The 144,179-nt window shown below is 33.0% G+C and overlaps 7 protein-coding genes, 1 long non-coding RNA gene and 1 other non-coding gene across 12 annotated transcripts; 1 reads left to right on the top strand and 8 right to left on the bottom strand.

The window, feature by feature from the left end:
- Positions 1 to 25,895: 25,895 nt before the first annotated feature.
- Positions 25,896 to 35,992, bottom strand: LOC133195959 (uncharacterized). Of its 4 annotated transcripts, none has more exons than XR_009722254.1 (10): positions 33,727 to 35,992; positions 33,369 to 33,509; positions 31,695 to 31,885; positions 30,663 to 30,797; positions 30,141 to 30,237; positions 29,150 to 29,227; positions 27,567 to 27,607; positions 27,377 to 27,457; positions 27,011 to 27,162; positions 25,896 to 26,895 (listed from the first exon to the last, which is right to left on the bottom strand). It is a non-coding gene; the product is annotated as an uncharacterized LOC133195959 (long non-coding RNA). The 4 variants fall into 4 exon arrangements; XR_009722253.1 differs by having other exon boundaries at positions 31,695 to 31,870; XR_009722255.1 differs by lacking the exon at positions 29,150 to 29,227 and having other exon boundaries at positions 31,695 to 31,870.
- A 1,109-nt stretch (positions 35,993 to 37,101) lies between these two features.
- LOC133195957 (metabotropic glutamate receptor 3-like) lies at positions 37,102 to 42,615 on the bottom strand. The gene is made up of 3 exons (XM_061331943.1): positions 42,559 to 42,615; positions 39,601 to 41,153; positions 37,102 to 37,415 (listed from the first exon to the last, which is right to left on the bottom strand). The coding sequence occupies exons 2-3, from the start codon at positions 40,943 to 40,945 to the stop codon at positions 37,147 to 37,149; spliced, it is 1,614 nt and encodes a 537-aa protein (XP_061187927.1). The 5' UTR covers positions 40,946 to 41,153; positions 42,559 to 42,615; the 3' UTR covers positions 37,102 to 37,146.
- A 19,066-nt stretch (positions 42,616 to 61,681) lies between these two features.
- LOC133194836 (uncharacterized) lies at positions 61,682 to 75,947 on the bottom strand. The gene is made up of 18 exons (XM_061330741.1): positions 75,322 to 75,947; positions 72,371 to 72,575; positions 69,483 to 69,562; positions 68,582 to 68,699; positions 68,241 to 68,315; positions 66,859 to 67,021; positions 66,572 to 66,651; positions 65,194 to 65,277; positions 65,007 to 65,068; positions 64,586 to 64,663; positions 64,411 to 64,471; positions 63,922 to 64,308; positions 63,714 to 63,783; positions 63,506 to 63,576; positions 63,344 to 63,391; positions 62,596 to 62,676; positions 62,212 to 62,358; positions 61,682 to 62,105 (listed from the first exon to the last, which is right to left on the bottom strand). Exons 1-18 carry the CDS (start codon positions 75,945 to 75,947, stop codon positions 61,908 to 61,910), a joined length of 2,634 nt encoding a protein of 877 aa, XP_061186725.1. The 3' UTR covers positions 61,682 to 61,907.
- Positions 75,948 to 87,083: 11,136 nt separating this feature from the next.
- On the bottom strand, positions 87,084 to 104,031 carry LOC133195955 (uncharacterized). Its single transcript, XM_061331939.1, has 15 exons — positions 103,954 to 104,031; positions 101,956 to 102,037; positions 101,707 to 101,768; positions 101,316 to 101,386; positions 100,591 to 100,660; positions 99,844 to 100,153; positions 99,049 to 99,148; positions 98,306 to 98,417; positions 98,001 to 98,073; positions 91,006 to 91,073; positions 90,764 to 90,824; positions 88,954 to 90,561; positions 88,579 to 88,775; positions 88,098 to 88,141; positions 87,084 to 87,492 (listed from the first exon to the last, which is right to left on the bottom strand). The coding sequence occupies exons 1-15, from the start codon at positions 104,029 to 104,031 to the stop codon at positions 87,414 to 87,416; spliced, it is 3,015 nt and encodes a 1,004-aa protein (XP_061187923.1). The 3' UTR covers positions 87,084 to 87,413.
- A 138-nt stretch (positions 104,032 to 104,169) lies between these two features.
- On the top strand, positions 104,170 to 104,241 carry Trnag-ucc (transfer RNA glycine (anticodon UCC)). Its single transcript has one exon. It is a non-coding gene; the product is annotated as a tRNA-Gly (tRNA).
- Positions 104,242 to 105,702: 1,461 nt separating this feature from the next.
- LOC133195958 (ADP-ribosylation factor 4) lies at positions 105,703 to 114,749 on the bottom strand. Its single transcript, XM_061331944.1, has 6 exons — positions 114,481 to 114,749; positions 113,649 to 113,729; positions 112,720 to 112,829; positions 112,077 to 112,148; positions 110,693 to 110,818; positions 105,703 to 107,236 (listed from the first exon to the last, which is right to left on the bottom strand). The coding sequence occupies exons 1-6, from the start codon at positions 114,545 to 114,547 to the stop codon at positions 107,150 to 107,152; spliced, it is 543 nt and encodes a 180-aa protein (XP_061187928.1). The 5' UTR covers positions 114,548 to 114,749; the 3' UTR covers positions 105,703 to 107,149.
- A 1,466-nt stretch (positions 114,750 to 116,215) lies between these two features.
- Positions 116,216 to 117,879, bottom strand: LOC133195340 (leucine-rich repeat-containing G-protein coupled receptor 4-like). The gene is made up of 2 exons (XM_061331184.1): positions 117,865 to 117,879; positions 116,216 to 117,562 (listed from the first exon to the last, which is right to left on the bottom strand). The coding sequence occupies exons 1-2, from the start codon at positions 117,877 to 117,879 to the stop codon at positions 116,216 to 116,218; spliced, it is 1,362 nt and encodes a 453-aa protein (XP_061187168.1).
- Positions 117,880 to 121,735: 3,856 nt separating this feature from the next.
- LOC133195953 (protein rolling stone-like) lies at positions 121,736 to 128,039 on the bottom strand. The gene is made up of 4 exons (XM_061331937.1): positions 127,895 to 128,039; positions 125,362 to 125,590; positions 123,851 to 123,964; positions 121,736 to 122,420 (listed from the first exon to the last, which is right to left on the bottom strand). Exons 1-4 carry the CDS (start codon positions 127,991 to 127,993, stop codon positions 121,954 to 121,956), a joined length of 909 nt encoding a protein of 302 aa, XP_061187921.1. The 5' UTR covers positions 127,994 to 128,039; the 3' UTR covers positions 121,736 to 121,953.
- Positions 128,040 to 138,167: 10,128 nt separating this feature from the next.
- Positions 138,168 to 142,699, bottom strand: LOC133195954 (uncharacterized). Its single transcript, XM_061331938.1, has 5 exons — positions 142,640 to 142,699; positions 140,435 to 140,638; positions 139,508 to 139,733; positions 139,289 to 139,399; positions 138,168 to 138,938 (listed from the first exon to the last, which is right to left on the bottom strand). The coding sequence occupies exons 2-5, from the start codon at positions 140,546 to 140,548 to the stop codon at positions 138,526 to 138,528; spliced, it is 864 nt and encodes a 287-aa protein (XP_061187922.1). The 5' UTR covers positions 140,549 to 140,638; positions 142,640 to 142,699; the 3' UTR covers positions 138,168 to 138,525.
- Between the last annotated feature and the right edge of the window lie 1,480 nt (positions 142,700 to 144,179).

Here is a 144,179-nt window from a genome sequence, read left to right as displayed (position 1 = left end):
GACAATGTTACAGTTAACTAATGTAAGTAACGAAGATGGAACCTTTTTCTCCCTTTACTGAAAGTTTTCAAAACTGTCAGTACGTAACACTCGCAAAACAACAGAACGTCACACAACGTGACGTCATAATAGGCATTGTATGAGTGATGAAACATATATATAGAGAGAAAAACAATTTTACAAACCACAGACGATGCATAAATATTTTATCGGTGGGGTAAATTCGTTACATAGTTTTGTAGTGACAGGGTACGGGATGATACCTGGTTAGTAAATTCCATACCTGGCTCGGCTTCGCCTCGCCAGGTATGAAATTTACTAACCAGGTATCATCCCGTACCCTGTCACTAAAAAACTATGTAACTAATAATACCAATCAGCCAGGAGTAGACACTGTACATGTTCATGCACATGTAGATGCCTAGCAATATTGAACACATCTTTAATGAGGAAAACAAACCTTTAATTAAATAGACACACCTCGAAATTTAGCTTAATATCTTAGCCAATGAAACGAAATAAGTTCTCAGTGTAGTTGTAATTTGATGATGGGCAGTAAATCAGTTTTTTCCCGAATCTTTGTGAGTGAAACATGTTTTTTCAACATTTAATCTATTCTTCCAACAAGCAAGAAATCTTTACAAGAAACCTTGATTTCTTTTCAAAATGTGAAATTAAATTAACCCTCAATATCAATTTATCTATAATAAGTAAAAGTACGGAATAAGACAAAAAAAGCCCCATTCGTTTTATAATGTGTGAATCTCTTTAAATACTTTATCTAATTATGCAAATCATCAGATTTTTTAAAAACCTAAATTACATAAAAATAATATGCAGAAGTTTTATCATAATACATTAGTTACACTGTTTGACAAGTAGACAGGTTGACAGTTTGACTAATAGACATCGTTAAGTTGAAAGGTCAGCGGATGGACAGGTGACATATAGACACAGGTTGTCAGATTGATAAGTAGACACAAATCTACAGTTTCACATTTCAACGTATTTAAGATAAAATTATAATTCGGTTTACATTTGATTCTCATTATATAATGAATAATATCAAACTTGAAATTATTGTTTCCATTTGGAATGCCATACCGTTGACCTGTCCACCTGCCGATCGGTCTACCTGTCGAACTGTCGACCTGTCTATCTGACGACCCGTCGACCTGTCTACATGTCGATCAACCTGTCTACCTGTCAAACCGGTGACCTGTCAATTTGTCAACACACCGTACTGTCAACCGTCTACCGGTCGACCTGTCAACCTGTCTTCCAGTCTATATGCCGACCAGGGAATTTGTTATTCAATTGTTTTGCTGCATAATTACTCTTCTGAATTTCATTGTATGGAAATTAAGAATATAACATATGTATTACATCAATAATAAATTTATATTGCTATTGTAATATGTGCAAATACTGTGTGTAAGTATTTAAAGGTGAAATAAATGATAAATTAAATTACTTTTTCTTGTTTTTACATATAAATACGCTAAATTATTAGAACTACTTTTTTTTCTATACCTGAACTGAAAGGTATCAAATTGATTGATATTCCACTGAAAATATTTACAGATTTATGTGCTAGTAATCTCAGACATTTTGTAATTAGCTTACAATTAATACTATAATCAGCCTTCATTATCAATAATATGTACTAACTTTACAGAGGGTAATTTTTGAAACCATTTGGATAAAAAGATGCATTTCTCAATATTTCTCAAGGCGAGTAGAGGCTTTTTCCTGTAAGGCTGGAAGGGTGGACTGTCCAAACAACGACTATTTATCCCCAAGATCAGTTAAATGGCTGCAGTGAACAGAAATTCCCTTCTAATATATGAATAATATACATGTTACACAAATCTAATTAAAAAAAAAACAAATGTTTGATTCCAATACGTAGATTACCTAACAAAGAAACAGTCGTCTCTGTTGAGAGTGGCTCAAAGATGGAAACATCATAAGAAAATTGATGATCTAACCAACAAAGCTACTCACTTTGTTTGATTTCCAACGTGCAGAATATCTTATCGTCCGTCTGTCGAGCGATATACCGATATACGAGATAAAACAACCTTTGTTTTATTGAGAACAAAATGGCATGTGGTTCTTTCCTTGACTCACCCCAAAGGAGTAAAAAATTTATATCAAAGTGCATTTCTAACATCACAAATCTTTCTTAATAACTTTGTCCCTACATGAACTTGCTGACAGGTAAATAAAAAGTTCTTAACACATGGGAAATTTGAGTTTGTTTTCGAAGAAAAATAAATCCAGCTCTACATCAGTCTGTGTAAGATAAAAAATATTTTCAAGAAGATAACATCAATGAAAAGGTGTTCTTGTTTTGGTTACTAAAGATTTCATCATTGTGCAAATTCTTTTTCTGTCATAATTTATTGAATTTTAAGTGTTTTCAAAAAGTAAAAACAAAGAAAACAGATGCATTGATTATAAAGATATGGAGTTTTACATGGGTGGATCTTGCGATTACACATTCAATATAGAATGGAAAAAAAGATGAACTATATTTTTGTTAAAACAATACATTATTCTTTCTTAAGTGTGTGTGCCCTTCAAAGGGGTGATGATACGTCTACGTGCCCTGACATTCCCAGTGTTAAAATAATATCCCATAGTTTCAAAGATACATTGAATTCAGTTATGTATGTATTTTGAAATATCATTTATCAAGAGAAGTTTTAACTTTAAAAAAAACATTTTAGTATTAAACTGTATCCTCTGACAGGATCGATATCTATTAAGCCATCTCATCTTTCAAATATCTGTAAATATTTTCCCCATAAAATTTCTAAATGGACTTACAGACTGAGTATATTGTTACATTTTGAAGAGCATTACCATGTAGTATGGTATGGTGTAAAAGAGGGCGCTTTGGTTGCAAAGGTATGAATTGACTCCATGTGGGGATAAAATAGTACAAATATAATTTAACACAGCATGAAATGCTAGACAAATGCCTTGTTGGAATAGTCATGGTGTGCCTTACTATTGTAAGCTTTTCTTTGTTATGTTCTGCTATCATGATATAGTGTGACGGAGCCATCAAAATGATCTCTGTTATATATTGTATGATATTTGTATGTTATAGTATTGAATCTTTGACTAAAGTTCATGAAGTTCGGTCATATTATTTCCGTTAAATAACTGGATGCTAGAATAGAAGGTTGTATAACTATGTCAGTATATTCAATGTAATTATAGAAAAATCATTATATTACAATCCAACATCCATTAAATATTGTACGACAAATATTCGTTTAACAAGCTAATTATAACCCAGACAATACCAAATTATAAGCCTTCTGATATCATACAAGCCTTAGGGCAAAGATTGCTTTCGTAAACTCATTAGTGCCCTCCATCCAATTGAGGTCATTTTGAAGCATAGTTCGAGCCTCGCAACATGTGTCGATCATTTGATGATTAGGTCAGTTGTAAATACTTTTGGTTCATTTTCAAGAAATCAAGTTATCTTTTGATCATATGACTGAACATTCAACTTGCTGTTGACAGTAACGTTCACCAAAGTACTGTAACAATGTCATAGTTTTACTAAGTAGATAGTACCGTAATTATCCGTCCTGTTACCGTTCCCTTTTTTGATTAATGCCCCCTGCTTTCGCGAAAGCGAGGGGACATTAAATCTCATTCGTCTGTCCGTCTGTCACAAAAACTATAACCTTGGTCATAACTTTTGAATAAGAAGAGGCAGGACATTCATTTTTCACATGTGCATTACCTGTGAAAAGACCTTTTCAAATATACTATGATTTTTTACCCATGACCTTGACCTTGAAGTTTGACCTACTTTTCAAAAACTTTAACCTTGGTCATAACTTTTGAATGAGAAAAGATAGGGCTTTCATGTTTCACATGTGTATTACCTGTGACAAGACCTTTCTAAATGCACTACGATTTTTGACCCCGTGACCTTGAAGTTTGACCTACTTTTCAAAATGTTATATTTCCTTATAACTTTTGATAGAGAAGAGAAACATACATATTTGACACAATATGCCATAAATAATGGCATCCCATCCACTAAGACACCGAAAGCGGGGGACCACAATTCTTTGAATTTGCTTGTAACAATTTATGCCCTAATGTTTGGTATATATAAAGAAAATTGTCCAATCAAGTTTAATTAACATTCATCACATTATAAGTATTGTGAAAAATGACAGATAAAACATTTGTGCCAACAGAATATAATAGTTTTCACAACAAAATACATGACAGGTCTGGTGATTTTCAATAACATTTTCCACAGGAAAACTACTTTCAATCCATCAAAGATATGGAATCTTAACGACTTCTAGATCTGGACAAATTGTCAAATTGGGAATAACCCAGACGCTCTCTGCCAAGGCCGATGAATATTAAGATTGGACTCCAGTAACTTTATTATTTCTTGTTCTGGAGATGTACAACACCATGTTAACCAATAAACTGATGAAATACGATACAGGGGACTTCTCTAAACCACACTTACGTTCAAAACAATTTGTATTATTTTTCAATTGATTAGTGTAACAATCCCAAAATAGAAAACTAAAATGTCTAATTGAATAACCTAAGATGATAAATTCTTTTTGATTTTGTAACACAAGTGATTGGTCTTTTCTTCTGGTTTATCTGGTCAATTGTAAATCATGTGTCTAGTTTTATAGAAAATGAAGAAAAAATTCATACAGAACTAATTCGTGTTCCATGAACTCATTTCCAGTATTTATTCTTTAGTATATGATGCTATGTTTCACACTTTGCCATTAAATATATACCCAAGGGACATTGCAATTACTGTTAAAGTAGCCAACATTTGTAGGAGGGGAGGGGCTTGTTTTTATTCTTTATATTAAGACTGACCATGCCTTTGGTACTTTAACTCAGTTATTAATCTATTATACAGCTAGACAATTTCTAATTTAGAAATTCGAAATAAGATATTCTACATGTATGTATTTTTAGAAAATCAATCACAGCAATAAATGAAATTAATTAATTATAAGCATCTGAAAAAAAAAACTCTTTCATAATACGTGTGTTTCTTTTTGCCCAATTTCATATTTTAGTCTCTTTATATTCTTTTAATTCTTATATCCAAATTGAATGATTAAAAAACATGACATTCTTCCAAGTTTTACATCATTTTCTGCCTTTCAGCATGTCAAGCTTTAAGTTACTTAGTTTAATCTTTTATCAATTTGAATGTTTCTTGAAGGATTATACTATCATATATTTCTCTGTATTCATGCAGCTTATTTCAAATGGTAGAGAATATCTTAAATTAATAGGACATAAAATTATACTTATTGAATGTAATCTTAATTCAACGTCATTTTCAAGCATACTTTAATTTCACAATTTACCATGATAATTGCTGGGGGGGGGGGGGGGTGTTATACAGCGTGAAAATATAAAGTGCGTAAACAGAATCTACTAGAATCATATAATCATACGTCCCTGCTTTAAAACAAAACAATGCAACATCAATAATGATCACGATGTAACAACACGATTATATCAATACACCCTTTTTAATCACTGTTCCATAATTGCGTTAGCTTTCCAGAAGACATATAAACAATCATTACAAAATCGCAAATTTTTTGGAATAATTATGAATTATAGATTGCACAACATACTCACTCTAGTAAGAGGAAGCAATCATTCCCAAATCGTTATGGCCTATTTGTCTTCGTTAAACTGCCCAGCAACGTTGATATGGAAATGATAAATATTCTTTCTTGTGCCTAGCTATCAAATTTTCTGTTTTGAGGATCTGTGATATATCACTTTCATCACATTTGCAGCAGAGGGTTGGTAAAGTTGTCAGACTATATACCAGATGATTGAAACTTGCAAGAGTCCTATATATTCAATACTTACATTTGGCTTGTGTATTCCAGCCTTTATCTAGTATTAGATATAAAAGTATATTAAAAATATCAAATAAAATGTGAGAATAACGAATAGTATTTATTACAGAAGTCCAATTTACAAAACAAATTGATAGAGAGGAAAGACGGAACCTTGAAAAAAATTAAAGAAGAGATCAAGTGCCATGGAGGAGATAACATCCTCTGTCGACAAGTCAATCCCGATATGTGCCCTCAGTCTTGTCGGGCTAAAGGAGTAATCAGCATTATAATACAAAGACTAAGTTGATACATGCTTTGCCAGGTAGAAAAGTACAAACAGATCATGAAATATTAAGATAACGAACTGTAATCAAGATCTAAAGTCCATTGAAACAAATATAAATCGGAAGCAGAGCAAACACGGACCTCTAAAACATCCTCTGTCGATTATTCACACCCACCGTGTGCTCCATGATAGAGTAAACAGAAAAAAATCGTACACAATACAGTGTGATAATAATGGCTTAACAATTTATATGATTGATGATTGTTTGTGATCCCATTCGAGAATTTTTCATTCATATAGAGACGTACTGTTTGCCGGTGAAGGGCTTCAAATTACATGTAAGATCTTTATTCGGCACTCGGGGCCATTGAGCAGCGAGGGTTCTTTATCGTACCAACGCCTACTGTAACACGGGACTTCGGTTTTTTATTAAGCTGTCATCCGAAAGACCCGTACGCGTGACTTTCCCTTTTAATGCCTGGATGCTTGGCAGAGGAACAGGCACTATACCTATGTTTACGTCTTAGGTTTGACGCGGCGAGAATCGAACCTTGGCCTCCGAATCATGAAGCGAATGCACTAACCATCAGGCTATCTTAACCGGCCAGTTTGTATGAAAAACGTCAGTCAACATTCGAATTAACGATAGATTGCATTTGCTAACAAGGTCATTATTATCGACCATAGATTTGCAAAATGTTGCCTTTAAACGAGACTGTTGATATCCCTGTAGCATCAACTTATTTGCCAATAGCTTGCATCGTGTTAGAAACTGTTCTTACGAAGAACATGCTCTTGAGTATCGATTCAAATGGTAGACACAAATAAGGGAAGTTGACGATGGAAAAAGTTGAAGTCATCACAGTATCATAAAGGTTAATTGTTAGTTTGCCATTTATGTCTTTCTCTGGTGAAATATACAAATATGAAACAGATGTCATTTTCTATGGGGTCTTTTATTTCGAGTTCAAAGGGATGTATCGAGTCAATGTAGAAATGAATATGAATATTGTTACATTTAATTGATAAAATTAATAATAAATATAATAATTGATATGATTCTTAAGTCCATTCTAAATTACCGGGAACAGAAGAATAGATCGATCGCATATAAACACTAAACCGTTTAATACAAAACATACTTTTTTATCAATTCTGACAAAGTATCTTCTTCTCCTTTATATCCTTAAATAAGGTTACTGCATAACTTTCAGATTTGTATGGACTATCTACCATAAAACTTTTTTGATACTTGGTGATTTTTTTAATGACCTGGTTTAAATATGCAATTCTCATTTATATATATATATATATATATATATATATATATATATATATATATATATATATATATATATATATATATATATATATATATATATATATATATATATGTACCAACTGGCAGTTTCTTGATTTATGTCTCAAATCTACAAGTCTACATGAACCCAAAATGATTAAGTCAAGAAATATCTTGAGTCATCGTCTAGCACAATCCTCGATAACATTAAAATAAGAACTTTGTTGCTATTAAAAGATCAGGGTTCCCTAAATTTTTGACTCTTTTAAAGTTTTCTCTTCTGATGCATGTCGGTGTAAGATAGTATTTTAAAAATCATATCTCAAAAGCTGAAGACTTTCAAAGTCAGTACTGGTGTTGAAACGAAGATTTTAAGTTTTTCTAAGACAATGTTTGTGAAATTACAACCAAATTCTTAATTTTATTAAAAATAAACAGGTTCTTATATGCATGAAATAACACCTTCTTTATTATTCATGTCCAAATCTAGCATGACAATACTTTAATTTATATATGGACTACGGTTTATAATTATTGTAATGTCAAAAATCTGTATTTCCACAAGCGATCTTAAAAGCATATTGACGACCCGATCAACAGTGTACCATCAATTACTATTTCCTAAAGCGGACGACCAATTGTTTGCTTAGTGCTGATCCAAGACCATGGTCAGTTTCACAACAATTTACTAATGGATTTGCTAACTTTGCAAGTGGAAACATTTAGCCTACAGAATAAACAACGAGAAAGAACCATCGTAGTGAAAGTAAAATAATGCGAAGGCTTCTATCCGGCTTTGACATTGTTGGGTCCTGAACATATTCCTCTGCCTTTCAATATGTTCGGACGATAATTGAACGTTTATCTTAGTCAAGATCTTTAATTCTTTCTTTAATGTTTTTATATACATGTACATGTATCTTCATTTTGAGCATTCATAAATATGTATAAATTTCTTTGCACACACACAAATTTCATTTACATGTAACTATATAAAATTTTTAACGATTTTATTTTATTTAAACTTCTCTGTTGCAAGGAACGACAATGTTCAGTTGAAAACTCATGATGAATGAAAATTTTTGAAAGCACACAGAAAAATAAGCCTTTCATTATTTTTGTAGCCTTGGACAAGAAAAAGGGAGAGGGGATTAAACAAACGACCAAACAAAACAAGGTGTTGTTCAAATGTCATATATATATATATATATATATATATATATATATATATATATATATATATATATATATATATATATATATATATATATATATATATATATATATATATATATGTTTATGATTCTGGTTTTGATCTAGTAGAAGTAACCTAGGACTAGGATTGATAATTACAATTTCAAAATGAGGGTAGCTAGCTCTTTTGATAATCCATTTTGATTGAAATTGCAGTTTTTTGCAAAAGTTTGGTGTAAATTTGATACGTTGCAATTTCATAAGTGTGAAAATTTTTTGGAAATATTTTGTTGCTAAAAAATTGTACTCATTCAAATACTTTTAGAGACATATATCAAAGAAATTGGCCAAGGGATGTGTTTGTGGCAGGTATTTCACATGGTATCATATATTTTGGGACACCCTGTATATCTTCTTTATAGAAGGTTATTAACATTATATGCAATAGATTTGTAATGAACGAAGAACTGTGTCATGATACCACTGTCTATTTCCATAAAATCCAATATGATGACATCGATGATACATGTATGTAATAGTCAATTGCTAATCATAAATGCAGAACAGGTCCTTGTTTATCCAGTCTTGTCAAATGCCATTTTCAGAACATACTAACATGCATACATCTATGTTTTCCTCCCTATGAAATCATTCTTTTTCTTAATATCGCTGCTTTTTAATTGCAAAATGTGAAATAATTCCTTTTTTACGATTGCCGTTTCATTGGATTGAATTATGTATAACTACGAGCTTTAAATTTCAAAGATTATACATCAATGCGTCAAAATGTACGGGACACAGAAATTGAAGGCGCTTCAATATCTACTATTTTTTAAGGAATGTTTTTTAAGTTCTGTGTGAGTTATTGGTGTGTAGATCACACAGACTTGTCACGTAGGCGTATTTCATGAAGCGCGCTAGTGCTTCATAAAAAAAAAATATGCCTACGTGCAAGTCTGTGTGATTTACACACCAATATAATAATTCACACTTAACTTAAAAAACATTCCTTATATTTACATTTTCTTATATTTACATTTTACATGTTCAAAAGCACTAAAAATATTCTCAATGTTTGAATACTCGCTGCCCTATATCGTTACATTTTTATTTACGTCTCTATAGCTTTTTGTGACGTCACTTTAGCGCGAGTTTCTCCTTGTACATTTCTACGCGTGAGCATAAACGAAAATGACATTCAAATCAATTTCAAAGTTGGCTTATTACAATGTAAATTACAACAATGTAATTTTCTCTCTGCCTTTGTACGAATTAAGGTTCTTTCTAAATATACCTAGTACTGCATATTTGTCTTTCAAAATGCTTAATGTTTTATCTATCAAAGAACTAGAGTCTACTCCTTTCTTTTGAAACAAAATACGCTAAGACCAACGTTAAAGTGTGTGATAAAATACCTGACAAGCAAGAAAAAAAAATTAACTGAAAACATACCAGTATTGCCTTATCTTATTGAATTAAGTATGTCTGTTGAAGTGTTTTTTTGCATTTATTGACCTGGTTTGATGGCAAAATGCGTTTTGTCGGACCCCACAATCAAAAAGTTTTTTCCTGGAGAATCGGAGTTTTTTTTTTTTCGAGGGTTCACAAAACGTATTTTAAGTGTACCATTTAAGTGTGAAGTGAAAAACGTCACAGCGGACCAACATTTTACGAAACGGTTCAACATCTTCCAAACATTCAGACTTTTTTTTTTATTAATATCTCAATGTAATCGTTAGAAATGATAGACGTTTTAAAGTATTAATTTAAATAAGAAACAATTTTTAAAGGTATAACAAATTACAACGAGCTTATTTAGCCCATTATCCTCAACATTCTTTAGTTATGTAGTCTAGTTTCATTATTTATTTAGTAATTTTCCAACTATCACCTGCTTGTTTTTATAAATTTTTAAACCGAGACAGGCAGAAATAAGTTGATGTTACATTTTTACATTCCCGTTTAAAGTCAGCATTTTTCACATTCTATGGTCGTTTTAATGACATCATTTGCAAAGTAACTTCCCAAGTTCTATACCATTTGTTAGGCCATTGTTTTTACACTAATTTTGACTTCGGGTTATTTTGTTTACCGTATCAATACATAGGGATCACTATGGGGGTGACGAATCATCTCATTGCTTACATGTACTTCTCTAGCCACTTTTGGTGTTTCCAGGGCTCTAATCGCTTTTCTTAGAATTCAGAAGATTGTTCACGTTTCGTAATCTTTACCTTTTAACTTTTGAATCTGCGTAACAATGACTGAAAACAGAAAATGATATATTTGTTGAATTTCGTAATAATTGATTCTGTTTTTGGCACACCCATTACCTTTTTTTTATATTTTGTAGATTTTTCAAATATTTTGATATGTGGAAATTGTCAACCAAATAAGTACCGCAGTGCGGAAACCTTATTCAAAGGATCGGCCACCAGAGAGATGATACACTACGACAATAGATTAATCATTCCAAAATATGGTAAAAACTCTGTTATTCTAAACTTTGGGAACACCAATGAGGCTTAGTAATATATTGTTTATTCTGACTAATGTGCGCTTGTTGGAGATACCCATCTATAATTTTGTACGGAAGATCTCAAAAACACATTTCATTTAACAAATTTTTAAAAGTCAACTTAAAATTAGAAAAAAAAAACTGATGAGAATCTGAATAATTCGTTACCAAAAACCAAAGTCAAATCTATTCAGAAAATATTATAATTCACGATAACTTCAATCAAACCAATCGTATGTTGCATGATCATAAGAAAAATGAAATGGATGAAAATAATTTCCACTAAATGAATCTCGGAATAAAGTTCAAGCCTATTAATATAATGATTACTTTGATTCAAGTTGAAAATGTGTTGTTCTTAACTGACTTTCTAATAATTTGGTACAATAATAATTCACGACTAGCTATATTGTAAAAAGCACAGGGAAGACAATAATAAACTTTATGTTATGTGTTAATCAATTAAATATAAATTGTATATGTATATTGCAAGAGCATGCTCTACGTATGTACAATTTCTAAAACGAGGTAAATTATTGACAAACAAGTTGATGAAACAAGAATATCAGCAGTTTCGTTTAAAGTATTCATTTCGCCAGTTCTATGGTCGATACAATGACCTTGTCAGCAAATACAATTTATCATTGAGTCAAATGCTGACTGACGTTTCTCATACTAATTGTTAGACCATTGTTTACACACTGAATTCTCGACGAATTTTTCCGTTATTTCCCGATCATGACAAGGAGCACACGGCGGGTCTGAGATGTCGGCAGTGGATGCTCACTTCTCCATGGCACCTGATCCCACCTCTGATGTCTTAGAGGTCCGTGTTTGCTCTGCTCCTATTTTTAATGTTTAATGGACTTTTGAGCTCGAATACTGTTCGTTATCTCCACATATTTCATTACAATATTTACATTCCATATGTATTTTTCTTATAAAGAGTGTAGAAAGTTACAGCATTCAAACACCATAACACGGACAGAGGGTAAAAATGTTAAAGTATGCATTTTAATTTGACGCCACAAACGTTGACCGCCGTGCAAGAGAAACGAAGCCATAACCAGAAATCAAAATTCACGCTTTTATTTAATTAACAGAAGCTGTTGCAATGGTTCTTCCAATAATTGTAACTTACCCAAAGGATAATATATGAAGTTTGAAATATAAATCACATTCGCAGACTAGGCAAAGAGTAAAAAAAAATATAAATATAAGCATTGAATCAGTATTTTTTTTTACGCGCGTTACTCAATTTGTTTGCACACACCTTTGCAGTTATGAGAGACTACCTCTTTCAAAAAATAATGATCGAATGTTTAACTTTCGTTTCTATCGTCATCAAATGTCAACAGCTGTGCATGATATCAAAACATTACATTTTTATAAACATTATCATGTATGTATCTCTGAAGCAAATGAAGATTTTTTATCTAAACAAAGAAAGATAACTTCAAACAGCCAAGTTGTTGGCGCAGGAAGACAAAGTATTGCCAGATCAGTAAAAATTTCCAGGGAGCAAATATTGCAACTCCTGCCATAGGATACTCATTTTTAACAAAACTTGTTTGATCAGAAATTTAAATGCTGTTTAAATACCCTAACATTTAAATCCTTGCGATTTGTGCCCTAAACTAGTCAACAATCCATCTCCATGTAACGGCAACAAGCTAATTGAGAGAATTTGTGTCCCCCGCCTAGGGAAAAAGAAGAGCATTTGCAGTTCGGGGGAGACTCCCCCCTCCCTGGATTTGTAGAATTATGAAATGTATACATGTATATAGAAGGTGAAAAATGCCAGTATGGATATACAGATTTGATTGCTTATTCTTTAATATGTGTATAGAAGATTTTTTTTATAAAGAATATTTATCACACTGTAATAATGGTTTTATGAGTTTGTACACGCAAGACGTCATAGCTTTTTCATTTGTTTTGAACATATTTTATTGACATAAGCAAATGGATCAGAAACAAGTTCTTACAACTTACTGGTTCCTCTCCTTAAATATAACAATTGTCATGCAAAGAAAACGGTGCATAGAAATATTAATGTAACAAGTAATATAATTGAAAGTTCTGTTCAATAACATAGCAATTTAAAATCTACAGGTTTCTACAGGTTTCATCAATAAATTTATGGACAGCAGCAGAAATTGAGTGGTTAGTTTGTAGAGGCATTTCATATGTTGAATACTATCATTTAGTAAATCCCAAAAAAAACATTCAAAAAACAAATTATGGTCCGGGATTTGAACCCGGTGTAACGACGAAAAGTGACCCCCGTAGAATATTGACCGGAGATCATTTTTCTACGTAGAATTTTGAACCCCGCCCCCTGGTCAATATTCTACGTATAAAAATGACCCACGTTTTAGTAGAAATTATGGCCTTTGGGTCATTTTTCTCCGTGTGGATTGTAGAAAAACGACACCGTAGAATAATGACCCTCTGACATATTTTGATAAAATATGGTTTTGTAAAGAAAGTTTTTGTTAGGCAAATACATAGGGGTCATTAAAATCACAAAGTCTTCTTATATGAAGTGTTCATTTCTAAAAGCTTTAAAGTTTAAATAACAAAATTAAAAGGTATCACTATACTTTACATTAATAATACAAGGTGGTATATCCCATTTGAAGGAAAACATAACAAGGCTATAATGATGTTCTTTGACTATTAAAACAAGAATACGCGTTTTCTTTGATTTCTTTTATCACATTTAAGGTTTTCCATCCCTAATAGGACTAAATTCTCTATCCTTAAATGTTCATCATGTACATAATACTTTGATATTAATTTAAATCATTTTATAGTACAAAAGGATTTACCGAGGGAAAGTTTCAAAAATGTAATTTACGAAGCAGTAATTAATTAACAAAAATTGCTTTGAAGTCTATGGGGACAAGAACTTTTTTTAAAAAATTCAAATAATAATATCAATAAATATTGTCGTAGAAAGATGCATTAAAGATTAGAAATAGAATGACAATTGAAAACGGGTTTTTTTTTTACCGGCTAAGTTTTTAAGATTAATAATTTAATTAATTAAAAATAGATAACTCTTACCAAAATTCAAAATCATAAATCAGGACAGATCCCACCCTTCCATGCTTATAGTAATAAATGGGAATTATGTCTTAATATACTGAGTATTCAGCACCTACACATCTGATATGTATTCAATTTCATTGAATCTTTTGCCATTAGGGATGGAATACCTTAACAATAATAACTTAAAAATTTTCCACAGTTTTGATTATCTAAATGTGCAAAAAATCAAAATAAAGTCTTTCTTCTTCATAAGTTATTAGAAAGATTAACGTTTTAAAACTCTTCCCAATTAGTTTTAAAAATAGCGATTGTTAAGAAAATTTGATCTCATAATTAACTTTTAATTTCTATGAATGAAGTCTTAAACTTCTTCTCATAAAAATAAAGGGAAGATTAAATATGTGAAATATATAAATCTGAAAAATAGCAAACGGAACTTAATCAGTATGCCTCTGACCTTCGATATCAGGGGCACAAAACGTGATTAGCTCAAAATCTTTACCAGTGTCTTTCGTTGTTTGCTAGTGTCAACAAAGCCTTCACAAAATAAGGCTTTTTACAAAGAAAGAAGTCTATACACGGTAATATCATCTTCTACCCTTCTCCCTCCCTCTCCCCTATCCTTCCCCACACCTCTCTCCCACTCTCCCCGTAATTCTCTCCCTCCCCACTTCCTCTGTCTCCCGTCCGCAACCTCTCTACTCTCCCCACTTTCTTACTCTCCCCTCCCCACTCTCTCACTCACTGCCCTCTCTCCACACTCCTCTCTCTCCCCACTCCCTCACCCCACTCTCTCTACACTCTCTTCCCCTTCTCTCTCTCTCCCTCCCCCTTTCCCCCCCTCGCTCTCTCTCCCCTCTCTCGCCCTCTCACCTCACTCCCTCCCCACTCTCTCTCCCTACTCCCTCACCCCACTCTCTCTCCCCCTCTCCCTCGTCCCCCACTCTCTCCCTCTCATCCTCTCGCCACTCTCCCCCGCCCTCTCTCTCGCCTCTCTCTCTCTCTCTCTCTCTCTCTCTCTCTCTCTCTCTCTCTCTCTCTCTCTCTCTCTCTCTCTCTCTCTCGTTCCCCACTCTCTCTCTCTCTCTCTCTCCCCTCTCGTTCCCCACTCTCTCTCTCCCCAATCCCTCTCTCTCCCGCACTTTCTTTCCCCAAACTCTCTCTCTCTCCCCATTATCTCTCCTCTCTTTATTTTTTTTTTGACCGTCTGACTCATTTTTTATGAGGCCTTGTGAAAAAACTAATATATATGCATAATACATAGATGTTTCAAAGTTTTTTACAATAAAATTAATGGAAAAAATACTTATTCCATAATAAAGACAAAAATCTTACTGTTAGTAGAAAAGAAATTATAAAATGTTTATTCTTGATCTTTTTACTTTAAATTGGATTTGGCAAATTTGTTTATTTTAGCAAAAAAAATAAATGTAATTTAAAATTATAAGGGCGAAAACTTTAAACAACAGAAAATACTGCTTTCCTGTTCACAATTTGTTCATTGCGTTATATGTTTGCGCATTTAATTTTATATGCTTGGAAAACAATTTTTATATGCTAACTAACATGCAAGGAAAATATGTCAGCTTGAAATCTAAGTTGTATATTATTTGTTGTACCGTTATGAAAAATAGATGTGCGGATAATGCCCTAAATTATCCACATGCAGAGAGGACGTCTATAAATATCCTTTATTTGATCTAGTATGTAATGAGGGTTTGACATTCACTATCCTTTTCCCTTGAAAGCTTTCAGTTTACTATATTTTCAAATTTTTTATCTTGTTCAGACATCGTGTCGTTGCTTTCAATGTAAACCGAAATGCACTTGCATCATGACTCACTCGTTGTTCTACTGATTACCCGGCATTTCATATTTTCTTATTGCATATAAACGTTCGTTTGGTGTTTGTTCAAATACGTACTCTTAATGAAACTATGTATAATCTTTACTTGTTGTATGGTTCTACTCTGCTAACCATAGATTTCTACATGTACTAAACGGTTTTGAATGGACAGTGTTAAATGATTAACCGTTGGGCTATCAACGTAATTTGAGTAAATGTTCACCTTATTACAGGTCCTAGCAAAGCTTCCGGGGAAATTAAAATCATTCACTTCAGTAATAGAGCCATTCAATCAAAAAAAAAGTCAAGCAAATTGTTGACTTAAAAAATTGTACCAAAGTTGCCTCTGTCGCGCATAGGAACCCTCCTCAATCTACATGTATATAACATTATAGAGATAAACTTTATAAATTGTAAAACACTTAAAGTAAGCATTTAATTCTAAGTCTGAAGGAAGAATTTAAGAAGGAATGTCACACCAATTTTTTTTTCATAGATTTTTATGACAATCCCTTTAAACTATGGTTTCGTCATTAAAAGGCCGATATTAGCTTTCAATTATTTTATAAGATTTTTTCCCCAATTTTTCATAGAAAATGAAAAAAAAATTATTTGCAAATAAGATATTTTAGAGTTAAAAATTTGCTATTAATAAATGCAGAAAATGAATATCTGATAAAATATATAAACAAAAGCAAGCTGGACATTTTGATTTTTTACAATGTACTAAAAAATTATTTATGAAAATAAAACACAGTATTTGCGAATATTTCCGAAATTTAAACCTATGGATAATATATTCAAAACACAAGTCACAGCTACAATGAATAATGCTAGACAATCATATATTTTAAAAAGAAATTAAAATGAAAATGCCAAATTTTAGAAAGATTTTTTTTTTAAATTTGGCCAATCCCGATCGAAATTTAAACTGATCACAACCAGAATTTTGTAATAATTGGAAATAGATAACATTTTCACAAGAATATTAGTTTGTTTAGGTGTAATACGGATCAAAAGGTAATTGAACTTGACAATCAAATAGATTTCTTAAAGTTAAATACTTAAAGAGGACGATAATTATTAATTAATTTATTTTGTGTTAATTTTGATCGGGATCAGTTTCATTTTGATCGAAATTGATCCAAATACAGCTATATTAAAATAATTATTTTCCCTTAAAAGCAATTTCATTTCAATTTCTTTTTAAAATATGATTGACTAACATATTCTCCCCAGTTGTGACTAGTTTTATGAAGATTTTATCCATAGGTACCAAAAAAATATTACAAATTTTGTGTTTTATATTCATAAATAATACTTAATTCTTTATATATTTTATTAGACATTCGTATTATGCATTTATTAATAGCAAATTTTAAACCATAAAGTATATCTTTGATTTGAACATATTTCATTGTCTGTTAACTTTACAAATGGGATTGGACAGAAGTTCTAAAGCATCAATACGCCCTTTCCCTACATATAAATTATACCAAACATATTTACATATATTTCTTATATAATACACAAGCTGTATACATAGAATTCGTAAAAAGTAATAATTGTATCAACCAAAACAACCTGACTTTTTAATATTTGTATAATAGAAAATAGGTATTCATTTTCAACATCGTTTAATGTTTCATTTCCCCACAGTAAAGTGTACTTGTGAGTATCAACAGTATGTAATTTTCCCATTCGCATAAATGAGTCAAAAATTCTTAAATTATGAAAAGGACTGGGGAAGGAGGTAGAAAACGTGTTAGAAATTCTATAACTGCAGTGCATGATTTGGAGACAAGCCAAGGCCATTTTTTTACCTCCAGAAAACAAAATATTTTTTTCTCACCCGTCAACATGTAGGTTGAAATTTTCTTGAGGAAAAATTAACGCGTATCACCTCATTTCTAAAGGTTTTTTAACAGGTTTTATTATATAATATTGTGAAAAGTGGGGGGTCAGATTTCTATGGGGGTCATTTTTCAACGTGAGAGGAGTCTAAGAAGTACCGGCCTGGAAGGGTTTTCTAAAGTCGAAAAATGACCCTTCTTGTCGTAGAATATTGACCCAGGATCATTTTTCTATACGTAGAAATTTGACCCCCTGGTCAATATTCTACGGGGGTCTCTCTTCGTCGTTACACCGGTACCTCTCACTTGATGAGCAAGAATCATACCCCTAGACCACGGAGGCATTTGATTTTACAGAAAATTAAATGCAAGCATCAGGTCACGTATAATGTTTATATTCACGTTCGATATTGTCAAAATTTTACACAATACATGGTGTCTAATTTAGCTTTTTACTAAACAGTTCTAATAAATGTAATTAGAATATAAAGTCCGCCGACAACCTTTATTATACGTAATAACTCTGCCCCTGTGCTAAAAATAGTGCCAAGCGACTTTTAATACAATAAATAAAAAAATTTAAAAAAAAAAAAAAAAAAAAAAAAAAAAAAAAAACGGGGCGGACACTTTGAGAGGGGCGAAAGAGGCCATAGGGAGTTATAGGTTATGGAAAAAATTTAACTCACAAACTTGTCCACTTGTGTTCAACAAACCCGAAAGATTATTGGAGAATTTTAGATGCATCAATTCAAGATAAAAAAAAATGCGCTGTTGATATTCATGGTACAGTGTATGTTCCAATTTTTAAAAGAAATGAATGAAGGTATTACCAATGCTGTTAATGATGATGAAAACTTGGATTTTACCTTAGATACAAATACAGACAATGTAGACAGTATTATCAATTGTAAAATTATCGAAGAGGAAATAATAGCGCCTGTTCAGAAACTTAAATATGGTAAAGCCGCAGGGTATGATAACATTGTAAATGAACATATTTCTACAACATTGTCAATTTTTTTACCTTTATATACGAAGTTCTTTAATATAATTTGTGATAGTGGTTATGTTCCAGATGAATGGTTAATTGGCATTGTTAGACCAATTTATAAGAATAAGGGCGATCCAACCCAGCCTGAAAATTACCGTCCCATATCTTTTTTAAGCTGTCTAGGCAAGCTTTTTACCCGCATATTGGCAAATAGACTTGAAGTTTATGCAAATGAGGTTACCTTCTAAATGATAATCAAACAAAATTTAGGAAAAAATACTCAACACTAGACCATATTTTCTCAACAGAATTTTGCGTAAATACTCAACTATTTAAGTATAACTCTATACTCTATAGCAACCTTAAAAGCTTACTCAAGGAAATTAAAATGGCGGACATGCGTAGAAGACGACGAAAATACAGAAGATTTTTGCTGAGGAGAGAAAGCCTCGAAAGTAAGGTAGTAAAAGATCGTCAAAATCCCATCCATGGAAGTGTACACAGACGACGAACTTTACGAACGATTTCAATTTCGGCGGCCTACAATCGTCTATTTGATGACTCTGATTGAACACAAACTAATAAACACCACAAAAAATCAAGCCTTACCTCCACTGTTGCAGCTGTTGGTTTGTTTGCGTTTTCTGGCTATGGGTACTTTTCATAAATTGATCGGGGACAGTGTAAATGTTTGAGTGTACGGTCGGTAGATGTTGCCGTTCTGTGACCCAGGCCATCAATGACATTCGGCAAGACTTTATATCATGTTTCCGAGGGACCAAACAGCCAGACAAACAAAACAAGAATTTTTGAAGATCGCAGGTAACTAGTCACTCTTCGTCTGCTCTTTCTTACTTTCATTTTCAGAATATGTACAAGAGGAGTAACTCTTGGACTGTACTATGCTTGGGCAATCGTACATTGAGAAGTCGACTTTAACAGTTGAAATAAAACGGTTTTTTTTATCTGCTTTATGATATTAAATGAAATCTATTATTTTATCGGAAAAAGCATTGTGAGCATGTAGGGAAAAAAAACATAAAAGGAAATAAGATCATTCAAAAGAAATGCAATACCGGTAACGTCTGTAACCGAATGTATTTATTTATTTATTATTATTTGTGAGAAATTCCTAACATTGTCATCCACGTAGTGACTCGCGGATTTAGCACCAACTATTTCAAAGTATTCAACTGTTCAAAGCTCAATAGTGGATTTTAGAGTTTTATATTGTTGATTATTTTGGGCATATAAAAGCATATACAGGTACTGTTTTGTTACCTGTTACCCTTAACCCCCCCCCCCCCCTTTAAAAAAATATTAGACGAGGCCATCATTAAAAATATCTTTGTTTCCCCTAACCCGACACTAAAATCTCAAGTTGGGTAGGTAGGTAGGTAAATTTTTTTTTCTGACAGCAGTTTTGAAAATCCATTCTGAAAATTAAATAATATCTTTATAAAAAAGAAAAAAACAAAAGAAATCGATTTTTAAACTGAATATTATATCATACAAATGAAACTCAAAAGCAACATGTGTGGTAAATTAATTCACAAATATTATTCATTTGAACTTGTAAAATATCTCAGGCCAGTGTAAATTTATTGAAATCGAATATTTACAAAAAGACAAGATTTGCAAATACTCAACCATCGGACATCCGAGTATACTTTTCAAACCTACTATCATCTTCAAGTGCTTACACAGGCAAAATGTCAAGAGTTTCGCGTGGTGCAGTGATTATAGAGTGTTTCGTTTTAGAGTCAAAACGTAATTTAGGGGCTTATTCTAAATCACGGGTCCCGATGTGGGACGTGGAGACAGGTCAGTCGAATGAGACCGTAAAAACGTCCAATGTTGCAGTATAGATGTTGGCATAAGATCCCTTACTGATAATTAATGATCAATGGCCATAAGTGCCGAGAAAAAGTCTAAATGTGGAGCCCTCCACCAGGTTGATGTTCAAATGTTGTCGGCCAAACAATTTTTGAAGGGATTTTAAAGCAAAGCAACAACCTGTTCACTACACTCTTTTTATCACTTTATCATGAAAAATCAGCTTTTTTTCAAATTTCATCTATTATTATTTATGGTTAAATTTATTTTTCTATGGAAATTATTCATTTTAGAAACGAACCGTCTCGGGACCTCAGTCGGCAGAGCGCTCGCTCCGTGATCGGAAGGTCGTGAGTTCGAATCTCGACCGCGACTGACCTAAGTCGATAAAAAATAGGTAGCAACGGTTCCTTCGCCAAGCGCTCGGCACGATGAAGTGAAAGTTGCGGGTCCTTCCGATGAGACCATAAAAGCCGAGGCCCCGTGTCACGGCAGCCGTTGACACGGTAAAGATCCCCCACTGCTCAATGGCCCCGAGTGCCGAGTAAAGGTCTAAATTTAAAAAAAAAAATGAATCTTCATTTTTGAGATGGTGAAGCATAGTTAATAATTCTTATCAAACTTTCTCTTTGTGCTATAATATCATTTTTTAGAGATGGCTTTTTATAGTCTTTCTTAAGTAATATTTTGCACACACAATCAACAAGTTTGCAGTAAATAAAAACATTTGGCCCCTTGATCTTCATACAAACTAATTGATATATGTGCATGTATAATATACAAAAATATTCCCATTGTTATCTTTAACATCTAATAATGTAGATACTACAATTACGTGTAACAACAAAATCATGAATATCATACAGAGAAAGATTTAATATTATATCAATAACTCCAAAGATGAACATGTTTAAAAAATTTGTACGTTCAGCAAAGGTGCAGAGACATTTGTGTTACCTGGTATTTCAGAGATTTTTTTTTAATATCAGTCTTAGCATAAATTATGGTAGTTCTTGGTCTTCTGACCAAGAAATATTATTTCAACACAGCATCACTCGATCGGCAATGTCTGACGTGTAGAACTCTTTTCTGACTCCCATATGAGAATATTTTGATAAATATTTCTATGTAGTTTACGTGCTTATTTTCAAAAAATAATTTTTTATTAACATATGCATGCTAGGCCTGTTTTTTTTAATCAAGGAAAATCATTATCAAAACTGATAAAATCCATAAAAATTGGCAGTGGCCTTTTAAACAATCTGTAATCCTAATACAAGAAAGAAGGTAGTACAATTGCAATTTCTAAATATCGACTTACTCATAACAGAACAAAAATTTACAGTGTATAAAATGTGAACAAACATTAAAGAGGGCCAATGAGAGAGAAAAGGAAACTCAGTTGATTCTACTTTCATTCCCTGAAATCAAACCTTCACATATCAATTGGTCTTTTTTAAATGCAATACAAGAGTTGGATTGTAACATTTAGTTTAAAGAATGTTTTATTCTTCAAACTTTGTGAGTGTACATCCTTAATTCTTATCTTTATGTATGAAAAGTATCAGGTCATACATCTGCACTTTTTTAAACTGCAATTTAAAAAGACTTTCAAATTGAATGTAGTTTATGCATATATTGATGTAAATCTGTCTTGATTTTGCCATTAATTAATTCACCACAATTGCAATAGACACTTTAAAAACCATTTCTAAAGACCTGCTATGTTCTTGCTCAAAACACTTTCTCTCGAATGAGAAAAATTTGTCTAGTGTGTAAGTGTTAACATTTTTTTTTGTATTGGTACCTATTTGTTTGTATCAAGTCAGGATTTTTGTCAACTAATGATGTATTATGATATTCGCTTAAACCAACAATTTATCAAATGTCAAGAAATGTGTATATCCATTCATTTCATTTTTCATACACATTTATATGCATAAAAGGAAAATTACTCATGGTGGTATGAAACGTGTTCAACTTTGCATGATCAAAGCAAGCTGACTCGATATTGATTAGAAACATTCGAAGAGAGGATACCTCAATAAATATGAGTGAAATTATTACTGTGAGATCAGTAAGAAAAAAAAAATATGCAGACGTTGTAACACTGGCATCAATACAAATTATGAAATACAAAACAACAAAAAGCAAGACAAAATGAAACAAAAGACCCATGGACCACAATGCTTACCTGGGTCACTTTGGCCCTTCTGTTCTTCATCAGCAGATTTTTTCTGTTCTTCATCAGCAGATATTTTTCCAGTATATTCCTAATTAAAACTTTGGTCGTCCCACCCAACCCTCGGTGCTCAGGGTTTGTGCAAACTTGAATGCTTGAGGATGCTTCCATTTAAATATGACAAATCATGGCTTTGCTTTTCTTGAGAAGATTTTTATAGATTTTTCCTGCCTATTATACTGTGTAACACTTTGATTGCCCCATGCAACCCCAAGGGCCAGGTCAGGATTTGAGCAAACTTGAATCTACACTTTCTGAGGATGCTTCCATATAAATATGAATAATCAAAGTTTTGTTGGTCTTGAGAAAAAAAGATTTTTTTTTTAAAAATTTCTATATATTCCCATGTAAAACTTTGGTTGCCCATGTTGCTCCACCATATTGTTCATGATTAGAACGAACTTGAATCTACACTTTGTCAGAAATCATAGCTTTCACACAAGTTTCATCTTTTCTGGTCCAGTGGCTCTTGTGGTTCTGAAGAAGATGAAAATATGAAAAGTTTTCAATGACGACGACAACAAAGACAACGGGCAAATTTTGATCAGAAAAGCTCTCTTGAGCCCTCGACTAATGACACATTTTTTGAATATTGTAGAATAAGAAAATAAAGGCTGATTATGCATTGTCGGGTATATACATTGTACTGTTGTGCGATTTAGAAGAAAGGAAATATATACTTCATTCCTTGACATAAAATCGAAGGATGCCTGGACCTTAGAAACGCATACAATAATCGCTGGAGGATGTGTTGTATTGCATACCGACCGTTTTGATCGAATATACACGGACAAACTTGCGCTAAAGTGACGTCACAATGAGGCTACAGAGACGTTCATTTATACAATAAAATACTTTCTTTGGTTGTTAGTACGGGAATTAAAGTTGCAGCTGTTGCAGAAAAAATGTAATTTTTTTCTGCAATAGCTGCAACGTTAATTCCCGTACTAACAATTAAAGAAAGACATTTTATTGTCTATAATTATATCTGTGTAAATAAGCATTTAAAGTAGGATTTAGTAGATGAAATAGTGTATTATTGATATGTATGTCATTGTACGCCTGCGTGACATGGAAAACAATATGAAACATGCACTAGTACAATTACACAAGAAAAAAACTCTTTTCTGTTAAAACTTTAAAATGCATTCGCTTTCTCTTTTTTCAAATTACAAATTCATGAAAAAAAACACCGATACATCAAGATAACACTAGTTTGGTAATGGTAAACCAAGCTCCATGTACTCAATATCAACACGCAATATAACAATTACTAGTGTGCATGTATCCCTCGACAAGGTGACGCCATGGCGAAACCAAAGTCACACAAAAATACCTGCACTGACTCAGTCTTGATCACTTTACTACAAACACTACATTGAACTTATTATTTTTATTTTTGTCAGGTTTCTATAACTTAAGGAAGAGAAAAAAAACTTGAAGTGTTTTTTTTTATATTGTGAGTAATGTTAAGCCGACTTTTCCTTCGTATTTTCATTTTTGGGCTTTTCTTCAATGGAAGCTGGTCATGGGTGAGTAAAACAATATCATATGCTTAAGGCAATATGCAATTATAAAGATATTCACACCTACCATGTTTTGTCACTAGTGTAATGGAATACAGTAAAATACACCGGTGTATGAGTTATTCATATATATAGTAACATAACATGCCTAGTATTTTAACCGAACCTCGGAAGATGGGAAAAAAGAAAAGAAAAATGGAGATCAGTGAGGGATGGGGACTAAGAGTTGAATAAGTTAAAGAAATGTTCATCTTGTGTGTGAGGGTGTGTGTGATGTGTGCATGGGGGGACCAATTAGAAGGAGCAATTGAATTATTGCACAAGCATATTCATTAATTTTTGTGAATTGTGCACCTAAAATGATAATAACCATATCACTAGACAGAATAAAATTGGTCATATTCTTTTCCTTAATTTTCAGCTTTCTCAACAACTGGATAAACCGACTTATTCCACAAATATTTCATTAGTATCTTTTCGTTCGCAAAAAAGATAAATAAATAAATATACAAATAAAGAAATGTATATGTAACAATTTGAATTTTGTAACATCTCCCTAGTTATAATTTGCAACATGTCTATATATGAACTGCAGGATGTAATTTCCTATTCCATCAAAAACTAACAATACTTTTACTTCAAATTTCATACAGTGGAATAGCCGAAAAAAATTACCTGAGGCAATATGGAAAACTGCAGATAGTAAAATTGGTTTGAGTACGTGGGCTCTACAAAATAACTGGAGAGGCGACAATGATTACAAAGAAAAGTGGAAGTGCAATCTTTTCGTTTATGATGTACTTCTAGAAGCTGGAGCCCGCCCGGTGAAAAGACGGTAAAACCAAGAACTAAGTACTTTTAAATTATTAAAAAGATTATAACATACTTGAAATCAAATTTATAATAAAATATTATTAAATTAATCGTAAAAAAATATTTTTCTTGTGTTATGTAAACTTTGTATTGAATCTGATGTATTTTAATTAATTAGATGGTGGGGACACACGCCAATTGGTGCAAATGAATGGGCCAACCCAAGTTCTAGATATGTTCTGAGAAACGGATGTTACAGAACAGTATCGGAAAAAAATATGAAAAAGGGTGACATCATCGCATTTGGAAGGGAAGGGAACAGTGGACATATGGGAATTGTATCTAATCCTGGTAATTTCATCAGTGCCGGGAAATATACAGTTACAGACGGCTCGATCAAATCGTTCCGGGCGAGAAACAACATATCCCGAACAACCCTGTGGAGATATGTGTGCTAATGTTTTATATGGACAAAAATATTTAGTAAGAGAATATCTTTGTTCACCGCTGCTTCACTTGTTCTTTAGTAGAAAAATAAATTATCAGTAATCATAAATTTTAATTTTCATTCGTACATGTAACAAAGGTGAATGCTTAACGATCTATATGGTTAATTGGTAAATCAAGTAATTATATGTGTGTAATTCGTCGCTGGGTGGTGCATTTATTTTTGTCTGTTAGCAAAACAAGTCTCACACTTCACAATTGCATTAATGAAATTCCATGACAACAGATCAAGAAACTCGACTAAAAATATTATATGGAGATCAAAATCAAACTGTTCACAGTGTGTCTGGCAGTCTGGGTCGGATTAAATCTGTTCCATTGAGGTTTGCAAGCCAACTCTTAGAAGTTAAGGAAGCTCTAAACACTAACAAAAAGTGCTTTTTAGACTTGAACAAAAATATGTCATATAAAGCCATTATAAAGGTATGCATATTGAAACTATTTACTAATAGTTCATTTTCAACATAGGATATCCGCCTTATTTCTGCAGGAAAAATGTTCAAATTCAATGGACAATTCATGAACAGAAATCACGGTTGTTTACTTACATTGGGAAAATTAATGGAAACAATGAATTCAATTACTTAATCTTGGTCTAATATAATGCTGAGAATATTTTAATTTTTTACAAATTGTGTAATTAATTGTAAATAACCATTTTTTTTTCTATCTTACTTCTAAGGGCAGATTACTCTAACAGCATAAAACTACCCTACAAGTAGAACTCTTTAGTGTGCGGTGCTTAGAGCTTCCTTAAAATCTACAACAAGTACTATCCAGTTACAATTTTACTTGCAATATCAAATGATCACATTCAAAATTCTACATGTATGTACGTGCCACATAAATTATGAATACACAGACTTTGCCACATAAGATTTTGTAAGCTTAAATCTCATTGGTCTGTGTTGCTGGTCTAGGTCTGAATTTGTCATTTACAAACTGTTGAAGAACTATATCCTTATAGGAATCCCAGTTAATACGAGTCATTAGATTTAGTTGTAATTCCTCATCTGTTGGATACGGGGAAATCTACATGTCAGAAAATAAAAAGTTATTTACAAGTTCACATATTTAATTTAATAATTTATATACATACATAAAGTATGAAGCAAGAGGAGTTTGCGAAAAATCATATAAAATATACCTCACTGCGTAGCCTCTCTCTGGCATTGAAATCGCGCTTAGAAAGGAACAATGAACGACTGATCTGGACAACCTCAGCCCCGTTACGTTACTGATAACCACAAAGCTTGGCTGTGGCTGTTTTTCCCTTTCAAATGTCACATACTGGAGACCCTATTTAATGAACATTTACATAATTATTAACATTTTATACCTGGGAAGAGAGTACGGACAAAACATGTACAAACTAGATAATTAAATTTCAGAAAAAATGACAAGGATATTAAGAATTTTCCAGCCAACAACATGACGGAGTGCATGTAATATTCATATTTAATTGCATTAACAGAATTAAGACTTTATACCATCGATTCAAGAAAAAGCATACAAATATTTGATCTTTTGTGAGAGTTTGCACATGGACCCACTCTGGCTCCTTGTCCGTCTCTGGTAATGGCACAAAGTGTTCCTGGAAGGGTACAATTTAGATGGATTTTTATGACGGGTTGTGATACTTACGTAGCACAAATTTCAAAAGTTAAGTTAAATTCATAAATTCTTCTAAGAAAGATACTCACTCCAATTTGCAAATCTTTAATATACTTTCAATCTATAGGTTCTGTATAAAAATATAGCATCATTTTGAAAAACTCACCTAGTAAATATATATAATCTCTCATTTAACAACTGTACGCTATTCACATCATTAATATCCATCATCAAATTTGCATTATGCTACAAATATGAATAATAGTCAAAAAAGCTCACAAAACAGTAATCATTGTAGATCAAGAGAGTAATTTTTTTTCGTTGCAATTACGTATTTTGTATATGATAATTTAATAATTAGTTTCCACATAATGAATTTAATTCAAGAATAATTCAAGAACAAGAATTTCCATCATTTGGCCGATTTTAGATTATGGATAGTTATTGCAATGGCCATATCAATTGTCATCATAATGGAAATTCAATCTGTCATTAAACTGGCTGCAGTTGAATAATGTGGTATGAAAAACAAAATGTCATTCCCCCTTTCTTGTTGCTCTTTTTACAAAGCTTGCAAGGTACACACGTAACAGCAAGGCAAAAAAGATAGAACACTAAAGTTTGATTACTTCTATCAATGGATTAATTTTTACTTTGCGAATCCTCTCATCTTCTGACTAACTTAAGGTTTCACTTAAATATTCATAATAAATATTATAATAATAATACAAAACGGACTGGAAGTAAAGAAACATATTTTTATCCATTTTTTTCTATTTGATATCAGTTTTAAATGATGGTATATACTTCAGTTCAAATTGTAGCCCTTCATTTGAAAAAAAAAACTGGAATCCCCTTTTCCCTAAGGATACTTTGTGGCAAGTTTGGTTGAAATTGGCCCAGTGGTTCTTGAGAAGAAGATGAAAATGTGAATTTTACAATGACAACAAAGACGACAGACAGACAACAGACAAATTTCGATCAGAATAACTCACTTGAGCCTTCGGCTCAGTTGAGCTTAATACAAGGCTCAGATGGAAGGGTATCCCTTCCAGATCCTGTTTTGCACCCCCCCCCCCACTACCACCTTCAATTTCCTTCCATGGGGGCATAATAATGAAAACAAGCATATTTGAGAATTTCCGTGTATAAACTCTGTGAATTCAAGAAATTATATTTCATTGATTTCAAGCAGCCGCAAATAAGTCAAAGAGTACCAGGAAGTAGTTTAAGGACATAACCCTCTGGCCAGAATCCCTTGCAACAAGTATATTCCTCTAGATCTGCAATCTCTACATAATAAGCTTTACAATTCTGAAACAGAGTCTTAGAAACTCTTGGCACCAAGATCATAAACTGAGAATAGACTTAAGTCAAACTTTTGAGTCCCTTGATCTTTATTTCACTTGTATGTTTAAATATTGCAGGTTTGTTTAAGGGCATACGCAATGTACCTTACCTACTTATAATTTTTTAAGATATTACAGAGCCATCAAGTCAAAGGCTACCGTGTGCCAAGTTTAAACTTCCATTGTCCTAATGTTCCTGGAGGAGAATATATTATTATTTCCCCTATTAAGGGAACAGTCTTTCTACAGAACAACTGCAAACTGCCCTTTTAAAGTAGAGATGTTTTCTTTGAGAGAACCTAAAGTAGACCAATGCAATTTACCTATGTATAATTCATTCATATGAACTTGAACTGTCTTTCGCAACTCATTGACTTCTGACTTCTTAGGAGTATAATATTCTGTCATGAAATATAGATTATAATAAGCAAAACCTATGATAAATCTTTATTTTGTGATTCTCATTTCATTACGAATAAAAGTAAATACATTTATTATCGAATGTACAAAAATGTTTGATTTACACAAATGCCCTGAAACTGGTCATTTCTAATAAAAGAGTCAGAGAGACATTTAATAGAAGGTTTTCAAACAAATAATGAATAATAAGTAAGTTACAAGGGTATCACATAGCCGAACATCACAAGAAAGCCCATCAGTCACAATATAAATTATAACTTCTCTCATCCACAAACTCACTCACCCACTTTCTCACTCACAGATGAATTACTATATCCCCTCCTCCAACTTTGTTGCAAGGGGATAAATAGACATAACATACCACATATGTGGATGAAACATGCCAGGTGTCATACCCTTAAATGTATAAATGTACCTAATTGAGTTACCAAGTCAATCTAATGTAATGATTATGCTGAAAAAAATATAAGAATTTCAATCGAACAACTCAGTGCCTTTTAATAATTCAACTAATTCTTACATACTGTTAAAAATCATTTAACAACAGAGAACATGCATTTTAACTGTTAATTTAAGGTATTCAATGTATAACGATCGTACTTTTAACCTAATAAATGAATGGTCTGATATTTTTAATCAAGGTGGCATTTTGAAGGTGTTATTAGCTAAAAATAAGGAATGTACAAAATTTTTATTATTGTCCAATTAATTACACCTTGAATTTTACATTGACGTCTATGGGCTGCACACGTTTTCAAGAATCATATGGGACCGCTGGATCACTAGTAAGGTAATATAACCAATGATCTACCATGCAAGGCTGATAGCCATGGTTCAAATATACCAATTAAACTATAATAAATGATTCAAATCAGAAGAATTGAAGTCATTTACCTGATTTCTTTTATGTGACTGAACTTAATCACAATTGGATTTTCCTTCTACACACTTATTTATAGAATGTTCTTCCAAATTGTCTCCTGATCCAGGTCTATTTAAATTTGAGGATATTGTAACTTTTTTTCATAAAAATAGGTGAGTTAAGATTTTGATAAAGAAAAATTAAAAAGCTTTTATATATTCTGGATGTTCTAAAACATTGTCAAATGTCTTTGTTACAAAAGCTATTAAATTTTTGAAGTTTAAAGATTGTGTAAGAAAAGACTGATTTTCAGACAGGAAAAAAATTCTTTGATCTTCGATATGGGAAAAAAAAACAAGTGGGTCATAAAGTACAGGAACACAAAGTTACATGAAAGTTTGCTGTTTACAATCAAAGAAATAAACTTGACTTAAAACACTATTTTAACCATAACTAGAAAATTTGATATAAAAATTTTATGCTTTTATAAACTTTATTTTGGATCATTAAAACAATTGACAAATTTAGCAATGTGAATACAAAGGCTTACTTACCTTGAATACAAAATCGGCTAAAATTTGATTGTATACCCTCACGATCAAGAAATTCTCGACCTCTCCCTATTCCAACACCGTCGGCAGTATTACTACGGTAAAATTTGGCAAACCCATACTTTAAAATTGCTTACTCTACAAATATAAATCAATTGCCATTAAATTAGTTTCCAAGAAGACCTCCCAGAAAGTTAAAAAAAAAGGGGTTTTTTTGTCCCAGGACTGCAAAATCCTGATACTCTTAACTTTCATTTTAAAGAATTAAAAGAATGGATAATAGAAAACAAATTCCTTAAAACAGAATGTGGTAATTATTTGATTTAATTGACAATATGACAGTTTACATAATAATTTATCAATATTGAAGAAAAATTAGGTACGTGTGTATATAAGGGCTTATTTCCAATAAGAAGTATATGGAAGTAAAGAGTTCTTGCATCAAGAAAAAAATTATTCATTTCTTTTAGCCATCTTGAAATACACTTATTATAAGAATTTTGGTGCTGCTTGATACTTGCACGTTTTTTATATAAAATATCACAATTGCTGGCCATTTTAAAAGGAAAGAAAGAACTAGGCTTTTTTGGTGATTTTATACCCAAATAATGCTTACCTAATTACATACTTGCATTTATGAATACAAGTATAATATTTGGTAATGCTTATTAATCTGTTTACATTATTTGTGATAAAACAAACTTTAATTAGACAATTAAAACAGTGAATCATTTTAATTGGAGGAGGGAGTCAATGTTTATAAACAACCAAAACCAAACTGGATTTTGGGACCTATAATGATGTTATATTTCCTGAAGATTCATTGTATTATTTTTTGACAGATTTCTTTTTTTTTGGATATGTTAATTAATTGGAGAGTAAGGGTTAATTTATGAATATTAGTTTTTTTTATAAACAATGATGATTCCACACTGAAGATGCATCCTTAGATAGGTTACGTTAACATGAAAAATGGTCAAACAATCTTATTTCTTTAAAAATATATATATAAATACTAAAGTCTATATTATTTACAGTCCATTCCAGTTGCTTCAAGAGGGTTCTTATGGTCTTCTATTGGCTGAACCACTCATCTGCTACACCATTACATGTACCTCCCTCTTCTGCCATATTTCTCGCCATCTTTCTTTCTCCTCTCAAATCAGCCTCCCGCACTATTTTCCATACTGATGGATTGAAGCCAGGATGATCTGCACATTTGTGTACTTCTCAACAACAATGGAATATACATGTAATCTTAAATAATTTTCTTACTAAATCAAAGAAACTTCATTTCTAAGATGAGATACATGTATGTCATTTGTAAAGGCCCTAAACATTTCATGTTTTCAAAAAATGTCGAAATTGGTTTAAATATGAGTTGTGTATATGAATCGGATAAATCATGAAAAAATATGGCAATAAGTGGACCATTCCAGAAATATGACGTCATTAATTTAAGATGTAAGCAGAAAAAGCCTCAAAATAACTCATTCCTGTGGTTATTTTCCCTCAGAAAATACAGTGTAGTGTCGTCCACAGCAGTCGCCAACTTTTATTTTCATATGTTGCGTAAAATCCTTTGAAAAATCAAATTTCTCAAAATCTTTGTGGGCGATACATGTGCTCTATATTATCTGAAAGAAAATTCCACAGGAAATTGATGTCCTCTGCAACTTTTTAAAGAAAATGCTGGAAAATGCATAAGTTCATGGCTTCATTATTAGAATTTGGGAGGATATATGAGAAATTCTTACTGCATGGAATTTCAACGATTCAGAAAGTTTGAGTTTTAATTTCTTACACTTGCATACAGGGCCTGATCTGTATTGAAAACATTCCTTTTTCTTTACAGATACATTACGAAACTTGCTCTATCTTTCTTGAGAAGATGATTTTAAAACAATTTTCCTTGTAAAAATTCCAAAATTTAACTTTGATTCCCTATATGTAGCACCATCCTACTCCAGGGTGGAATAATTTTAACTAGCTTGAATCTGCACTACCTGAGAATTTAAATATTGCAGCTTAATATCACTTATCATTGTCCTGCTGTTCTTAAAAAGATTTTAGAATATTGTTTTATATACATGTATTCCAATTTTAAAGTTAAACTTTCCCACTGTACCCCGGGACCATGATTTAAACACATTTGAATCTGCACTATTGTGGCCCATGGGCAGCCACCCCTATCCAACATCCAGGAGACCATGAGTTGAACAAATATGAATCTAGACTTTCTCGGAAGTTAAGTTTTATCTTTTGTGGCACAGTGATTCCAGATGAAATGATTTTGAAATAATCACACAAAACAAAACTTTAACTATTTATTAATTATATATCCCCTCTAGAAGAGGGCGTGGTCCTTCGAATTCATTTAAACAAACTTAACCTTCACTTAAGGATACTTTTTGGCAAGTTTCGTTGAAATTGGTCCAGTGGTTCTTGAGAAGAAAGTGCAATTGTGAGAAGTTTATGACAACAATGACAATAAACACAACAGCCTACAGAGAAATTTCGATCAGAAAATCACACTCAAGCCTTTGGCTTTGGCTTAGGTAAGCTACACATGTAAAAAGTCGTTTAATGCTATTTACTTCTTTTATAAACAATATGGATGAACCTAGATTTTTTAATCAATCTGAGGAAATTTCATACATGTATCATGATTATTAATTTAAAAACAAATTAAATGGATAAAGAAAATACCTTTACTTGAACTTCTGTAAAATTTATTTTCACTGCCAATTCCTGACGACCACTTAACCAGACTTTTCCTTTCCTCATGCCCTGTTCATAGGCCTCTTCCAGCATTTTCACATGTTCTGATGTAAATTCTGTTCTCTTTTGCTAAAACATTGAAAATGATAAAGATAATCTTTTATGAAAATAAGTGCAAGCATTAATTATTAAATAAAAATTTTCTTTTCTAGCAATTGATAAATAAACTATATTGGAATGTAACCCTTTATTGTGGTATTAATTTAACACTTATTTTAAATAATCCTCGATCCCCTCTCTGAACCTAAAACTGCATTATATTGGAATGCTTGAAATAAAAACTTACTGCTTGTAGAACAGCTGTCCCTTTATTTATCAAGATGTGTTCCCATATTTCCCAGTTAAGTTAAACCATACACCTATTGCAAAAGCAGATAGGCAAACGCAGATGATTGGATAAGCATTTAATTCGATCAACATTATTTAATGATTCTGGTATATATATGTAGGATGGTTGATGAATTGAGCTTGTGATTGAATCATTCATGAACAGTGGGAAGACATTCCATGACCCCCCCTTTTTTTTCAATATATCTAATGACCATATGAACATGATAAACCCGGGGTTGGGATGGGGGTTTTGCCCCCTTCCAAGTAATTTTGTCAACATATAACAACTATAGAAAATACTACACATGTGCCCCCTGATAACCTTTTTCTGCTTGGCAGCGCATACCCCAACTGAAAATGTTTGTGACCCCCTCCCCTTCTGAAATTACTTCCTATGGGCCTATAGAGTATAAGATTCCTTTAAATTTATATGAATATCAAATGCAAAAGTGTTAATTTATTGTTGTATTTATGGGCTTATGTATAAATACTGATGCATTTGCAAATCATAAAATAAGCTATAGAAAATGAAATAACCCCCTCATCACCCTAACCCCCTTAACCAGTTTAACTAACCACATGATTCTTAAAATAAAGCAAAACAAATGTTTACACTTACCTTTTCCATTGTAAGTCTAAAACAATGACCTTTGTAAAGCGCACTGTGCGATATAAAACGGCGAAAGTGATGAGGGTGTACTAATTAATCAACACCGGTTTATATCCAGATATCTGGCCTCGTCCCATATATGTACATGTATAAACATGTATTTGTTAAACCTTTATGCTACGTTCCCACTATCACGATTGGCGCCACGATTGAAATCGGGGATTCAAAAGTGGACAAATCGTAGTGATCGTATCAAACCGTAACAAATCTTGTGTTCACTCGTGGCTATCGTGTTGATCGTGAAATTTTTTTGACTGTCGTTATCATCGCATCAGACCGTATTGCATCGTAACTAACCTCAACTGCATCGTAAGTAAGCGCATCTAATCTGGCTTTCATATTGTGATCATCCGGATCGACCTTGGATGTCTTACGTTCAGTCACTGTCTGTGACACTTTGCGTGGTCCTACTACTCACGAGTTGACACGAATTATTTCCGATCAGATACGATTTAAAAGGGACAGATGAGAGTAAACGCGATTAGATACAAGTGCTAACGCTTTGTCACGGACGATTACGCTATCTTACGAGTTCTTAAACTCACTTAAATAACGGACAAAATTTAACGCGTTTCATTCACCGATCGGAACAAGATATCAGTTTTGCAAAATATTTTGAAGATGCCACCCAAGGGAAACAGGGGCAAAAAGAGAAAAAGGCGAGCGATCCCATCTCCTGCTGAACATGAACCCGTTCAATCAGCTCTTTTAACCCTTATTTGATGGGGTTGTACATGGTCTATCTGTTTCTCTTCTTCTTCTTCCTCTTCTTCGATAGCAATGAACATAGTAGCACTGCAAACACCACGTTGTTATTAACCTCAACTTCTGATCGTGAAAGACATGGCAATTAACGTGTTGTTCTATCGCAAAGTAGCGCAACGGGGCGTGATGAACGTATTATATCGTAAGAGTACGTATTTAAACGTAGAAGATCGTTTCAAATCGGGGACTCGGATCGTCATATTTGTAACAGATCGAGGTTCTTTTTTCAACGAAATCTTGATAATCCTATTGAAACGTAATTCGTCTTATCTGAACGGGTAGTCAGATCGTCAGAGATCGCGTCACATGAAACTTATCCATCGTGACCATACCGCATTAAAGTGCAACGAATTTCAATAAAAACTCTGCTATCAGCTACGAATGATCAATCGTGGCTTTTGTAACAGACCGCAATACATTGGGAACGTAGCATTAAACAGTGTTTCCTATATACATCTACAATAAAAAAAGTCTAACATTTCCAGTGTTTTACTGAGCGGTCAAACAAAATCAATGTTTGACTGCAGAATGAGATATTGGACCAGTCGACGAGATGTTGGACCGCTACGTCACACTGCTGGTGGGACCGCAGTGCAGGTAAAAAAAAAACTTACATCATGGAAGCCAGCATAAGATACATGTATGTAAATAAGAAGGGATAGCAACACATAATGATTTATTGACTGTGTTCTCGGGCAAAATGCGTTTTGTCGATCCTCGATCCAAACTGTTGGTCTTTGGCCTAACGGCCTCACGCCTCAGACAAACAACTTGGTTCTTGGCTCTGACAAAACAACTTCCCCTCGCACATAGTCTATAAATATATAATGTTAATTGTTATAATTAAAGCCAGCGCAGCGAGCGTTGCGATGTGCCGATCGCAATTAGAGCTGAAACGAAAACGCCTGGGCGAAGAGAAAATTCGGACTTTGCACATTGATCCAAATGAATTTTTATTTTCTGCAGATACCTCAAGACCCAGAGTGCAACGCTTGTGGATTTCGCTGCTAACTTCGTTCTCGCGGTAAAAACAACTAAAAATTCACAAAAAAAACTCCCCTTGATTTAATGGATATTGCATACAGATAGATTACTTTGTTAAAATAGTTTGGAAATGCAGCTAACATACGACGTCATGTGAAATCACAGTCTAGACGTTCCAAATGTCTCGTGCGGTTTGAAGATTTGGATTAAAATCAGTAAACATCTGCGCTCGACCCAACGGTCGCACCGTCAGCATATTAATTCTAAAACAATAATGATATGAATAATAGCGAGCGCAGCGAAAGAAATACCGAAAAACATTTGGATCAATGTACAAAAATACCAAAATACATTTAGGTCATTGTGCAAAGTCCGAATTTTCTCTTCACCCAGGCGTTGTCGTTACATCTCGCATTGCGGACCTTGCACATTGATCCAAATGATTTTTTTCCGCAGTAAGTGGACCAATAATGCTTTGCAAATTGTATCTCGCCGAAAACAACGTTCTTGCGGTAGCAATAAAAGTTCAACAAAAAATAAAATCACATTGAATTTTAAATGGACATTGCAAAAAAAACAAACAAACAAACAAACAAAAAAAAAACAAAACAAAACAAAACAAAAAAAACACACACAAAGAGCAAATTTAAAAATGAGTGGGTTTAAAATTTCAATTCTAGTGTTTAAATATTACAGTGAATGAATAGATATTGTTTACGTTTCATTTTCCATAAACAGATCAGTACGATATTTTTCCGCCAGTGGTTAACATGCACATAACATTTCATGGCGTAAGTCGACTTTTCCGCTCGGCGATCAGAGTATTACCGCTGTTTACGGAGAAATTAGAAACAAGCATGCCATAGATTAATTATCGTAGAAGAGAATGGTAATAAACAGTTTGCCAGTGCATTTCCTTTGAAAGTGTAAATGAGCGTGATTCAGGGGAGGGGGGCTCTATGTAATTCGGAGTTGGATACATTGTGTTATTATTATACTATGGGTTAATAAGTTATTACCGAAACAAGTGCATCTCGATGACGGTGCCTCCTTAGTTCGTCCCGCCCAGATGATTTTGCCCGTTTCTAGCGACAATCCATCCGCCCAACTTCCCACGGTGGAATACTGGTAGGACTGTGATATTTCATTCCATTGAAAATTCATGATGTCGTATCTTCCCCTTGCATCACCCTTTTCATCAAATTTCACAACAGCACCATAACCGTCTGAAAAAGAAAATAACTTTATTTATATAAAATACATGAATTATTACTGCTTCTGGAATTTAATAATTTGATGAATGCAACACACTTAATTATATTTTTTTCTAAATAGGAACTATTTACTCACCTTAATGTCGAAAAACATAGCATACATGTAAAGAATATAATGAGAATTTTAATATTAGCTTCTAATACTTATGACTTCCTTATCAGAAGAAATGGATAGGAAAATCGATTTTTAGAAAATAACAGTCGTGGTCAAATTGGCCAGAAGTGAGAGATAGAAATCTAAGTAAATTAAAGGCTTTGGACATTTGGGTCGGTCTTGAGAGCCAAGTACCTATGGGAATAGTAGGTGGAAGCATTGGCAATCCGCGGCTGACTCCGCTGCGCTCCATACAAACCTCAGATGTGATTGGTGGATGAATATGCATCGAATCGATAAATTTCTCCGCCAGAACTTGCCTTTTCACTCATTTCATAATTCGCACTGCATAAAGGTCACCAAAAAAGTTTTTCTAACTTGTGTAATTCCTTCTTGTATATTGGTTTTGATTACAAACTTATGTTAGTATTCTTTAAAAGCAGAAACATAGAGTTGGACGTGCCACAAAGTAACTCGGATTTCAAAGTGATAATATTTGAAGGAATTTCGAATTGGATCAGCAAAATGGTAGAACACCGTTCACATCCGAGGTTAGTGTGCGAGGCACGAGCCACCCGAGGAGCTCTAAGTGAGGTGGAAGTCGCCTGGTTAATTATTGCAATTGAAATCGATAACAAACGTCGTAGAAGTTGGCTGCCTATCTAAACGACCTTGATTACACTTTCAATATATCATCATTGTACAGCGAATGTGGACTAAAAAGCAAGAAAGATATTTCCTTTGTTTATTGATCTGAAATGGTTGACGTTTCAAGCGGTACATATTCCATCTATTCACATGCATTGCAAATATAATTTTTTTCAATTTCTTTTCATTTAGTAAGTAGGGAAGAGTTAAACATCCTTTCAAATACATCAGAATGCGAACGTTTTTGGGGGGCAGATAAAACATTGCAAAATCTAAGGAAAATGGCACAGAAGAGTTACCATTGCAGATCTGACGTTCATATCGTCATATTTGAAGTGTGTACATTAATTTTATACTTAAACCAGGAGAAATGAAATCCAATCTATGTACAAAGAAATAATCCTTATTTCTGGAAAATTATTTACAGATAAGCAGATAACTTTATTAACCTTATTTGTGTGCCCATACATGTAGTAAAACGTCAACATTTTTATCGCGCTTGGTAATTTAAAAAAAGAAATATAGAATAAAATGAAAGACATCGGTTATAAGAACTCTGAAAAAATATGTATATTGTGATAAAAAATTCATTTTTTACATTTTTTACCATTTTGTTTCCATTTACACGCCAAGAAGGTCTTAATAGATACGATGTTGATCCTATAAGATACATTTTCATATTGGCAGAACAAAATATAAGCAAATGAACAAACAAAAATAAGGAAAAGGCGCAGTCATTATTAAAAAAATAGACAATTGTAACCTGCCTGCCCGAAGGAACAGTACATATATATATATTTATAATACAAGTGTTCTTTATTGATTCAACCGGAACTAGAAGCTTTTAGCACCTGTACTTATACTGTCTGACCTCTAATTGACCAAGGTAAGAAGTTAAATATTTTAACTCATTATGAATAAAAGCATTATCGTAAATATGAAAACGTCAAGGGTGTGTCATCAGACTTTTTTCCCTTTCCTGCAAGATTAACGTGCTTTTGCTTCTAGCATCAAGCTATAAGAAAAAAAAATCGTGCATCCAACTATTTTAACAGGAAGTTTCATTATCACCTAATCGACAGAACAGAAAAACCCATTTCCTACTATGTCAAATAAGGAGTCATTTTAGAAATTAACAGACTTTCTATCATATTGTGAAGCCGAGCGCACTACACTGATTTTGTAGAATATAACGCGATTAGATCTCGAAAGAGATATATTATTTTATCTTTAAGAGATATATGCTTTAGATGGCATACAGGACTAGCAGCAAAATTCGGATGAAGACTGTCGCGATGTCGCATTAGTGACATTGAACTTCCGTATCGTAAGGAACTGTATTATGGAAAAATAAAGCTTACCTTTACTTATTCTAGAGCCACTTTTGTTACTCACCGTCAAAAGCTGTATTGAGAATATAATCTCTCAAAACCTTCCCATTAATTTGACGCATTTCATCACATAAGTCTTCCGTTTTACAGGTCGCCTTCAGCATTGCGTCAATGGCTAAAGCAATAGCATACACCGCGTCATGAATAAATTGCACTTTTGTTTCTTGTTTAAATGTTGCAGAAGACAGTCTTTCGCTTCCATTGCACTTTGGTCTATCAAACTGCTCCTTATTTTCGTCTGAAAAAGAGCAATTATGAACAGTTTCCCAGAATTCTGGAAACCAAGGATTTCTTTTGTTGTTCGCAGGGGTTAAAGACATGAAATATTTATCAAAAGAAGGAATTAATGTAGATTGCAACTCAATCGTCAATGCCCCTTCGGCAACCTCGGCATTTTGCAGGACAGGTTTTTCTTGTGTACCCCATGCGTCACTAGCTATCCAAATAAACCTCGAGGCTACTCCTTTTCGTGTCGCAGCGTTCAGTAAGTTCGTTACGTCCTCGATTCGCAAAAACAGCACCACGATTCTAGCGTTCTCTTTTGCTTTTAATTTCATAATAGCGTCATCAAACGTTGATGAATTTGAATTGGACATTATTTTTATAGATTCCGCAATGCAAACATTTCGTGCCCTTGCCTTTTCTTTGAATTCGTCAATACCAGACTGACCATAGCCTCCTTCTGATGCAACTGTGGACACGTAAGTCCACTTGAAATACTTTACAATATCCATAATAGCTTGAGCTTGAAAATTATCGGGTGGAACTGTTCGTGAAAAATAGTCATACCTAGCTTTATCACTCAAATCTGCGCTTGTAGAGGCATAGCTAATTTGTGGAAGCTTAAAGAGTCTCAGAAGATTTGCTACTTGAATCGAAACGCTACTGTACGATCCACCTATAACTCCAGCTATATTTTCATACGTCACATTTGCCCTCGCTTTAGAGCCATCATCACAGGAAAAGTTGGACGAATCTATAGAAGTAAAGGATCCACGAATAAACTCTAAAGATCGTTCTAAAGCAAATGTTCCCCGTGCGCATGTGTCGTAGATTTTGGCGCCTAATTTAATATTCGGGAGTATTCCAGGATTTTCGTTTATACTATCAATTGTGTGCAACATTGCCTCTGATCTCTGAACTCCTCGGTCAAGATTAATTTCCCCACATGCTCTCGGATCTCCGGAACTCTTCTGGTGTATAGGAAACAGTCCACCAATAATTATGTCCCCTGGAATATAAGCCGATAATGCCTGATTCTCAGCACGAACTCGCAATAAAAGCACACAAAATTTCACAATTATCTTTTCCACCACAAATGTCCACATAGGGAAATTCAAGCTCATCATTTTTCAGAAGTAAATTCTACCTCAGTATCCATTTTTCCGGGTAAGTAAAGATATTACTTATATCGCTAATGCCCACCATCTCCCAGGACTGTTGGCGAGCGAGTAAATCAATTCCTGCAGTAGTGCAGTTTTTCTCTATTGGTAATCCTTTTACTCATTAGCCGAGGCTGCTTCGGGTTATTTTGGCCCACTTCATAATGTAGAGGACCTATAAATCAAAAAAGGATTCCGTTGTATATAAGAAGCCATGTAAGATAGGAAACATTCTCCTAATACGAAGGAAGAAAACGTTGATAAATAAACTAATTGCTAAGGAGTCTCCAAAAAACCCGAGACCTGCCGAACGAATCGTTCTGTGATGTCTTATGAAACTGATGCATAGGGGCTTTCTGAAAGTATCTACTACAACGATCAGTAAATATAGAAATTATCTCACAATAACTTTGATTTGCTTGATAAATTTCATATAATATACAATTATTGCTGTTTTAAAGGTCAATACGATGATTTAGTCACCTGAGGAGTACAATATTCATCGAGCGAGAAGGGTGATGTGAATATTGTACTTTGAAGGAAAATCTACTTTAGTTGCTATGAGAAAAATAAATAATGTTAGGTTTCTTTATAAGATAGATTTTGAAAAGGGAGGTATAACCAGGGAAAAATGACAGCTAAAAAAATTGGATTAGCCACCACGAAAAGAGAATAATCTTAACTTAAAATTTTGTTTTTGGTTTGGGGTAGGGGGGGGGGGTTAAGGTACATTAGTGGGGGACCAGCCTTTCAATGAATATATTTAGTCTAAATTAAAATTAAGAATTTACGTTCAGAAATAAGTGTTGGGGGAGGGTCCCCTGCACCCCCTAACTACCCCCCACCCCAAATTATATATTCCCTAATGCTATGTTCACCTGAAGTGGAAGTCGATAGCAAATGAAATAACTTTCCAAACCTATTTGCATCAATTTTGAATTCGATCTATTTTTAGAGCAATATAGAGAAAATAAATCCTAATCTTATCCTGGAAGGTCAGGTGAATACAACATAGTATTTTTTTTCTACATCGTTGGATCTCAGCCAATTAGAGAGATATGAATTATTCAATCATTTAATAAAATAATATTGCTTTTCAATGATTTTTTTTATACAAATGTTTATATACATTGTATTTTGTATGTGTGTTGTCACGGGGTAAACAAACAAAACATCCTGAAAGATCCTGGAGTATTCCATATTTTTGCATGATTGCAGTACACTGTTACCGGTACGTGAAATTTATAAGTATATGTTAAACGATTTTATTTTTGTAGGTTTAAAATCATGAAATCAGAATTGATTGGGAAAAAAACGCAAAGAAGTAGGATTCTTTTAATTGGTTAATTTAATCTAGTGGTGTCATTTTATTTATTACTTCACAGCTGAAAAATATGCACAAGCTATTTTGGATTACTGGACTTTGATTCTGAAAACTGGAATACGATTATTTTCTTGAAAAGAAATAAGCATGTGTAATGTATTAGAATAATATTATTCGACATGTTCTTTCCTTTAAAATTCTAAAGAAAAAAGAGAAACTTATCGAAATATAGGAAAGGACCATGTTGTCTACTTACAATAGTTTCAGATTTAATTATCAGATTCCAACACAAGGTATCCAGTTTTAACACATTTTTAAATAATACAACGTCCTCTCTGATACGCGGTTTCGTATAAGTGAGGCAAGGAGATAAGAAAGTTTCCTTTTCAGAGGCCACTAAACAACGGCTAATTATTACTGATGTGCGAGATTTCAATGAGATGCACGTCTCAATCAGGGAATGATTTGTAAATGTATGATGCTACAAGAATGGTCTATTGATATCGTATAGGAAGGTGTGATATACATGTATTATGTTTTAATAGAATTGTGTATGTGTGTGAAACATATTTTTGTGTATAGGTGAATGTATCACATATTTTTTAAAATCATTTGCATTTCAATTTAAAGTTTAATCCATAAAGATGGGAAAACTTTACGATAAACTTTTTAAAGAAAAGTGATCTTGTTAGATATAATATTGATATCTAATATTTAATAAGATTTACGCTATGAAATTTCGATAGATCCTTCAGATTGTGGGAATATTAAATTAGATAGAATGATGATAGTCACTCATCTGTCGACATGTTAAGCAGCTGTTGTAAAACACACTGAATTTCAAACATTCTTACTTTCATTAAAGATAAGATATATTCTATACACTTTTAATAATTTTCACACACCTTTTACACGTATGTTTTGACGCTGTTTACGGAGAATAAAGACAAGCATGCCATATATTGTTGTGTTGATAAATTATCGTAGAAGACAATGGTAATAAACAGTTTGCCAGTACATTTCCACTGAAAGTGTAAGAGTGCGATTCTGGGGGAGGGTTACTCCATGTAATTCGGAGTTGGATACCTTGTGTTATTATCATACTATGCGTTAAAAGATTTATTACAGAAACAAGTGCCTGTGGTTGAAAGTATTCGACTAAAGTGTGTGTATATTTCATTCAGAATGTTTCAAGTACGTATTGGAATGAGTTCATTTTGCAAAACTATCCAGAAGCCACATTGAAGAATTCTGTTGAAAACAATATGCCATGCACACATACATCAGATCTCCTTTAAAATTCAAACTATAAAGCGTGCATTTTATCTTTTGGAAGAGTTTTGTGTAGCTGTATAATAGATACACTGGTGATATATATGATTGTTTTAAGTCACCAGTAGTATGCACAGGTACTTGGGGTATGGACCCCCCCCCCTTTCCCTTTTTTTCTTTTTAAATATATTGTTTTCGACTGATACATAAAAAGAGAGTCAGTCGAAAACAATATATTTATAAACAGCTTATAGAGACAAATTGGTAAGGTTATCGATAACATATAGTGCATATTAGAATACAATAATAGGAAAAAGGTGACTACCCCCGATTTAAAAAGAAAAAAAAATGGAAAAAGGGGGAGGGGAGAAGTCCATACCCCAAATGCCTATGGGGAAAGCTAAAGTCAATTCAGACTGATTAATATATATTAGAGTATAAAAAATGTAATGATACAAAATAATTAACCCGACGGGTATAAAGATGGTAAAAGATTTATCAACAACACGGGGATTCAAACATAGTCTGAAATTCGTCCGATTGTCAAAAACATATTTATTAAAAACATTATTTCATTTTCATCCATAAAAATATACACAGATTTATGGTTTATCAAACATATTCGGTATAGCTATGGCATTATAGAGAGCCATTATACATTAACTAAACATAGATAAAGGCAATGAAATTGGATACTGTAAATTTCTCCGAATTTTTGACGGACAGAAAAAAAAGTGTTCACCAGGGAATCCTCTTTTAATACTTTAGAAAAGAACTTACTCCAGCTGTTGGCGGACACAAAAATTAAACATAAATTAAACATTAAAGAATCGTTATATTCTAGCCATTGTAGCAACGTCCCATTATGACTCTGCACCAGCAGTCTCAAGACCATAATCTGAGAACAAACTTGAATCAACTTAGTATAACTTTTGAAATAATACAGAAAGCAAAATCTTCACCATGTGTTTGTGTATATTTGATACAAATTTGCAACGTTTTAAAAAAAAATAAGTCTACTCTCACTTCATGGTCCTGATGTTAGGTTCTTTCTACCAGTGCATGAAAACGTTAACTATTTAGTTTTTCTTTTCATACCCCTGCCATAAGATTACATGTAAGTATATTGTGTTTGTCAGGTTCAGCAGTCCATCTTCCATCTGAAAGAGAGTGATATTATTCTTCGGTGCCGACAATACCACCTGTTGTTGCAGGCACTGCATGAACAATTCTATTCTTTCACGGCTCGCCAAACACCATGAAGGAAAAATCGCACGTCATTTTTACAAGAAGTTCAAAAGGTGAAATAAACATACAGAAAATTTTGATAGATATTTCCAGGAAATTAGTTTCAATTATAGCTCTTATGAATCTTGTTATGGTACTGAAAATATGTTGCTACATGTAGTTAGTATAGATTCATTGCGAGTATTACTGAAATCCTGCAATTATACAAAACTTCCCAGTTAGCAGTTAGTAACGTGGAAAAAATGTACATGGCATATTTATGGAAAAAAAAACTAAAATGACTTTCCATACCCTGCGTATTTTTTTTAGCAAATCGTTCTTCCTATCAGAGAGGTTTGTTTTATTTGCGCGATTAAAATCTAAAATTAAAATCAATTTGGACAGCGTGTGAAAAGACTAAGTGATGTGTAAATATTTTTTTCATTTAAAGGGATTCATACATTGCAAAAATACTACACTAAATTGTATTCACATTATGTCATTTCGGTAACGATTGCAAAAAAATTTACTTGACATGTCGTGTGATTACGCAATTGATTTATAAACAACGTAATGCGCATGTCACAACAGATAGCAATATACCGACAATAAAAGAAGTGAACTGAGATAATCAATCATGAAATTTAATGTTCCTGAATTATGTAACAATAAAATTGCCTATATTTTGTAGCACCTGGTAAACTGACAAAAAAACTGCATTAGTAAACTAAGGTCACATTTTAGTTTTTGTACTTGTTTAAATACTATACTACGATGTATTATTTTGTTTACAAGTGTGGTGAAGATGCTAATTTCACCTAATCTATTTTTCAAGTTTTCTAGGGCTAAAAGATGAAAAGTGTGAATTATTAACCCAACTCTGCAAGAAGATAGATTGAGCACATTTTTTCCATACTTTTATTAGTAACTTGCGCTGCAACAACCCAACTTCTGTACAGAGGTACAACTTGCACACTTAGCCCATACCCGTTTAATTGCATAAAACATTTATGTAATTGTTTCCAAAATACTTGGCCTGCTCAATTATTTATGAAAGGTATTTTTACTCAAAAGGTTTTTCTTCAGAAATCAATATCATAGCAAAAATTGATAAATAAAATGTTGAATATTAAGATGTTGAGAACCCTTTAAACGCTTATTTATTCAAATCAAGAAGGATTCGTACAATGCAAAAAAAAAAGACTCAACATTTTTTTCTATTTTCAGTTAGGAATAGATACACACCAATACTGAACACATCTTTGCTGATGAAAAGAAACCTATATGTGTCAGTACGACTAAGATGAGCTGTCCTCAGCCAAGTTGTTATTAATTGATTTTTTTTATTTACAGTGAATTTAAGATAAAAATCTGAATTTTAATTTTAACTAGATGCTGGTATAAGATAGTAATACTTACACGTAGGTGTTTGCTTCTAAATTTACACACCTTAATATTTGGGTAACAAGGTAAGAACTAAGAATAATTCGATAGTTTAAAAAAAGAGTCAAACCCCAGTCAACCACAGGGTGAAAACAGAAATTCCATAACCTAAATGCACATCTACAGGACACTCCCCGACTTATTCCAAAAATATGCGTTCGGCTACTGTTAAAACGAGGTGCTCAAGGAACTTGGTTTTTGTTATATATATATATATATATATATATATATATATATATATATATATATATATATATATATATATATATATATATGAGGGTCGTTCGGAAAGTTCGTGGACTGATGCGATAAAATTAATACTAAGCTTACAAAATTTTTAAGGAACATAAAACAACAAAAGATAAAGAAATGTTGAAAATTTTAGCTTGATACCTTGAATATTTACCAAATTATCAAAAATAAAAAAGACATTATATAATCAACCGGCGCTGTCACCATTTAGTTTCATGACGTCACTGTTTCTCAATGTCAGCATTCTCTACCTCAAACACTTATCTTAATAAGATTCCTTGGAGTTAGGTAAAGATTTAAACCCGTCTTGTTTATTTGATTTTACAATGTCATGAACAGCTGCAAATTTTACGGTACAAGTATGTCATACAACATACATGTAAGTGAATTAACGGCATTTTTGGATGACAAATGCTCATATCAAAACAAGAGTTTTTCTCAGTTAAACTTAGGTAGAAAAAACGTAATCTTCGAGGTTGCGCCGCCTGGACATATCATTGCTTTCAAAAACATGAACAATTTATTAAAAAATATAAGTGATGATGTATAGTTTATTATATAAATAAAAAAGATGATGCTAATTAAACGTTAAAAATTCATTGATGTATCTTAAGCGGTTTTAATTTTATGGCGCTAGTCTACGAACTTTCCGAAAAACCCTTGTATATATATATATATTACGGGATGGATTTGTCCGTCAAATTTTAATTCTGGGCCAACCGTGAGTTGTCCTCTTATTGTTGAACCCAGATTCATAAAACCTCCAATAAGCCAACACGCGTTATAGTTTTAGTACTTTTATATAGAATCAGCATGGAATATACTTTTACATGAGCTTGGGATGTATCAGCACCGAAGGTCTGATTCCAACTGACTATTATTTTTAACAACAAAACATACATATTGAACAAAGATATGACAAAATAAAGGGATTAACAAGAACGTATAAAGAAATCAAGTATCAACAATTATTGAGCGACTGGTGACATTTTAGCGGCATATGTATATAATAGAATTAAAGAAGATGAAAGATTAAGTGACAATAAATATAAACAGAAGTCAATTAGGAGATTAACTGTCCATGTCAGACTGCCTCAGGTAGGATTAAAGCTGTGCGGAATTTATAGAATTTATCACATTTGCCGAAATATACGAAAAGTTTTTATAACAATTTACACATAGTCCGAAAAGTTAATTTACACAGTAATTTATAATTAGTCCGAAAAGTCGTATTTTACACCGTAACACATGCTCCGCCTTCGCGTAAAACACGTCCTCGTGTTTTGATTTTTTTTTCAATAAAACTGGCCTCTTCTTGGTCTTCCCTGATGTCTACGTGGTTGATATCGTTGTTTATTTTCCACAAACAAGGCGAGCAAATGATCCTTTTCATTTTCCAATATTCGGATGGTCTGTAGCAGGGCTTTGTTTTCTTCCCTTAACTGTTTGGTTGTTTTCACAGCTTCTGCCTGAATTTGCATTACATACTGATTATGTTCCTTTCCGATCTCGTTCAATTTCCTCTGCATTAAGTCCATAATCACTCTGTCACCGTGCGCGTCGTCTTCCAATTTGCGAATTTTCTCACGATAGATGTTATCATTAGAATTGTTAGATTGTTCTTGCATCTTTTTCATAACCATATTTTGATTTTGAAGTTTTTTGATTTCAGATTCGGCTTTTGTTAATTCGGCTGTCAAACTCCTTTTCTCTTTATTTGCATTGCATATTTGAATTTTTAGATTTTTCAGCTCAGTTCGTAGAACACACGAATTATCACATATTGAACGAAACTGACTGTCCCGAAGAGAACTGAATGGCAATTCTCGCAGAATTCGTTTATTTTCGAGATACTTGCACAGTCGTTTCATGTCTCGAGCGTTTTTCCTGCTAGCAACCGGTCCCTTGTCTTCACTTTTTGGCTTTGTTTCTTTAATCAGTGTAAAGCACATCCTAGAATAATGTCCAATTCTTTGACATCTGTAGCACTTCTGGTTAAACGCGAAACATAAAACGTTAGGATGCACGTTACCACACCTTCCGCACACTGGATGCTGACATGAAGGGAAGTTGAACTTCTTCTGTCTCCACTGCGGTCGGAAAGAATATTCCATTGCTAGTCCTAACACGTGTACGTCTGCTTCATGTGTATCAGCACTAAAAAACCGGGGGAAACTCGCTATTTGGCTTTTGTAGGGGTCCAGGATCTGACTACTACAAAATATATGTAGCAGCCCCGGGTGTCGTTACCCTTAGGTTTCTCACACCAAGTATTACGGGATGAATTTGTCCGTCAAATTCTGATTCTGGGCCAACCGTGAGTTGTCCTCTTATTGTTGAACCCAGATTCATAAAACCTCCAATAAGCCAACACGCGTTATAGTTTTAGTACTTTTATATAGAATCAGCATGGAATATACTTTTACTTGAGCTTGGGATGTATCAGCACCGAAGGTCTGATTCCAACTGACTATTATTTTTAACAACAAAACATACATATTGAACAAAGATATGACAAAATAAAGGGATTAACAAAAACGTATAAAGAAATCAAGTATCAACAATTATTGAGCGACTGGTGACATTTTAGCGGCATATGTATATAATAGAATTAAAGAAGATGAAAGATTAAGTGACAATAAATATAAACAGAAGTCAATTAGGAGATTAACTGTCCATGTCAGACTGCCTCAGGTAGGATTAAAGCTGTGCGGAATTTATAGAATTTATCACATTTGCCGAAATATACGAAAAGTTTTTATAACAATTTACACATAATCCGAAAAGTTAATTTACACAGTAATTTATAATTAGTCCGAAAAGTCGTATTTTACACCGTAACATATATATTTTACTCCCATTTGGTCCCCAAGGTGAAATTCAAAATTATCAAACCATACTGCACATCTACAGGGCACCACTATTCATCATCCACTGCAAAAAATGTATAAGGAGCTCAAGGAATCAAATCTTAGTATAAAAAAAAGAAAGAAAAGCCTTTTTCCCGACCACTCAATCGTCCCCTAAGGTGAAAATCTTAATTCTGAAACTTTCCTAAATCTACACTGCAATCATATTTCAAAATATAAATGGGATACTGTGAAAAAGTAAGATAATTCAGGAAACAAGGTTTTTGTGGGAAACGACAATTTTGGACTCCAAATCACCACCTGGGTAAAACTTGAATTTCTAAAACCTTATTGCAAATCTACAGGACACTCCCAATTATATTCCAAAAACATTAGTCGGCTACTGCAAAAAAAAAAAAAAAAAAAAAAAAAAAAAAAAAAAAAAAAAATATATATATATATATATATATATATATATATATATATATATATATATATATATATATATATATATATATATATATATAAAATCAACAAAATGTATAAGTAATTGAGATAATAAATGCACAAGTTCACTTCAATGGCAGCCATTTGCAAGCATCAAAAGAGATCTCTTTATAATTGAACATTCAGTTTGCTGTTCATATCATCCAACAAAAAACTTCTTGAGTGGGTGACTTCAGTCCTTGAAAATTCACTTGTACTTCTGCTAGTGGTGGCTTTATGTCTTCTGAACTGTGCAACACATTACTGTAGTCTGCTTGTATGACTGTTCCGGTTTCTATTGACTTTGAAGTTATCAATGCTAAAGTACACTAGAGACTTTGCTTCATCCTTCGTCAAATAATGTCATGTTCAAGTTGGATTGACCTGCTCATCAGCTTTTCAAACCTATTGAAAATAAATGAATATAGATAAACAAAACCCCTAAGGCAGATATAGTAGATGCCGTTATTTTATTAAATTTCACAAATTTTAGCAATTCTTATTTGTACAATTTGAAGTAAAGTTTAAAAATTGTAAATTTGTTTTTCTTGCTGAATTTATTTATTTCTGTGTAAAAGCTTGCTAGTCTATTAAAGTTGCTTCTTTTTAACACAAGGGATAATGATTTAAACAAACTTGAATTTAAACTAAATGTACATGGGTATATATGCATATCAATATAACTGTTATCCCTTTGTTCCCGAGTCACAGAGTAAATAAAAAATTTCTTTTTTTTTCAGTTTACCCATTCATAAAAATCTGACCCCCTACTGTAGCCCCACCCTAGACCTATACGCCATGATCCATGCTATTTGAATAATATGAGTAGGCTTTTTAAATAATACTTATATGAAATAAATCTGTCATTTTAAAAGGTAGTCTCACACACTGTGTCAGACATACCTTTTTTCAAAAGGGGTAATTCTATTTAAAACATATGCATGTGAGTGACATTAAATATAGAATTATGTTTGGAAAGCCTTAAATGACTGAATATTTTTGATCATCTCTAAATTTTTCCTTTTTTATTCATATGTCAAATTCCGACCCTCTATTGTGGCCTCACACTGAGCCCAGGGAATATGATTTGAACCGAAATGAAAAAAAACACTCTATTAAGTAGTTCTACGTACATTTTGTATTTTTTCTGCACCAGTGGTTTTTTGAAAATATAATTTATGTGACCCTAAATCATTCCCCCTATTTCAAAGTTATTCCCCTCCAAAGAGGGTGGGCTCTTCATCTGAATATACTTGAATCCTACTGACCAAAGAATGCTTAACTCCAAACATAGTTAAACTGAATCCCCCTGAATTAACCAGATTATTAAATGTACATAGAAAAGTAATTTTAAAAAATGACTTAATATCCCTCCCCCTCCCTAAGAAAACACAGACATCTGTTAAATTGGTAGGAAAGAGTCATACATATGAAGCTTAAGAAGTGAAGGAAAGCAGCTTAACACCCTCCCCAAATCAATCCGCCCCACCTCTAACACTGTGCCTGTGAATAGGTTAAAACTCTGATATTGTCAAAATATTAAGAAAATAGTAGACAATTAAAATATCAAACAAATATATATATTCTGTTCTGACAATGCTCTAGACGATAAGAGATGTGATTTTACAGTGATTTTTGATATGACCTTTTAAGCATGTAATAGCAATTGAACCACATTAAAACGGTCTTACTGAAAATAAAAACATGGCATTTCTCATGAACAATTACAAAATCAAGTTTAAAGTTGCAAAAATAGTCTTAAATGTTTTATAGAAAGAAACATTCATGTATGTCAGCATAAAATTACACTTGATCTAAGTAAATATCATTTGATGTTTAAATATTAAAATATTATCTTAAAATCTTATGCCTTCCACGACAAGATGCTTATGTATATTGTTCACTTTCAACAAGTGTAAATGTATAATGCATAGCTTGTGAAAACTTAAATATAATGGGGCATTCTGGAATTATGTCACTTTCATATTATCATCAACTCAGTTTTGTGTTGATAAAAGGAAACTTAGGTCCAAAATAGTAGGTTTTCAGAAATGTTATTTTCATAACTACAAAGAGACATTACAAAGTGACAAAATACTACATGTATGCACAATGATGGTATTATTCCAAAACGGAGCACACTTAATTTTCATCATTCTGCATTAGATAAATATTGACCCCCATCATTGATGTAAAAGAATACAATAGCATATTCTATGTATCATACGAAGTACATGTGAGATGCAAAGGGACAAACTGGAACTGGAAAATTAACAATGAAATGGACGAATGATATACCCACAGGTGATCTCGTCGTTTACTCATCACCCGTGGGCAAACTGCCAAAATATCGTCGTAAATTATGCTAATTTGTTGATTATAGACAACCAATCAGAAAATTGGAACTCTTCAATTTTGAAAATACGTTTATTAGTTTGCAATTCATACTTTTTATCTTGACGCTCGTTAAAAGGTGCAATTTTTTGTTTTAAAACGACTAAAGACAAATCGTACAGTTTACTTACATCAAATACCAGTAAGAAATTATATGGGGGTACCTTTCTCAAACTGCGAAATGCACCGATGAGTGGATTAATTTGCGATTCCATGCGTTAACTACCGGAAAGGTTTTGTTATTGCTGAACATACATACATAGCATAAACTTTAATTTGTTGATTTGCCATCGCGACTGTGGAGCAGCACATCAAATGATCCGTGCATATTAATTACATACGACTATTTTTCCGCGAGTTTACCCACGGGTGATGAGTAAAAATTGAGATCACTCGTGGGTATCCGAGGATGGACAAAATGAATGAAAACATCTTAACGAGCTGAACGAGACAATGTATTACCAAGACTCTTGAAAGAAACACACTGAACGATAATTTTGAACGAAGCAGAGACAGAGACCGGGATAAACCCCATTATTTATAAGTGAGCTGGCACGAACCTAAGAGAAGGTTCAAATAGTATTCAAGCTCATAACTATTTAAATAATACAAATCGGGAGCAGAGCAAATGCGGACCTCCAAAAAGCATCAGAGGCGGGATCAGGTGCCATGGAGGAGTAAGCATCCCCTGTCGACCTGTTAACCTGCCATGTGCTCCTTATCATGATCCGGTAAACGGAAAATCCGTAGAAATGTCAGTGTGTAAATAATGGCTTAACAATTAGTGTGAAAAACGTCAGTCAGAAATTGACCTAATGATAGATTGCTTTTGCTGATAAGGTCATTGTATCGACCATTGAATTTGCAAAATGATGACTTCAAACAAGACTGTTGATATCCCTGTTTCATTAACTTGTTGGTTAATAGCTTGCCTCGTTTCGAAAATTGATCGTACGTAGGGCATGCTCTTGTGTATCAAATCAATTTATGATCTTGACCTTTGACCTTTTGACCTCTTTAAGCCATAGAGAGTTGCTATGCAAAATTTGATTGCAAAAGCACAAAGGGTTCTCGAGGTATTGCGCGGGGAAGAAAGTGTTACAGACAGAAATACAAACGGACGGACGGACAGACAGACCCAAATTAATATCCCCCACTTTCAGTGAATGCGGGGGACAATAAACAACGTTATTCAGTGAATATGGCGTTATGAATAGCAATTGCTCTGCTGGCATATTCCATGATGCGCGTTCACAGAATAATAGTTGTTTATTACTTATATTTGCATTCTGTGATGTTGTCAGAATATCAGAGGAAATCCTGGCTTACATAAGGGTACAGCTCAGCTTCTTGTCTCCTGTGAAGAAAAAAACATGACTATAAAATCAGTAGACCTGACTAATCCGCCGTTTTCTCCAATAAATTATAAAATTAATAATATTTATCGTGGTATATTTACATCCACTGCATATTATTTCCTTTATTTTATATGAAAACCATTGCCCTTCATCAGTCAGTAAACAACACTTAGCGTACCACCTGCATTGATTTCTTAAGCAAAGGCTGTTCCATCAACTATGCATACAATGACATACACATCTCTAATACAATGTTTAACATATTTAATTATACTTTGAATGTTTTTTATGCAGATGTAAATATAAACAATAAAATGTCTTTATTTGTTTGTTAGTATGGGAATTAACGTCGCAGTTATTGCAGAGAAAAATTACATAACCCGCTTACGCGGGTAATTTATTTTTTCTGCAACAGCTGCGACATTAATTCCCATACTAACAACCAAAGAAACCATTTTATTCTTTAAAGGACTATATTCTGTAGTGGCCAGTATCTGCCCCCAAAATAAAACTTTGATGGAGAAATCTTTAATTATGTTCTAAACCAGGTGGATATTTGCAGACTTCAAAGCATTTAATATTTTTATCAACTATGACATCATTAGTTAGATATGACGTCAATAAAATGACGTAAATTCCAAATTGCAATGATTTTGAGAGAAAATAGCGTATTTTACGTCGGTATTTTGATTGGAAATTATCGAGCGCAGGTCTGCTCAGACTAGATCTTTTGATATAATGTGTAGAATGATAATATCAATGAAATATGTGAATATGGTACCTGAGCAAGCTTGCGCTCTATAAAAACTATAGTCAAAATTGAACAAACTCTGTGCATTTTGGCCTCTATTTTAAAAATAACGGAAATCCAAATAGTTTGTGACGTCACAGAGACAAGAAAAGCCAGCTAATTTTTCCAATTTCATAATATATTGTCTTAATTTGGATTATTTTATACAATATATGCACTTTTTCTCATTTCAAGAGATTTTCAAAATTTGACTATTATGGGGGCTGGAATACGCCCTTACCGTTTATAGTTCTTTGCTTCTCAACCACATTTATCTGGATACAAACCAGTCGTCTTCAAATTCTCGTAATTTTTTGTTTTGATGCAGTTGTGACGCCATCGTTCAAAGTCTTTGAGAAAAAAACAAATAACACTATGATGAAAAAAGAGAATGTTTTTATATTGATTTTAACTTATGATTGCTTTTACTATGTTTTTAAAGTTATTCAAATTCATTTTAAGAGCTGAAAATGTTCTTCAAATAGATATACAATTACAGAAATTTCGTTTCCTCTGAAAATAAAACACCCTAGCGTAAAGAGTTATCGTTCTTTGCAAAAATATGCATAAATATGAACAGAAAAATTAAAGATATAGCAGTTCTTTCAATTTGTAAAAAGTTTTATTTTGCAATTAAATATATAGACCAAAATTAATTCTTTTATAGATATAAATCAGCAATTCTAGTCATTTTGAATTTCTTTTTTTCCGGAGGATATTATTAAAAACTTAGATCTATTCCTTTTGCACAACATTTCATATATATAATATATATACTTCTGAACACGTTAGATTAATGTAGTTGCTTGTACAGTGCGAGTATGAGAAACGAATTGCACTCATAGCAGAAGATGATGCGTCTATAGTCCTATGAACGCAATTGCAGAGTGCAGGTTCATAGTGGGAGGAAACAGAGAGAATGCAAATGTAAAAAAAAATCCACTCCTACATTCCAAATCACATATTTAACACATTATGCATATACATGTATACAGTCTATTCCACACTCTGTAATCCCAATACAAATAATAAACATATTATCACTCGATGTTCATTTACGTAGCTGAAATGTAAACTTACTACTAACTCACTCCTACCAATGTGTTCTGAACCTTTTATTTTTTTGGTGTTCTGCAAACTATAACACCCGAGGAGTTCGCAGTAGCTCCGGTGTGATTTAGCGAGAGTACAGCAAGATAAGGTAAATTATTCACGGAAATGGCTAGGAAGTGACTAGCACTTGGAGACATCGTAAACAGAAAAGTAATGTTGCGTCTCAGTTTTTCACAACTGTATATAATATCAGTAGAAATGTACTTCATCTCTCTAGAATTCACTCTAACTTCAATAAGTACTCTTTATTACATTTTTTTTCTGCAGTTATGTATTAAAATTTCTTTCTGGACAAACATACTTGCATGGGAACTGGGACTATATTTTTGGCGCCAGATTAGCAAATGAGATACCAGCATGACTTTAACAGACAAATCAGCGAATGAGTTAAATTGCAATATGGGTTACTACGGATACTACAGGAATTTTCCGCTTGAAAAAAAAATCTACAGGCGATCGAAAAGGCACAATGAACATTTTGTCCAAGCATTTCGTAGATGTAAAACAGTATTTTATTTTTTATTCCATTATCTCCATGCTCACAATTACAAGCAATTCATTTGTTAAATAAACGTGAAATTCTAGTTTTCTTAAAGTCATATCGTAAGGCGATTTGCATCTGTATTCCTTTGTTGTACTATCGGTGAATACAATTGTCAGGTGGATCTCCTGGTCAAAGACAAATGTGTTCACGGGCATTGTTATTGAATAAAAAAATCCTTTGTTGTCCATTTTTATGCCTAAAGGTGCTTAGACACAGATTTGAACTTAATATTTTCTCAAATTTTCTGTATAATATCACGACTTATCTATTGCAATAGCATTTCACACGAAAATATTATTAAAAACTTATTTTATCTGGAAATTATTGGAACTACGAATACCGGGACAGGTTTGTTTAACACATCTTTGCACTTACACAAATTTTAACTTTATCCTTAATATTTAAGAAAAGAAGCGATTTTGTTATGTATTAATGAAAAATATTACATCTATAATCCAGAAAATTCAGAGTAGAAATGTTCGAAAGCAAAAACTAACTCACCAGTATTGTCAGTCCGTGCTCTGTGACGTGTACAGAGTTTAACAAATTGAACACATCCGTGAAACGTAAACTGTTTTGTAAACAGGGCACGAGCTCTGGTATTGTTAATGTTTACGATTCGCCGGGTGTGTTCAATTGTTAAACTCTGCACACACCACTGAGAACGGACTTACAATACTGTGAGCAGGTTTTGCTTTTCGAACATTTTTACTCTGAATTTTCTGGGTTATAGTTTTAATATTTTTCATTAATACACAATAAAATTGCCACTTTTCTTTAGTATTAAAGAATGAAATTAAAATATGTGAAAGCACAGGGATTTGTCAATCCAACGCGTCCAGAAATTCGAAGATTTAATAACTGCGAGATGAAATAAGTTTTTTTATTATATTTTAGTATGAAATGCTATAGCAACATAAAAGTCATGAAATTATACAGAAAATTTGAAAAAATAACTTCAAATCTGTGTCCAAGCACCTTAAGAGATGTTACTTGTTCTCCTTATCCTTGAAGCGCTGGTGTTCGGAGCGTGGCGCCGACTACATTTCACATTAATAACGTAACAACAAATTACAAACGTCCCTGACATCTTTCTTAGTTTCTAATCTTTGTATCTTTTTATAAAATTGGTTATTAGTTTTGTTTGGGTTTTTTTTTTTTTTTTTTTTGTTGTTTTTTTTTTTTTGGCAGTCCATTTGATATCGGATCGTAGATTGACCTGAACCTCTTGCTCAAAATAAAATGTAAACACATGATATTGGCTAGTAAACGTTGTTATTCATTTAACGATTGGTCAATTTTGTAATAATTGATTTTGTCTTTCGCACGCCCATTACTTTATTTTTTTTATTTTGTATTATTTCAAATATTTTGATATATGTGAAAATTACGTAAGGATAATTAATTATATTTGTCAACCAAATAAGCACCACAATGCGGAAGCCTTATTCAAAGGATCAATTATCAGATGCTTAGCTACTTAATAGATTAACCATTCCAATTCTAGACTTTGGGAACATCAATGGATTGATACCTAATGAAGCTTGAATTGCTTGCTCTGACTTACGCGCTGGGGATACCCATCTCTAAGTGTGTAAGGAAAATAATCTGAAAACATACGTCATTTAAGGAATTTTTAAAAGTCAACTTAAAACAAATATACTGATGGGAATCTAATTAACTTGTTATCAAACACCACAATACAATCATTTATTTGAGATAATACACAAGATTGCTTAAAAAACTGTTGCATGATCATAAGAAAAAAATAAATGGATGAAAACAATTTTTACTAATTACTGAATTTTGGAATTACATGTCATTGATTGTTTATTTTTACATTGTGTGTTTATATGATTGATAATTTTGATTCAAGAAGAAAATGCGCCGTTCTTTATCAACTTTCTAGTAAATTGATACAATAGTAATTCACTACTAGCTTTATTGTAAAAGACAGAGGACAGGTAAAAAATTTTCCTAATTAGTTTGACATTTGGTCATTGAATATAATTTTACAAAAAGTCATGAATTTTTATGATTTACATTAACATTCGTTTCAACATTGTCATCAAATGTCAACATATGTGCATGGTGATTACACTTTCATACAAATTTATCATGTACATGTACCTATCTCTGAAGCAAATGAAGTTTTCTTTTTTTCTGATGAAAGAAAGATAACTTAAAACAGCCATGTTGTTGGCACAGGAGGACAAAGTATTGCCAGATCAGTAAACATTTCAAGTGAGAAAATATTGCAACTCTTACCAAAGGATACTCATGTTTAGCAAAACTTACCGTTCTGTTTTTTGTTTGTCAAGATATTTAAATGCTGTTTGAATACTCTGATTTTGAAATTCTTGAGATGTGTGCCCTGAAGTTTACAATGTCTCTTCTTGTTTTTTGGTAATATTATCAACTCAGGATATTTGTCTTAATTAATGATAGCTTAAAGCAATAATTTATGAAAAAGGTGAAGATAACGAACAGTGATAGATCTAAAAAAAAATCTATAATGCAAAATGTGAACGCAGAAAACGGACCAGTGATCGATCTCAAAACAATCTCTTAATAATACACATCTGTGAACAGGGCATAAAACACTGACCCCTGGAAATTCCCGAGGTGGGATCAGGTGCCTAGGAGGAGTAAACATCCCCTTTTGACTGGTCACACCCGTCTTGAGCCAAATGTATTGATGAGGTAGACGGATCATTCCGTAGTCGAATTCAGTATAAAATCAAAGGCCTAACAATTGGTATGAAACACAAGCAAAAATACGACCAAATGATAGGTTACATATAGTAACAAGGTCTTTATAACGACCATAGAATTTATGAAATGCTGGCTTTAAACGAGGTTGTTGAAATCACTGTAACAACTTATCTGTCAGTAATCTGCCTCGGTTTAAAAATTGATCGTACTCGGAGCATGCTCTTGGGTATCGAATAAGTTGGGAGATGTAAACCCCATATGCAGGCGATGGCGGGATATTATATTATTTGATAAATAAGGAAAATTGACGATTGAAAAGTTGGAGTCATCTAGTTTGTCATACAATTTAGTTTTTAGGTGACCCTTATCGACTATAGTCAGTAAAACATCAAAACATGAAACAGATGTGACCCTGTGGTGTCTTTTATTTAGAGCTCACTGGGATTTATCAAGTCGACACATGAATGGATGTAACAATTGTAAATTGATAATACGTCGTCGATATATCTAAACGTCGAATTAAAGGCCACGGCAAGTGTTTTCTTCTCACGTAGAAGTTTCTGAATAATTTTTGTTTCAAAAGAATATAAAAACAGCTCGGCTAATAAAGGAGCACAATTAGTGCCTGTCGGACTCTCCAACAGTTTGTTGGAAGAACTGGTCTCCGAGGAATACAAAAATGCTATCAATGAGGAGCTCTAGCATCCTTTTAATATGAACTTCAGAGTACATGTACTTGTGTGTAGAATCAAAGTGATCTCTACCAAAGTTTTTTTGGTTAATGTCCAATCACAAGATACGAAAATTTCCGACTTCCATTTTTATTGAAGAAGCAGTTGTCTATGATATCAGTCGCCCGCGTGGCTCAGTGGTTAGAGCGTCTGCTCTAGAGTCGCGGAGTAAGGAGTTGATCCTTACGTCGCGGGTTCGATTCCCACTCTGGGACGAGGAGACCAGTCCTTCGAATGAGATCGTATAAACCAAGGTCCTGTGTCGTAGTAGGTGTTTGCACGAAAAAGATCCCTCACTGCCCCATGGCCCTGAGTGCCGAGTATAAGTCAAAATTTGCAGCTCTCCACCGGCAAGTGGTGGCGTCTCCATATGAGTGAAAAATTCTCGAGAGGGACGTTAAACAACAAGCAAACAAACAAAAGGCCTAGTTCTTAATTTATCATGAGGAATGGTTATATAAAGTGTAGAAAAGTATGTTTTGATGTTACTGACTTTTGAAAAAAAAAAATTGGCGATTTAAAATTTTCAAAAATTTCTTTGGAGTTTTGAGAATCCACACATCTGATTTACACCACTTCAAGAATATGCTGTTGTAGCTTAGTACGTCTGAAGTTACTCCTTTACAGCGGTTTCTATTCTTGTAAAGAGTAAAGATAGGGGCTTGGTAGAGCATTTGCTAAATCTGGCAATGTATCTCTGTTTATAATGATTTATATGAAGTTTAGAAATGCAGTATAGGTAGGGTAGTTTGAAGTTACATTGGTTTATTGGAATGTTTAAACTATTAAACACTGAAATGTGATTTTGAAGAATTTCATCTTTAGAAAGTGAACTGACTGCGAGCACAAGTTAGAATTAAAACCAAGTTCTTTTAAAATACAGTTATAATAATAAGCCTTATAAACAAAATCGATATTGTAACAAGCCTTGTTGACTGGAAGCAGAGCAAATTGTTCATAGAGTCTTTCTAATTCTTCTATGACCTCCGGTCTAGTGAAAACAGAAGGATAGATGGTTCTTATATTGCCATTAAATTTCTTTTACTATTCTTTCTTTAACATATTTCTAAAACACTTAATCCATTCTAACAAAGAGGACAAATCTTCCTTTTCATATTTTCTTTATCAAATGTCAGGAACTGTGCAATTCCATTCATTTCTTTTTTCATAGACATACGAGGATTGTCCATAAAGTTCGTGGACAAGTTATATACTTTTCTTAATAATGACCGCAATGGCAAATGTGTATTTTAATAAAGACCATGGTTTAATAAAAATATATTAATTAAAACAATAGGCACTATTTTGCGAACGTTAAAGGTTTATGAATACTTTGTTTATACAGGCTGCACGACCCAGTCTGACGTAAAGCTTATTTCCTGATAACGGTATAAACGTGTATTTACTACTTATAGTATTTCATTTAAAAGATAACGTCACATCTGAAATTAATATGAAAACAATTTTTAACTAACTGTAAGCACTAATCTTTATTTCCTATGTATACTACTTTGATTGTGTTCAGTCTGATATTTTACAGTAATTAGGAGCAGACGAAAAGGCCAAACTATATTCCATTATATTCCATGTTCCATGTTCTATATTCCATGTTAAACGGATGATATATTATTTTGAAGGAAAGCTTCCATGTGGCAATGGACACATGGGGATAGTTTCTAATCCTGGTTATTTTATCAGTGCCAGCGAATAACAGAAGTATCGACCAAAAATATGAAAAGATTTGACATCATCGCATTTGGAAGGAAAGCTGGCAAATGACAAATAGTTCTAATAACCATGGTTATTTTATCAGTGCTGGCGAATATAAAGTTACAAACGACGCTTTCGAATTGTTTCTAAGAAGGAACACCGTAGCCCGAACATCCCTGTGGAGATTATATACAGACCAAAAGACTTCAAAATATTTAATTCTGTTCAGAAAATTGAAAATTTTTCGTTCACAGCTGCTTGATTTTTCTTCGTTGCAAAACAACATTTTTGGCTTTTCATGTTTCATTATTGCTTGTACTCGTATCTTAATGCTTACCATTGTTACATGTATTAAGTTGAACTACATTGGACCTGTAGTGCATTGATTTAAGTTTTTTTTTTCAGGCATAGTTGTAACCAAAAAAGAGTTAAGAATACATGTATATTGCTTTTACGTTCTCTGTTTTTTTCTTGGCATTAATGAACTGCAGATCATAAAATTAATAATTTAATCAAAATCATGAAGCATACATGTATTATTCAGTTTAATGTGTCTGTCAATCCAGTATTGGTCAGATCAATTTCAGCTGTTATGTTCAGATAACAGAAGATGCAATTTGGAAGCCAAGTCTCAAATATCAAAATTTATTCCAGATAGCTATCCATTTTCGGTACATTTACTTGAAATTTCCAACATATCAAGAAGTAGGTGACACAAAAACTATGAATACACAGACCTCGCCACAGTTGATTTTGTAAGCTTAAATCTCATTGGTCTATATTTGACACATTGTGTTGCTGGTCTACGTCTGGATTTTTCATTCACAAACTGCTGAAGAACTATATCTTTATAGGATTCCCAGTTAATACGAGTCATTAAATTTTGTTGTAATTCCTCATCTGTTGGATACGGGGAAACCTACATGTCAGAAAATAAATAGTTATTTACATATTCATATATTAATCATTTACATACATAAAGTATGATGCAGGAGGAGTTTGCAAAAAAATCAAATAAAATATACCTCACTGCGTAGCCTCTCTCTGGCATTGAAATCGAGCTTAGAAAGGAACAATGTACGACTGATTTGGACAACCTCAGCCCCGTTACTGATAACCACAAAGCTTGGCTGTGGCTGTTTGTCCCTTTCAAATGTCACATACTGGAGACCCTATTTAATGAACATTTTGCCATACTTTACATAATTATTAACATTTTATACTTGGGTAGAGAGTAAGGACAAAACATATACAAACTAGATGCCAATTTTTTTTTTTAACTTTGACAAGGATATGAAGAATTTTCCAGCCAACAACATGATGGAGTGCATGTAATATTCATATCAATTGTATTAACAGAATTAAGATTTTACACAATCTTACGAGCAAAGATTCAAGATAAAACATACAAATATTTGATCTTTTGTGAGAGTTTGCACATGGACCCACTCCGGCTCCTTGTCTGTCTCTGGTAATGGCACAAAGTGTTCCTGGAAGGGTACAATTTAGATGGATTTTCATGACTGTTTGTGATCCTTACGTAACACACATTTCAGAAGTTAAACTTTTTTAAGAAAGATAGTCACTCCAATTTGCAAATCTTTACATGTAATATACTGTCAATCTATAGTATGTTAAAGGTTCTGTATAAAAATATAGCATCATTTTGAAAAATTCACATGTGAAGAAAGTACATATTAATTTTATAATCTCTCATTTAAAAACTATAACACTATTCACATCATCAACACCCATCACCAAATTTGCATTGTGCTACAAGTATGAATAATAGTCAAAAAAGCTCACAAAACAGTAATCATTGTAGATCAAGACAATGTATTTTTTTTCTTTGTAATTACATATTTTGCATCTGATAGTTTATGATTAAATTCCATACAATTACATTGTTATTTAAAATCAAGAACAAAAATTACACTCATTTGGCCGATTTTAGATTAAGGATAGTTTTTGCAATTATCATATTTATTGTCATCATAATGGAAATTCAATCTGTCATTAAACTTGCTGCAGTTGAATAATGAGGTATGAAAAACAAAATCATACCCCCCCCCCCTTTCTTGCTGCTCATTTTACAAAGCTTGCAATGCACACACATAGCAGCAAGACTAAAAAGATAGAACACTAAAGCTTGATTACTTCTATCAATGGGTTAATTTTTACTCTGCGAATCCTCTCATCTTCTGGCTAATTTAAGGAAATCAAAAGTTCAAATTACTATACAATACTTTTCCTTTTGATAAGAAGAAAAAGAACCAAAAGTGACTGACAGAAACATTTATTTTGTAGGTGTGGTCTTACCGTTTTAGCACCTGTATCAAGATCTGTAAAAAGTGTCTTTAACCCTATTCTTTTCTTTCCATCCGGTGCAACTGCAAATGAAGGCATTCCATTACTGGATTGTGATCAAAGTGTTTCTCCTTAGTCCTAAGTCAATATCAATTTATTTTCTTACTTTATAATGCTATGAATGGTAATTGTATATAATTTCTGTACATGAAAAACTTACTTTCTCCCTCTGTGATACTAGAGAGGGCAGGAGATTCACATCCACCTTTGTTGGAGCTAGGGGTCTGACTCTGTGAAGAACATGATTCCAAATATGTTTTTTTTTATTTTACTTTATTTTTCATTGAAGTAATTCAAATTAACTTTTCTTTCTAATAAACAAAACATTAAAATACTGAATTTCCCATATGTATAACACAAATAGTAACCTTTTGACTTCTTGCTGCGGGACTATCACTGACTGCCGACCTTGGTGATTGGTCGGTTTCTCTTTCACTTCCGGGAGTGATAATCATTCTTCCTGTTGTATGTGGCCGTAAAACTGTATTTAGTCTGTCTGTCAGCGCCTGGGACTTTTTATACCTCGGAGTCCCTTGACTAGAATAAGGACCATCAAATTCATCCCCAGAGCCATCCTCCATTTGAAGTGGAGGCGGGAGATCGATGTCATGGTAACTTATATAACGATCAAAATCCTGGTGTTGACTAAGAAACGAAAAATACCCACTGGGATGAGCATCCAATCTGTACTCTCCTGAACGTTTATTCACTGTTGGTTTTACTTTGTCCAGTCTTTTTAAAACCCTTAAAGATCCCTGAAAACATGAGTAAATCGATATACAGCACTAACATGTAATATGCTTAAATTCAGGATTTTCATTCCAAATATTCAACACATCTTTTAGCCTATTTCTTACCTCTTTCACAATGTAAATCCAGTCGGATTTATTGCTATCTCTTGTTAGTATTACATTTCGTCTATAATGAATATGAAAAGTTCGTAGAGACTTCATAAAATATTAACGCCATGAATGAGACGTGATAAATTTGTAAATAACTGTTAGATATAATGAATTATTAATCAATACTTACTGAAAATAAGTCACAAAATATTTTCCTGGTTCTTCTTTTAAAGATTTAAGAGGCCAGTTTCTCAGGAAACTGAACTTCCTACAAAGGGCATTTGACAGAAGATGAATATTGAAATGAATTTCGATAATTTTAAACATGCAACACATGCAAAATGAGATAGAAAAATAACTTCAAGAGAGATTAATATCTTTATTTAAGAAGACAGTGATACATCTACATGTATGCTACATGTAAGAGTTATCTCTCTTGGCAGATGCCATTTTAGAATTATCTCTCTTGGCAGATGCCATTTTAGAGTTACATGTACCTTTCTTAGCAAATGTCATTTAAGATTTATTTCTCTTAGTAAAAGTCATCTCTCCCCTTGAAAAAATGGGAATTGTTTAAGACAGTACACAGGTAATTTGACAGCCAAACTCACCTGAGATAAGGGTCACTCTCGGGGTCAATTTGCACTCCACCCATAAAAATCTTCTTGTAATCCTAAACACATAATCATTGCATCTTGTAGGAATTTTTTTATAAGCTTCAATGTACATGAGTTTCAGTTTCTTATAAAGTTGACAAGAGTTAAAGACAAAAATAACTTGTCAAAATAATTCTGTTACCTCCGCTGGTATCCTCAAGACTTCTGTGTATTCATTTGTAATATTTGATCCTCCCCTTGGTTTGTTTTTGAAAACTCCTATTTCCTTAAGATACAAAAATATTGCTTCTATGTTGTGACAATTTTTACTTAACTTCTGATAATACTTATTATAGGAAAAATTTCCTTATACATATTACATTTTCTCTTTCAAAAAGAAACAAAATGGTTCGAATCGCATAGAAAATGCTTGGTGGACCGCTGGCCTCATAAATTGTTTTTACCGTCTTGTTTCAGTATTTAATACACAAACGCAGACAATAGAATTTTGCAAGTCTCATAATTTATTGCATGTAGATAAAGTAGCTATTGCAACTTTAACTAGGTCAGTGGTATATCTGCTAGTGCAAAAGTATGGTCCATGTATCGAGTAATTTTATAGCATTTTTTATAACATTTCGCAAATGTTTGAGTCTAATGGATATTCATTTCACGACAGACAAATATTTAAACCAATTATACGGAGGGAAAAGTTTGAAGGTCTACTTCTTTCAACAAACACTGCATTGTGTTGTATTGTGTTCAAACTTACAAAAAAATTTTACAGTGTTCATTTCGTGGTGCAAAACACAAATTTATCAACATTCTCAATAATTTGCTAATTCAAACATTAAGGTTGTAGTGTATGAGATAAGCCTCGCTCAAGTTCAGTGACTGACAACAATAAACTAAATTTTCCTCCACAAAGCGAATCTTTTCAATTCCGATCCGTTGATCTTGGCCCTTTTTATTTGACCTTGAATTAATGTGTTGTTATAGTATAATTGGATCACGAACAACAATATCCTAGTCTAAGAATAAAACTAATTCCAATCAAAAGTTCCAAAGTTTTGGCCTGGCCAAATTTGTGAAAGACAGCAAACAGGCATTAGAACAACATCACAGTCCTAAAACCAATATGTTTCCAGCTGGGGGAAGGAGAAAGAAGGAGATGGAAAAGGGAAAAGAGATTTTAAAAAATCTTAAGGTAAAGAAAGAGCAAAAGAGGTAGGAGAAGAAAAAACTACACTCCACCCCAGTTCACCATCATAAGTAAAATACTAAACATAAACTATCTGACAGTGCATCATCACTCCTGGCCTCTTTTAGCACTGACAAGCAATTTAAATGTAGAATCATTTTTTGTGCGAGCGCATGCGCACTGAGTGCTGAATTTCAAATATTACCTTAGTTTCATTAATAGGATGTGACATTGTACCAAACTATTTAATTGTACAGAATGGTGATTTTGTCAATTTCTGATTAAATATGAATTCATTAATTACATTATACAGAATGAGAACAACAGAAATAAAAAGTATTCAATGCAAGCTTTAAGGGAAAGTAACAGATACACTTACCCCAAAGGGTTGCCCTCGTTTTATTAATACGTCTATAGATGTTGCCGATAGTTTGTGATCATCCAGAATAGCAGTTACAACTACAATAAGTAACAATGTTATCTTATACAACATTATAAAATAAATTCAGCAAACACATATCAGTCTTTCACAGTACTTCAAGATTTTCTTTGGGAAGGTCAGGTACATATTTCATAAAAACATGCAATATCCTCCTTCCTTTTACAAACAACCTGAAATATCTTTATAAATTCTGAAGTCAAATACAAGTATGCATTTTCACTAACTTGAGCCATACAGAACAATATATGCGTTTTCTGGAGCTCCCCCTTCCTTCACAATGAAGCGTTTGGCATCGTAGCATTCCACAAATCCTACACGCGCCAAGGCCTCTTGGATCCTCAGGGGAAATTCCGCAATATATTTCACATTCCGGAGGGCATTGGTTGCCTGCATTATTAAAAAAAGGTTTTTTTTTCACAAAATTTTCTTTGTATGCAAGAATAACAAACTATTTTCCGGAAAGTGACAATTAATATTTGCAACATTCAATTACCCATCCCAGTATGTAAAAATGATTGACAAAGTTGCTTGTCTTATAGCTCATCATTTCAAATTTAAACAACCGTGGTATTTTATGACAACTCTTAAGAAATTCATTCCTGTTTAAAGATTTAGTTTACACCTCGGGGGCTTCCTTGAAATTGTATCTAGTTTTTTTTTTCTATTTGGAACAAAGAAGATTTCATTGAGGCAATTCGTGAGCTTGGTCGAGGTTTGCAGACTGAAACTAAAGAAGATGGGTGAACAAGGCGTGCAGAATGCCTATAGCTTCAGATATTAAAAAAATCAAATACAATTTGTGAATAAGTATTTAAAGTAAAGTTCTCATTATTGAAATTTATGAAATTAAGTTCAACAAAACTTTTCTGAGAAAAAAAGATCTCGGAAAGAATTATTCTTTTATTAAAAAATAAATTGATATTCGTGGGATTCGAACCCTAGCAATAAAAATCCGTATTATGTATTATATTGCTTTGAGACTAACACGCTAACCACTACGCTACACAGCTCATGATGAATAGTGGCATTTAAATCTTGTTTGTGATATGAACCTTGACTTAATGGACTTCAAGTATTTCTCGGAAAGATGCGAATGATTTGTCATAAAAGTGTACTTTTAAGGTATAGTGGGTCTTTGCTCCATGTTTTTGTAAAATAAAAAATGTATATTTTAATGCAAACTTTTAGGACTAATTTTCAAAAAAATGGAGCGAAGACCCACTCATATCGAAAAATTTTGTTAAAGTATGAGAAAATGGTCCTTTTTGTCCTCTTTAGTGTGTGTATGCTCTTTCAAAGGCAAATAATTTCAGTCTTTGTAAGATTTTTGTAAATTGGAGGGATTTTTCATAAAATATACTTTAATATTAGATGAAATATCAAAGAAAATTTTAATATAATCGAGATTTTATTTTTCACTTCATGTTTGTCGCTCTATAGGCACTTCGCCCGTCTTGTTCACCCATCTTCTTTTCGCAAAAATCTTCAGGTAAATAAAAAATATAAATGTAGAGTGTCTTTTCACTCTTAAGCAATTGAGAACTTTTAAAGAGATTGTTTCCTTTCAATTTAGTCGTCATAGAGCACGTTTTCATGTTTAACTTACATATCGTATGTCATCCCTGGTCCTCTGGTCCGGGGGTTTAGACAGAATCTGTAAACCTCGCTGGGACATTCGCATCTGGAAAAAAAATCAAACATGATATTTATTTTAAAATTTTTAAAAATTAAGATGACAATATAAATAGTAATCTTTGAAAGATTTGAGCTATTAAATATACTAATATACATATGTAAATGTAATTCACAGATATTTCTGCTATTTTACTATGTGCACATAATCACTGTATAAATTTAATACTTAGTCTGGCAATTACTAGTATTGAAAATCCTTATTTGCAATAAGAAAATGATGACAAAGTTCTTATTTATAACGTAATAATGCACCTGACGATTAGCTTTGAAATAGGACACGTCAATCCTATTGGCTCCATATGTATTTTTCTCGTTGACTGGGGAACTGCCGATTTCCTTTAACTGTGACTGATATACAGTGTCGTTGGCACTATTACAGTAACGAAATAAAAAGTGTACCGTTAAGGACAGAGGATACAAAAAAATGATGCCTGGTTTGGTTTATATTTATGGATCTATTTTGATTGTAAATGATACAAATAATAAATTTCGAAAATATTAATAAATTGTGTCTACCTTCCTGCAACCATCGCTATTAATATATACAACTTTTTGTCACTTTAAATCCCATTACAGTGAAACTTTCAATGAAAAATTAAAAACTACAGTGATAAACTTGCTTATTTTACTTATATAAACATGATTTAAGTTGTTATTTTCAATTTTTTTAAAATAAAAGTTTGTTTGTATCATTGTTTGTATCATCTGTCCTTGAATAATCAATAGTTGCATATATCTTGGATTCAAAAGAGAAAAATCCATCTGATAACTTCAATATCAAATTTGCTTCAAACATTTGCGAAGTGAATATAAGTAATGGCAAAGTTTCGATGAAATTTTAGTTACTTGTTACTTCAAACAAAATGATATCAGAGTGCTAAAACATTTACACAAACATAAATAAATGCACCATAATAAAGTGAACATATTACATTTGGTGGCTTGTTCTATTTAGCGCTTTTGCAAATTGTTGGAAAGCGGCTTCCGCTAAATCAAGTACATAGCTTATTGTCGTGTCAAATCACCTATTACACAAATAATAAAGATAAACATTCAGAAAAATCAAATATACTCTAACTTAGTAAAAAGAAATAAATTTCCGCAAAATATTGTACACGCTAAATATAATACATTTACAGTATTTTAAACATACTTCCGTTGCAATATAAGCCTCTGTAAAGCACAGATACGTCCCACTGCTCTACTGACAGTCTGTAATTTCCGCAACATTTTCTGCAAATAAATAAAGGCTTACAATTCGAAATTCAGATTAAACTGGCAAAGAAAAGCATGAATATGGAACCTTATTTTTGATCTTGTTTGTTTTAGCTCACCTGAACCAAATGCTCAAGAGAGCATTTCTGAGCAGAATTTGTCCGCTGTCAGTCATCGTCGTATTGTTGTCGTATTAAACTTTTAAAAATTTTGACTTCTCAAGAACCACTGAGGCCAATTGCAACCAGACTTGTCAAAAGGTATCTTTGGGTTAAGGGAATTCATTTTTTTTTTTTTTCAAATGCAGGGTCACATTTCTTTTCATGGTAAAAATAATGAATTAGTGAAAATTTGATGGCATCTTTCAAAAATCTTCTTCTCAAGTACCGCAAGACCAGAAAAAAAAATAAAATTTATGCAAAAGTTTCATTATATAGCAGGGCTCTAATTGGCGACTAATTTAGTCGCCATGGCGCCTAAAATTTTTGAATGGCGCTTAAAATTTTTCCATAAGTCGCCAAATTGGCGACCATTTTAAATTGACTTGGCGATCGTCGAATTAACAATTTTTCTGAAAAAGCGAAAAGAAATTTAAAAGAAGAGGAAATTATTTTTAGCAATGGACATGTCGTGTTTTCTTATGCATGCCATGGGTCCCTATCTTCTAGTAACTTTTAAAGTTGGCGCCTTAGAAAAATGGCCTGGCGACTAAAAATTTGCATTGGCGACTAATTTTTTTTGGCGCCAGTTGGCGCCTAAATTTTAGAGGCCACTTAGAGGCCTGCATAGTGTAGATTCAAATGTTCTAATCATGACCACCCGCGAAGGGTGGGGCAACTATGGGCGATCAAAGTTTTACACAGGAATATTTAGGAAATTATCTTTAAAATTTTCTTCTCAAATAGCAAAAAACCAGAAAAAAATAAAATTTAAGTGAAAGTTTCATTACATAGTGTAGATTCAAATTTATTCTAATCATGACCCCGGGAAAGGGTGTAGAAGCATTGGGCGATCAAAGTTTTACTTAGGAATATTTAGGAAAATATCTTTTGAAATTTTCTTCTCGAGAACAGCAAAGTCAGGATTAGTCATATATATGTATGTATATATATATATATATATATATATATATATATATATATATATATATATATATATATATATATGAAAGCATCTTCAGGTGGTGTTGATTCAAGTTTGTTCAAATCAGGACCCCCAGGGGTATGATGGGGCCACAATAAGCGATCAAAATTTTACATAAGAATAGAAAGGAACAAGATGTGTTTGTGAAACACTGATGCCCCCGTATGGCAGCTTATGGCGAAGGTTCCCAAATGCAAGTCAAAATCCAGGCCAAAAGATAAAAAATGTTGATACCCAAAGAAAGGTCTTGTCTCGAGGAATACACCTGTGAAATTTGAAAGACCTAGATACAACTGTTCAAAAGTTATGGCAAAGGTTAAAAATTTTTAAATAAAAGTCAAACGTCAAGGTCAAGGTGAAAGTGGTTGGTATCCAAAGGAAGATCTTGTCACAAGGATTACATATGTGAAGTATGAAAGCCCTAGCATCAACCATTCAAAAGTTATGGCCAAGGTTTAAGTTTTTCAAAAGTAGGTCAATCTCCTAGGTCAAGGTCAAAGTGGTTGGTATCCAAAGGAAGGTCTTGTCACAAGGATTACTTATGTGAAGTATGAAAGCCCTAGCATCGACCATTTAAAAGTTATGGCCAAGGTTAAAGTTTTTTTCAAAAGTAGGTCAAACTCCTAGTTCAAGGTCAAACGGTCAAAGTGGTTGGTATCCAAAGGAAGGTCTTGTCACAAGGATTACATATGTGAAGTATGAAAGCCCTAGCATCAACCATTCAAAAGTTATGTCCAAGGTTTAAGTTTTTCAAAAGTAGGTCAAACTCCTAGGTCAAGGTCAAAAGGTCAAAGTTGTTGGTATCCAAAGGAAAGCCTTGTCACAAGAAATACACATGTGAAGTTTGAAACCCCAAGCAACAACTGTTCAGAAGTTATGGCCAAGGTTAAAGTCTCATAAAATTTTGCAAAAGTGGGTCAAACTCCATGGTCAAGGTCAAATATGATGGTACCCAAAGAAAGGTCTTGTCACAAGAAATACACATGTGAAATATGAAAGTCATAGCTCCAACCAATCAAAAGTTATGGGCAAGGTTAAAGTTGACAACAGACAGACAGACAAACAGATAAACAGACAAACAGACAGACAGGACAAAAACAATATACCCCCGGGATCTTTCGATCCGGGGGCATAAAAATCTTTTAAAAATCTGAAGAACAGTAAACCCATGGTAAGTCATAATGATATGGAAGCATCCTCAGGCACTGTAGATTAAGGATTCCTCAAATCATGACCCCTTGGGGTACGTTGGGACCACGATGGGCACTCAAAGTTTAACGTAGGAATATTTAGAAAAAAATGTCCTCGAGAAGAGTAAAGCAATGGTTAGTCATATTTATATGGAAGCATCTTCAGGTAGTGCAAATTCACGTTCATTCGAATAATCCCCCGGGAGTAGGGTGCATGGAACCACAACATGTGATTTTTACACAGGAATATGTTTAAGGAAAGAATAGCAGCGCTATAGTGACTCAGGTATACATTGTGGCCCATGGGCCTCTTGTTTTTGTTCACTTTAATTTTTTTAGGGGTGGGGTGTTGTTTTTAGTAGATTTGTGCTATTGTAATTGGGGGGGGGGGGGGTAAGAGAGAGAGAGAGTTAAGTATCATCTTATTCAAATAGGTGATTTTAATAATTCAAATTCATTGATGATCGTTTTACATTATAGGGATGTAAGAAACCTTTTTCTCCTCTTCTTTCGCCTTTAGTGTGGCAGCTAAAAGTGTGCTCAAGCGGTGTTTCCCAAATGGTTCCTCAACTCTACGCGTTCCATCGCCATGAGCATAAAGCTGGTTGCCATGGACGGTCCCTCGGCGACCTTGACCTTTGATATCCATGGTCAGTCTAGCATCAACTTCGGATATTCTTCTACCTCTTAATCTTTCACTTTAATGAAAATTTAGAAATTTAACTGTGATAATGTTAGATTAAGATGCATTTATATTGAACTAGAAGGCATAACAAATATATGGAAAATATGCTGGGAATATAGGAGTTCGCCAGTGCTTGTGTGTATTATTTGTGCGTGAATTACTGATGAAGTTGCGGATAGCATAATATAGCAAATATTTAAACATGCAATTTGATTTTTTTTCCAGATCATCTGTTAGAAAAAAAATAAGTAGGAACCAGATGTAATTCCTGAATTCATCAGTATGTTCTATCTGGCTTTTTGTATGTCGTATTGCTGGATAGGAAATGGCTAAGAGAGATGGCGCTCTTTATTATTTCATACTACCTGGGGATAAAAGCTTTCTAATTTGGGTAACGAGTTTGGTTGAGAGTAATATCGATACCATGAAAAGGGCAACATTTGACCGTTTGATATCATCCGAAAACATAGGTAATCAAAGTCAAAGATTACATAGCTCACCTCGACGATTGATATGTACAAGTAAGGCAAAGTCTCACATCAAACAAATGTTCTAGTAGTGTGCATCCCTTGATTCAACATCTATACAAGTCCAGGTATAAGATCTATACATATTTGAAAATGTTCCTGACCCAAAACCTTTAACTGTTTAATCACACTCTGCAAATGTTGGTGAGATTCAGTTTCCAAAGCATAACTGGCTGTGTGCATACCTAGTAACATGCATCATTAATACAAGTTCAGTCACTACGATAGGGCTTATAGTTACAAAGTACTTGGGAATGGACCAGCTCTAAAACATTAACCTCTTCATTCAAAATGTAGGTCAGATCCAGCATCCGAAGCAAGTAATTTGGTTCAGCTAAAGCTTAAAAGTTACTTGGGAATGAACTCGCTTTCATAAATGAAGGTTAGATCCAGCATCCAAAACAGATCTGGTAGTGTGCATTCCTAGATGCATCCACTTTGCCAGTTTGGCACAGGTAGGGCTTACAGTGACTTGTAAATGAAACTGCTCTGAAAACTTTAACTTGTTCATCCATCCAAAAAATTTAAGTCAGATCCAGCATCCAAAGCAAATCTGGAAGTGAGCATCCCTTGACGCAACATCCATGCTACTTTGGTCCAGGTTGGGCTTCCAGGTATTTTGGAATGAAATTACTAAAAAAAAAACTTAACCTCTTCACTCATCCCAAAAATATAGGTAAGATTCAATTCCAAAACTGGTAGTATAAAGATTGCATTAAGTATATTTTAGGGTGATCATGATATATAAACGTAAATCAATCTATGTTGTCTATTATGGCCAAAACCAGGCGCAAGACATGTGGAAAAAAAGATAAGAAATGTAGAGGACGTTTCCGAAATATTCGTTTTTGTCGGTTTTTCAAACAGGAAATAATTTTTTTAAAACAGAAAATGTTTTACGAAACGTCCTACTGTTTTGGGAAGTCGAACAACTAAGCGGAAACCCGCAGTTTAAGGTCATACAAGTACTTAGTACACATATACAACAGGCCATGGGTTTCCGCCGATCTGCATGTAATGCCAGAAAATCTGCAAGCGAAATATCGTATAAAAGCAGGTTTTTCTCCATAGTGCATGAGTTACCTGAGTAACTGGGCCGTGTCTCTGTTTGAAAAAAATAATTACAAGTTGAACAATACATTTATGTATTCTTTCACGTAAATATGATTTGAATGCTGTTATAGAACTGTCTTTGAATCCCATTGAAAGAGTCACTGTAGTACATTTCAAATCTGAAGTTGGTAAAAAATTTAATTTTAATACCTTAGAGACTTTACATGTACATTCAAATACTAGTAGATACAACAATACTTGGACTCCGTTTACTTTCAGTTTTCAATACGTTCTGAATTTAAGGTCAAATGTCCCTCTGATAAGAGAGATAACTTCAGAAAAATATAATTCAAAAATATCCGAAAATTCATGCCTTCAGGTGACACTTATTTAGCCAGGTATTTGCTCAGTTATGATATTCACAACTGTTGACAGAATGGACTCAAACATTAAATTGTATTTCCTTTTTGCAAATATTTTGTCGATTACTTATATGTATACTTTTTGACTAAAACAATTGGATCATTTTTTTTTTTTTACCTATTTACAAATTAAAATATTTCCATCTTTTTACACAAAATTTAATAACTAGCATATTTTACCATGTATCATTTAGTATTTTTATCATTATCGTATATTTTTCTCTATAAAAAGAAAAAAAAATTAAGAGAGATAACTCTTGCTCATGGACGCACATTTTCGTTTACAAGCAAAGACAACAATGTGATATTCTGACTCAAAAAGCCATTATGTTTTCTAATATTAATTTACTATGTAGATTATATTTATATCTATATCTATATCTCATATTTGTGATTTTTTCTATAATGATACATTTCTGTTCTTTCTATTCATTATGTCAAATTTTCTTCATATCATGGTTAGATATAAAATTAATTTCTGAAAAAGTAAGCTTCTCTTCATGCTCCAAACTTTTTTTTCCATTTGAATCGCAATACTTTTGTTGCTGGTGAAAATCAAATTGGGATTTTTTAATTCTTATTTATTTATTTATTTTCATTTTCTATTTTTTAAAAAAAATTTAAAACAGAGGGTCATTAGACCTTAATAACCTTTCCAGCCATTAGTAAGCAAAACCTTCTAGAAAATTTGGCTACGGTCATTACTAGCATCCAGCAACTGTAAGTGAATCTGTTTCTTTCATTTCAGAATTCTTACCTAAATGCTGCTACTTTGGCAACATTCTTGAACTTGCTGATATGGCTTCTTTGACCGATTAATCCAGATTGTTGGAGACTCTGTGCTTCCAGCACATCCCCCTCGGAGAACCTCTTGGGACCGGAAGTGGCCTGGAATCTTGCACGGTTGGCTGAAGAAGACAATATTCCATACTTATTATAGAACACAGCCGTGACATTGCCATGTTTCTGAAGTGAGACCACTGCCATAATAGATTTAGTTCGTAAACTTTTGCCGCAAGACACCACATCTAGGAGGTAGATCTTTTCATCGCTGTATCGCCTGTCTTTTAGCATTCTGTTCAATTGGCGATCGTGTTCGATAAGCGAACTTTGATGAGTTGTTGGAACGTGATGGCTTTGAGGAGTTTCTTTTAGAACATCACTCGGTCTGCGTTTGGTATGGTATATTTCACTATGCCGGCGACCATCGGACTTCTTGTTTAGCGGATCCGCGTTGGATAAGAATTCGCTATGTCTCCGATTTGAGGTCTGCGCTCCATGTTTTGTTCCTGAAGTTGATGTGTTCGAAAAAACCATACGGGTTTTATTCTGTAGCAAATCAAACGTTACTTTACTCACACGACGATTCTCATCAGAATTCATATTGCTCTGAATCTCTTAACAAAATTTAACAAACTCAGAATCCAAAATATGACACACTTTATCACAATGAGTGTCAGTATGTAACTGGTTCTTTAAAATGAAATTTTATATATAATCCCAGGATGTATAATTTAAAACGCAACTTTTCAACACTTCAACCTAATTGAAATCCAATTATAAAGTAACCTCAACCACTTCAAATGTTTACTTTATGACAGCATCGTGCGTCCATCAAGATTTATAGTCTCTTCGGCTCTCGTAAATATGCATGTACATGTACTTATATACCCGTCAAACTCCCGAGCAAACTATGACGAGAGAACATAACAAATCAGAAAATACGAACTTGGCAATATAGATTCTATTCTAGATCCAGAGAGGGATACAAATCAATTCTGTACAAACGTAATAAGCTCATTAATCTGTCAAAATAATATTTTTGTTATGTGTATTAAAGTAAAAGTTGCTGTTTTTTAAAAAGATTCTTTTTCCATTTAGATCAATAAGCTGATATTTTTGATACCCCACTAAGACCTTTATAATTTCAGTTAATTTAAGTCCTGTCTGACAAGGTTTGTTGAAGTAAAATAAAATCAGACAATTGAATTACAAGATTTTAAATGCGTTCAATGTCAAGCTATTTGCATCATTTATTATAAACTTTTGAATTGACGCATTTAAAAAAAAAGAACTTTTACCTCATCGATCACAAAAAAAAAAATTACCAACTGAATCGTAAAAGTAAAATTATAAACCTATAAAAATAAACATTAAAAACGCACTTTAGCAGTGAAACAAGAAATCACTGATGACAATGCATTTATGTTGGAATATGTCATACACAGCATCCCAAATAACTCTCTCTCTCAAAATTTCTATGCTTTTACTTATAAATTTCATGCCTTTTCTGGTTAAGGCCAAAGTTAGTAAACAAGTACCTGTCGTCGCTATAAACTTTAACATCAAGCACTATAAACTCAGTACGTCTTAAGTTTGTGTCATTTTAAATATTTACTCAAACGATTTCTTCGGGGCAGTCAACAGCGATAGACATTTCTTGTTGAACTCTTATTTTGATTACTTTACAAGAGTATACATCTCGACAAAATTTCTTCTCAACGGGCTATATTAAAATTTGCTCCTGTGTTATGTTTAGCAATTAAAAAAATATATAAACATATTAAAAAAAAATGACGTTGTTATACTTTAATTTTGTATCGATAAATTAATTTATTTAGTCACGCAATATTTATGGCAACTTGAATAGAAAAATTATATAGAATTTAATCTCAAGAAATTTGAGTTTAAATATACAATCTGAATTATTTAATATTATTGGAGACTTATTCAAATGTCATTTGGTCATATTCATATTGAATTGTAATAATTAGTGCTTGTTGAAGGTCGATCGTTCTGAACGAATCCTTTTCTAGAGATTCTGTCTTCATGCACATGCATAAAACGTCAGTTTCTTATAATAAATCAATTATTCAAACTACATTTGAAACATCTTAAAAACACGCATATTTTTTTTTAATAAAGCACTCTTCATAAATTGCAAGAAATAGAAATACATGCGCATTTAATATACATGTATATCCATTTATTTATGAACATTTTTATCATTAGCGTTTTCCGTGATTTCTCTCATTTTTATCATTATCTAAACATCATCAATTCCATCAATTCACACTTTTAAAAAATTATCAACTCCAGTAACCCGGGCCTTTAAAAAAAAAAAATAAACCAAGGGGATGTGAAAAGTTAAGAGGGAATTCATTTTTTCCTTTCAATTTAAGTCTAAAAGATGAATTTATCCGAAACTTAAAATGAGAAGCAAAAAAAAAAATAAATAAAAAAATAAAAAAAAAAAAATAGTTACATTGCCTCAGCGGAAGCACTTTCCATTTCCTCCATTTGTTCAGAAATCCGTCATTTGAAATATTAGTCATCTCTAGATTTCTCGGTCTTTCTGCCTTTCAGGGACTACAGTGTCCATTATAACTGAGGAACATTGTTAGACACAGCTTAGCTATAAAACTCGCCCAAAAATGTTCAAGAGGACTTCAAATTTCTTTCATAGTATCAATTGCTCTTCGACTAATTATAAAAATTATTAGAAGTAGGAAAAAAATCAATGGCTTATTCGTAAAAAGACTTTTTAAAGCACAATAAATATTGACAAAAGATTTTAATACTTTGTCTAAAGAAAGCAATTGATAATGGTAGTGAATTCCTGTTCGTTTTTCTTTCCTTTTCATTCTTTGTGCCTTTATTAGAACTTGTTGGAAATTTAAACCTCAGAATAGAAAAAATCTGCTAATACACTGTAATTAGTGCGAAGCAAGGATCAGTCAGTTATGTTGTCAAACTTTAAATCGTCTTCATATATCTACAAAGGTCAAAGTTCGGATTTTCACGTCAGATTTAACAAAGAAAAGACAGAATAATTAAATTTAATTCTCTTTACAAGACAAATTAGGGATATTTTCTACTTTTATCAAGTATAGATCGTTCTAATTCTAAGGTTAAATACAAGTAGATGACATCAAACATCTTATATTTGGAAGTTTTTATCTTGACGTTTGAATTGAAATGTCAAAATGGGTAGAAAAAAATCTAAAAGTTGACGTTCTGTGGTGGTATTTAGTGCTGTCAACTCATTAAAAATGAAAAAGCACAAGAATATATGCCTATTTATCTAGCTTTTATTTGCATGTTGGTTTGTAAAACATGTTTTAACATATCATATTTTTATGTAAATACATGTACTAAACTTTAAGAGAACTATTTTTGCGAATGGAGAAATAACACGTACACTGCATGTGGATACTTACACTTTACTTTGAAGGGAGGGGGGGGGGGTGAATCGTTAACTGCTCACGTCGTTTTGCTTGATATATTTATTTATAGGGATTTCTACTTATATTTTTTGTGTTATGTACAATTAACATAAGTAGCTCATTGAAATAATTGATAATTATTGTGATCCTTATTTTTTAATGATTTATTATTCAAAATTAAACTGAGACCCATATATTATGTAAAAATGTTTGCCAAGTTTTCCATGAAGGAAAAAGGGGGTAAAATTTTTTTAATACTTCTGCCTAATCCTCTCTGTAAAAAAAAAAGAGAACTGCTAATATTATTTCAGTCCATATGAGACTCAAAATTTAAAAAAAAAATAAATATAAATTGGAATTACTAAATTTTTCAGAGATTAAACATGAAAGTAAACTCACTCCAAAACATTTAAGTAATCGAATAGAGGGAATATTTGAAAATTTATAAATTTGAATCTGAACCCCACTCGACGCAAAAACATAAATCAGAATTCGGTTCCATTAGCCACATGCTCATATTGGTTTTCGTGTTTTGTTTCGAAGCTAAAACTTTTTTATCCATTTACACAAAACTTCACAGCATTAATTCCTTGTCAGATATATCCCCCGTATCGGGGAAGCTCTTGATGGGAGGGGATCAGATATTTTAGCCTGCTCCCCTTCTATCGATAACAGGAATCAATGTCTTGTCTTTACGTGGATTAAAGGCTTTTTAACGAGATGACAGCTTCAACAGAGATTTGTCAAAAGAACAAATTCACTATTTAACTATATGCACAGCGGGAAATATGTGGAAGCTTTTCCTTCCCTTGCAGATTTCATAAATCAATATTTGAAGAATCAATGAATATTTTTTTTTTAATTTTAAAATTTGGAATATACGAGGTCTTGCTGTTATAATTTAAAAACAAATATTCTGTATATTTTTTAACATTTTTTGTAAAAAAAAAAAAAAATAAATAAAAATCTTTATCCTCAGATATCTTTACCTTCAAATTCCTCTAACGTACTACATGGGCTAGATCCTCTTGAATGCACATGCTCATAGAAATGATGCTTGAATTGTACCCTTTTCCCACTACCCATGCTTTTCCGTTTGTAAGTCACAGTTTTGTCTGTTATTCGAGTTCCGCTGTGAGTGTCCGGCCTTGGGGCTGGGGTCCTGCGAGGGAGGGACGAGCTGCCCTCCCGTCGAACTTTATCAGAAGATGGTCTTAGTAGGGACACATATGCGGGAACGTTGGTATTACTATGGACGCGAATTCGTTCATTTCGACTGTCTTTTCCTAATGGGGTCTTGACTGAGGAACGTCTTTTGCCAGAGTGACATGAAACATCCGTCAGTTTGGGAAAAATATCGTTATATTTTACTTCCGTCACTGAAGTCATTTCAATACGAATACTTCGCTGTTTTCCAAAAAAATTATATTTCTGGCAATATTCACGTAAAATTCCACGTTAAATAAAAGTTTACTTATCCCATAATTTGCGAGTTAAGATGGGATTTGGAATAAGTGCTTCTTCAAGAGCAGCGTTACCGGCTAGGTATCAAACACTATCTCTGTACGTGTGGTCGTTAGGTAATTCTATTCAAACACAAATTGACTACTTGTACAAGATTTGATTTCGAGTGAAACAATGTAACAACAATCCGGCCCACTTTTTAAAATTCTTTCTACTGTCTTAGCGAACAATGTTTTATGAATATATCACCTGAAATCTAAAATATTATTCTACCAGTTTAAGCTCATTCACGCTTTATTTCTCCTTTTCAAGAGTTGAAGATCGCTATCAAAATAATTACAATAATGAATAGACTATCTGTTTTGTTCAATTAGAAATCGGATTTGATTATATAGTTTAAATTTCATTTTATTTAAATGATATATATTTTCATTCAGAATATATAGTAAATATTTACGCTCAATTATATTGGATTGGACAACAGGATAAGCTCAACTGAGTCCTCTCTCACCGCATCAGATGCCGAAAGGGTGACGACCCTCACAGAGAACGACGCGAATTTTGTTGGCTAAACCTTTCTTATTTTTCTTACTATATATTTAAGAATTCAAAGTGTTAATAATAACCAAACATTCAACATATCAAACAGAAGGACCCTTCACTAACCTAAAAATACTATAACCGTAGTTGATTATTATGGTTTTTTAATTTATCTATTTATTTATTTATTTATTTATTTTATTAGGGTTGAGGAATATATAGTTCAGCAGCAGTCCTAAGAGGACTATTTACCCATATCAAATAAACACCACACCAGATTCAGACTGAAAATCCAGGAATCTTAAACCGAATTTATAGTTTATGCGCTCAGAGGATCGAATTCGAGGTGTCTTTAATATATGATATAAAATTATAACTGCATTATATTTTTATATACATGTACATCTTTTGCATACATACAGTGTAGCACAGAACAGTAAGTATGTAATATACCAAATACCCCCCCCCCCCTTTAAAAAAATCAAGATTGGCGTTCCATCAATTTCAACACCGTGCCCCCCCCCCATTTTCTCAACAATTTGCCCCCCCCCCCTTTTTTTTTTTTTTAACAGAAAACGCTTTGATTTGGTTTGATTCCTTAGTCTGAATTCTTTCAAAACGATTACATGAAAACCATTTGATAATCCCGTCTTACCTTCTCTATGATTATTTTCTACACTTGAAAAGTAAATAAATGCACGTCTTTCTCCATCACTCATTGCGAGAATGACTGACCAAGATTAGACATATGAATAATAGATGGATATTAACACGTAGTATGACTCTCAAAGGAACAAGAGTTCTGTTTTTTTTTCTTCATCAATAAATCAACACAACGCAGCAGGACGATAAATTCGATTATTATTATAAAGCAATATATATATGTTTAGTTGAAAAAAAGAGATATATTCTTAATAATTCAAAAATCTGAAATGAAAAAAGAGATATATTCTTAATAATTCAAAAATCTGGAATACTTTAATCTTTATTTAAGAAGATCTGAAATACTTACATATCTAGCACTAAGGGCTCTTCCGTTCTCAATTCACCACTAACGACTTATTCAAATGCTTGATCAGTATACACTTAATTACAGATTCGGTTCTTCTTCCAATATTGACCTTTCTTCTTCAGAAAATTCGAAATCAGGAGAGACGACTTATTTGATTTTACGTGGTTGAACTACAGTAATATTCACCATTATATTTGATTTGTAATTTGTAGTATTTTAAATTTCATAAAATGTATAGCAAAATTTTTCTTTATCATGAAACTTATCAGGTATTTTATGACCAATTCGAATCAATGCCTCCCCGCCCCACCCCCCGCATGGCCCCTTTCTTCTCACCAACCATCTACACAAACAACGGGTGATCTTTCAACACTATGTTGGTATAACTGAATATTTGTGTTTACTGAATGTAAACTTGAGCAGAATTAATTCATTTGAACAAGCCCCTCGTTTTTCACTTTTAATCAACATTCTAAAGAAATTTAATCTTATAATGTCAACAAAAAAGCAATAATATATCAGGGATGGCTTTCCTTCACGTGCGATTATTTACCTTTCTGTCTCTTAACAACCTAGATTGTCTATAGAAGATTAAATCTAGTTACATAACAACCATACAAAAATTCTGTTACGCAATATCACCGACACGTGTAGATGCTATCCATCTTCAACTACCACATTCCCCATACCCACGAAGTGAAGTGTTCATCATTTCCCTGAGGTTTTACTCAGGTTATTCCCCGAAGCTCTCAAATTTCTGTTTTCTCGAGGCTTTATCAATGCTCTTTTTAAGGAAGCTCTATAATCAATGCACACTAAAGAGATCAAATCCACTTGGCCAATTTTAACCTAACTTGGTACAAAGCATCCTTGGGTAAAGGGGAGTTTAAATTTTTAAAATGAAGGGCCAAGCCCCCTTCAAAGGGGAGATAATCAAGAAAAGATAAAAATTGGGTTGGGTCATTAAAAATCTTCTTCTCAAGAACCACTGGTCCAGAAAAGTTGAAACTTATGTGGAAGCATTCTGGGTAGTGTAAATTCTAAATTGTTCAAATCATGACCCCCGGGGGTAGGGCGGGGCCACAATAGGGAATCCAAGTCTTACATAGAAATGTGTAGAAAAAATCTTTAAAAATCTTCTCAAGAACCACAGGGCCAGAAAAGCTGAAACTATGTGGAAGCATTCCGGGGGTAGTGTATATTCTAATTGTTAAATCATGACCGCTGGGTGTAGGGCGGTGCCACAATTAGTACTACAAAGGGGGGGGGGGTCAGGTGAAAAACAGCAAGGCCAAAGTTACTCAGGTGAGCGCTGTGGCCCATAGGTCTCTTTTTTTTTTTTTACTCTCTACAGAGTTATGTATCTTGATGCTTTCTAAAGTTTTCCTAAACTGTAGGAGGGGTGGCATTTTGGAAGAACTTCTGAATCACAATTCTTCCATTACTAGCAATGGCAACAAAGGAGATGGGTGAACAAGGCGAGCAGAATGCCTATATCTTCAGATATATAAATATATTCAATTTGTGAATTTAGTATCTAGAGTGAAGTTCTTATTATTGAAATATATGAAATTATGATGAACAAAATTTTCCTGAGGGAAAATTTTCTCGACAAAATTTTTTTTATTAATGATTGATTGATTGTTTGTATGTTGTTTAACGTCCCATTCGAGAATTTTTCACTCATAAAGAGACGTCACCATATACTGGTGAAGGGCTTCAAATTTTGACCTTTACTCGGCACTCAGGGCCATTGAGCAGTGAGGGTTCTATATCATGCCAACGCCTACCGTGACACAGGGCCTCGGTTTTTAAGGTCTCATCCGAAAGACCCGCATCTTTCACTTCAAAGCGCCGAGGGCTTGGTGAAGGAACAGTTGCTACCTATTTTTTTATCGACTTAGGTCAGTCGCGGCCATTATTCGAACACACGACCTTCCGATCACGGAGCGAGCGCTCTACCGACTAAGCTACCGTGACGGTATATTCTGTTATTAAAAACAAGAGGCCCATGGGCCACATCGCTCACCTGAGTAACTTTGGCCTTGCTGTTCTTTACCAGATTTCCCCCCTTGTAATACCTATTGTGGCCCCACCCTACCCCCGGGGTCATGATTTGAACAATTTACATTCTACACTACCCCAGGTTGCTTCCACATAAGTTTCAGCTTTTCTGGTCCAGTGGTTCTTGAGGAGGAGATTTTTTTTTAAAAATTTCCTATATATTTCAATGTAAAACTTGAATTCCCTATTGTGGCCTCGCCCTACCCACGGGGGTCATGATTTGAACAATTTAGAATCTACACTACCCAGGATGCTTCCACATAAATTTCAGCTTTTCTGGTCCAGTGGTTCTTGAGGAGGAGATTTTTTTAAAAATTTCCTATATATTTCAATGTAAAACCTGGATTCCCTATTGTGGCTCCGCCCTACCCCCGGGGGTCATGATTTGAACAATTTAGAATCTACACTACTTGAGAATGCTTCCACATAAGTTTCAGTTTTTCTGGCCCAGTTGTTCTTGAGAAGATTTTTAAAGATTTTTCTTACAAATTTCAATGTAAAACTTGGATTCCCTATTGTGGCAATTTAAACTCCCCTTTGCCCAATGATACTTTGTACCAAGCTTGGATAAAATTGGCCCAGTGGTTCTTGAGAAGAAGTTGAAAATGTGAAAAATTTACAGACGGACGACGAACAGCGGGTGATCAGAAAAGCTCAACTGAGCTTTCAGCTCAGGTGAGCTAAAAATTATGTGGTATTCGTGAGTGTGTGTGTATGCTATTTCATAGGCAAATAATTTCAATCTTTGTGAGATTTTTGCAAATTGTGGAGATTTTACGTTATACTTTAATGTTAGATGAAATATCAAAGAAAACTTTGTTATAATTGAGATTTAATTTTTTCACTTTCATGTTTGTCGCACTATAGGCATTTTGCTCGCCTTGTTCGCCCATCTTCTTTAAAAACATGTACAGAATTAAGAGCCTTGAAAAATTTTACTTGGGTTTTTCACTTTTTATAGTTTTATAGAAATTGAAGTAATAACTGTAGGAGTAGTAGGATTTTTAAAGAATTTTACACATTCTACCATTTTAAATAACCATTGAAAGATTGTTCTTCAAGATGTAAAATTGAAGCACGCGACTGTAAACCTTGAATTAGTATATATGAGTGCACCAATTATTACATGTATTTACGTTTTGTAAGAATTTCACGCACTATTTTATTTCCAGTCATCAGAATCAATTATACACTAATTTTAAAACAAGAGGCTCAAGGGCCTTAACGGTCACCTGAGTATAATACAACCCTGTAAATGATCCACAGAAATATACATGATGAATTATAATAAAACAAAATAAAACCGATAGATGAAGACAAGTTGCCCCAAAACAAGAGAAAAAGGACAATCAGGGATCAACAAAATGGTCTAGTACTTAGCAACAATTCATTTAGATCTATATACTTGCCAGTGCTATTACACTCCCCTTTGTCACCATCACCAGACTAAACAACACAACAGTGCTTGAGCACATAAAAAAAGTATACTCAAAACAGCACAATCCCCCCACACATTGGCCTTACTTAGTCTTTGAGTAACATTTAATGTATGAATATATGGTATTTTGTCTCATTTTTATTTACTTATTACTTACAAGTCTACCTGACAAACTATAAAAGTACTTTTTGTATTTTACATTAAATTTCTTGAATTCTTTTATTCAATTGACCTATTAGTTACATCATTAACAGTGATTAATTGTCATAGGTGAATAACAAAGAGGAATAACTTCCTTCAGAGTCAAGTACAGAATTCCCAACATGATCAATAGGGCCCTGCCAAACATAACTTGAGAACCATTGAACCAGTGGTCAAGAATTTCCCTTGCCTTTGCCACCCTTTCTCATTGCAATTTTGTACTTTGTTTTCCTCCTAGATGCCTAGAAGCAGAGATGATTTTCAAACAACTACATAATCAATAGAGCCCCGTCGTAACATCAGAACCCATGACCTAGGGGCTATGAATTTCACAATCATGACCACCCTTACTCATCTTAACCATTTACTTAGTTTATTTGCTTGATACACAGGCACTTGACATTTTAAATATTTCTCTTCATTGGAAAATAAAAGTTATTATTACAGTATGTTTTTTTATCAATACAGAGAAATATTCAAAATGTAAAGTGCATGTGGCTTGATTCAAAGAACAGAAGATTTTCCGAGAATTAATGCATTTTTAATATAAAATCAACAGAGCTCCACCCTAAGAAGAGAATCACTTATGCAGGAGACACGATTTTCACAATTTTGGAAGAGGCACCTTTGCTCATAACCATGTTTAGTTTATCTATAAAATAGCCAAGGGCAGAGAGAAAGATTTTCAAGGCATTTATGCATTTTCACTATATACTCGGTAACCAATAGAGCCCTCTTTAGCACCAGAACCCCTGACTTAGGGGGCATGAATTTCACAGTTCTTGCTCATCATATCCATGCACTTAGTTTGTCTACAGGAGGAGAGAAGCTTTTAAGGAATTTATGCACTTGCACTATATGATCAATTATACACCTGTCCTTACTCCAGAACCCCTTACCCAGGGGCCATGAATTTCACAATTCTGGTAGAGGACTCAATGTTTATTACAATCATACCAACAGTTTGACTGCTTGGTGTCTAGGAGTAAAGAAGATTTTTAAAGATGTTAATAAGTTTGATGGTTTTAACCCCACCCTGGGGGGACCATGAAATTCACAATTTTTGTTCCCTTTTCTACATAGATGCTACATGTATATGCCAAAGTTACTTGAAATTGGTACATTGGTTCCAGAGAAGAAGCTAAAAATGTTCGAAATGTTAATGGATGATGCACAAAACAGATAGCAAGAAGTTACCTGAGTGACACAGGTGACCTAAAAATGCCTACAAAAGTGTAGTCTATGTACTAAGTTTTATAGAAATTGGACACAAGCTGTAAGAGGAGCAACGACAATAAAAAATGTTTGTTTACAGACAGTGGCTTAACAGATAGGTGAACAGGCAACAAACACATTGCATAAGTTCTGGTCTTTGATGTTTCACCAGTATAGTCTGTATAGATAAATTTAAAAACAAAAGGGGGAGGGGTCTTTTTCTACTTTGTTCTTAGCTTGACATAATTTTGTCGCTTTCAAATTGGGAATTCAGAGTAACTTATTAAAGAAGCTGTATTTTTTATACGAAATGAAAAAGAAAACAATTCTATCAATAATTTTATATTGTATTTCAGCTTTAATAATTAAGACAAATATATACATGTATGTACAAATACAGTGTAAATATGAAGTCATCTTTGTTAAATAATTTGACCAGTTCCTGATAACACAGATGCAAATTTTTTGTTGTTCAGCACAAACATAGGATTAATATGAAGTCATCCTTCTCAGGTGTTAAATTAAACTCACTTTCATGCATCACATCTTGTGACTATTCAATATAAAAATTTGTACAACGGAAACCATCACATTGCATGCAATTAATTCACTTTTAAATATTAACATCACTTCTTTACATCTTGGACATTATGGAAAAGTCTTGACATGATATTTACTTCATGCGATTATCATCTTCGTCTACGTTTTCTGGATGCTGGTTCACTTAGTCTTTTCCTCTTTCTGTTCTCAAAGTCTCCCAAAATCTCCCTACAGAACAGAAAAGCATACCTACATAAGAACATGTATACAGTGCAGTACCCACCATAATGATATAGCAATCTTTATACTCCAACTGACGTGGAATACTTTCAGTGTGTCAAAGCAAGTTATCAGGTCCCAGCCTTCTCAATAAGGAATAACTGCCTAATTTTTTGGTTTTATGATATGATCAAGCAATTGGCTTGCATAATAATTTGCATAAATGCCAAACTGCAAGCTAATTGCTTGATCATCATCTTAAAATAAAAAAATCTGACAGTTATTCCCTATATTTACATGCTCTTGATTCAAGAAAATTCATGTGCTCCAAGCCCCGCCTATTTTTCTCTCTCTCTCTCTCTGTCTCTCTCTTTCCCGCCCCACACATAATTTTTTTTTAAGCCATGCCTATTGCCATGCTTATTGATCAAATCATATTAACGTAAAGCTGGGCAAATGCAGCTCTCTGAGTCCCCCTTCTCACTTCTCTACACCTGCCACTGCAATCAGCCACTAAAGCAATATTTCTATGGTTTATAAGCAACCATAATGATCAGATCGTGAGACATACTGAATGTAGAAATCTACCAGGAACTAAGTGTACTCTTTCTTACCTTCTACTTGATGATCTGGAGGTGCTTCTTTCTTCTTGAATGTCCTAAAGAACATAAAATGAAAAGTATTAAAACATGTATTTCAATATCTTTATTGTCTCTTAAAGTATTGGAGACTAGGAATCTCAGCAGAATCCTCTGAGAGATAAGGCCATCATTATGTTTTGTTTGCTCTCTCTCCAGACCGACTGACTAAAAATGACCTGACTCAAAACGATTCATTTTTTTTTTAATTCATTCCAGAATTTTCTCATCCTGTGGACAAGAATTTTAATTCTATAAACACCTTAAATTTCAACAAATTTAGAAAATTCAGCAGTGATGTTGAATTTTTCAAAAGGAAGAAAAATTTTACTACCTACCTACCAACCCAATTTTTTATCATGAGTCAAAAAAGGGCCCAAAAAAACAGTTTTTTAAAGATTAAAGATGGCCTAATTAAACAAGAACTGTAGCTTTGTAAATATGAAGACTAGCCAACCTCTTCAATTTTGATGGGGGAGGAGACAGCTGACAGATCACTACAGTTAGATTTATTGCTCTGGGTTGACATAGAGGAAAAATGGCGAGCTCTGGCCCTGGACACATCCGCTCCTCCACTTAATGCTGGCCACAGGGTGGAAAAATTCTCCACATCATAATCCTTCACTGGAGTTTCATCCACTTGTACACCTTCCTCTAAAGAGAGATTTTTTTTTTAATGTAACTTATTTTATAATCTGCACAGTGTCAACTATATTACTTAAACTGTTAAGGAAAGAAAACCGTAACACATGTTAAGCCATCAATTACAATTTTACACACTGATATTATATGAAACATCAGCTACAAGCAAATTGTAAAACTATATATATACCCTCATCTTGGTCATCTCTCAATTTTTCCTTCTCTTGACAGCAATGCTCTTCTGAAAGTAAAGATTCCGACTTTCCATCAGGAGTCTTAAGAGTCCTCAGATCTGCTACATCCCTTTCATTGTGGTCCACATCATAGGAATGTCCAATTAATGCCTCAGAAGAATTCTTTCTGACCTTCTTTGCAATACTCTTCTTAGGGTTACTCTTCTGTTTCTTTCCATCTTTTTCATCATGATTCTCATCCATATTGTCATCACATGAGAGAATTTCCCCATCTTCCTGTGCTGAGCTACAAGTTCTGTTAATCTCTGGGATCCTTATAGGGCTTCCAAGAAACTGTCTCTGTATCTTCTCTCTTTTCCGATCATCCTCTCCTTCCTCTGCCCAATCTATTTTCTCCAAGTCAACAGGCACATTTATGATCAAATCTGCACTGGGTTTGTTTCTGTGTACAGATGCAACACAAACAAATTTATCTTCACTGTTATCCACTTCTATTGTTGAACTGCTTGGTGATGATGATGTAGTCTTGCATTTTATTACCTCTGTATTTCTTTTCTCAACACCTAAAACATTTCCCGAAGTACCTTCATGTTCAAATACAGCAGTTGAATCTTTTCTCTGACTTTCTTCAATGTTCAGCTCTTCCAATGGCTCATCCATGCCCATTTCCACATCACTTGTGTCAGAAATTTCTTCCACTTCACCTTCATGATAAGTTTTCTTGCTCTTTGATGATTCAGAATGTGAAAGAAATTTACTGTAGTTTCTTTTAATTCTCCTTTGAATACTCTGTCCATCATATTTATTGAAACCATCTCTATTCCTGTGAGCTTTATCCACATTTATCACCTCACAGACAGAATCACCTGTCTTCTTTCCAACAACAGGCTTATTTCTGCTTTTAATTCTGGCTGTAGCTCCTCGATCATGAATTCTCTGATTTTGGGAAACATGAGTTCTAGAATTACAGGGTGCTTTGTCAGCATCTGCTTTCTTCCTGGTCCTAAGCGATTTCCTACGTCCACTTTCATCATCAATTATAGTATCTGTCAATACTTGTTCTGTGCCACCTTCTGAAGTTTTTCCATGAGTATTTCTGCTTCGTGTCCTTTTATGTTCCATTTGCAATGGTCTAGCATTTTCACTTTCAGAATCACTTTCCAAAGAAACTACTTCCACATCACATGCTTCTAATGCTGATGTCTCCAGCTGATGAACTTCACCCTTTTTAGTTCTTTCCTTGTTTCTTGTTGATCTTCTCTGAACTTTACTTTCACTTTCACTTTGTGACGAGACTACTTTAACATCATAATCCATGTCAATTTCTGCTATCCTTACATCAGTTCCTCTTCTCGTTCCTGTCTCTTTGTTTCTCCCGTTCCTACTAGAAGTCCTTCTTGAGTCACCTTCAGATGTCCTTGAGTCTCCCTCAGATTCACTTTGGGTACACTCTGTCCCCGTTCCACCAAGCTCCGAGTCAGATGCTTGACTTTCTTCATTCTTTTCTTTTACATCTGATGACTTCTTCCTTTCAGCTTTCTGTTCCCTCATTCTTCGTCTGGTCTCTTCTATCAAGTTTGAGAAATGTGACTTGTGCTTTTTCACTGAAGTTGAAATATAAAAGATGCATTTATGACATACTATTTCTCTCAGACTTCAAAAATGACATACATAAAAAATCATACAAAAAGAACAAGAAGAAAACATCAATTAAATATGTTAGTATGTAACATCTAAATAAATCACACTGTTCACAAGTTCTTATCTTCTACTCGATCTTCTTTTCAAAGTATTGCTACAACTCACAGTAAACCTTCTGAGCTTTCTCTATGGAGGCAGGTGAGCTGTTTTTCTCTATGCCAAGTCTCTAGAACAAAAAAAATTAAATTGTACTACTGAGCACAAAAAAGTAATTACATAAAATATCTAAAGCATTTAAAACCAGTTGTTATAACAGTACAGACACTGCACTGCCACAAAATATTGATCATCATTATGAACTAATGACAATACAAACAGAAATAATCATGACATTTATGTATCCTTACATTATTGTCCCTTCTATTTCTGATTCTGATGTCTTCCATCTTCTCCACCTCCTTCACAATATCTTGAACTATATATAAAACACAAAGAAATATTTCATTTTAAGTACAGTCAAACATCCTTATCTGGAACTCGATGGGACCGAAAAAAAACTTAGAGATATCCGAGGGTTTGAGATATTGAGGGTAAAATATTTAAGAAATACGTGGTTAGGACATCCATATCCATGGTTTTCAAGATATCCATTTTTTGAGATACCGAAGTTCAAATGTATTTGGTGATCAAGATAACATTTACAGACCTTCCACCACTGCAAGAAGCAAATTAATGCAAACTAATTTTTAATATATATCCCTACTTTATTTGATTACTGCTATAAAATAATTAAGTCAGTGCTCTTTTTGTTTTCAGTTTATAATGTTACTAAGCAGGTAAAACAAAGCTTAACTTATGTCATAAAAATACTGTAGATCACCAAATTTTCATGACACCCGGGGAAACTCAGTGCAAATTTTATCAAGAGCAAGAAAATGTGGTCGCTTTTCAGGGCTTCAAAAACATCCTATCAAATTTCCATATGAGTGAATTCAAAGTTTTCGGAGAAAATCACAGGTCAGCAGAACACGCTTTTCAAATTACCAAAGCGATTCGTAATGGCGATCTTGTGGCTGCCGAAAAAATTCGCTCAGCGACGACTGCATTAGACGCAAAGCGCATCGGAGACTGCATCTCTAAAAACGAATCATGGGAAAAAGAGAAAACCGAGGTCATGTCTACCATTATAGATGCTAAAGCTTCTCAGATCAAACCCTTTCAGGAAGCTCTACAAAAATGTGGTCCAAAATCTATCATAGCGGAAGCCACGTACGACGATTTCTGGGGGACTGGTATCAACATATCAGCTACTCTAAAAACAAATCCTGAAGCTTGGCCCGGTAAAAACATGCTTGGCACTATAATCAAAGTTATAGCAAAAAACTACCGTCGCAAACCAAGAAGCTGGTCTCTCCCAAGGCAACCTACTCGCAAAGCTGCTCGGGCGTCACAGAAGGAAATCACTGATTTCGTTAGCCAGCTTAAGGAAGGACCATCAAAGAGATCCCGAGAGAATATCAACGCTACAAGTGGTCATGACACGGACACTAGCGAGCAAGGTTAATATCCTTTACCGTTTGATTTTCTATTATGAACTTTTTTCTCCCACTGACGCAATTTTTGGTATGAACAAATCTTACAATTATGCTTAACCCTTTATTAAGTGTTTTCTCCTTAAATGCAAGGGGATTAAATACATACGAAAAAAGAATAGTTTTATACAATTGGCTTCAAGATTTAGATATAGATATTTTCTTATTACAAGAAACTCATTATATAGAATCAAGAGAGTATCAATATAATGCCAGATGGCTGGGCTCAAGTTTTCACTGCTTTTCGAGCTCAGCTTTCAGTAGGGGTGTTTCTATTTTGATTAGAAAAAATTTTTCTTATGAATTGATAAATTATCACAGATCTTCTGATGGAAGAAAAATTTTGATAAATCTTAAAATTAATGATATTACGTTTTCAATAGCAAATCTTTATGCACCAAATAATATATCTGATAGGAAGGCTTTTTACACCACAACAAAGTCTTGGCTAAGAAAAAATGCTAAAAGTATAGAAAACCTGATTGTATGTGGAGATCTAAATTGCAATATAGACAACTATAATCAGACTACTGATACAAGCAAAACACAATTAAACTCTTTAATCAAACAGTTAAAATTAATAGATGGTTGGAAAAAAATTCATGAAAATAAACCTGGTCTTACTTGGTGCAATGCAAACAATACTCCAAGTAGCAGAATAGACTACATTTTATTTGCAGAAAGGTTTTCATTATCTGTAGATTCTTTTTCTTTAAGAAAATGTCCCAGAGTAAATAACAATAGGATGAGTGATCATCTAGGGCTAAAAATAGATTTTATTCTCCAGAAAAACAAAAGAGGTTGTGGATATTGGAAAATGAATACTTCATATCTAATAAATGAGGACTTCTGTAAACAACTAAAAGACATTTTAAACCAGAAGTCTCTGATGAGACTGTAGCTCTACTGGTCTGTTTGTATAACAAAAGAAAAGTAGCACTTGGATTTGAAACATTGCAACATGCAACAATAAATAGAATTATGTATCTTAATGTAGTCTACTTTTGTGACAAGTTATATTGAAATCAAATGAAAACTAGGAGTAGTAGCGTTTTGAAAGTATTTCACGGAAATTTCTATTTTTAGTACCGGTAACCATGACAACACCATTCACCCAAATAAAAAAAAACAGAAATACATATTATGTATCGTAGTGTATTCTAACTGTGTGCCAAATTAGATTGAAATCAGACCAAAATTGTAGGAGGAGTAACGTTTTGAAGGAATTTCACAGACATTTCTATTTTAAGTAACCATGGCAACACTGTTCATCAAATTCAAAAACCAATGCAATAAATCATGTATCTTAGTATAGTCTTCTTGTATGCCTAATTATATTAGAAGCAGACTAAAACTGTAGCAGGAGTAGTGTTTTAAAGGAATTTCACAGAAATTTCTATTTTTAGTAACCATGGCAACACCGTTCATCGAAATCAAAAACCGATGCACTAAATTATGTATCTTAGTGTAGTCTACTTGTGTGCCAAGTTATACTGAAATCGGACCAAAACTGTAGGAGGAGTAGCGTTTTAAAGAAATTTCACAGAAATTTCTATTTTTAGTAACCATGGCAACACCGTCCATCGAAATCACAAACCGATGCACTAAATTATGTATCTTAGTGTAGTCTACTTGTGTGCCAAGTTATATTGAAATCGGACCAAAACTGTAGGAGGAGTAGAGTTTTAAAGGAATTTCACAGAAATTTCTATTTTTAGTAACCATGGCAACACCGTTCATCGAAATCAAAAACCGATGCACTAAATTATGTATCTTAGTGTAGTCTACTTGTGTGCCAAGTTATATTGAAATCGGACCAAAACTGTAGGATGAGTAGTGTTTTGAAAAATTGTTTACAGACAGACGGACAGACAGACAGACAGACAGACAGACAGACAGACGGACGGACGACGGACACCTTACTATCGCATAAGCTCTTCTGGTCTCTGACCAGTAGAGCTAAAAATAAAGAACTAGAGCTTAGAGATGTAAAATGTCCACAAGAAAGATGGGAAATGGTTAAACTTATTGTTAAAGAATACTCTATAACCTACTCTAAAACAAAAAGTAAGAGTACTAAACAAAGAGTAAAAGAAATTGAAAAAAGAATTACAAATATTGAAAATAGACCTTTTAATGAAATTATTAATCAAGAAAAATATAAGTTAGAAAAAGAATTACAACAGATATATGATAAAAAATTAGAAAGAGCATACATTAGATCTAGAGCAAATTGGGTTAAGTGTGGAGAGAAATGCTCCTCTTACTTCTTAAAACTAGAAAATAAACATCAACAAATTAATGTTATTGAAAAAATTAATCAAGATAACCAAACCTTTTTCAGTAGTAATGATATCTTGGGACAATTATGTAATTTCTATGAAAAATTGTATACATCACAAAACCCCAAAACTGAAGACATAAGTAATTATCTAAAAAGAACTGAATTAAAAACAAAACTTAACACAGAACAACAAAAAATATGTGAGGCATTACCTACCCTCAGAGAGTGTGAAGAGGCAATTAAAAGCATGGATAACAATAAATCACCAGGTCTAGATGGCATACCTATTGAATTCTACAAATTATTTTGGAATGATATAAAAAATTACTTTTATGATTCACTGTTAAAATCTTTTGAATATGGTGTACTACCATCATCTCAAAAATTAGCTGTTATAAGTCTGATACACAAAAAAGGTGATAAAAGAAATTTAAAAAATTACAGACCCATAAGCCTAACAAACTGTGATTATAAAATACTTGCATTTGTTTTGGCTAGAAGATTACAAAGTGTTATTTCAAAATTGATAAATAAAGACCAGTCAGCATATATTAAAGGCCGATATATAGGGAATAATGCTCGTCTAATTCAAGATATATTTGACTATTGTGAAAATCAAAATGAGAATGGATTACTATTATTTTTAGATTTTGAAAAAGCTTTTGATACTGTTGAATGGGAATTTATGATACAAACATTAGAAGAATTCAATTTTGGTCCAAATTTTATTAAATGGATTTCAATTCTATACAATAATCCTACTTTTAGAGTAAAGAATAATGGTTTTATTTCAAAAACTTGTAGAATGACAAGAGGCATTAGACAAGGATGTCCCATCTCTGCATTGTTATTTATAATAGTTACTGAAATCTTATCAATCAGAATAAATAAATCAGAACAGGTAAAAGGGTTTCAAGTCAATAATCAATGTGAAATTAAGATGTTACAACATGCTGATGATTCAACGAACCCTCTAAAAGACTTGGTGTCTGTAAAACATGTGATAGATATTATTCATAGTTTCTCTATCTTTGCCGGTCCTAAACTTAACTTACATAAATCTGAATGTATACTCCTAGGACCTTTAAAGGACTCATGTAAAAATGTATATGGAATAAGAGCAACAAATGACCCAGTTAAAACACTTGGAATCTATATAGGACACAACAAATGCCTTTGTGAAGAAAAAAATTGGAATGAAAAAATAAATAAAATTGTTGATACCTTTAAAGCATGGGAAAAAAGAAAGTTGACTATTTTTGGTAAGAAAGAAATTGTAAATAATCTTATCATATCAAAATTTCAGTATATAGCTAGTATTCTTCCTAACCCTCCCGAGGAATATTTCAAACAAATCAATAGAACAATTTATAATTTTATTTGGAATGCTAAAGATAGGATAAAAAGGAATACCCTTATAGGAAAAGAGGAGGAGGGTGGTATTAATATCTTTGATGTTGAAACAAAGTTCCTCTCTGCAAAAGCCTCTTGGATTCCAAGAATTCTTAAATCTAACAATAGTTTAGTGTCTTTTATACAAAACATTCTTAGTAAAGAAAAATTTACTCTTGACTACTTACTCAAAACAAATTTGCAAGATATTAAAGATTATCAAGAATTAAATTTCCTTCCTTGTTTCTACAAAGAAGCACTGTGTGCATTCAATAAATGCAAAAAACAAAAAGATATGAAAAAAATATCCACAGATGAATTCCTGTCATTACCTATTTGGAAGAACACATTATTCATGTATAAAAACAAGCCAATATTTCTATCAAACTGGATAAAATCAGGTGTGTTATACACAAGAGATCTTTTTGATAAAAATGGGAGATTACAAGATATTTCATACTTTTTAGAAAAAATCTTAGATAAAAGAAATATATTCTGTGAATATTTCATAATGAAATCAGTGTTTAATAAATACTCTAAGATTTTTGAATGTAGAAAAGCTCAGCATGTCAACATTAAAAACTATCATTTTGCTTTATTTTATGGAGATATTTATTGTAATTTTGAGAGTCAGAAATCCTCCTTTTTCTACAACATATTGAGAGCAAAGAAATTTCACCAACCTGTAACAGTAAAATACTGGACTGATCTATTTGATATTCCTAGATCAATATGGCCAAAAATTTTTCATATGAAAATTACCAAAATGTTTGATAGACAAATTGCTGATTTTAATTATAAACTGTTACATAAACTGTTGAATAATAATCTGAATGTTAGTAAATGGAATACTGATGTGCATAGATTCTGTCACAAGTGTGGTGAAATAGAAAATATAGAACATCTTTTATATAAGTGTAATGATTCCTTGAATATATGGAAAAAAGTAAGTCAATCATTGAAGTTCAATATTGGCTGGAAAAATATAGTAATTGGTTTTTTTGAAGAAACTCAGCTATCTGAAATGTTGAACATACTCATTTCTTATATAGCTCTAAAAATATTTAAATATAAAATGAAATGTCGTGTAAATTGTGAACCATGTATTACTGAAAATTTGATAAAATTTGTGAAGAGCAATTTATTGATGTACTATAATATTATAAAAATGTCATATAAAAATTTCAAACTAGCTGAAATGTGTATAAATGTTGAAAGACATATATAATTCATAGTTAATAGAGCATTTTTCCTTCATGTTATTATTACCTAACAACTTATGAAATCCAATGCTTCTTGGGTAGCCTGACCAAAGAAGCATGTTAACAAGTGGGGGTCAATATGGACTTTGGAAGGTGAAATGGGACCTCTGTGATAACACGGATTTCATAAGTAGTAAATTTTTATACACATAACCTGTAGATTTTAATTTTACCTCGAGTCTTTTTGCATTATTTGACTGTTTAAAAAAAAAAAAAAAAAGTCGAGGATAACTCAATGTTTATATTCAAAGTTACAACCGGATATCATTTGTACTGTATAAATTTTGACATTATAAAACGGAAGAAAAAAATACGGAATACTTTAATATTATTTTTGTTTAGAAATTTATCCTTTTTTTTTTCATTGTCATTATACTATTATTATTAATAATATCAATGTATATATAGATCTATGCTATCCAATCCAGAAAGCTGTTGGCACATATGGTGCGGATTATAAGGGGGTCTCTGAGGAGACTTTACCCCAAAATGTCTTTGTAAAATCTGAATAAAAGAAAAAAAAAAAAAAAAATAAAATAAAATAATTAAATCAGTGCTCTTTTTGTTTTCAGTTTATAATGTTACTAAGCAGGTAAAACAAAGCTTAACTTATGTCATAAAAATACTGTAGATCACCAAATTTTCATGACACCTTATTTTTGCAAGATAGGTGTTTGGTACTTATAAGCGAAACAAAACTTTCATGAACTTTGTTAAATGTTTTATATAATCTTTACAAAATAATAAAATAGAATGAGAAAATGAGAATGAAATTTTCTAGAGCAAACTGTCCCTCATAATTATGCTAAAATAAAGTTCTTGTGAATAAAAAGACTTTTAGTAATATATGTACATATTCATATTTCCTTTACCTGATCGAGGTTTTAATGAGTCACACTCAGAATTATACAGCATCACAAAATCATGGTGTCTTCTGATCAAGGCCTGCAAATAAGAACAGAAAATTAACTCTACCAGACGAATTACTTATTACAGGGTAGTAAAGCAGAATGCAAGTTTTAACTCTCAACAAGAGTAGCAAATACATGTATCTGTAATGTAAATCAAAACATTGTGTACAAATGTATGCTTTTGTTTCATAAATGTCAAAATACATGCAAGAACTTCCTTCCATTTTTCCAAGGCAGCTGCTGATTTTAACTATTTTAAAACTTACTTTTTTATCTCCCGTTGTAGAGAGTCCCACTTCCTTCATCTTTTTCTTGATTTCCCTCTCTGACATCAGATTGTACACTAACTTTGCCATTGGTTTCCTTTTAGGCGTTTGCCTACAATTAAACAAAATAAATTTCCAGTAATTTAATCACTCTTGCAAACGCTAAAATATGATTAAAATTTCTATATTTAACTATGTCAAAATGATGAACAACATTTAGTACAAATGTCTTTTCTGCTTAAACTTTCAGTAAGGGGTGACATTCTCGGCGATACATAATTAGCGTCTCTCAAACAGTGACCTAGATTCTTATTGGTTGCCGTATTAGCTCATCAATACTGAAATTTACAGAGCTTTTCATTTATGGGTGAAATACACATGGGATAAAAATGAGTCAGAGTCAACGAGTGAAGCAAGGAACCAATTACATCGTTCCTTACAGTAAATAGGTGTGGTTTATGTCATCTCATCGTTTGTTAACAACAATCTAAAGTTGCTAATGTTATTAATTTCTTAACCAATGAGAATCTAGGTCACGGTTTGAGAGACGCTAATTATGTATTGCCGAGATTGTCACGCCTTACTGAAAGTTTAAGCAGAAAAGAGATTTGTACTAAAACATTGTTGCATATGTACATGTATTAATTGTCAACCTTCACATTTTGCCAGGCTTATAAAAAAATAAACTGATAAATCGAGGAGCAAAACGACAAAGATTTTATTTATTAATGTGTTAAACATACTTTCTAAGTGCTGACTTTTTTTCCTCTCCCCCAAGACAAATGTCTAGATGATCATTCATGGCAGATTCTTTTAAAGATATTCCACAGACAGGACAAGGAACTGAAAGTAGTCCACCAACAATTAACATCAGTAAACCAAAGCATATGGACAAACTGAAACTAGCTAATGAGACCAATGAATCAAGGACAAGCTGAAATCAGACTACCTAATCAAATCAAAGACAACTGAAATCAGACTAGCCATGCAATCAAATCAATGAATCAAGGACAAAATGAAATCCGACTAACCAACCAATTGAATGAATCAAGGACAAATTGAAATCAGTGTTGCAAATCTTGTAATGAACTGAAGTCAATATACAAAGAACTCTGCATAAATTCATTCTGATCGATAGCTAGCCCGATATTACATGTATTAGTAGGTTTTCAACAGAGCTAACAGACTTTGAACTTTTTTTCCCTAAAAGGACTATTAATTCTAAATCTTTGCCTTCTTTGGTGTGTAGGGGTAGTAATTTTTTTTCTTCAAAACATCCAAGTTTTATTTATAACTGATAAAGAAAATGACAATTACACTGTTTAACATGTTTCTAGGAGAAAATATCAATATCCAATTCTTAACACTTCAACATGACAATCTGAAAAATACATGTATGTATATGTTTTATTTTAAATATCAATAAAAAGAAATATTGAAAAAGTGTGAGTGCTCATCTTGAATCTTCCAAATTAAAGCCAATTATAATTACTTTTAATGCAAATTTACTTGAATACATTTTGAAATGGTAATTTTACCCATTTTTCTTGGTGAAGGTGAAAACATGCCAAGATAAGATGGGCTCCACGTCTTTGAGCTGGAGGATTCTCCGATCTTGTTCAGATCAGTGAACTGTGTACCAGCCTTGGCTTTAGGTGTACAAAATCCTTGATCCACCTCTGTGATGTTCTCTTTATCCTCATTAGATGTTTGATCCTCAAAATCTTTTTCATTCTCATCACCATCTTCTGATACGAGGTCAATGACAGCTACATCTTTTGTAGCAATATTACATGTATTTTTCGAAATTGGAAGTAAACTTTGAGTCTTTGTGTCTTGCAATGTTTTCTGTAGGCAGAATTTCAAAAAAAAAATTCAGTACAATGTTCACAATTCTCCATTCTTAATACAGTCAAACCTCGTTATCTCGAACCCAATAGGACCCAGGAAAATCTTCGAGAAATCCAAGGATTCAAGATACCCAGGGTTAAATACTTAAGAACAAGGGATTGGGACCTCCAAATCACTTCGACATATCCATGGTATTCAAGATATCAGTGTTCGAGATACCGAAGTTCAACCGTAGTTTTAAAATTAAAGATATTGGTAAAAAAAAAAGTATATTTTGATTTTAAATTATACATGTATAAGGTACTTTATATTAAGATGTAACAAAGTACTGTTCCATTTGTGGAACTGCTTAACATTAAATATATTGCATACTAATTTGAATTTTACTTTTTATGAAATAAAAAAATAATGGCAATAGATATATAAGTTCATACTTTGTTGAAATTGCAGTAGTTGACATCTTTATCAGTTGAGTGTTTCATTGTGATTTCAAGTAAACGAGATCTAAAAAGGAATTTTAAAACATTAATGAAAACATTAATTAATCAGCAGCAAAAGATTTTCTTGATCAAAATTTATATAATGTCATCTATTATACATTTATTGACTGGGTTCGAGGGCAACATGCGTTTTGTCGGACCCAAGAATCAAACTGTTTGCCTGAAGCTGTTAGGCCAAAGGCAAAGTTTGGTTTGAGGGGTCGACAAAACGCATTTGCCCGAGAACGCAGTCAATATATGTTTTGTTATACCTTTTATTTATTTTTGTAATTATACATTTTTCTTTTGCCGCTAGCTTCCACACTAATGAATACAAGTAAGATTTAGATAATCCCGCCCACAGTGTGACATAAGCTGTCCAATATCTCGTCCACAGGTCCAATATCTCACTCTGCGGTCAAACATCAATTTTTTTATGACTGCTCAGTAAAACATTAGGAATGTTAGACTTTTTTAGTATATATTTATATAGGAACTAATTTTTAAAGGTATAACAAAAGCTAATGTATACCATTTAAACTTTTGTTGAATGATGCAAAATTTTGAATAAAGCTTTTCTGAAATATGCTTTTAAACACAAACAGTATGAAAATTTAAGACATATTTCATGGATTTATGGTAGACAAACCAATCGTTCAATGACATACATGTATATTTACCTGATGGATTTAAACTGTAAAATCACATCATCTACCAGTCTGTTGTTTCTTAAATTGTTCTCACATGCAGCCTGAACATACAATAATTTGAAATAAAATATTAAAAATCATTATCAGTTTACATATTTTAATACCTAGATACAATGACTCCTTGTGACGATACATAAATATAATCACAGATTACTCATCAGAATGCAAATTTAAAAGTATATATTTTTTTCCGTTACATACTCAAAATTGTCAAAGGAACAATGCAGATTAACCACACAAACATTTGCAGGTAGGCCTACACATATTTCCTAAAGCCAAGCATTTTCCCTGCTTTGCCTACATCAGCCCACTATTACACATAAAACATGTACATGAGTATTATAATAATAAATGTACTTACACTATTACAGATCGGACACTTGTTGGTGTGGGATAAATGTTGTCTGATGCAGAAAGAACAGACTGTAAAAAAAGATTGTGATATTCCATTATTCAGTCTGACACTGACAGTGCCTGTAGAGAAATTACCACATAATACATTTAATTTTAAACAATGTAAAGGATTATTTTAGCTCTGTGCAGAACTTTTGCTATAATATATGCATCTTAAAGCTGTTAAAGCTTGTTTATAATAACATAATCTTCTTACATGTGTGTGAACACTCTGGTAGAATCATGGCAGTATGTATGAAATCATAACAAATTGGACATCTCAGAAGGCTATCTATCTCCTGCAAGAAAAGTGTGAGTGTGAATGTGAAGTATAACAATTCAATGCCAACTGGAAGCAGGTTGATAAAAAAAAGAGAATGCTTTTTTAAGTATAGACCCCTCATTTGACAAATTGGACTTCTCACGTCACAAACTGCATTCTTCACTTTAATAAATGGTTGTCAGAGTTGTGAGTTCACAGTAGTTGGTGTGCTTCTCATAAGAAATAGGTTTCTGTAAGCTTTCATTTGTTTGTCTGTCATTTCATTACTATTATTGGCATTGTGTACTTAAAAGGTGGGAATGAATTGCCCAGGTGGGATAAAATGGTCTAATTTGGTTATAATATCCAATATGGGATATATATTAACTGTACAGAAAATGAAGAAAAAAAAATTCTAGTATTTCTAACATGTGGGCTCCCTCCACATTTTAAAGAATATCAAATAAATTTTGACTTGTTTTCAAAGAAATACAATTAAACATTAAAGTTTCATCATTTCCAAACCTGTTTTAACAATATTGGATGCATACAACGTGATACAAACACATATATATGACTAAATGTTTTAATGTCTACTATATTTACAATGTAATTTTTGGCCATTGACGTCAAGGGAGATTAATCCAAGGGAGTTGTTAAACAAATTACCAACACTGGGGTAAGTGAAGTGGCATTTGAATCAGATGTAAAATGATTCTGAACATTATTATGTTATTAACGGCAAGCAACAGAAAATCATGGATAATGATCATGGAGATCCCCTTCTGAAGTGGAGACCATTTTTTGTAATGTTAAATCCCAGTAGACTTTGAATTTGCTGTCTTGTCAACGATTTACAGTCAACTCGTACCCAAACCGAGTCATACCCAAACCGAGTCATACCCAAAGAGTCAACACTCTATAATGCCGTACCATATAATGCCATAAAATTTGTAAAGTTTATTATGGTTATATCCATAATGTTTATTACTTACCTGAAAAAAAAAGATTTTTTTAAATGTAAAATTTACGTTTCATAATTTGTTGTTTGTGTGTTGTTGTTTTTTTGTTTTTGCTATCTTATAGTGTGACAAAATCAGAGAAAATAGAACTATTTATATAGTCATTAACAATAAACATTAAAAAATAAAATACTAGAATCATACAAACTTATATATTTACCCTTGAAAACAATTGTTTCTTTTTATGATTTAATTTTTGACATTTAAGCTGTGGGTACGAGTTGACTCTGGGTTTGGGTACGAGTTGACTGGATACCCTTGTCAACATACTAACTGAATTCTAGGGTTCTTTCCAAGCAGAAATTTTTGTAAATAAGAAAATGTACTATTTACAGAAACAAACTAACATTACTTTGAAAGCCCCAGGTATTTACAGTATTTTGAGATATAATGCAAAGTAATGATGTTAGTACCATGGGACAGACTATAGCTAGAAATATTGTAAATCCACATAATTATACACTGAAAGCAATAACTTTCGGCAAGCAAGTATTTCTATGAACCTACGTTTTGAGAGATTGACCCCCATGTCCATGAACTGTTGGAAACTCTTTGGATCAAGTAGGATTGCAGAGAACCTTGTTTACCAAAAGTTGTAGTTTTTATCATAGACAATAACATAAACGTTATTTATGTTTCTGCTTTTTATGCATTTTTATGCCGATTTACTATATTTCGAGCTAATTTTTGGTATATTTTGCTCAGTGAATTTACATGAACATTCCATTTGGGATATCATATCCCATATCGGCAATTATTTCCCAATATGAGCTATTGATCCATAATAACTGACGAATTTTTAACAACTGTTACTATAGAAGAAATCAGCTGATTTGTAATCGACCTGTTTATCATACACAGCTGATACTTGTAATTTGTATGCAGAGAATTACTTCAAGCAGTTCAAGGTAGATGTTATTCATAAACAAACCTTCAGTTCACGGTAAGTCCAGTCTTTTGGACTATGTACAGCCTTGGATGCCACCCTTGAGTTCTTTAGAGCCAACATCACAGAGACAATTTAATCAATTATTCACGAGTTATGATTTTATTTCCCGCCATATATGTGTCATTTCCGTGTCATTTAGACGCTTGAAAAGGATCAGTGCAAATGTTTATATGCAGAATTACAACGACCTGACTCTAAGCGTCGGTGGTGTAATGGTTAGCATGGTTGCCTTCCAAGCAGTCGATCCGGGTTCAATTCCCGGCCGACGCAGCGTATTTTTTTTCTCCCTCTCCTGTATTTTGATAATCTTTATTTATTTCATACACGACATGAATTGTAATGGAAATTTCTCATTATATTTTTGTGCATAGATTTTTAATCGAGTACTTGAACTTACAATAAAAAAAATAAAATAACGACCTTTGAGCAGTCACTGCATGTAGCGATCTTTTTCGTGCCACCTACTGCTGCACGGGACCTCGGTTTATACGGTCTCATCCGAAGGAACGGCATCCACGTCACACAGTGGATTCGAACCGTGACGTAAGGATCAACCCCTAACTCATCCTCACAATGTCAATACACATGACGTAATGGGTAATTATAAACTAACCAATGAGAATATATTTTTCAAATCCATGGTTTTCAAATGGACCAACTCCAGAGCATATCTTTTTGTGATTTTTAGGAGGACGATCCTCCAAAAATTTATCCCCGATGTTTCGTTTAATGTAACTAGTCGCAAATTCTACAATATCGACACTTTCCATTTTAAAACGTCATATTTGTTTACAAAACTTACCAACAATAAAAGCTGTTTTCTGATTGGTTCCACTCCTAGACCAGGAACAAATGAAATAGTAGCTTTAAATAGCGACTTATGTCAAGGGTTTGTGTGGAGTTCCGAAATCACAAAACCTCGACATTGTGAGGATGCCCCCAACTCCTCAACTTTAGAGCCACGCTCTAACCACTCTGCGCCAGGCGGACACGACCTGAAAATGAGTGCCGAAAAGTAACGTCGTAACAGCGCAGATAACATTTTCTGACATTAACTTTTGGTTCAACGTTTAAGTTTAAAAATGCCCATAAAATTCCTTGATGATTTCAACATAAAAATTAGCTAGCACGTAAAAATTTAGGTTTAAAGGTCAAACAAAATCATCATTCAATGTTATCTGCCTTACCCAACAATTATTTGTGAACTGATAGTGTAAAAGCCATGCATGCTTTATACCATTTGTTGAAGTAGTCAAAATCATAGACACAATTTCATAAATCGTGCCCCCTCCCTTCATCAAATCGTGCCATTTTCAATTAAATTTTGATATGTCCCCCCCCCCCTGAAAAGTCACACCACATTGTGTGTACCAGGCGCGGATCCAGGAATTATTTTCCGGGGGGTGGGGGGTTCCAAAAAAAAAAACGTAAATTCTATTTCTTAAATGTGAAAAATACCTATTTCGTGATGGGGTCCAAGTTTTCTGGGGTGGGGTGGGGTGGGGGGTCCAAAGTCATTTTTTATTTGCTTCAGTATATATACTTTTAATGACTTTGCAAATTCCATAGGGGGGGTCCGGAACCCCCCCCCCCCCCCCCCCCCCCCGATCCACACGTGTACTAAGAATAGTAAACCTATACTATCTTTGAAATCATCACCTGCTTGATCAAAAATGAAATCATGATATTTCAGAGGCTGGTGCATTGTGAATCAAAGGAGTGTTACAAAAGTTCATTTTTATCACAATTTATTCATATAATTTTTACAGAGAACACGTAGATTCCTCCGTAATATCTCACTCTCCCACACCATTGTCTGCTAAACAGGCAGCTTTTAATTGTTTCTATTCATGAAGAAAGTGAAAAAATAAGTTTAAATATGAAAATACAAATTTTGCAATAAAACAGATTCTGATATTTAGCTTGAATTTACACAGGTACATATTAAAGGTGGAAAAATATGCCATACAATTTTTAAAGAAAATAAAATATTTTGACACAACATAGAGAGCTTTTTCCTGAATATTGCCAAAAGAACTGATAGTTGTGCAAAAAAGTTATCTTAAAAAGGAAATACTAAAAACTGTCTATATTAAATAATTTCCCATACACCATAAAAAAAAGAGATGTTTAAACCAAACTGTATTTTAAGGTATGTGAATGTGTAACTGAAAATGATGTAACATTGGTTTTTTGACAGTTCTGGAACACTGTATGCTCTGCAAATCAGTACAAAACAGCATGCACAGTGCAATAATGTCACCTACATACATGTAATTATGTACAACTTTTTTTCACACCAGAATGTTTTTTGTTTCAAGAGCATGCCCATTCTTTAATGCATATACATATAAACACCAAAACAATTTCAATAGAATTATCAGGCGTACCAAGACTTAAACAGAAAAATGTACACCCAATATTTATCTTCATAAATTTATGATGGTACTGGAAAAGCAAATATTTTTCTTATTTAGCCCAAATCCATGTGACATTTTATTGTTGTTCTTATGTAGTACTGTTCCAGATAATAAAGAGTAAGCTTCAACTATGATGCCATCAAACTTTGTGAATTTAACAGAAGAACAATTAGCATTGCATTGTGAAAGCAAATATCTGATGGCACTATAAATAGCTTAGGAAGTGTTATACGCATGTCTGCTACATTACATCTTTCCTGATATATGAAGTATTGTACAGACATACGAAGTATTGTACAGAAAAAAAAATACATCAAACTTCTTAAAAATCCAAATCCAAATTGAATATATGACCTTTTCAATGTTGGAATCTATATTAAGTATCGGGAGACATTTGAACATATTGGTCTCATATACTGAATACTAAAATCTGGAATGAAGACAATCCTCAATACATAAAATCACAACTTGTACATGTATATATATTAAATACATCACTTATCCATATGAACAATGCACACATAATTTAATGATTAATTAATACATTAACATTTTGATAACAATGACACAAGCATGTGCAGTCTCTCCTACAAGGAGTTCTGCCCTGTTATGAACAATTTCTTGTGAACACTTGTTTTTCACTAGGTCCATTCAATACTTTGTTCTGATCTTTATGGCTTATGACTGAATGTTTGAACAATTACAATGTAAATGCAAATCCACAAAGAAATTCCTAGCCTCTTTTGCAAACAAAGTTTTCATTGGTTTGAAAGCTCATTTGAGAGCCAATCAAGTCCTTCGTATAATCCTGTTCCTTGTGTGGCACATGTGCTTTGAATATACCACTGAAAAGAAACAATAATTACAAGAGGCCCATGGGCCTTGAATCGCTCTTCTGATAAACTGTACAACCTATCACTTCTATTTGAAGCCTCGAAGCATCCTGTATATTTACATAAACCCTTGAAATTCCAATTCACACTCTGAGAACCCAAGATGATTCTAAGCCAATTAGTACCTGAGAGTTGGTCATGGTAACCTACTTATCACTTGTCATTCTCTGAGGACCCATCAACTAAGTTTGATGATTCTAAGCCAATTAATACCTAAAATATTTTTGAAAATTATAATCATAAAATTTTATAAGTAGGTCAAAGTGACCTACTTTTCAATTGTTTTACTCCAAGGACCCAAGATGCATCAACTGACAAAGTTTGATGATTCTAAGCCAATTAGTACCTGTAATATTTAATTAAAGCCATAAATTTTCAAAAGTAGGTCACCGTGACCTACTTTTCAGTTGCTGTACTCCGAGGACCAAAGATACATCGACTGACAAAGTTTGATGATTCTAGTCAATAAGTACTCAAAATATTTAATTACAGCCATAAATTTTCAAAAGTAGGTCACAGTGACCTACTTTTCAGTCAGCCTACTCCGAGGACCAAAGATGCATCAACTGACAAATTTTGACGATTCTAAGCCAAATAATTCCTGAAAATATTAAATACAGCCATAAAATTTCAAAAGTAGGTCACCGTGACCTACTTTTCAGTTGTTGTACTCCGAGGACCCATGACGCATAAACTGACAAAGTTTTATGATTCTAAGCCAATTAGTACCCGAAATATTTTATTAAAGCCATAAATTTTCCGAAAGTAGGTCACGGTGACCTACTTTTTAGTCGACCTACTCCGAAGACCCATGACGCATCAACTGACAAAGTTTGATGATTCTAAGCCAATAAGTACCCGAAATATTTAATTAAAGCCATAAATTTTCAAAAGTAGGTCACGGTGACCTACTTTTTAGTCGATCTACTCTGAAGACCCAAGGTGCATCAACTGACAAAGTTTGACGATTCTAAGCCAAATAATTCCCGAAATATTTAATTAAAGCCATAAATTTTCAAAAGTAGGTCACTGTGACCTACTTTTTAGTCGACCTACTCCGAAGACCCAAGATGCATCAACTGACAAAGTTTGATGATTCTAAGCCAATTAGTACCTGAAATATTTAATTATAGTCATATAAATTGAAAAGTAGGTCATGGTGACCTACTTTTCAGTTGACCTTTTTTGAGGACCCAAGATGCATCAACTTACAAAGTTTTATGATCATAGGACTTAAAATGTCCGAATTATGCCTCTAAAACGCTTTGAAATCGAATGCCTGCAAAGTTCAAAAAGAAGGTCACTGTGACCTACTTTTTAATAAATATGTTTTATGGCCCCAAGATGCATCATCTTACAAGATTTAATGATTCTAAGCCTCCCCGTATTCGAATTAATGACCTTAATTGTTTTAAAAAAGATTAGCCATAAAATTCACAAAGTAGGTCAAGGTGACCTACTTTTTAGTTGACGTACTTTGAGGACCCAAGATGCATCAACTGACAAAGTTTGATGATCATAGGCCTTAAATTCTTCAAAATATGCCTCTAAATCATTTTGAAAAAGAATGGCCGCAAAATTTAAAAAGTAGGTCACCGTGACCTACTTTTGAGTCAACATGATATGAGGTCCTTAGATGCACCAACTGACAAGATTTGATGATCCTAGTCCTTATAGTAAGCAAAATATCAACATTTTAATAAAATGTAATTTTTGGTCAACTTTGAAGTGACCTTGAGACCACGCCCTTTGCCCCAGGGTAAATCCCCGTGCAAATTTTAATCTACAACATATCCTCATCCTTTTGTGTAAGTTTGGTGATAATCTGCCAAGTGGTTCTTGAGAAGAAGATTTTTTAGCAACCAGTACTTTTGTTTCTATTTTCCTAATTATCTCCCCTTGTTAAAGGGTCACAACCCCAGTTTTAGTATAAAAGGGAGCCCTTGGGCCAAGGATACCCTGTGACAAATTTGACAATAATTGGCCAAGGGGTTCTTGAGTTATGGCCCATATTCTAAAAAGTTTACGCACATCGCACACCGCACAAATGGCCATAGCATTAGCTCTTTGAGCCTTTGGCTCAGAAGAGCTAAAAATGAATAATACCTATAATTTAACAACTACCATTTACATGAATAAGAATTCAAACAAGAGGCCCATGGGCCACAGCGCTCACCTGAGTAACTTTGGCCTTGCTGTTTTTCACCTGATTTCCCCCCCCCCCCAAAGTACTTATTGTGGCCCCGCCCTATCCCCAGGAGTCATGATTTGAACAATTGGAATCTACACTACCCCAGGATGCTTCCAAGTAAGTTTCAGCTTATCTGGCCCAGTGGTTCTTGAGAAGAAGATTATTAAAGATTTTTCCTATATATTTCAATGTAAAACTTGGATTCCCTATTGTGGCCCCGCCCTACCCCCGGGGGTCATGATTTGAACAATTTAGAATCTACACTACCCCAGCATGCTTTCACATAAGTTTCAGCTTTTCAGGCGCAGTGGTTCTTGAGAAGAAGATTTTTCAAGATTTTTCTTATACATTTCAATGTAAAACTTGGATTCCCTATTATGGCCCCGCCCTACCCCCGGGGGTCATGATTTGAATAATTTAGAATCTACACTACCCCAGCATGCTTCCACATAAGTTTCAGCTTTTCAGGCGCAGTGGTTCTTGAGAAGAAGATTTTTAAAGATTTTTCCTATATATTTCAATGTAAAACTTGGATTCCGTATTGTGGCCCCGCCCTACCCCCGGGGGTCATGATTTGAACAATTTAGAATCTACACTACCCCAGGATGCTTCCACATAAGTTTCAGCTTTTCAGGCCCAGTGGTTCTTTAGAAGAAGATTTTTAAAGATTTTTCCTATATATTTCAATGTAAAACTTGGATTCCCCATTGTGGCCCCGCCCTACCCCCGGGGGTCATGATTGGAACAATTTAGAATCTACACTACCTTAGAATGCTTCCAGATAAGTTTCAGCTTTTCTGGCCCAGTGGTTCTTGAGAAGAAGATTTTTTAATGACCCCACCCAATTTTGTATTTTCTTGATTATCTCCCCTTTGAAGGGGACTTGGCCCTTCATTTTAACAATTTAAACTCCTCTTCACCCAAGGTTGCTTTGTACCAAGTTTGGTTAAAATTGGCCCAGTGGTTCTTGAGAAGAAGTCGAAAATGTGAAAAGTTTACAGACGGACGGACAGACGGACGGACGGACAGACGGACGGACGACGGACAATGGGTGATCAGAAAAGCTCACTTGAGCTTTCAGCTCAGGTGAGCTAAAAACTGAAAGTGTACTTTTTATTTTTCTTTTATATCAGATTTTTATCACATGATATAATTAAAATATAAAGCAAAATTCTGTTTGCACTCAGAATTAATAATAATACAAAAATATTGCTTACTTTTCGTCCCCTTAGTTGACTGAGTCCCAGTTTTTCTGTGATTTCTGAAGCTGACATGGCATTGGGGAGATCCTGTTTGTTGGCAAACACTAATAAAACAGCATCTCTTAGCTCATCTTCCTCCAACTACAAAAGAAACAACAGATTATAAAAAAAAATTAATATGCAAAAAAGCTATAAAACTAGTAAGTTTGGTGTGAAACTAATTGAATGAAATCAGGCTTCTTCTTTCAGTTGAAAATCTGAAGACTGAACAATTTGGTTGTTAAGATATTAGATGCAAGGTATGATATATATGAAGAGCACCCAAATTATTTCAGATATTTTAATGGATGATGTCACTCTCCTTCCAAGACTTGATTTCAAAAACACTGCTTCTTTAAATCTTTATTTTTTTAATTCACTTATATACCCAACTCAATCCTCTCTGTGCCATATATACATGTACACATAAATATTAATTTCTTTAAATATATACCCCTGCTTTTCCTGCATTGCTGTTACAAGTGAATGACAACAATTATTTACTTAACTTTACATTCAATGTTGTGAACAAAATATCCATTAGGACTCATTTTTCTTCAAACAATAATTTGCTGAACACATCTGATCTTTTCAGAATTCTCAAGAGGTAGAATATTTAAATAAACAATTTTTCTGTCAGCCTCACTTGTTTTACTTCTGTTTGGATGCTGCTATTTCATTTGGCAAGCATATGTGTATTATTCAGAGACATCTACAAACTTTACCCATATCAAGAAAATCTAGCTTTTTTTGCTTATTGCAGACTAATATTTTCTTACACAGAACATGAAAGAGTGACACCATCTTTGTATAAAATAGATAGGTCCTTTTGTACACAAATAATAAATCTATGAAAAGAAAAATTCTTTTAAATAAATAGATCTATTATACAGATAGACAACATCACTACCAGTGTATCCTTTTGTTTTCCTGTTCATCTGCATACTTGATATGATCTTCCTTTTACAGTTATCGATTTTAAAAATTTTACATTCCTATTTGGGAGTGTTTTTAGATAACAGTGAAAAACTCAGATCATGAACACAACGTAAACTTGTGACACTTTTCATTGATGGTACATTCAGTTCTTTCTGAATGAAGCAAATCTTCAAAGCTCATTTGAATTTTACAAGCACTGTTATGTAGCACATTTATATAAATAAATGTTTAAGAACTCTTTACTAGCAGATATAAGGAATAATCTTGTTTTCGGCATAAATTATAAGCTACATCCTAAATTTAGCATGAAAATTATATTTTGTTTCTATATGAAGAAAATTTAATAGTAATGTGTCTAGTTTTTATTATGTGTGCCATATAAATTATTTTAAGTGTCTGATCTACATGATCTACAACTCACCATTTTACATAATTCTGCCTTAGCCTCATCAACTCTTTCTCGGTCATTGCTATCCACAACAAAAATGAGACCCTGAAAAGAAATAAAATTTCAGCCTCAAATATGTATATAGTTGAACTTCGATATCTCAAATGCCAGTATCTCAAATACCAGGGATGTGTTTAAGTGACTTAGCAGTCCCAACCACATTTCTTTATGTTTTTAACCTCATTATCTCGAATCCTCAGATATCTCAAACGTATATCCCTGTTCCTTCAAGTTCAAGATAACGAGCTTTGACTGTATATATCTTATTACTTCACTATCACTGCATCCTAATGTAGCAAACTTACAGATCATAACTGATAAATACAAGTACCTGTAACTGTCATTTGAAACAAACACTTTGTCTTTGAAAAACTGTTTTATGTAAATGGGTCTATTATCCTGACTAGTTTTTGCAAATATTGTGAAACATGTCATAAATAATAATAGTAATGGAAGAAAAACAAGAATACAAAGATAGAATAGATTTTTTTTTTCTAGAAAACAATAAAATTAACAGGAGCAAAGTAAAAGATGTTCTTAACATTGTACTGTCACTAAATTTATTTCGTGAAACTTTGTTTACAATTTTTTCTTCAATAGAGAAGTATTAACTCACATGAGTATTCTGGAAGTAGTGTCTCCAAAGAGGACGGATTTTGTCCTGACCACCAACATCCCATACAGTAAAACTAATATTCTTGTACTCAACTGTCTCCACATTAAAACCTAAAATAAAAATTTGGGTGAAATTTCTTGATAGGGGTGTAGAATATGAATAATCAAACTACATGTAAGAAACATAAAATGGTATGGTCTGTAACTTTTCATATATTGCAATGAAGAAAAATACATCCTTTCTCTCATCTTACCATGCTTACTAGTTAAAGCCATGATGATTCCAGTCTGTGAAAAAGTCTAAAATTTTTACAGGACATAAGGTCTCGTAAAAATATATTTACTTACCAGACCAACCTTTTTTTCTTTAAATTCATTCATACAACATTATGATACAGAGATTGGAAAAAAAGGAGGGGGGATTCTCACTGTTAAATTGAACCTCAAATAGATCCAGAGTTGAGATTATAACATGTATAACAAAATTTTTTTATGAACAAGCTTACGGTCCAGTGACTTTCGCATAGACTGTGATTCTGAAACTTGCAAATGCTAAACCTTATATTTCTTGAGAAAATTTAAAAATTCTTGAATTATATCATTTTTTCTAGTATGAAAACTGGATGAATGCCATTCAGTGATATACATGTAGAGTTGGGTATGAATAATAATAGCTTTCAAATAAGACAAAAACAGTCATCCACAATTTTTTACCAAAATCCTCATTGGTGGCATGTATGGTCAATGAAGTTCTTCAAATATATTGAAAGTACCTTATCCATGGTGCATTTTTGATAAAATGATTCCAGTCTTCCAAACTTCTGGATTATCAATACATGCCCTCTGACATGTGTCTGATGTGCAGACATACAAAATGCCTAGACGTTACTTAATATCACAAATCATCTATTCATTTAAAAAATACCTTACCAATTGTGGGAATAGTTGTCACAATTTCTCCTAGTTTCAGCTTGTATAGGATGGTTGTTTTACCAGCAGCGTCAAGTCCAACTGAAAACATTTAAACATTACACATGATGCCATTTTCTTGAACTGTGAATTATTATATATGTATATATAAAAAATAATGAATTATACTAGACACAGTTCAACTGTTCTTCCATGTTTTGACAATGTAATAAAATAAAATGGGGTAGATAATCTTAATCTATGTGTATGCTACCATAACTGGAAAGGAGAAAGTTTAAGGTTGAATTAGGAATTGAACCCAGGGCCCATGCATTACTAATAAGGTGCACTGAGCTATCCAGGCCGATATCCACAACCCATAAAGCCCATGCAGTACACTACATTAGAGACCATTCAGAAAGTCATGATTTGGCAACATGGTAGATTAATTTGAAGTGAGAAAAAAAAATTAAAAAATGAGAAACCATTTTGCTTTTTTTCCCTTGTAATGATTCTTATTCCAGCAGAAGGCACACACTTGTACAAGCTCAAAAAGGAATTTTTGGTGGTTACTTTTCAGTAAAACTGTTCTTGCTAGAGTGGATCTGCTCCATTTTGCTATATTGTAACTATATAAGACGTATTCTTACTCTGGTTAGGGTAGAGACACAGTTAGATTCTTGTAACTACAAAGATTATGATCCCCCCTTTTCTTTATATTGATTAAGTGTAGTTGAAATCCTCCACCTACTAAATTAGACAACAAGACCTATAAATGGAATCGAAGTACAAATATCAAAGATATTTTTTTTTCATCATGAAATTAGTTTTACGGTATAAGAATCAATCTTACCCATGAGAATTCTCATTGCTTTCTTTCCAAACAAACGATTGAACAAGCTGGAAATGGTGAGCCCCATTTTCGATGACTAAAGTTTAATGCGATTATCGGTAACAAAATTATGGAAAATTTTGGATAGATTAGGTCTTGATATTAACCTTCACAACAAAGCTACTTTCCACAACGTCTCAATGACAACCTAATACACGAATATTTGTCAATGCCACGTCAATTTCTCCAACCTAATTTTCTTTTGACAATGACGTATGCGAAGCGGAAGTGGTTCTACGTAAATCATATTAAAATGAACAGAACGAAATGAAAAATATATTACCACTTCTCTTCTTCCGATTCAAGAATCACACATAAATTATTTGAGTTCTTTTTCGATATAATTTTTTGTTTAAAAGGTTTACATATTCAGAATAGCTGACGAATGTGCTTAATTTCTTCAAATTGTGCAAAAACGAAAATTGGTTCATTTTAGTATCCAGAGCCCGATAAAAAAGGAAAAGCGGGCACTGCCTATAAAAAATAGAAGACGTAGCCTTTTAAAAAATAGTAATACAATTACTTGATTAAGCGAATTTAAATTGTTGATTAATTTTTTATACGTTAAGAATATTTGCAGCAATCAAACGTAAAATGTATCTTCCTATTTTGCTTCAAAAGTCAAAAAAAAAAAAAAAAATCTTTCGCCAGTCTTTTTAAAAAGATGACGTGGAACCCAGAATCCTTGTTATTGAGGTAAATAAATGGTGTCTGACAATGAGAAAATGACTATCTACATGCATATGCATCTTTTTAGCACTTCGTAATGAGTACGCCAACAACAATGTAATTGCTAATCTTGATATATTCTTGGAGACAATGGAAGTTTATACATGCATATGTTATCCAATATATTTGACAGGAATTCTTAAATGTGTATTCTGGGTAAATAACGCATATTCAAAACGGGTACTACATTGTAGCATAGCCTTATATTGTATAAATATAAGGCAATGTACGTAGTACCTATGCAGAAACTTATACATATGAAAGTAGTAATTTGGTTTCCATTTGTCTACAACACTTTACGTACATAAAAAACTTGGGGTTTGATCATATATTACTGTCGACCATATTACAAGGTTGACAGTTGACAGATACCATTCTTATCTACTTTCGACCTTATTACTTTTATACTTATGATAAAATATTCAAATTACAGGCACCACTTCTTCTTTATCTTTTATTGTAGTTGTTAACTCCAATATAAGGGAATGTATAGTCCCAATGCAGAGCCTTGTAAATATGAGAGTAGTAATTTGGTTTCCACTTCAGTTTCCATTCTAATCTACTGTCGACTTAGACAGTTGGCAGTTGACAGTTTTCATTCCAATTAACTACCGACCTTATTACAATGCTAATATAGTGCAGTTTTCAGTTAATTTGATTTTTATTGATGAGTGGCCTTGAGTGCACCAACTAATTGCTTATCTTGTATATAATTTAATGTCGACCTTACTAGGTTGACATGCAGTTGACAGTTTCCATTCTAACGTACTTTCGATTTTACAAGGTAGACAGTTTCCACTGTATTCTACTGTCGATGTAGACAGTTGACAAACAATTCACATTTCATATTTATATGGATATTCTTTGGTTTGATTAAAATATTGTATATATTTATATATATATATATATATATATAGTACATATCGGAGACAAGATGACGATATACCAGTACATGTTCTTATATAGTCTAGTTCGGACATTTTGCTACCTCTTTGTTAATATATGTCATCAAACTTGTCTTAATATTTACACAGTCACCAAATACTTCAAGATTTTCCGGCTTGATTTTCCAATGCTTAATCCACCCCAGACCTCCACAACTGCACCGCACAGGAGAGTCGGAGAGATCAACATCTTGAAGCGCTTTAATGTTCATGATGGCGGTAGGGATGGTGGTCAAATTCGTGTTGTCCAATCGAACATCTGTGAGTTGGTTTATGGTCATGAAAGCGTCCTTGGATACCTGGGTGATTGGATTCCCGGACAGGTATAACGAGGCGAGTTTTGTCATACCTCCAAAATCGGAGTCAGCAATTTCTGTAATTTTGCTGTTTGTAATTTGGAGCCGGACGATGCTTGCTAGAGAGGAAACACACGATGGAACGCGAGTGAGTTTCGTGTTGTTGAAGAAAAGGTACATGAAATTTGAGAATACATTTGGTGGAAAGACGTCATCACGTATATACGCAATAGGTTCCGAGGAAACTGTCAAAGCGCCGAGTTTAGGAGATTTCATAAAGATATTCGGAATTGTTTCAAGGTTGTTGTCTTCAAAAATGACATGCATTAGATTTGGCAATCCGCTTTTCGCAGAGTTTGAAATAGCATTCGCAGAGATGTTTTTGTTACCTTGAAAAAGTAAGTCACCTAAAGAGTCTAGTCCGTTAAAAGATGGTAAGGTTATCAGACTTGTATTATAAAAGCTAAGAAATGACATGTTCTTCCTATAAAGTTGGAAGGCGTTGTCAGGAATTGTAGGGAAAGTAACATCATATAGATCTATTGAAATTAAATTTGGTAGGTATTTCATACTGTCGGGCCATTTTGGCATTGCGTCAGACCCCATGCTTATAAATTGCAAAGAGGATGCCACTTTCTGCAGCACCTCATCCCTGAAATCCGCCATTGGATTTCCCTGTAAATTTATTCCCATAATTTTCCTCAGACTACCAACAGCCGTCGGTAATTCCTTCAATCTGTTATAATGCAGATGAAGGACCAGCAGACTATCTTCACTTCCCGCGAATGCATCATCATCAATGCTGTTAATTTCATTACTGTCAAGAATCAACATTTGAAGCGTCACTCCAACAAAACTTCTGGATGGAATTCGAGTGATCTTATTCGCTCCCAGATAGAATGCCCACAAACCGTCAGCTTTTGTGACATTGGGAATAGAAGTCAGGTTTTTGTCACGACAGTAAACGATAGGGTCTTCCCTGTCACACTCGCATGGTGGCGGAAGTGGACACGACTGGACAGATAGACTGAAGAAGCCAGGTATATGAACGAGAATCAAGGTAGCACAATGGACCTATTGAAATGTAAAAAAGAAAAAAAAATCATTTTTCCTTAACTGATTCACTCCAATTCACGTTTGAGAGATTTAGCTCATGGATAAGGTATGGTCAAGAAGAAGTACAAATATTTGAAATTATATGCAGAAAGACATCATGTCTTCCAGATTCACTGTCTATCAAAAGATCGTAAATATACGGTGTGTAGGATGAATAGCTTTTAAAGTCAAGGTATTTCTGAATTTTATATCAGTACTTATAATTGTAGGTCAGTAACTTAATAAGAATTATTTTGTGCCTATTATATCTACATACTCACAAGAATTATCTTCATGTTGACCTTTTCGATGAATTTCACCTCTCTCCGAAAGATAAGACCAAATGTACATAAAGAGAGAACAAGAGGCCCAAGGGCCTTAACGGTCACCTGAGTATAATACAACAATTTAGAAGTTAAATACACTGATAGTTGAAGCTTTGTTGCCCTAAAGCAAGAGAAGTAGGAAGATCAGGATCAACAAAATAATTAGTCTAGTATTCAGTATCAACTCATAAATTAAGTTCTAATCTGTCCCCCACTTAACTCTATGCAGACTATTAACAAACTATAAGTGCTTCTGTTCTATTTATAATCCCATATTAAGACCTCTAGCATTGACCTCTCTTATGGTCTTTCAAGAACTTTTAATAAGATAAGTTATTTTTGTCTCATTTTTATTTATCTATTACTTACAGGTCTACCTGTTTATTAAAACTAAGAAAGTACTTTTTTAATTATACGATAAACATTCTTGCATAATTATCTTATTCTATTAACCTTTCAAATACATTATTTACAGTGATTAATTATCAAAGGTGAATGGAAAAGGGGAATAACTTCTCTCAGTAGAATACAAATTAATAGAGCCCTGCCCAGGACCAGAATGCTTGGACCAATGGTCCAGATGTTTAAAAATCTGGTAGAAATACGCTTACTCATATCATTTAAACTTTTACTCAGTTTGCTTCCAATATGCCCAGAAGCAGAGAAGAATTTCACAGGTACAATGCATTTTCACTACAGATTCAACAAAGCCTTACCCTAACACCAGAACCCAAGACCAAGAGTCAAGAAATTTACAAATTTCGAAGAGTTACCCTCATCATCATAACTATGAACTTCAAAGAATTAACACTTTTCAACTATATTATCAAAAGCCCCCCCCCCCCCTTCTCGTTATGCCAGAACCCCTGACCCTAGGACCACAAGATTTAAAAATTCTGTTCGAAGCTCCCATTTTCATCATAGCTAAGCAATTTATTTATCAGCTCAACACTAAGGAGCAGACAGGATTAATTGATTAATAGAATTAATGCTTTTTCACTATGTAATCAATAGAGCCCCCCCCCCCCCCTCCTCAAGAAACCCAAAAACTGAGGCCATATATTTAAAAATTTTGGAAGAGGCATCCTTGTCTATCATAATCATGCACTTAGTTTGTTTAAATAATCTCCAGTAGCAGAGAAGAAGATTTTCAAAGAATCAATGCATTTTCACTATATAATCTATAGAGCCCCGCCCTAACACCAGAACCCCTGACCCTGGGGCATGAAATTCACAATTTTGAAAAGGCATCCTTATGCATCAAAACCACGCACTTAGATTGTTTAAATAATCTCCAGAAGCAGAGAAGAAGATTTTCAAAGAATCAATGCATTTTCACTATATAATCAATAGAGCCCCGCCCTAACACCAGAACCCCTGACCCTGGGGCCAAGAAATTCACAATTTTTGAAAAGGCATCCTTATGCATCATAACCATGTACTTAGTTTGTTTAAATAATACCCAGGAGCAGAGAAGAAGATTTTCAAAGAATTAAAGCATTTTCACTATATAATCAATAGAGCCCCGCCCTAACACCAGAACCCCTGTTCCAGGGGCAATGGCTTTCACAATTCTGGAAGAGGCCCACCTCCTCATCATAACTATGTACTTAGTTTATCACCTTAATGCCCAGGAGCAGAGGAGAAGATTTTCAAAGAATTAATGCATTTTCACCATATAGTCGATAGAGCCCCGCCCTAACACCAGAACCCCTGACCCTGGGGCCATGAAATTCACAATTTTGGAAGAGGTACTCTTGCTCATCATAACTATGTACTTAGTTACTTTATTTAATATCCAGAAGCAGAGAAGAAGATTTTCAAAGAATTAATGCATTTTCACTATATAATCTATAGAGCCCCGCCCTAATACCAGAACCCCTGACCCTGGGGCCATGAATTTCACAATTTTGGAAGAGGCACTCTTGCTCATCATAACTATATACTTAGTAACTTTATTTAATACCCAGGAGCAGAGAAGAAGATTTTCAAAGAAATAATGCACTTTCACTACATGATCTATATAGCCCCACCCTGGGGCCATGAATTTCACAATTTTGGTAGAGGGCTCCATGCTTATTACAATGATGCCAACAGTTTGTCTGCTTGATGTCCAGGAGTAAAGAAGAAGATTTTTAAAGATTGCATTATTTTTGGTGGTTTTAGCCCCACCCCTCAGGCCCCAGGGGGGCAGGGACCATGAAATTCAAAATTTTTGTTCCCCTTCACCCATAGATGCTATATACCAAATTTGGTTGAAATTGGTTGAGCGGTTCCAGAGAAGAAGCTAAAAATGTTCAAAAGTTTATGACCGACGTACGACGACGGACAAAAACGGATGGCAATAGGTCACCTGAGTGACTCAGGTGACCTAAAAATGTAAAAAGAAATACATTGAAGACTGCTATATATTATGGAATTGGACATTTTCTGTTTTAAAAAGAAAAATATATATTTCCAATTAAACATATATTATAGATAATCATTAGGCTTAAGAATCATCGCCCCTTTGTTTACTCATATAAGATTTTGATTTTTAGGATTTTATGTATAACTGGAATGCAAATATTTTCAGCATACATTGCAGTGCAAAATTTGACATGAAGAAATCGTATTTACTTAAAGGAAATAATAGTTTAATTTCCCAGTGATAGTTTTATTTCTCATTAGAGGACCAATGAACCTCATAATTTCATTCTTAATAAATGTTCATTTTTTTTCCCTATACTTTTGGCTTCATTTCTCAAATGCACGTTTATATGAGAAAAAATATTTTTAACACTTGAGACAAAAATATGACTTTATTCATTTTTGAATCTTAATAAAAAGTCGAGTAATTAACACGTGCATTGCTTCCTTATATACCCCACGTGTTTCACTATAGCGTTTCAGGATGTGAAATTAATTAAACATTTGTTTCCAATAATGGAATTAGTCAAGTCATTGTAACATATCTATTCATATAATTAAATTTTAATTCCATAATCATTGAATTTTTTTTACGGAAGTTGATAATTTTCATATTTGGTACAGGCAGAAAATGTATTTTTGTTAAAAGGACGTGTTTCTGATTTTCCAAAATCATACCGTATAACGGGTATTTTCTGCGGTTGGAAATTTTTGCGATTTAACCCCTAAAAGATAGCAAATTAATTTCTGCGTTTTCAATTTCTGCGGTTGCATTATACCGCAAATAATTATTTACTGGGTATGATCACCAATCTCTAAGAATCCCCGGTATATCAGGATACCAAAAAAAAAAATGATGTTTGCAGATGCAAATATTTCATTTTTATTAAGAATATCACTTATAAAGCACTTATACTGAGATGAAACTCAACAAGTTATAGAAAACGATCTGATGATTCCGGTTGTGAATACTTCGGAATACACAAGTAATACATGCACAAAATAGCAGCAAAACTCGCATATATGCAAGTTACATGTTTACTAAAATAGCAACAGAACACTGGTCAAAAGATCAAATGTCTTTTTTGTTGTTTACTTTTAAGGAATTGAAAAACTTCTGCAATATTATGCTATGTTAATCGCTTTCCTGACTACATGTATGATTTAGCACTTAGCCATACTGCTCTAAAAACGGAAATATCAACTCCAGAACTCGACAAAATAATTATATGTGTACATGAAAATGACTTGTACATGTATAAGGGACAGATCATACTATTTGTGAAATTAGGATTGTGTTGGATTATTTTATTAAACAAGTGAATCTCCAGTCCGGAGATTAATATATAAAACATAAAAAATTAAAACTATAAAAAAGAGAAACATGAAAAAGATAAGTACATGTAATTTGAAATCCCTAATTTTCGTGGGGGTTAATTTTCGCTTCGTCGTGGTATGAGGAGACCAACCAATTCATTACCTCCGCGAAATATTACATTATCGTGTTCATATCTTCAACTACAAGAAATCAAATCTCCACAAATCAATATTTTTCCCCAAAGCACTAAATTGGACCCACGAAAATAAGTAAATTTATAGTACAATCATGTAAAATGAAACTTTAACCAGTCTTAATTAAAATTGCACGTTTTCGAGATTATTGTTTTCTACACTTCCTTTGGGAACAGGTAATAATTGAGCCGTTGAGGCTTCCTCACTCCTTCCGGAAAGATCACTTTGATTAGGTGTGGCGTCATTCTCCTTAGGCAATTGGTCGTGTGAATTTACAAGTCTTCCTTTAACATATAACTTTAACCTGTATAATCCAAACAACAAAACATATGCAATTGGTATGCAGATAAATAAATATAAAACAACCCACATAATGGCCGTCCCTGGCTTATTCCAGTCTAATATTGGATATACTTTGGTCCCTGTGGCAGCAAAGTAGATGGCTGTGAATATCATGTAACACAGACTGAACAACATTGGCATGTAGACGTGCTGTAGTTTGATTGGTTTTTTAGACACGATGATAATTATGATTGTATAGAGAAAATTTATTCCATGTTTGTTGATAGTGCTGCCTTTTATTGATCCAGCTGGAAAATGAAATTTAATAAATACATGTACAAGACTAAGAGGATAAAATTGTTTCGTAAGTCAAATTGTTAAATGTATGATTTAATATATGTATATGTACCATATTCTGCGGAGAGAGCGAATATACTAGACATTCATGCCTGTTATTCAATCCAAATTTATGTTACAATGAATGAAATATTTAAAAAAAACAAAACTGGTCAACAAATATTTCGATAGACAAAAGTTTTGAAAAAGTTTTAGATTTTCGTAAAATATTTAAATGTTTAATTCCTTGAGAAAATCTAAATTTTTTAACAAGGGGGTGTAAAAGCATCGAACATATTTTGCTTTTCATTATAATGTTAATGTGTTTAACTCACATATAATTGTTATGCAAATACTTAAGTAAACAAGATATAATGTCTTGTAAAACCCTGTGTTTGTTTTTTACCCGAGGAGCAAATACTATACATTTATTGACTGGGTTCTCGGGCAACATGCGTTTTGTCGGACCCTAGAACCAAACACAAACAGTTTGGTTCGAGGGGTCGACAAAACGCATTTTGCCCGAGAACACAGTCAATAAATGTTTTGTAATACCTTTTATTTATTTATTTTATTTTTTTTTTGACATACATGTATGTCGAACACCAACGAACATAAACAAGATTAATATTGAAAATGTTTACTGAAAGGCTGCCCTACCCCACACACTTTTTTCTTGTGGCAGTTAAGTCATGGAGATTAGGAAATGTATTTAAAAAAAAAGTTGAGAAAAAGTTGGACCCCCAATTCAAGTTCAAAAAATTCCCCATCAATTGTATTTAACAGTTTGAAAAAATATCAATAAAGGTACAATAATATTAAAAGTGCAATAATACAAAGCAATGTATAAAATATGTTTTAATAATATTTTGAAATTTGTTCGTTTAAATTTATTTATTAAATATTGGGGTTTTTAAAAATATTTTTTAATGAAAAAAAATGAAATTTCATATTTTTATTTGATTTATCAATTATTGGTTATCCAGGTAAATACAGGTAAATCTACCAGTACCCCTTCGAGGGCCTCTTAATTGAGTGTGATAATTACTTGTTGTTTTTTGCGAGTAGCCGTTCGGGGAACACACCTAGCTTACTCCGCGGTCAAACACCGATTTTTTTTATGCCCACTCAGTAAAACATTGGAAATGTTAGACCTTTATTAGTATTGATTTACATAGGAACAAATTTTTAAAGGTATAACAATACATTTTAATCACTTCTCTTCTAAAGGTTTTCAAAAATAGCTCAAATCTTACAGACATTCGAATTTAATTCGAAGTTATATTTTAAGCCTCAGTCATCAAGTTGGTTATTTCAAGAGTTATAGTTCCTTACTGAGGGAAACGTACATCCTTAAAGCGATATTTTATTTGCCCCTTAACATATTCTGATGTGTAAATACCTTTGGAAAGAAGTGCCCAGTATGTTATGGTTACCATGACAGCAGTAACATTAGATATATTGTACAACACCCAGGACAGTTTATGGTACCACCGCATGGAATCTGACTCAGCATCTGAGAAAAATATTATGTTAATGTAAACATATATTATTGTTATATTTAAACTCAAATATTTTCTTCTAGTATTTCAACAGGAAATTGAATATTATCCAGTTAAAGACAAAAAACAGGTAAACTTAATATTTCAAGCGATGGTATAACTTTAAGAACTAATCATAGTGCATATAAACAGTTTCAAAGTGACTGTAGTTGATATCGGCAAATCTCATTTTAGTTTGTGCACATACATACATTTTATATCTTAAAGTACTACATGTATATAAATATGTAATATGAATTGAATAATTTATTACTTTCTCTGGGGGTTGATAGAACCAGATCATACTGTAGACAGAAGTTCTGAGCATGCGCTGATCCAGGAATTTTTCCGGGGGGGGGGGGGCATCCCACTCAAAAAAAATCCAAACAAAAAATTCCTTGACAAGCCAAAAAAAAAAAAAAAAAAAAAAAAAAAAAAACAACAACAACAACAACAACAAAATAATAAAAAAAACTTTAACTCCATGTCCCAAATGTTAAAAATACCTATTTCGTGGTAGTGATGGTGGGGGCCACGTTTTCGGGGGGGGGGGGGGGGGTCCAAAGTCGTTTTTATCTGCTTCAGTATATACTTTTAATAACTTTTTATAACCCCCCGACCCCCCCCCCCTTTAGATCCGCGCATGCTGAGAATACTTGTTTTTGAAAGGACTCAGAATTTTTCCTTATTAAAAAAAACAAAAAAAAAACAAAACAAAAGCAAACAAAATAAGATAATATAATGGGAATCTTAGAATGAAGCTATGCATCGAGCATATGAATATCTTTTCTCAACATAATCATATATAGCCCAAAAGGATTCTGTCTCTCCATTTATTTGAATATAATAGCAGATGCTACAAAAAGTACTTAAACATTTTCAAAAATATTTGTACGATCTCTCAGTTGATTCGATACGCAAGAGCATGCTCTACGTATGAACAATTTCTTAAACGAGGTAAGTTATTGACAAACAAGTTGATGAAACAAGAATATCAACAGTCTCGTTTAAAGTCATCATTTCGTAAGTTCTATGGTCGATACCATGACTTTGTCAGCAAATACAGTCTTTCATTAAGTCAAATGTGACTGACGTTTTTCATACTAATTGTTAGGCCATTATTTACACACTGAATTGTCGACGGATTTTTCCGTTATTTCCTGATCATGACAAGGAGCACACGGCGGGTGTGACCGGTCGACAGGGGATGCTTACTCCTCCATGGCACCTGATCCCACCTCTGATGTTTTAGAGGTCCGTGTTTGCTCTGCTCCAAAATTTGTATTGTTTAATGGACTTTTGAGCTTGATTACTGTTCGTTATCTCCATATATTTCATTACATGTAAATGTATTTTGTAGTTTATGAAATACCTTCTGGTGCAATCCGATGCTTAAGACAGTATGTATATGAAGCTATGAAGAAATCAATCAGAGTGAAAGCTGTCAACACTGTGTATCCAACATTGCTGAGTTGTCGGAACCAGTCAAGTGTGACGTAATGGGATTTCAGGGACCACCAGTATCCTTCCAAACACACCCAGATAAAGTGGTACAGGGCCCAGACCCCGGACCATGGTAAATATAGAACCGGGGGGCAAAACTGAAAAGGCAATTATACTGTCGTTTATTAATTTCATCGATTTGTCATGCAATTATTTTCAACTTTAAAAATAAAAAAAGATTAAAAATTAATAAACGACAATACCATGTAAATTGTTGATTTCGAAAATTTGTAAATAAAATGCATTGTTTAAACAATAGAATTAATATAATAATGCAGGGAAAACGGTTGCGACATCGCAGAAAATAACAATACATAATCCTATGTAACTTTTTCAGCAGTGATTGCAACTGTTATTATACCTGCATTACAAAAATTAAATAAAGACATTTTTTGTTTATATTTATAACTGTACAAGTTGTATATAAATTATTTGTATAAAGTGGACGAAAGGGCGTAAAAACTGGTATCATTGGTCTATACATTACATTGATGGAAAGGGCAAGGCCCATTTCTGCAGAAATCCTTCAAACAGATTGCTTTAAAAACCGGTTCTAACTAGTTTATTGTTAACGGATTGATAACGGCAATGACTTTTCTTAAGAAAAATAAAGGATATTGGATGTAAATATACACATGTATTTACATCCACTGAATATTTTCTACTTTATTTCTTATAAAAACCACTTCTCTTTTAATAGGGTAATAAATCCATTAATTAATTCTTAGTTAGAACCGGTTTTTCAAAGATTTCTTCATGAAAGCTTTCTAAGGTACTGTGCTCTTCCATCATTGAAACATACCATGACGTACAGAACAATAATACAATATTTGCCGTACTTAAACCTATTTTATAAAATTATTTAAACAGACATAAAAATAAACAATAAAATCTTTCTTCACAGAAAAAAGTTACATAACCCGCTTATGCATATTATGTATTTTTCTGCGATAGTTGCAACCGTAATTCCTGCATTAAGAAACAAAGAAAGCATTTTACTGTTAAAAAAGTAATATTATAAAGTTAATTGTTTGATTACGTCAGGTTTATTCGTTAGCTTTGTACGTGTGGTAGTATACAACCACAGCGTTTTATTCAAAAAAAGATTGATTGACTTTTGTTTAACGCCAAGTCGGCAATATTTCGGCCATATATCGGCTGAATATAAAATAAAGGGTTTTACGTCCAGACATGGGTAAATTGTCAATTCCTACATTCAGGTATATTTGCATTATTTGATAAAAATGTGCTTATTCATATTTTCATAACTTGACATATATATTTAATAGACCATTAGTTCTACGGATGTATCGGGAGTTAAGAACATTTTGAGGCTTAAATGTCTTTACTTTTCTGTTCTCGTCTTTATACCTTGTATGCTTGATTTAGTCTTTCATTTATTTTGAAGAGGAAAATTGTGAAATAAAAGTAAATCGTATAAAAATTATTCATCTGCCTTTAACATGTATAATCTATAAAATTATCTGCCTAAAAATATTTTATGCAGTGATATATCAATATAACATATTCTCACAATATATCGTTAATGTCATGTCATGGTTCAAATTATCTAGTAGAGGGCGCTGAATTAAGTGCCCACTTTCGGACTTTGAGAGATTAATGACTTAACAGTCCCTACTAAACACAGCGGGACTTCCGGGATAGAGAGTATCGATTCCGATGACCAACTGCAACAGGAAACTACTTATTTAATACTTATATACAATATGTGCACGGGAAAGGTGATGTCAGTTACACGTCTAAGTAGTTACGATGGAGTAGAGCCTCGAACAGTATGCTCTTTTCTAACCTAAACAACACGAGACTTGATCGAGAGTTCAAAATGAGATTCTTTTGAAACAATCCAGATGAGTTTCAGATAATAGGTCACTGATACGAGGCAATGTGTTCACGATTGTTAATTGTTTGAAGTTTAGATTTATTTGTTCAGCGTAATTAGTTTAGATATGATAAGATGGAGAGTATTCAAATATTTAATTATCAGATATTTGAAACTTTTTTCCAATGATGTTCCGGGCATTAATAGCTATAAGCTAGGTTTACAATAAAGAAATACTTGGTATTTGTTAAAATGAATATATATTCATTCAGATTTCTAAAATGATAATTGTTTAATATTTCAGTTTTATAACCTTTCAGACTAAAAAGAAGTTTTTATTTTTATGTGTATACTCAGTAAATTTATAGATACATAATAGTTATACATGTATAGTTATAATAAATTACAGATAGGACAAGTCAAGTAAAATTTCAACATCAACTCGAGCTTTAATACACGACGTTTACATTTTGAAAATCCATTAACGATAAATATTAGCATTTCCTTGTGTTGCACAGAAGAATTAAACGGAAAAACCTGAAATATCAGAAAAAACTCCCACCTCTAGTCGAACAAAATCCTCTGGAGGCTGATGCGAAAGTCCGAATTCTTTGAGCCTTAGCTGCTGTCGACAAGTCATTCTAGCATTTTTGTCTGTCATGTCATCTCTTGCTTTCTGTAGATTGCAATGGTCTGTTTTTCCGGGAAGAGCACTTTGATTTTACATCCCTCTATGACACATCATCAACATTACATGCTGCGGAAAGTGGGCATTGTAATTCAAACTATAAATAACTTTGTTTAATCAGGTGGACACTATGTATGCATAAATATTTGGACAATTCACAGTTCAATTTTCATATTTCATAAGCATTTATTTATATATCTCATTGCATATTTTCGTTGAAAGCTCCTCATATTGAATACTTTAGAATAAAAGTTTAAGCAGGTGGACAATATACAAAAACTTATAAACATTGGATATCAGAATTCAAATATTGCTTTTCATAATTAAGCATCTATTATAACATTTGCATATTTTCATGAAGTTTCAAATATTTTTGCTAAAATATAAAAGTACGTTGCATGATTATCATTAAAATTCAGTATTTTTTTTGTCCTTACTCAAATCTTAAATTTTTTTTTCTCTCTCTAAGATCAGATATCATTGCTTCCTTCCTGACGATACAGATAAATTCGAATGTCGTAAAATGAAATCAGTTGTTACATATCATAGCCCTAGTCATAGTGTGAAACAGAATAGCTACTAAGTTTCAGTTTATGTATATCTTTATTTGACCAGAAATATATGTGATATGGTACATGTATCGAAAAAAGATGAACAATGCAAGCAGACATACAGGATAGCCAGGCAAGCCCAAATTAAAGCAATGATAATATCTGCTGATTTGTCATTGCTTTCACATGCATATAGCATCAAAAATGCTCTATATGATCAAATATCAAGTCTTTAATCAATTTAGGTTAACATTTTACATTTATTGACTGGGTTCGAGAGTAAAATGCGTTTTGTTGGACCCAAGAACCAAACTGTTTGTCTGAGGCCGTTAGGCAACAAATCGCATTCAATCCGAGAATACAGTCATTAAATGTTTTGTTTTACCGTTTACGTTTTATTTTGACATATCTTGTGCTGGCTTCCATGTTTGCGATTATTGATAAGAAACAACTGATCCCGCCTACAGTGTAATGTAAACAAAACGTCATAGCGGTCCAATATCTCACTCAGCGGTCCAACATCGCTTTTTTTTTTGATCGCTCTGCATGATAAACGCCGCTTAATGATAGAAATAGCATTAAGCGTTGGAATAGCAACGCTTAATGCCATAAATTATTGCATTAATAGTTGACATTCTCAACCGCTAATGCTAAATCGCCGCTTAATAAAAGAATTATTATCATTAAGCGGTTGAGAGTGTCAACTTTATTACATTAAGCGTTGCAATGTAACGCTTAATGCTGTTTCTATCATTAGGCGGCGTTTTATCATTAGCGGTAATTAGTACACCGCTCATTAAGAACACTGGAAATGTTATACTTTTTTAGTATAGATTTATAATTATAGAAAACAATTTTTTAAGGCAAAACTATAATGTTTGTTCTCTGAAACCTGTCTTATAGACTGTAGTCAAGTTTTTGCCTGTATTTCCAAAAAATCATAGAGTGTAATTATAATAATGAAAACAGATGTCTAGACTATAATGCTCTTAAGAATTCGTGTTGAATTCAAGTATTGAATTAATTGAAAAAAATGATATACATATTGTGATAAAACACAACGCATGCTTTTGTCCATCTCACAGGTTCTGAAAATCAGCAAGTGCATGAGAGACTTTATCTGCTAATAAATATGATCCTGATTTCACAAAATGAAGTATGCCTTTCCATGCTATTTTTATTATTTGAACTGATTATTATAAACTATACCATACAGGAAATACATCAGGAAATTAAAAATATTTTTTCAACGAATTGCGATGCAGATGTCCGTGAAACACAAAAGTATTTCAGGATTAAAAACGAAGTATTCAGGCATTCATGAGGGAGTGGGGTGTTTGTAGGTTTAATTTCGCCTTTTGTACATATGAATACAATATTGTCAAAGTTAAAATGTCTTATTAATAATTCAGATACCTACACATTTTAATTATTAAATGTCAACAATGTGTAAAATGCAGATGGATTCTTTTCAATACATGTACATGTACATTGTTATATCGCATTCACTTACAGGTTAATTTCACGCTAATACATTAAATTGGTGAATAAGGCAGGATTTTAGTAATGGAACGGTAATGAAATTGCCTTTCCCTTATACTTTATATATATAGACCAGATATTACATTTATTAACAGTAACGGATCCAGGAATCTTGAAAAGGGGGGCCCGACCAGTTTGGGGTCGGGGTAAGGCCCACGGCCACACCAAAAAAAATTGATTTAGTAAATCTTACGTATATTTTGGACACAAAAGGGGGGCCTGACCCCCTCTAAATCCGCCAGTGATTAAGATAATTAAGAAAATTTTGTTAAAAACTAAAGTTAATCATAAAACATATTATGGAGCACAGATTGTAAATCGTTGCAGTAGGGGTAGAATTAACATGATTAAGTGACTCCAGAATCTGCTTGTACAAAATTGATTAGGGATTATGTCTTCAACTTTTTAATTTTTAAAGATTGGTATGATGTTACTGAATAAATATACTGTAAAATTATATCCTTTTGAAAAGTATCAGATCATTTCAATAAATGTGGATTCTCAAAATTTCAATTTACAAGTTTATTGCGAATGCATGACAATTATAAATCGAAAAAACATACCAAGTATAGAAACGTACATTGTAGCAAATCTGGGGGGAAATTATGATAAAAATATTTTTAAATTGAAGTTTATGAATTTTGTACATGTAAACTTGCAATTGCTGATGATTAATGAAAGTATGTACAATTAGCAAGATTGAAAGATGTAACATTTACAAATATAGAGAAGTTTTCTCTGAAAAGGAAGGATGGGTTGAGATTGTATGTGTTATTTATGTAAAATGCAAGTATACATAACACGTATTTTCCTATATCATTTGTTTTATCACAAGGAAATATCTGACTGTAATACAAACAACAGCAATATCAACGAAAGGAAGTTGAGTTATTATGCATGTACTTTAATTTTTTTATTAATGGATTTTTCACATTAAAACAGTCTGTCTGATGATTTTTCTTGCATTTTTTAAATCACAGTGTTTTTTTACCATTATATGGCATTTTCTAAATATAAGATGAAGGTATTGCTGAGAAATATGCAGTTTATTTTAGTTGTTCAACTAAATTAACTATTTTGATGCCCCCGAATCGAAAATTAAGGGGCATGTAGTTTTTGGTCTGTTTGTCTGTTTCTCTGAAAATCTGTTTGTCTATTTGTCTGTCTTTAACCTTGAACATACTTTTCAATGATCGGTGCTAGGGTTTTCAAATTTCAGATGTATTCCTTGTGACAAGACCTTTCTTTGGGTACCAAAATATTTTACGTCGTTACCTTGACCTTGGAGTTTGATCTACTAATTCAAAATTCGGTATAAAGTTTGTTTTTCTGCATGTCAAACTTTTTGCGAAAATGTTTCAAAGTACTGCTATTTTCAAATTGCGAAGTCCTGTTTTGCGATTCTCCCGTTGGTTTATACGACTTATCTGTGTAATCTATATAGTAAACAACTGGTGACAATTTTATGCGAATATATTTTTTTGCAATCTAAAAATGCTCGCAAAGAAAGCGAAAATTTATTCATCGCGAAAAATACCCGTTATACAGTTTTACCTAAATTTAACTTTGGGCATAACTCATTAACGGTTGATGTTAGGGATTTATACTTCACATGTTTATTCCATGTGATCAGACCTTTCCTTGGATATCAACGCTTTTGACTTTGACCTTTGAGTTTGTCCTACTTTTGAATATCTTTAACCTTGACCATACCTTTGGAAAGGTGGGTGCTAGAGCTTTCATATATCACATGTGTATTCCTTGTGAAAAAACTTTCTTTTGGTTCCAACATTTTCGATCTCCTGACCTTGACCTTGAGTTTGACCTAAATTAAAAAAAAAAAGAACTTTAATCTTGTATATAATTTTTGAATGGTTGGTTCTAAGGCTTTCATATTTGACTTATGTATTCCTTGTGATAAGACCTTTTTTGTATCATTTTCTTACTTCATGACCTTGACCTTGGAGTATGACCTACTGTACAAAACTTTAACCTTGGCCATATTTTCTGAATGGTTGGTGCTAGGGCTTTCTTGTGACAAGATCTTTCTTTGAGTACCAATTTTTTTTTAACTTTTGACCTTGGAGTTTGACCTATATTGGAAAAACTTTATTCTTGGTCTTGATCTGAGCTCCATACGGGGGCATCAATTTTTCACAAAGACATCTTGTTCTGAAATAGAAAATTACCGTTAACAACGCCAGAGAATTAATGAGCATAATTGCGAGGTACTTGCTTATGACTTAACCTTTTAATCTAAAGTAGAAGATAGCAATGGATCATAATCCTTTCTTCAACATAAGAGGAGTTTGATCCCGAAGATTGCTGAAATGATCAGAGCAGATCAATTTTTTGAAAAGAAAACCTTTTTTCCGCATAATGCCTGCCTAGTTAAGTTCATGCTAATCAACCGTCTTCCAGTTGTTAAAAGTATTAATATCTACTCCTTTATCAATTTGTAGCATAAAAGCCCTAGCACCAACCGTTCAAAAATTATGGCCAAGGTTGAAGTTTTTCAAAAATAGGTCAAACTCCTAGGTCTCAAAGTTGTTGGTATCCAAAGGAAGATCTTGCCACAAGGATTACATTTGTGAAATATGAAAGCTATAGCACCAACCGTTCAAAAATTATGGTAAAGGTTAAAGTTTTTGAAAAGTAAGTCAAACTCCTAGGTCAAGGTCAAAAGGTCAAAGTTGTTGGTATCCAAAGGAAGGTCTTGTCACAAGGATCAATATGTGAAGTACCGTACATGTATATACTCGCCTATGAGTCGGTCCGCCTATAAGTCGGTTGTATTTTTTAAGCTTAAATTAGAGGGATTGACCCGTTAAAATACCAATCTTTTTATAACTCGCATATAAGTCGGATAAAGAGTTTTGGACAAAAGTTAACTCCCAAAAAACCGACTTATAGGCGAGTATATACGGTATGAAAGCCCTAGCATCAATTGTTAAAAAATTATGGCCAAGGTTAAAGTTTGGTAAAATTTTGCAAAATTGGGTCAAACTCCTAGGTCAAGGTCAAAAGATCAAATATGGTTGTACCCAAAGAAAGGTCTTGTCACAAGGAATACACACGTGAAATATGAAAGCCAAAGCTCCAAACAATCAAAAGTTATGGGCTATGTTAAAGTTTTTGCGGACAAACAAACAGACAACTGGACAGACAGACGGACGATCAGGGCAAAAACTATATACCCCCGAATCTTCGATACGGGGGCATAAAAAAGGTTTGCTTTCGCAATTAATCATATCAACAATATTGGCAAGTTCACTATGTTGTCAAATAATATAAAATCATTAAGCATCGAGCATATACACTTCATACAGCATAAATTCAGGGGACTACCTATTGTTATTTAAAATTATTTAATTTTGTTATATGTACTGAATGTGGGAGTTTAGTAATATTAAATACTTCAACACTAGCATACAAATTCAACCTGCATGGATTCTTCGACAATACTTTATATATGTGCCAGACATTTCAATCCGTACCTCAGTTCTGCCCATTGCAGTTTCTTTTTTTCCGTATTAAAAAGGGCTAGAGACATTAAAATGGTTTTTGAAAAGGAAAGATGCCACTGAAAATCGAGAATGAGAATTGAATCTTCATAAGGGCATGCGTAAAATCAATATTTTTGTTTCCTGAGAAAAAAAATTATGTTAAGTACTTACCAGTGTATGCTGATAACTGATCCGTTGTCATACTTCCCATAGCAATGACAAATTAATGTCCTGTGTGCCTTATACATTCTTCATTTACTAAAGCATTTTTGTTCTTTTCCCGATAAAGAATTTAATCTGTATATTTTCATTTGTTTTGAAATATTTCCCTCTATCTGCCAGTGTCTCATAGATATAAACAGCTTTATTGTGTACATATGTCATCCATTCTATGGATGTTGATTTTGACAAGATAAAATAAGGAACCATTTTTTTTTAAAATTGTTTCTAAAGCTTCTACTTTGGTAAGGAATGTTATTTTCCCATCATAATACAGTGCAGGCATCTCTACTGTACTTGAGCATGACTTACACATGACTAAGGGGCAAAACTAAGATGAGAAATAAGAGCGAGGTACATTGTATGATGGGCTATATTTTCTCCAAAAGTTAATGAATTTTGTGCTCTTACCTGCTAATTTTTATATGCAGATTCCATTACTGTTTATCAAGAATGACCGCCCGTTGACCCACCATTTTTATCGAAGATGTGATTCAAGTATGTATCCACAAAAATGATTAATTATGACCTCAGCTTCACAAAATATCCTCTTTTACTCTGTCCTAAATTAATAATTTTTTACTTAGAACATCGCAGTTGAATGTTTTCGCTACATAGAGTTATCATTTGTTGTTATCAAAGCTAGAAATAATCATCTGTCAATGAAATAAACATATAATAATAATCTTATATTGCTGACGCATAAAAACACATCTAGTGATCACACGCACCTTACAGACATTAAAATGAATATAGTAAATATAACAAAATAAGTGTCCGATAATCATAAAAAAGTACTTCATCCAAGCATACTTACATTGTAAACATTTTGTATTGAGGAGATATGTGGACGAACAAACATTCCTTTTTGTAATGTGTTGTCTTGGCAAAAAAGTTGTATTCTAATATATATTCTAACCTTTGATAGATCATTCTAAAGCATCTGTCTTCTGATTCATAAAAAGGACAATGTTTACATATGAAAATAAAATATTCAATTCATTGTCCTAATCTGTCAATTGTAATCATTTTTCAGATAACTATTTTTTTTTCGAATGAATGTATAACCCCAAACATGTGGGGGAAAAATCTGAATATTTTCGAAATCGTTTTACAAAATTTATTATTGTAAATAACACTTAGTATTTCATATTTAAATTATTGTTTATTGGTGATCACCAAATCTTGTCTTGTAAGCCACATATATAAGTTGTGCCCAATTCCATTTGTTTAAATTTATTACAATAAAATATGTTCAAATTACATATAATGTTTTATGTCAATTTATAGATTCTTCTTTTTCAACTTTTTCTCATTATTTCAGAGAAATATTTTTTTTCGTCGACACCAATCTAACAAAAGAATTTGATCAAACATAACCAAGTACCGAGGACGACTTTGTATCATTCACTTATATATTTTTAGAATAAATTATTTATTATAGCTATCTATTTTGAAAATAATTTTTTAGTGACACATGCCAACAATTTTATTTTGAATAATTTTCATAGAAATTGACCTCACTGTGAACCATCTTCTTCATCAAGAAGCGTTCGGACATATACATGTATATGATTTATAAACTAATTATCGTTGATTAATCATGTACTTCAGCTTCAGGAAAGACACCGTTAATTATATAAGCTTCAAAACCCATTTAGTACAGGAGATATTTAGCACTAGATATTTACAGAAGGTCCATCCATATAGCATACATAATCATACTGTAAAACTTTATTTGCATGTAAAAGTATATCATTGGAAGATTTTTAAAAAAAAAAATATGATTAAAGCATAAAGAGATGGGCACCAGTGCGGCTGAACATGCCAAATGATTATCACAAAATAACACCAAAATCAATAACATCAAAACGTACGACTTTTCGGCACTTTATACAACCATTCCCAAAGCTAAATTAAACGCTGGGCTTTTTGACATCATAGACAGCTGCCTCTTCAATATATACGGAACTCGTAATTTCACTTATCTTGTCATTGGTCATTTTCAAAATTATTTTGTTACACAAGTACTCCGAAGTTGATATTAAAAAGATGCTTGAGTCTCTGATTGACAATAACTATGTAGTTTTTGGTGATTTATCCTTCCACCAATCTGTCGGAATTCCCATGGGTAACAATAGCGCCTCTTTATTAGCAGACCTATTTTTATATTCATATGAAACAGAATTTATTCAAAAATTTCTACACGAGAGGAAGAAACACTTGCTGTGGCCTTCAACTCGACATTTAGATATATCGACGTTTTGGTAAGAAATGGCGATTCATAGAACGATGATAGTTTCGGAGGGCTAGCTTCTCCCTTTCCCTCCCCCTTCCTCACGCAATACAACAAGCGTGTGACATCTCGAATGAGAAAATTGCGCATTGACTAAGTTAGTCACCACATCAACAAAACTATTAATCACTAAATCGAACATAATGTAACCATATCTGAAATTTTGGAATGACAATAATGTATCCAACTTTGATTCAGTCTGTATGAAAGTTATAATTATCTTTCAAAATGTTCAAGACACCGTACCTGTTAATATATACAATATACATATAAATTCATTGCCACGTACTTATATTTTAATGATTGATTAAGATTTCGCCGACATCTACCTTTATTTACACATGTTCCTAATATAACATACTCTAAATCTTATACTGTTACACTGCATTTCAGTCTGCTATATTACGACATCATTCCATTTGACATGGATAGTTAGAATAAAGAATTTGATTTCATCGCTATAATCATTGAACTTTATCAATGCTAAAACATAAGGGAAATAAAGATATTTCTTAATATGTATCCTAATACAGTACCCTCTTCGAGTAGTACCGATTTATGTGTTCAAATTTGTACCTCACAAAGTAGAAGGTAATTATTAAGATTAATTCTAGAGAAAAGTTAAATTTCCTTTGTAAATGGAATCAAATTTCATATCATTTATCAATAATATAAAAAAAAATATTTTTCTTGTTGCTACTATGAGTCTTTCGATAGAAAGTTTCTCATCTCCATTAGCGACCCTAAGTGCAAACCTTTTAGATCTAATTTTAACTTTTGTGGTTATAAGTAATGCATGAAAAGGTTGAATTTTAAACAGGGAAATGAGATCCTTGGGTGCAAGTTTACTCTAGTGGAACGATGTATTCCCAAGATTATTAAAATGGATTTTAAATGCCATGAAATCAAATTTAAACACAGAAGAATACGTATACAGAAAGGGAATTGGAATTAAAAACCCTGTGTAAGGGGACTGTTTTTATCACAAAAGAGTGTATATTTACCAAGATAAATTATCTATTGTTTAATGATTTCTACGTCATTGTTCATTCATTGACACTGAAGATACTACTATTTACAAACATAATAATAGATTATGAATTTTTAATTTACTTTTTTTCTGTACGTGTATTGGTAAATTCGTTTGATAATGCAGAGGGCGTATATTCAAACTTTAAATGGAATATGACTTAATTGCGCAAACATCAGGAAAAATTCAAGAGCTTTATCGTCGCTAAGGTGTGGGATAAGTATACAGCTGTAAGCTTCCGCATGATATGCTGATTGTATTTAATTTATCGCAGTACTGTCAATTTTTTTTTATCATTTGCATACCTCCCATTTTTATTCTTTATCTTGGTGTATCATTAAGATAGGGGGTATTGTTTCTCCAATGAAACCATGACCACTATCATCCTTTATTGTAATCCAAGGGCTGAACCTGGAGATAAAGGTAGTGTCCTATATATTTTTTTCTCTCTATAAAAAATTCCTATGACATCATTAAACATCTGGACCTAAGATAGCGCAAACAACGGACAGGTAATATCAATAAAAACCATTTAATCATTGTTTAAAAAATATTATTAAAGTCTGAAATTCTTTTTAATACGTACAACGAGGTTATGAATTTGTTATGGAATTTGAAACCGGAATTTGAATAAGACTTGAAACACACAGCAGATAAGAGCATGAAAAGCAGTGTTATTTTTTCCCATATGTATCTGTAAGTAAGAGTTAGCAATATGAAAATTTGACTATCCACCTGCTTAAGATTCAGTTAAAATATACACATTTTTAGAATACCAGTTGTCAAGTTTCATATTCTTGCAGTGGTTCACTGTTGTAAATATCTTTGATGAACAATAGGGAGAATCTCAGGGTAAATCTCAGATATTTGATTGTTTTTCAACCGTGCTTTCTTTAAAAACTTATTGAAATTATATTCAGAAAGGAAATCAGCTTTGAATACCTGTACAACTATAAATATAATTTTTCTAAATCCCAAATCAAAGACAACTAACATCAGAACATCAGAGTCTTGCTTTTGTGTATATTTGTTCAGTGTCTAAGTGTGTGCATTACATACACACTCCTCACATGATAAACTTTCTGTATTTGTACAAAATGTATTAATATTATATATAATATTTATATTATATAATATCTTTATGGATTAAAGAACATTATATTTACTGGCGTTATTATTGAAATAAATATACATGTATGACAAAAAATCGTTGAAAAGTATACGTGGTATTGCACTTGAATTATTGCACAAATGCATTGTAGATATACATTGTTATGGAGAGTAAAAACCATTTTAACAACAGTCATTATTATTATGGACACAACCTTTAAAATATTAAACTGGAATACGTGTATTCAAAATCACAAAGTTTCTATTCCACCGTTATTGTTATTACATAACATTTCCTCTTTAGAATCTTCGTCTTTTTTCTCATCAACTTCAACAGTTTTCGTCCTTGAACACTTTTCTTTTACAAATTGTTTCAATTTATAAATTCCACAAATTGCAAAATGGGCAAGTGGTGTGCAAACGAATACATAGAGAATAGTCAACTTAATGGCTTTCCCTGGCTTATCCCACTTTAGAAATGAATATATGATTTCTTCAGTCACCAAGAAATATATCCATGTGAATAAAAGATAAACAAAACTAAATACCATGGGAATGTGCACGTGTTGAAATTTGATTGGTTTTGATGTAACGATGAGAAGTAAAAGGGTGTACAAGAGGTTGATCGCATGTTTGTTAATGGTCCACGCTTTTATTGTATGATCTGTAAATACAAAGGTATTAGAATAAAGATATTGTAATAACAATTACACTAAAATAATCAGAATACTTGCATCTTTTTACTTACCAAAAGTTATTACATGTGTTTTCTAGTATTTTGAATATATATTTATTATTTGGGGGGTGGGGGTGGAGGGGGGTGGGGGTGGGGGTAGATTACAATTCATTACAATGAATTTGATCCTTAATTTAAAAAAAAAATTAAAAATCAAAACACTAATATCACACAATAATAATTAGATGATCACACAGCTTCTATGACAACAGAAAATCTTTATATACGTGTTCATAAAGGAAAAAGTACACAAAATTAGACCACCTTTTCATACTTACATGGAAAAATCATCGTCCAATAGGATAATGCAATTAAAAGAGCTGTTGGATGGGAAATATTGTGCAGAATCCACGATATCCTACTGTACCAAGGCAAATTCGTCTGTGATTCTGTGAAAGAAAGAAAACGGTGTCAGTTTTAAAGAAATATATTTGTGTCGAATACAATATTGTAATGGTGTTAAAAAACTCTACTCATATTTTTATCAAAATATATACCTCGATCCTTTTCTCTTAGGAAGCTGTAAGTGTACACAGCAATTATGCATTCTACAATCGCAACCGCTGACAAAGCAATGTATCCGACGTTGGTCAACTTAAGGAGCCATTCCATTGGTGCACGGTGGGTCTTCAAAGACCACCAATAAGCTTCCAGAATAATCCAAACACCGTGATACACTGCCCAGAAAATAGCCCAGGGAAGATAAAAGATTGGTCGACCAATCTGAAAATGTGAAGTAACAATCTTTGCTTAGACTGGATACAGTTAGCAAATACAAATGTATATAATCTAGAGTATACTAGAAACAGAATAGGAAAACTAGACTAATTTTTTAATAAATAATCAATATGTGTTCTGTGTATAAAACATTATCGGCAAATGACTCAAGGAAAATACATCCAGTCTGACTCCAGTTTAATGCACAAAATTTGCGCCAAAGCATATCTTAATATGCTTACATACTTGACTATCATCAACTAACAACTGCATATTTCTGGGTTTTTTTGCAAACTTATTGACTTTTGAAATTAAAAATAACATTTATGTAAAAGCTTACGATGTATTCAGTGACACTTTAGACACAAGTTCACGTTTTTTTTTTTTCAATTATATTTATCACTATCATATTAAATAAAACCATACAATAAATTCAACATAATGCACTTTAGAAAAACACTTTTCCGTTCCTTGGGTTCCGCATGACACTTAATTGTACAAGTGCATCTTATTATCTTCTTCTCCATTTTGAGTGATTGTCAACATTATTTCTTAATATTGACATGTGCCTCAATCGATAGCCAAGAAGGAAATAAAAAAAAAAACTATACACTGTGACAGTTTAATCTGATAAACTAGATTCAAATCTAAATTTAATCTTGCGCTTCTGTCGAGTCTACTCCACTCTTTCAGTAACCAACACTCACCTCTAGTGTAACAAAACGTTTGGGATTTTTGTGGCTTAGTCCGAACTCTTTGATGTGGAGCCACTTGGGACATGTTGTACAGCTGTCACTCTTATCACGTGAGTTCGTCTGCATCTCGTCTGTCGTCTGCAAAGTGGAAAACTTCCGCTTACCAAGAAGTTTTACTGTTGTGGTTTTTCAAAATGTTGTGAAGTGATAAACTGTCTGTAAATTATAAGTACAGAAACTGAAATTATAAAAGACTGATACTTTGAATGTCATAGAATTGCGAATTTTCCTTACATACAAGAGTTTATAATGTTTCAACGATTCTTTTCGTATCATTTATTTTTTCTAAAAATGGCAAAAATTGTGAAAACCCAATCTGTGTAGTAGGCCTAGTACACTTTCATTAGATAAAATTTCATATTTGCAATCGTGTTCACTTTTGTACTTAAATCCAATTACGAAAAGAAAGAGAGATTTCAATACTTATCCTCTATTGAGATTCATACATGTACGTACTATATATCCGAAGGCAAATTAAGAGTTTGGTCACTAAAATTGACTACCGGTAAGTACGAGTACATTAACTCTACATTCAAAAAGGTACGTGTATATATTGAACCCACCCTTAAAAATTTAATTAACGCAACAAACTGCACGAGGAAAACATAACATACGGTTACCTATATTTCCGATTGTTTACATTAAAAATCACGTTTTTATCCCATACCATCTGGATATTATGACGTGTATATTTTGAGCCTATTATTTTTTAATCCTTCGATTTACAAATATTTTAAAAGTCTTCTTTGCAATTAAATTTTAGGTTCCAGAGTTCACTTTATAGATTAAATATATCCGGAATCCATAATGTAAATAAAATTTATGTGTATATAAAGAAAAGTTTTACTTCCTAACGATACAAATAAGGTGTGTAGTGTACTGAGGAATCTTTCAGTGAACACCCAAATAGCCATTTACGATAATTAAGGAAACGCCCACATCCTTAATTCTAAAGTAAAATTTCCTCCGCAAGAAATCGCTATTTGAGGGATGTTTGATCACAAGGACAAAGACTGCATATAAGTACTCATAATAATTCACCTACATGCGGTCATTTGATGGTCAAGATGTACACATTCTAGAAAGAGGTGCATTTATAAGAGTGGAAACTTTGACAAAAATCTTCTTCTTTAAAGAGTGACACAATAAGTTTTACTTTTCAATTTGATTTTTTTTTTTCATTCAAAGGAAAGGGATTAAAACTGAAAAATACATGAAAATAACCGATTTATTGTATTCACTCAGCGAAAAATTTTCCATTCATGTTTCAATTAACCTTTAACACAATGTATATATAAAATTTTATGAAAATGAATTTTGTGGAAGCTGAAAAAGATAAATATTTCATTACATGTTACTTTCACATTTCTTGATAACTGTCTGTTTTTCGACATTTCTTCTGATTAGATATAAATTCTTTCAGGTATAGCTCAAATATTTTCACTGTTCGATATAGATAAGCGTGGATATTTTATCCCCAGACATTTACAAAACCGCTAATTTAATTTCACGCAGTTGTGTATAGCCGTGCAAGGGTCTACAGCATATTCATGCATATTCGTAATGGCCTTGGAAATATATCTTTCAATTTTACTTTTTTATTAACTTTTATGTTTATTCAATAAATAAAAAAATATATAACGCACGTGCAGGCCTAGGTTTTCTTTAGGGAAAAAAAAAATTAAATGAAAATCTTTAATTTCACGTAACATTTCTTAACATATATTCGCACAGGAATTTATTATATAACGAGAAATAATATTTGGCAAAATGCTATAAGTTTTTGAATATGTAAAAAAGAGTGTTAAATACAACCTATACTTAAATCTGTTCGTAGATACTTATAAAAACAATTTGAGAATTAAGTGTTTTCAACCTTATGATAGCTAATGTGAATAGAAAATTTTATATTTATAATTCTTAATCTATGAATCAGAGAGCAAAGTAAAAAAAATATGCACATGATCATTAATAATATTTCATACTTCTGAAAATATATTATTATCTTTTGACATACACATAAGTCAGTCAAATTGCTTAAATTAATCAAATAAAATGCAAGAGTAAAGTTAGTAAAATTATCTTGTATATTATATATAAAATATATAATTAGCATCATGTTCAATTGAAAATTGAATCATCAAAACAAAATCTTACCTCTCGTGTCAATTAAAGTCTACCAAGGCACGTTCACATTTAGAAACAAGTGCCCGTTATGTAACTTTATATACTTTAAGCTTCCCAAGACTTGATCGTTAGAATGTTTATATACTTGTAAGAAGTATGACGATAGCCGATCCAGGGTCGAAGAACTTTATACTTAGAAAGAAGGACCGCCCTACACTTGAGACGGAGGTATAAATTTCCGGTGCTCGTTCCTAGAAGAAAATTGTTAATTTAAGAACTGTACACTGTCACAATAAGGAAACCTAGCTATACACAGTGAATATGACCTTAAGGTGTTACTATTAAAATAAATTGTAATCCCACTCATACTTCATTAAGTTTTCACGGTCTATCACAGAAAGAATAAAAGGATTACAAATATTCATTGTAATCATAGAAATAGACAAGGAATCACATAATTGATTGAGTCATTAAAAATACTGAGTGACACATATTTGAATGTTTTCACGGCGTGTTCATGGCTCAGTGGTATATATGCTTACTCTAGTGCGAAGAGAATGACATTTTCTTCTAATGTGGTATGACCGACTGTTTTATCGGTCAATCTCTGAAGGATGATCATCGCTGTTAGTTGTCTAATCAGAAACAATAAGATTATATCACATAGGAAGTTCCGTGTAGATGTGTATTGTCTTTTTAAAAACTGTTTTCCGGTAATGAATCAGATGTAGACAAAAGATTCAGATGTAGACAAAAGAGCAGGTTTTTTTGGTAAAATTTGATCTCACGGGCTTTTGTGAATAACCATTTTTCCGTCGTCTATACGTCTGTTAAATATTCCAATTTTGAATTATCCCCAGAAACACCGAATCACTTTTAAATAAAGTGAACGGAAAGAATCAAGGGGGCTACTTGTAATGATTGTTTAAACCACTTTCAAGGAATGTCTCTGAGTAGATCAAAAAAAAGGAAGTGGTCAGTACAAAATCTCTGTGAAAGCTAATTTAGAAAATTAATAACAACGCGCATTGGTATATGATGTAGAAACAATTCTTCTTTATCTGAAAGTTACTTTTACAATGCATGACAAATATATATATATATATATATATATATATATATATATATATATATATATATATATATATATATATATATATATATATATATATATATATATATATATATTACTGGATCATTTCCATAAGAGGTGTATTACATTAGCCTCTTTAGCAGTTTTGAAAACCACAAGCAGGGTCAGGATAAAGGTGCATTTAGGTTTTAATCTAAAACTATCATAAGTGAATAATAAATGAAATACATTCCCATGCATCTAAACTGTGAAGACCTTTTAGAACCGAGTCCTTATTGTATATTTTGTTTACATGATTCTCCTGTAGTTTTACTAGACTTGGTATTTCTTGCCCAGTGGTTTAATGAAGAAAATTTCTAATTGATACCGTCCTATTTTCCTCCATTTTAGAAGGGGACTGGATCTTGATTGTTTCAATCTTGTTTCTCTTTAAAGCTAAGACAAACTGAGTCTATGAAAATGAAACGGTGGTTTTTA

Source organism: Saccostrea echinata, unplaced genomic scaffold (genome assembly GCF_033153115.1).
Source record: "Saccostrea echinata isolate AGI-Se365-2 ecotype Australia unplaced genomic scaffold, CSIRO_AGI_Sech_v1 ptg000029l, whole genome shotgun sequence".
NCBI classification, from domain to species: domain Eukaryota; kingdom Metazoa; phylum Mollusca; class Bivalvia; order Ostreida; family Ostreidae; genus Saccostrea; species Saccostrea echinata.
The sequence above is the reverse complement of the archived record's forward strand: the minus strand, read 5'-3'. Positions and strand labels throughout refer to the sequence as shown.

What these genes read in the sequence shown, in the direction of transcription:
- LOC133195957 (XM_061331943.1), bottom strand. Translation starts at nt 40,945, where the DNA reads ATGATGAGCTTGAATTTCCCTATGTGGACATTTGTGGTGGAAAAGATA. An exon ending in TCTCAATACAGCTTTTGACG is followed by an intron (nt 37,416 to 39,600) that starts GTGAGTAACAAA and finishes TTTCTTTTTCAG; the next exon opens with ACGGTTATGGTGCTGTTGTG.
- LOC133194836 (XM_061330741.1), bottom strand. Translation starts at nt 75,947, where the DNA reads ATGAATTCTGATGAGAATCGTCGTGTGAGTAAAGTAACGTTTGATTTG. An exon ending in GCCAAAGTAGCAGCATTTAG is followed by an intron (nt 72,576 to 75,321) that starts GTAAGAATTCTG and finishes TTTTCATTAAAG; the next exon opens with TGAAAGATTAAGAGGTAGAA. An exon ending in CGAAAGAAGAGGAGAAAAAG is followed by an intron (nt 69,563 to 72,370) that starts GTTTCTTACATC and finishes ATTTATTTGCAG; the next exon opens with AAAATGTTGCGGAAATTACA.
- LOC133195955 (XM_061331939.1), bottom strand. Translation starts at nt 104,031, where the DNA reads ATGTTGGCTCTAAAGAACTCAAGGGTGGCATCCAAGGCTGTACATAGT. An exon ending in ACTACTGCAATTTCAACAAA is followed by an intron (nt 100,154 to 100,590) that starts GTATGAACTTAT and finishes TTCTGCCTACAG; the next exon opens with AAAACATTGCAAGACACAAA. An exon ending in GAAATAGAAGGGACAATAAT is followed by an intron (nt 90,825 to 91,005) that starts GTAAGGATACAT and finishes TTTTTGTTCTAG; the next exon opens with AGACTTGGCATAGAGAAAAA.
- LOC133195958 (XM_061331944.1), bottom strand. Translation starts at nt 114,547, where the DNA reads ATGGGGCTCACCATTTCCAGCTTGTTCAATCGTTTGTTTGGAAAGAAA. An exon ending in AGCAATGAGAATTCTCATGG is followed by an intron (nt 113,730 to 114,480) that starts GTAAGATTGATT and finishes AAATGTTTTCAG; the next exon opens with TTGGACTTGACGCTGCTGGT. An exon ending in ACTACTTCCAGAATACTCAT is followed by an intron (nt 112,149 to 112,719) that starts GTGAGTTAATAC and finishes ATTTCTTTTCAG; the next exon opens with GGTCTCATTTTTGTTGTGGA.
- LOC133195953 (XM_061331937.1), bottom strand. Translation starts at nt 127,993, where the DNA reads ATGACAGACAAAAATGCTAGAATGACTTGTCGACAGCAGCTAAGGCTC. An exon ending in AGGATTTTGTTCGACTAGAG is followed by an intron (nt 125,591 to 127,894) that starts GTGGGAGTTTTT and finishes TTGCCTTTTCAG; the next exon opens with TTTTGCCCCCCGGTTCTATA. An exon ending in GCATCGGATTGCACCAGAAG is followed by an intron (nt 123,965 to 125,361) that starts GTATTTCATAAA and finishes TATTTTTCTCAG; the next exon opens with ATGCTGAGTCAGATTCCATG.
- LOC133195954 (XM_061331938.1), bottom strand. Translation starts at nt 140,548, where the DNA reads ATGCAGACGAACTCACGTGATAAGAGTGACAGCTGTACAACATGTCCC. An exon ending in AACGTTTTGTTACACTAGAG is followed by an intron (nt 139,734 to 140,434) that starts GTGAGTGTTGGT and finishes TCACATTTTCAG; the next exon opens with ATTGGTCGACCAATCTTTTA. An exon ending in CCTAAGAGAAAAGGATCGAG is followed by an intron (nt 139,400 to 139,507) that starts GTATATATTTTG and finishes TTTCTTTCACAG; the next exon opens with AATCACAGACGAATTTGCCT.